Source organism: Macaca fascicularis, chromosome 1 (assembly GCF_037993035.2).
Source record: "Macaca fascicularis isolate 582-1 chromosome 1, T2T-MFA8v1.1".
Classification (NCBI taxonomy): domain Eukaryota; kingdom Metazoa; phylum Chordata; class Mammalia; order Primates; family Cercopithecidae; genus Macaca; species Macaca fascicularis.
In genome coordinates, this window is record NC_088375.1 from 141,286,516 (window position 1) to 141,430,694 (window position 144,179).

Sequence of the window (144,179 nt, forward strand, 5' to 3'; positions counted from 1 at the left end):
TAATCCCAGTTACTCAGGAGTCTGAGGCACAAGAATTGCTCAAACCCAGGAGACAGAGGTTGTGGTGAGCCAAACTCGTGCCACTGCACTCTAGCTTGAGCAACAGAGCAAGACTCTGTCTCAAAAAAAAGAAAAAGAAAATTCAATCCAAGCTACTTTTACCACAGAGGGCTTGAATTAGATAATTAAATATACATATAACTACCTTTAAAAACATTTAAGGCTGAGAACATTGCTTTCAAGAAACTGCTAAGTAGGTCCCAGGTTAATATTTAATATTATTCAAAGAGTTGCCACATGAGCCGAAATCGCACCACTGCACTCACTCCAGCCTGGGTGACAGAGCAAGACCATCTCTAAATAAATAAATAAATAAATAAATAAATGCACTTGAGTCTTAAGTATTTTTTAAGTCCTTAGTTTTAAAGTATTTTCAAATTTTTGAAAATTATTTCAAAAACATCGAGAGTGACCCTACTAAAACAAATTAAATTCTACCTTCCATATAAAAGCAAACCAGTACAGGTAACTTAATTTTATACATTTAGTTATACTTATTTACCCAAGATCATGAAACAAATCAAATTTAATAAGTATTACTTGAATTTGGTAAAACAATTATCTTAGAAATTAATTATAATTCTTCAAAGCTTGACATCTCAGTTGTAGATTACCAGTTTCAGCACTTAAAGGACTAAAAATTAAGCAAATTACTAATATCAATTATTGTATCCATTTAACCTATAAAGTAGTGGGAATTAATATTGAATTGCTACTCTAATAACATGTCCATCCTATTCCTCTGGGCCTCTTTTATGCCTATTAAATATATACATGTAATAAAACCATGTCATGGCAATTTGCCATTCTCTAAAATGGTACTATTCTTACATGACAAGTCTCTACTAGGCAAAACACAGTTTTTTCTTTCTCATAATGACACGCAGCATACATGAGCCAACACTAGCAATAGTCTTACACTACCTGTCAGTTAACAGAAACCATGGTGCTGTTTGGCCAGGCCGTTTGTGTCTGGATGTCTGTTAAGGAAATGTGAAGACCAATTAGCTACAAAATAATCAACTTACTCTAGCCTACATTATAGTCACAACTTAATTATCCAGCAGCCACATTTCTAAATATCTCAACCACTTATATTTCATAAAGTAGAAAGCAAGAATAACAAACTGAAAAAAATGTATTTCCAGTGGTGAACAATATTTTTTTTTAAAGCCATTTACATTTTTTCAGAAGTAAATCACTCTCAAACCCTCATAGTCTAAAAAAATCAGAACTGTGGTTTGTAAAAGAAGGTTTGAACTTTATTCATGTGATTATTTGTCCCAGAAAGCCTTGCCTAAGTTCTTTCCAGCCTATAACAAATTAATGAATAATGTTTAGATGCCATGTGGGAGAGTAGAAAGCTGCTCAATGCACTATGAATAAACAAACATGGATTATTAACATAGGTATTCCAACAGAAGATATGTGAAAAGCAGATAAATATAAAACACCACCTAACCTAAGTCATTAAGTTTAAGGCTAAGATTCCCCCACCCACATCCAGATTCCTGTGAGTAGCATAACATATTATAGCAATGAACAATAATGAATCTTCATAATCTCTCAGTGGAAAGGTAGGAAAGGTTAACATGTTATAAAAATGGTGTTTTTAAAAGCATGAAATACTTAATACATTCTAGAAAATGCTTCAATGAAAAGGTATTCTCAATGTTTCTGATCTTCAGATGGTTTAAAAGTTGCTTACAGAACAAACTATAGTTTATAAAGAATGGGTCTCTAATGACACAATTCTTCGTTGGAAAATTCATATCAAGTTAACACAAAATATCTAAGATATAAGGTTATGCAAAATTACAATAAAACTTTTAAAAATCAATAGACCTGTTACAGAATATGCTCTTGGATTCTGGCAGGAACTTGGTGACAAAGGGATATAGAAAACAAAACCATGCTTCCACAAGTCTTTGATGAACCCATAGTTTTTCCCTTCCAAAACTCTTTCCAACAAGCTTCATTTCCTTAAGCTTCCATGTCTCCTCAAGGAAAAACGCTAATATTCAAGGATAGCTCTCACAAAATCTCTTATCTGCTTATTGTCATCCCAAATTCTGTATACAAAAAAAAAAAACAAACCCTTACCTTTTACAATATTAATGACAACATATTCAAGTATAACTTATTGATTAAAACACTAATTATAATCTGTCACTAAGGATACATTACTAATCCAGGATGCTGCTTATTTGACTTAAATTTATAACTTATTTGACTTAAACTTATAACTACATTTTAATTATGATGTATCAAATTACAAATGTAAATTAACTCATATAAATTCACAAAAGCAATGCAATCAATTTTTTTAAAATCATTCAAAAATCCTGTTTTCTAGCAAAAGTAAAAACATTTGAGAAAATTAATTTATTTTTCTTTAATTTTTTTCAGAGACAGGGTCTCATTAGCTGTCACCCAGGCTGGAATGCAATAGCATGATCAGCTTGCTGCAGCCTTGAACTGCTGGGCTCAAGCATCCTCCCACCTTAGCTTCCCAAGTAGCTTGGACTACAGGCATGCACCACCATGTCTGGTTAATTTTTAAATTGTTTTGTAGAAACAGGGTCTCACTATGTTGTCCAGGCTGGTCTTGAACTCTTGGTTTCAAGTAATCCTCCCACTTTGGCCTCCTAAAGTGCTGGGATGACAAATAGGAGCCACTGTGCCCAGCCAACTAATTTCTTAAACTATTATTGGTGAGCTTACTTTTAACTTCTGCTTGATATGAAAAAATTACTTTTAACTAGCTGCTAGAGATTCATTCAGATATTGTCAACATTTTTTCTTTTTAGCATTTGACATTTAATGATGGGGTAAATAACCTTGGTTAGAATTAAAATAATAAAACATAAACTAATTTTATTTAATTCTTCAAGCCCAGGCCATACATAAAAGCACTGAGGATCAAACATAATATCCACAAGGGTGCCAGTGACAGCCAACAGGCATGTCCAAACCACCTCTCACAATACGTTTTCAAGATCGAGCAATCAGTCTTCCCAAGTACAGTCATCCATTTGCCATGGTTTTGTAGCACTGGTATTATACATATTTTATACATAGTTCCATGAACTCACTGTCAAAGCTGCCTGTGTGACACCTAAGAAAATTCAGTGAGAGCAATACTAAGACATAAAGATTTTTGTTGGAAGGGTTGAACTTTGGAGGACCACAAAGCATTATCTAAGGTTTTTTGTCCTCTCCCCAAACAAATTTTTGCCCATTTATGGATGTGATCACCCACACTGGGAAAACATGTCACAGGGTTAGGAGAAAAAATGGATTAGACACCTTTTAGTAAATACAAAGAATAGAAAATAGACTGATTTTCAAGCAGGATATATTTTTATCCAAAAATATATTTTATCATCTGTGAAGGTTAAAATGGTTTGTTTGTTTCCTTGCCTAAATCCAGGGAAAGGTATTTTTGAATGACACATCACATTTTCTGAAGATGTGGGACAAATAAAAAGTTACTAAGAATACAGTTTATACACTTATCATCTCTCACAAAGAGAAAATGCCAGGGGAGCTGGCAAAGAGGGATTTTGTTGAGCAGAAATGAGAGGAGGGAAGAGAAAAAAAAGCATGATATTTCAATATAGCTACTACCCCAAGACATTTTTATGAAAGTTACAAATATTGTACCTGTTTCCCAACTACTTGTTTTACAGAGAACCTATTAGTTTGCTTTCACAGCTTCTTCCATTTCCAAATTTATATCAGACAGACATCTGGTTTTCTAACTGCTACCAATCAGAAAAGAATCCATAATCAGATAAACTTCATATCTTACATTTCACTGCCCAGTTTTTATTTTTCTGAACATGACTGATCAACTGCCACAGGAAAAAAACCAAAGGAGACTGTGATGTGTGCATTCGTTGAGGTACTCAAATATAACTAAGAAAAATTTCCCCACAAAAACAAGGCTTAAAAAAACAAAAAAACAAAACTGTTTCCCAATGCTGCATGAGCATCTTCCTTTGTCATTACATCCTCATTCAAACAACTCTAGAACCACAATGTAAAACAGTCTGGTAGAACTGCCTAAGTCAGATCATATTCCAACCAAAATTTAATAGTACCTAGTAGAAACTCAATAAAGTAGCCCAAAACAGTTAGTTCTACAGTTAGTTCTAGATAATAGAGATATACTGAACATATACATTATAGAAATCAAGCACACATACTTGGACATATCTTGGAAAAAAAAAAAGAGGGAGGCACCCTCAACTCTAACACATCAGTGAACATTCAATTCTGTTAAATATTTAGTAAAAAATATACCTAGCAAGAGCTGGCTTCATCACCCCTATATTAGAATTTATAGAATATCTCTGATAGCTTATATTCTGGCTCTACTTTGGTGGTCTAAGGGTCTAGGAATACACATTAATCACTTAGTAGCAGAATATTTATAAAAAAGGATTGGTTTTGAATAAAAATGGAATTACAATGAGTAAGGTATACTGTTTCTACATCTCTTATTTGCCTAGAAGCAAAACTTATTTTAAAAGTACAGGAACTCTTTTTTGTTGTTGTTGTTTTTTGAGACAGAGTCTCGCTCTGTCGCCCAGGCAGGAGTGCAGTGGCACCATCTCAGCTCACTGCAAGTTCCGCCTCCCGGGTTCACACCATTCTCCTGCCTCAGCCTCCCGAGTAGCTGGGACTACAGGTGCCCACCACCACACCAGGCTAATTTTTTTGCATTTTTAGTAGAGATGGGGTTTCACCGTGTTAGCCAGGATGGTCTCAATCTCCTGACCTCACGATTCACCCACCTCGGCCTCCCAAAGTGCTGGGATTACAGGCGTGAGCCACCACACCTGGCCCAGGAAATTCTTTTATATCAACCTTAACTCCTTCTATGTAAGAAGAAAACATAGTTGGAAAATTAAGTCTGAATTTTTTAAGTTTGGGGACACAATAGAGATATATTGTCTTTCAAATATAAAGTGTACATGCTCGCTAAACGTACTTTAAGACCACTTAAGATGAACTTGTGATGGTTATTAATATTATATGAGGGATGAGGAAAATGAAAGCAAAGTTTTATAAAGATTAATTCAAGTGAACATACTAGTAGTGGAATTAGAAAATCCTTACCACCCTAGCTAAATAAAAGCAGTCAACTACTGCACTAGTGTGTATTTTCAAGCAAATACAGAAGCAAAACTCATTAGCTCTTTAAAAAATACACACATTTAATGTTGGTCTGTTTTAATTTCTAAGTAAAGCAATTGCAAAAATACAAACTGAACATCAGAGCCATGTGAACCACCATGAGAAAATAAAACAGACATTCACAATAATTACGTCTAACGACAGTTCAGCTGAATAAATCATCTTCCAAGTATGTTAAAGAAAAAGTTTCTAAAAATACTGCTGGTGTTCAGTTAGAATTAAAGGACTTTGGGGAAAATGAAATAATATGATACAGGTGGAGTGAATAAGGATACACGGGATTTACATTTTTCATTACCCCTAGATATAAACAAACATTCAAAAATCAACACAAACTCTGTGTGTTATTCAAAATATTGCAGCTGCAGGAAAGGCAACCTTAAATTAATAGCTAGGGGAAAATCAAGTTTTGGTGGAGGTAAACAGAAGTAACAGTTTTTAATTTGCACTTTTGTAAAGCTCATTTATACCTGGCCAACCAGGAACCAAATGCAGACAATGAAGTTCTCTGCTTCTTTTGGCTATAATGTGACAAGAAAGGATCATCTTTTGAAGATGTTTAAAGAAATAAAGCAACTTTCTTTATAAACAGTCAAATAATCAATTAATGGAATAAATAAGTACTAACCCACATTTTAACCACTCTGTAATCACTACACTTTACATATTTTTTATTTTGGCGGCAAATTCCCCCATTATTAGTCTAAAATCCACCAATCACTTTTAAAAGTAAAATGAATAGCCACCAAAATAAGAAAATCTTCTGTTCACTCTTTGGCTAAAAAGGAAAACAAAACAAAACAAAAAGAAACAGAAGACAACTCTAACACTGGTGATAAAAGAAACTTTTTTTTACAAGTAAAATAAAGTTATCAATTTAAATCTTGGTACATTTTATAAAAACAAGAGGTAATGTTGTAATAAAACAGCAGTAGCCTCAGCTGGCAACAAACTGTTTGTTAACCCTGTGCAATAAAATACTTTGTTCGTACTACACTTATTCAAACATGACTAACAGTTACTACAGACATTTCAGGAATCTTCACGGGACTCCTATAGACTTACTGTTAAAACTGAGAGACATTTACAATCATAATGTGCCATGAAAACTTGAAAACGTTACTTCTAGTAGGAGATAATGTTCATATTATTTGAATTTGTTTAGGTACTGAACAGCTGAGTTACAAGGACTAAAAGTGAAAAGCATTCTAAAAGCCCATGAACACTGTTGTTCACACCCTTCTTCAGAACACACTAAACTTGTCTGACACATTTCTCTTCATACATAGCAAGCAACAGCACCCAATAAAAGCCTGAGAAGAAATGCTGCTGTGTAAATACTGCAACTATTCCTGAAAAAAGAATTATGGGATATATACTCCAAAGCTGCCCATTCCCATAATTTGTATTGCATAGGTCACATAATCACACACATATATATACACGTGTGTATATATATGCACATGCAAGAATATATTAAGACGACAATGAAGTCTAGTCACAGAGCAATTTACAGGCTCAATATATTTTTTTACACTTTGCTTGAAAGAAAATTTCAATATTTTACAGTCTTTCAGTAGGCATTATATACACTGCACTTTATGAATCTAAAAGGTATTGAAATAAATTTTTCCAACATTTTGGTAACAAAACAGACAACGTTTCTCCAAATACTTGTGCTATCTACATGATGTTTGCTCTGATAACCACTAATCACAAAAAACTGACTCAATGAAATAATTAGAAAAATTGTCTAACACCATGCATGGGTTTCAATCATTTTTAATATCCTACCCTAGAAACATTCTACAAATCTTAAGATTTAAAAAATTAAGTCTCTGTTCTGATTTTTAAAAGATACCTTTTTATGACAATATCCATAACATTGACAGGTACATGTTAAGGCTAGTATCATCCCCTTTTTTGAATTTTTTTGACTTTTCTTTTTTTTTAAGAAAGATAGTAAAAGCCAGACTCCTTTAGGGCTTTGAACTGTACCTACAGAAAATCAGAGTGCAGTGAACATAATGTTCAGTCCTACAGTCAGGATGCAGTTGCTCCTTCCCATTCCACAAGATACTGCACCTTTCCATCAAGTGTCACCCGACGGGCCAAAACTCGGTATTTTTCGCCACATGCTATTCTACCTGCAGCACCAAAATAACTGGTAATGGAGTTCTTTAGATGATTGAGTTGTAACTCCTGATCTGCTAAGTTATTCAGAATCTCTGTGTTGAGTTCATCAAACTGATAATCTTCTTTGCCTTCATCATCTTTTACAATTTCTGAGTTCTGAGTCTGGAGTGCTCTTCTTGGAAGACGACCTCTTCTTCTCCGCAAATGTGGTATTGCAGCAGGCCAAGATCTTCCTGTACGCGTTCTTTTTCTGGAGTCAGATAATCTATTTAACAGAGAAGGCCAGAATTGTCTGCTAAGCTTTTTAAGCATCCTATGCCCACACAATATGTTCTCTTTTTTGGATTATTCTACTATACCATATATCCTTGATGACATAAAAATAAGCCAAACTCAAACAATAAATGCGATATAAATGGACTATCACTTGTGCTCCTTACTTTAGATTTTGTCACCTTCTTGGGGCTGAACTTTGTAGAGCTTTTCTTCCTTTACTAGTAAGCTGAGGGTAATTTTTTTACTTAGGAGGCCAACAAGGAAAAATTCTTATCAAGAGGCCCTACTCATAAATCATGTATTGCCAATAATCTCATCATTTAAAAGAGCTCATTTATTTTTCATTGGAACAAATAATGAATGAACACAAACTACATCTATGACACTGTTCCATGTCCTTGAAGAGTAGAACTAGAATAGAGGTTCTCTTATTACCAGTTCTAGGCCTAGTGAAGTAATACACCAGAATAAGCACAAACTAGCAGTCAGAGTATCCTGGGTCTATCTCTAACTCTATTATTTGGCCAAATTCAAATCTTATTCTCTATGTTCACTTACTGAGTGAAGGGGTTGGATTGGATAATTTGTAAGGTCCTTTTCAGCACAGAAATTCAATTATTTTATGATTTTATAATAAAAGGAGAATATAGCACAACAACTAAATTGAAAGACCCACAGTCATACTGTATAAATTAACAATCCAGCTCTGTTATACTTGCTAAACATGCAATGTTGGGCTTGTTACTTAAAATCCCCTAAGTCTCAGTTTCCTCATCTGTAAAATGAGAACAACAGGACTTATACAACTCAAAAAATTGTTCTCTTTTGTTTGTCTGAGACAAGGCCTCACTCTCTTGCCCAGGCTGCAGTGCAGTGGCACAATCATGGCTCACTACAGCCTTGACCTCCTGGGCTCAAGTAATCCTCCACCTCAGCTTCCTGATTATCTAGGACTACAGACAGCACCACCACACCCAGATAACTTTTTTCTTTTGTAGGGATGGTGTCTCATCTCAAACTCTTGCCTCAAGCAGTCCTCCTACCCTGGCCTCCCAAAGTGCTGAGATTATAGGCATAAGCCACCACACCCAGCCAAAAAATTGTTTTAAGAATTAAATACGATAATATACATAAAAAGCTTAGCAGAGTACCTAGTAAGAGGCCCAAAAAAGTCAATTATTCAGAATTCGTTAATAAATGGGTTACACTTTAAGCATTTAATGTAGAATTTTGCATAATTTACAATAGCAGTTTTTGAATTATGAACAAAATTTAAACAGAACAAAGTAAAAAACTTGAAAATAGTAGCTCTGACCCCAAACAGATTAACCTTTTCATACCTGACATGACATGCTTTAGAGAAAAGTTGTCCTGATTGGGCGCAGTGGCTCACGCCTGTAATCCCAGCACTTTGGGAGGCCGAGGCAGGTAGATCACTTGAGTTTAGGAGTTCAAGACCTGCCTCGCCAACACGGTGAAACCCCATCTCTACTAAAAATACAAAAAGTTAGCTGGGCATGGTGGCGCACGCCTGTAATCCCAGCTATGTGAGAGGCTGAGGCGCGAGAATCGCTTGAATCCGGGAGGCAGAGGTTGCAGTGAGTCAAGATCATGCCACTGCACTCCAGCCTGGGTGACAGAGTAGTCTCCAAAAAAAAAAAAAAAAAAAAAAAAACCAATAAACAAAAATGTCCTTCTGAAGGGCTGGATTAAATATCAGATAAAAATCCTAAGTTTAAAATCATTTTATGGACAAAAGGATTTAGGTGTCTGATTCTTTTTTTTTTTCTTTTTCCCAATCAAATCTTGGCTAGTTGCAATGGCTCATGCATGTAATCCCAGCACTTGAGAAGGCCAACACAGGAGGATCACTTGAGGCCAGGAGTTCAAGACCAACCTGGGCAACTTAGCAAAACCATCTCTACAAAAAATAAAAAAGCATTAGTTAGGTGTGGTGGCACAATCTCTAGTCCTAGTCACTACAGAGGCTGACGTGGGAGGACTTTTTTGAAGCCAGGAGTTTGAGGCTGCAATGAGCCATGATTGTGCCACTGTACTCTAGCCTGGGCAACAGAATGAGAATCTGTCTCTTAAAAAATAAAAAAATCAAATCTTTCTAAAGCAAAGAACACTTGTGTAAGCAGAGGCATTAAAAAGCCTAACAAGCACAGCTTCTAAACAATGGTATACTTTTTCTCTGTGTTCACAGCAAATTTCCATACAAACTTGAAAAATACAATGTTTGTACTCTAGAAAGCAAAAATATTCAAATGAATATTAACAACTAATGGGATCTACATCTAGATTACCGCTCAAAAAGCTGATAGACACAACTTGCATCACTTTCAATTGCTAAAAAATTATTCAATCAACACTTTACAAAGAAAAGGAATCTAGAATAAGAAAAGTAAAAAAAATAAGAACTAAAATATCTACCCATAATGCCTGGAAATGCTAGACGAGGTAGTTTCTTTTGCACTGGAAGCACCCGTGAAATCCACATCTGAGGTATTAGATGAATGTGCAGTTCCCTCAGTTCTCCTGAGACAAAAGAATTTAAATTGTGTAATGACTATATTATATAACAAACAGAAATATTAACATCCACTCAAAAGACAAAACCTAGAAAGGGAGAAAATAACTTTCTATTTACCCTATAGAACAAGGTAAATCCAAAGTAGGATTCTCTGAAACTGACTCCTTATCCTGGAAAATAAAAATATATACTTAAAGCATGTCTCTAGAATAAGCTGAAAAAAATACTAGCTTCTCAGTTATTTCACGCATCCTTCTTCTTGAGAACATATACCAACATATCCTCTTACCAAAAGTGGCTCAGCAGTTTTTTGAATCATTTTTCTTGTATATGGGCCAGGTGGACGACCTACAGATTTTTTCTTTCCTTTTTTTTCTATGCCATTGCTTACTTCCCTGAAATGGAAAACCATTATGCATTTAATCTCTGCATCAAGAAAACAAAGACATTGACTCTATGTACGTAACTAGACATATATACACATATATTTTACTATTTTATATTAATGGTAATATAAAAATTATTAATTGAATCCACAAGTTTAATCAAGTGCATTGATAATATATTCTAATTTAAATAAATATTTCTTCACTTTAAAGATATTTAAACCATTATGAAAGGTTTAAAAAAGTCCTCTTTAATATAATTCTGAACAATATATACCACTTAAAGATTTAAAAACAACAACAACAAAAACCAGACAATTATACTGAATGGAAGATTTCAAAACTCCTAAAAGCTCAATTATATAGTTTAATTTTAGGTTGTTACAACGTGGAGGATGTTTCAAGGATTTACTACTAAAAATGACTATGAATTTAGCAGTTAACCTAATGGAGTCAAGAAATAGCTATGTTAAAATTATAGTAGTCATAAAGGCTGCCTTTAGATATATATGTAGATTCTTGAATGACACTATCAGAAAGAGAATGAAGCCCAGAGTGGCAGAACGTAAAGAAGAAAGGAGTAAGAAATCCTTCATATTCTCAGGGAGTCATTCAAAAGGTCTTTCTAGGTCACAAAGACCTAGAAAACCATATTTTAAACATAAAGCCAAATTCCAAGCAATAGGAAGGAAAAAAGTGCAACAGGCAAAGACACTCTAATTAATAGAAAAAAATAAAAAATATATATAGAAAGAATATTTCATTTACTCAACAATAGCTACCATATAAAGACGATATTAGATAATATGGATACAAAGGTGTTCCTGGTGCTAAAGAGTTCACAATATAGTTAGAAAGTGACAAATGTGTATACAAGCAAGCTAATAAAATGGAGTGAGGGCTACGAGAAAATTGTCCAGGAAACTTTAATTAAGGAGAGGAAAAAAGAACACTATATAATAGCCTAGAAAGAGATGAATGGAGAAAGTAGGAAAAAAACTTATCCCTCTAGATGCCAAACAAGGTCAGGGAATAAAGGTGGAACTATGAGGAAGGAGAAAGTAGGGGAACTATAACGACAAAGCAGAACCAGACACTATAATCAAAAGTCTCAAGAACAAGATGGATGGGATATCCATTTCTTTTGTAAAATGATCAACATAATATTTATAAAGGACTCCTGGACTAAAGAAAGTAACCTCTAACTAAAAGGAACAACTTATACACAAGGTCCAGAAGGAACTCAGGATGCCTTTAAACAAAGCAGCTGAATCCTTATCTGGTGGCATCAGATGACCTGATAGCTACCACAAAGGGAGCATCCTATCACAATCATGATAGAAATGAAAAAGCTTGTGGAATTATTTTTTTCTGATTCATAATATGGCAACTGCTAGCAAAGGATTTGAGTGACCAAATCTGAAAGTGATAGGAATAATAAGCATTCTTTCCTTCAGGAAAGAAAACTTAATTAGCAGCTAATTTCTTACAAACTTCAAATAACTGGACTCATTGTCAAGGCTTTGTAATCACATTTTCCTTATCTCCAAGATGACTATTCCATACCTTTAATTGATCCTCAAATTCCCATCTCTGTACAAGACTCTCTGCTATCTTTACCTTATATTTCATCGAGAAAATAGAGGCTACCAGGCAAGAACTTCAGTCAATTTCCAACTGCCCAATCTATAACAGAACTAGCATCTGTACCCATCTTCTCTTTTACCCCATTTCAACAGAAGGATGTTTCTCCTTCTAGAAAAGGCGAGTCCCACATTTAGGCTCTATATCCCTTCTCTTTTGGCTTCTACTCTCCTATACCAATTTCCTCTTCTCCAATGGATCATTCCTACTTACACACAAAAACAGGTTCCAACTATCTCCCAACTATTTTAAAAAAAACCATCATTTAACTAGTCCTATCCCCCTCTTCAGCTGTCATTCCATTTGTCAGCCTCCCTATACAGGAAAACTTCTGGGTGTTGATGACATAATACGCTTTCCATTTTCTCCCCTCTCATTCAGAATCCTTAAAGATAGTTTCCTATTTTCCTCCTTTCCTTCACTACTGTTATTATTTTGAATCTGCCTGTGTCCCTGATATGTAGGAGAAGCACAGTTTGACATGTAAATTTGGCAATGCTGGATTCAGTCATACTTCCACCCAGTCCTATCTGGTTTCTATCTGTACTACTTCAAAGAAATTCCTTTTGTCAAGGTCACTAATAACAAAATGTTATGCAATAAATATTTTTCTTTCATTTTAATCTACCTCACTAGCATTCAATACACTTTAATATAGCTATCTTTCTTGAAACACTACCTTTCTTTTGGTTGTCATGACATCAAACTTCTTGGTTTCCTCCCATCTCACTGATCACTCTTTTTTAGTCTCCTCTGCTTATTTCACTTCTTCCAAATTTACAAATGATATCAGGACATGATCCCAGACCACCTTCTCTTCTCTCTCTACTTGCTCCCTCGGTAATTTCACTCATTCTCATGGCTTTATCAATCAGATTCCAAATTTGTATCGCCTGTCCAGAACTCTCCTATGAGCTCCTAAATTACACATCCAATTGCCCGTATTTCACTCATTCTGTGTGTATGAGGGGTGTGTGTGTGTGTGTGTGTGTGTGTGTGTGTGTATCCCTCATAAGAATCTCAAATTCAATGAATATGAAACAGAAGAATGCTTCATTCACCATACCAGAATCTGTTTTTCCAGATCTTGATTAACCCCTCATCAGTTGCTCAGGCCAGAAATCTGGGCATTATTTAATTGACTCCTTCTTTATTTTCAGAAATTTAATTCACTAGCAAATCCAATTAATTCTAACTCCAATAAAGACCTCAAATCTGTTTTCTTTCCATTTGAATGTTACCACCTACCTCTGTACCTCATACCATCTATCTATCTCTCAGCTAGAAAACTGAGTCTTAATTTTCTCCTGCTTTTATTCTTACCTGTATACTACCCATTCTCAAAACAGCATCCAAAACAGTTTTGTTTTTTTTTTGAGACAGAGTCTCGCTCTGTTGCCCACGTTGGAGTACAGTGGCGCGATCTCGGCTCACTGCAACCTCCGCCTCCCGGGTTCAAGTGATTCTCCTGCCTCAGTCTCCCGAGTAGCTGAGCCTACAGGCGCACGCCACCATGCCCGGCTAATTTTTGTAATTATAGTAGAGATGAGGTTTCACCATCTTGGTCAGGCTGGTCTCAAACTCCCAACCTCAGGTGATCCACCTGCTTTGGCCTCCCAAAGTACTGGGATTACAGGCGTGAACCACTGCACCCGGCCGAGTATTTTTAAAAGATAATTAAATCCCTTAAATGCCTCCCCTTTATTCTTAGAAAACAACCCAAATTCTCTGTAAGCCCTACAAGACCCTACACAGGATCAAGTCTCACCTAATCTTTCCAATACCTGATGCTACTACTCTCTCATCCTCATTTATAACACATCAGTCTTCTGTGAGTTCCTAGAATACGTTTCAAAGCCTTTGCACTTGTTATTTCTGCTAGCTGGAGTAGTTTTCCCTTTGTTTTTCACATTGTTATATCATTCTCATTTTTAAGTCTTAATTTAAATATTATCTTAAATAGTCCTTCCTTAAGCCTCATCATTAAAGTACAAAGGTCCCATCTCTATCCATAGTAAAGTCTAAAACAGTATGCTATTAAAAATGGCACTAGCATAATCAGTAACTATTTTACTTGTTTATCACCTTTGTTGTCCACTAGTATGTAAACCTCATCAGGGCAGAAGAAAAATCTGTTTGTCATTGTACTCACTAGCACTTAGATAATAAGGCACTTGAAACTGTGCTGAATGAATGAATGGATGAATGAATGAATGAAAAGTGAACAAACAAACAGGCTAGTACTCTTAAGCTGTTTGCTAACAAAATCAATAGAGTCTATTCCTGGAAGGCCAAAGTCCTAAAATAAACAAGCATCTGGCATCAACTCTTCATACCTTGTCTAAGCAAGATATTATAGACCCCCAAAAAAAAAATCAGAGTAACTGCCACTTGTACTTTCAAATATACTAAGGAGACTAAATAACATACATTTTTAGTTACAAATAAGCTAAAGAGAAAAACTAAGCCACAGATCGACTTTTACCTTGAATCAGATATAGGTTTGGATGCCTTTCTGCCTTTAATTTTAAATTCATGAGATGTTCCTTCAGGTTCTTTCTCTGCTTTGAAAGCCACATTTGGTGGCACAGGAGGAACACGAATTCGCAACCCAAACAAATGCTTCTTCTTCTTTATTTCTTTCCCAGACATAAACCTAAATTTTTAAAAACATTAACTAAAATTTTAAAAACTGAACACATATACATAGCAGACCCTAACTTAACTTTCATATATAAGGCCCTTATACTTGAAAGCCCACCCAATACTACAGAAATTCATTTCCCCTTGCTTTCCTTGATTCTTATCTGCCCCAGAGCCAGTCTATAGCAGGATATGATGGGGAGGAAGGGATAGGACCAGAAAGGAGAAGAGTACATGTCCACTTTTCTTTTTAAACATGGCAACTAACTTTTTAAAGGAAGAAAGAAGAACAAAGAATGGTATTTTTTGGTCCCAATATGCTTTCCCATATTTAGTGTCATCTGTGAGAAATATCTCAAAAGCGATTTAGGGAAAAAAAAGAATTCCATCTCAGAGTGGATTTATAAGGAGAAAAACCTTAGCAGTAATAGGTGACAGCATTGGAAAAGAAAGTAGGAGATAAATCCTAGAGGCCCAGAAAATAAAAGGAGTATCTAGAGTGCCAGATCTGGAAACGGAAATAACCCGGGGCAAAGAAGGGTTATTTCAGAGCAATATGGACTTGGGCCTCTGAAAAATATGATCCTTAGACCTTTCTTTCAGTCTCTATGGTCCTTATTCCCAAGCACCTCCATCTACCTCAGCTCTACTGAAACTTGCCTGGCCACAAGAACTTCCATCAGTTGTTTAGAATGTTCTCCCCCTCTTTTTCTTTTTTTTTTTTTTTTGAGACAGTCTCGCTCTGTCACCCAGGCTGGAGTGCAATGGCACAATTTGGCTCACTACAACTTTCACCTCCCAGGTTCAAGCTATTCTCCTGCTTCAGCCTCCTAAGTAGCTGGGAATACAGGCGCGCACCACCACGCCTGGCTATTTTTGTATTTTTAATAGAGATGGGGTTTCACCATGTTGGCCAGGCTGGTCTCGATCTCCTGACCTCAGGTGATCCGCCCGCCTCGGCTTCCCAAGTGCTGGGATTACAGGTGTGAGCCACCACGCCCAACCAGAATGTTCTACTTTTTTGCAGGTTTAAGAAAGGGGATCCCTCATTACTACCACAACAGGAACAGATATATTTCTGGTACCCTAAGTTGAAATTCAGAATTCACTGTACCATGAAATATTTTTACCAGCACAGTAATTACTCAGGTACCTCATGACTTTATTACAGTCTTTTTTCCTGTTTATTATACTTCAAGGTCATATCAGGTACCTCATGACTTTTTGAGCTGGTCTAAAGATCCAGCCACTAGTAATTACATTATTTAATGAGGAAATACTACCAAATTCAAAACACCAACTTATTGCAAACAAAAATTTTATAACACTTTATTGGAGTCAACACATACATTTATAAAATTTCTGTTGCATTTAAAAATGTTTCTAAGAAATGTAGATATATTGTTTTTAAAAAGGGAATCCTTGTTAGTATAGTGGTGAGTAAAAAAAAAAAGTAAAAATGGGGGGGAAGATCTGTACATCTGTATGAGAACATATCAAATAATATCACTTAATTATTTAGACCACTCAGCTAGAAACATTACTTTTCTGTAACTAATGGTGTTAACTATAACCATAGATCTCAATCTTTTTAAAACCCCATATTCCCTACAATATTCTCTCCTATCTTTTGAATATTCCCACCAGCTAACAAGATTTTATTTCACTTTCAGTAGATTACATTATAGAAGGAAGTTATTACTGAATATGCTTTTTCAATGGAATAGGCTAAATTCTCCCAGAGATACCGGTATGCCTCCCACCCACCATTCCCAGGAGAAGGATTACTCCTCCCTCCTCCAATCCTTGAGAATCACTGCTTTAATCTAACTAAAATAGAATAAGACATTAAAAAGTTTAAAATGGTATGTACTTCTTCTATACACCAATCCCACAATTCTTAAACAATGCCATTATTCCTTATACTTACTAAATGTCTCCCTCATAGGGATACATAAAATAAATCAACTTACATGGTCTTGTAATCATTTAATGCCTCCAGAACATGCTCATATCTTTCAGATTTTGGTGTGTCTGCCAGCTGTGAAGTATCAAGAAACAATTTAACGCACTACAATTTCATCAATTAGTAATATACAGGTGCTAGATAGAGGCAATGTGATGCAGAGGAAAAGTGTACTGATTGGTAGTCAGAAGATCTAAGTTCTAATTCCAAGTCCTCACTGACTAATTATGTGACCTAGGACCATTTAACCTCTCAAGGCTTATTTTCTCACTTATAAAAAAGGAACTATAAATCCTACACTAATTACTTGCTCATTATATTAATCCAGTGATATGTTTATGAAGGAACTACAAACTGTAAAATACCATAAACATGGGATTGTATTAGTTATTAAATTTTTCAAAAATTCTTTAACCTAGGGAAATAATACATTAGAATTATTTTAATATTTACTATAAAAGTTCCTAACAGATATCAATAGGAAGGAGTACAAAAAGTAATGAGAAACATACCATATTCCAGTACCTCTAGCACTAGCATAAACCGATAATCTCTATAATTTTTTAGAATACTGTAAAATTGAGAGACCTTATTTTCATAACAATTATAGACTTTAGCCAGCTCTAAATGGTTCAATAATTTTTCATCATAACAAACCATTTTAAAACCTAAACATTTAATTCTAGAAAAAAACTCTATTTTGTTCCAATAGGGCTTTTTCTCAGAGACCTTTCTGCCTCTTCTTGACTAGGGCATATTAGCAAACGAATCTAAATCACAAAACGACCATCCTGAATTAATGCTACAAAGACCTTAAAAAAAAAAGCTGCTTCCAAAATATCACAGTTGACTTTCAAAATTATAGCCAGTATGTTCTTTACCACTTGAAACTCCCAAGCCTCAGAACTGCTTTAAGTGAGAGAGAAAACAAATCTGCCAAATAGAATGCTGGAGCTAGAAAAAACTTGTAAGTCATCTACTCTGACTCTATTTTACACGAGTTCACAAATATAAAGGTTAAAACTGCTCAAATTCACTGTCTAGTTGGTGAGAGAGCTAGAACCTGAACTCAAGCGATAAGTTCATTCATTCTACACTCACTGAGAGCCCACTCTGTGCCAATCTGCTGAGTGCTAAAAAAAAAAAACATGTGAAATAGGAGTTAGGTACTCATTCCTCTATATCAAACCACTACCTCCTGCGGTAATTTCTGAAGTGTCTAATGAAAGAGAATTTCTGTTTTAAAGAAGGAATAATATAATCAGACTTTAGAGCTTGAATGAGACCCTAGATGCAATTCAGCCTTCCACCAATATTGCAGTCTCTTTTACAGTACAGATATTTATTCAACCATGGCTTAATTACTGCCATTGATAAGAGCTGATAAGGCACCAACTAAAAAAGCCCATTCCATAAGTGGGCAAAAATCTTCCTCCCCAGAGCTCTTCCATTCCCTCTTTTATAAGACAACGCTTCATATATCTGAATGCAACTACCATGTCTATAAGATTAGGTTAAAATGTTTAATAGCTACATCACATGGTTACTTCATATTAAGCTTCTGACTGTCTTCTTCCTGGTCCCTCCTCCCCACCCCAACTGTGAAATCGTATCAGATGAACTGCTATCAAACTGAGTATCCCCTATCATAACCATGGACTGTTTGTGTTTACGGCTAAAGCAGAATTTTATAATTGCTGTTAATTGATCTTGTTTTCAGCTCAATGTTCCAGATCTTTTCTCTTGATTCTGTCATCCTTCTAGAATTGAAGGTAGAGACAAAGACAGAATCCCCTATGGTCCTCCATTAGAGTCTCCCTCAAGAATGTTTCCAAAGCACCGTCTTTGTCACTGTTTTTCCATTAGTTACAAATCCATTTAATTTTCACTTTAACCAGTTCACATTTTAATATCTCATCTGAACTCAAGTTATACTACGTCTATATTATGCCCAAACCAGCGTCTGCTAACCATAAAAAAAAAAAAAAACACTGACAAACCAGTGTTGCTAATCATATCAAAAAAGAAATCAAGGGTATACATGTATACATGACTTATTCTAATAAGAGATTTTCCTATGCCTTTTAAATCTTCACAAACCATATATCTGAAAAATCTGCTCTACAATTTTGCTGAGTCAACAGCAAAATTAACTTCCTAATTTCTAAAACCCACTCTTTTTTTACATTTTGACAATCACAATGAACTCTACTTTCTTTTGGTATTTACTCCCTACTGTTTCTCAGAAATTTTATCTATTAAGTTCCTTCAGCACTCCACGACGACTCTGCAAATAACTGCATATTTTAGCTACCATAAAAGTGCCAAAGACTTCCCCCTTTCAGCATTTTGCAAACTAAAAGTACAACCATTATAGTGTAAATCAGATAATCTACATTAGAAGAGCATCATATTCTATGCCTTCCATCTGACCATGAGGTTTATTATATAAATCTCCAAAAAGAATAACTTGTTGTTTTTTGCTCCCTCCTCTCCAGATACTAATCTCACACTAATACTTATAGTATAACTCTTCCTTTCAATTACCAATATTAAGTTCCAAGCCACCTGGGCTTAAGTATCCCAACAGCTTAGGTAATTTGTTGCTAACCACCATACTACATGCTAATTATAACACTCTAAGCCCCAAAGTATTGTTGTTCAGATTTCTTATAATTTCCACTTGTAGATATCATTCCACCTCTATTATATAGTTTCCTCTAGTATCATTTCTACCACAGTATTTCTTGAATTTCATCTTTGCTTTTCTCCCTACCTCCCTCAAAAGTGAAGTAGCACTCGATACATTATTCTGCTATCAACCTCAGGTTTTCTAAAATTTAAGACCACAGAAAAGCGGTTATTACAGAACTAGGATTTCAAATAACTTCAAGAATCAAAGACAAATGACAATAAGCAGATTACAAAAAGTACTAATATCTCATTTTAAACTCCCCAAAACAATCTGATACAACACATGAGACTTCATTTTATATAAAAACCGTAAGAAAGTTTATCATGGATTCAAATGTTAAGTATTTTTACTATCTCAAAGAAAATGATCCAAAACATAGTAGTTCTTCAAACAGCTACACTCAATCTATATGATAATCATTAGGTACCAAGCCAAAAGAAGTACAAAAACTACATAAGGAAACAGTGTAATACCATTATCTTCTAAAACGATTCAAAAATTTTATCTTCTCTTCATAACAATCCTATACCATATTCAACTAAGAAAAAATATGATATATGACTGTTACGTTTTGCCTTTTCAGTATGAAAGGATTTATCTCCAAAAGTGTAATATTTTTGAAACTTCTTTTTATTACTAAAAGAAGTCACAGCTTTGGATGATAATGACGTACTGATGTAGCTTCATCAATTATAACTAATCTACCACTATGGTGGAGGAATGTTGATAATGGGGGAGGCAATGCATGTGTGGCAGAAGGGGACAACCTAAATCTGCTCTAAAAAAAAAAGTCTTTAAAATAAAAACAGTCACAGTGCTTCCTTTATTAAAAAAAAAAAGGGGCGGGGGACACAATACATGAAACAGAATACAACTGATTCAATATAAGATTACAGCAAGTAATTACAAATGCAAATATGTATTTACTAGGTTTCCAAAATAAAAAATACCATTAAAGTTTAGCCAGCCTCATCATATGTAAAATTAATTATAATTCAAAGTTCAGGAATAATAAATGTAGATAACTGCCTAGTTGTGCAATATATATTCCTACACAAAATGCCATAAAAAATCTCAATCAACTTATATCACCACAAAATTTTTTTCTTTGATCTGGTGGCAAGAGGAAGGAAACTCCACATTTTAGATAAACTAAAATCACAACCTTTGTTCTCTGTTTTGTTTCATTTGTGAAGAAAAATTTCTAGAGCAGGTGCTTTATCCTATATTATGTATAACAAGAATTGCTGAGGCAGGAAGATAACTTGACCTCAGGAGTTCAAGGCTTCAGTGAGCTATGTATGACTGCACCACTGAACTCCAGTCTGAGCAAGTGTCTCTTTAAAAAAAAAAAAAGAGAGAGAGAGACTCTCCAGCCCCCTCTCTTAAAAAAAAAAAAAGAAAGAAAGAGCTGATGTTCAAAATGACTAAGGCACTCAATTATAAACATTATATTTAGCATACACTACTTCCCATGTTTTGAAAATAATTAATGGCATTTTATAAGATTCGGAATAAGAATATAAACAAAAGGAAATTTTTGTTAACCCAAATTTGGATTACTGACAAAATTCTATTTGTAATTCATTTTCAGTTTATCAAAAATTTTCTATTCAAACAATTTGGAATGACCCATTATGTATGTTATCTTTGTATCAATCACTACATACATCTGAAAGTAAACTAAATGAAAAACACTGAATAAACATGATAGACTAGCATAAACTGTATCATCTATTTATTACTAAAAACTCACCCTAAAATCCAATTACAATTACAGTATAAAAATATAAAAGAATACAGAAAATTAGAAAACTGAACTTCAATCTGTCAATTACCAAAGTCTATGCATGAGACGTCTCATCTAAGAAGTCTGAATATTTTCTTATTTTAATTCAGAGAAAGAACCATAAGAAATTATTAGTCTCTTGTTCTAACAATAAATTTGATGGCTCAAAAAGTGGAAATAATCTTAAAAAGTAAAACTTTTTCTTTTTTTCTAAGACATTACCTCATAGGCCACAGAAATAAAACATGTATTATTGCTGAAGCAAATTTTTTCTAGTATGTTTCAGAAGTTCAGTTGGAGCTAGGACACCTGAAACTGATAAACTGAACTTTTTTCTTGAAAAATATACTAAATGTGATTTTCATTTTCTTGTATTTCCAGCCTCTCGAATAAAATCTAAACACTAAAAACTTAAATTTTAATTAAAAATGACAGACTTTGAAATAAGCACAACATGAGGTTTTATATTATATATACCCAGTATCTACATCAAGTAACTACTGCAGAATTTCATTATGTAATGCATACAGTGTACTAACAGGTATACATATGTATCTGCATATGAAGTGCTAAAAGAATAATGGCTAGAAAGAATTTTTAAACAAATTATAGCATTAAATATTAAGATAATTATAAAAACCACTATAGTCACTTCGAATGCTTTACCCCTGACTTTCTGATTACGAATCAGTTTATTAAAATTGATCAAATGTGGCCATGCCCAGCGGCTCATGCTTGTAATCTCAGCACTTTGGGAGGTCAAGGTGGGCGGATCACTTAAGGTCAGGAGTTCAAGACCAGCCTGGCCAACATGGCAAAACCCCATCTCTACTAAAAATACAAAAATTAGCCAGGCGTGGTGGCAGGCGCCTGTAATCCCAGCTACTCGGGAGGCTAAGGCAGGAGAATGGTTTGAGCCTGGGAGGTGGAGGTTGCAGTGAGCCAAGATCGCGCCATTACACTCCAGCCTGGGCGACAGAGCAAGACTCCATCTTAAAAAAAAAAAAAAAAAAAAAAATTATCAAATGTACACATCACTCTCTTTCAAACTTCATCTAAAAAAAGGTATTTAACCAAAAACTTAACAAAAATTTGTATGATAATCCAATATCTAACATTCAAAACTCAAATGATAAATTCAAAAATTCATCAACTAAATTTCAATAACATCCTAGATTTTAAAACTACAAACTAAATCATGCATTATGTTCTCCCTGATATTCCATAAACCCCGAAAAAGCCCTTTGATATCCTATTTGATATGAAATAGGATGTCCTTCACAAATCAAGAAAATCTTCCTAAACTTCAAATCAGTTTGCAAAATTTTTACCTAAAAAAAGCATGACTAAGATATACATATAAACTCCATATATTATAAAACAATTTTTTTAGTTTTAACTAAAAGTAGTTAATATATGTACTTTGGTAATTCTAAATAAATGCTAAAAATAAGGTCCCTATTAAACTTATTCCAGTTACTCTTCTCTTTCTGCTATTCATTAGTTTCAAAATTTTCTTTAATGAACACACATTACTTTTAAATTCCTTTAAAAAAAAGACTGTAAAACAGCATAGGTAGTTATACTTCAAAAATGAGAAGCAAAATGAGATGTCAGAACGAGAGGGGATAATCTTCTATTCAGGCAGCTTCACTCTACAAACTCATTTTTCTAACATTATTATTAGATCCCACCATTCCTACAAGTCAGAAATACATAAAGGAGTACCAACAAGAGAGGAAGGAAGAATGTTGGTTACATCTCTAAGTTTATAGAAAACTTAGAAGAAAAGGAGGTCAAACTATGAGTAAGATACCCAATACTAAAGATTTCTCCCTCCCTTCTCTCTGTAACTACAATGATTTTCACTTCAGAAAATGGAAGAATCAAATAATATACCTCCTCCTTCTACAAATTTCCAGAGTCAACAGGCAACAAACACACAGGAGGATGAGAAGGCTGGTCCTGATATCCATACCAAACTTATTTGTACACAGAACTAAAAATAAAATTCTATTTTAGTTGTCTGACTTATACATGTGTCTTAGTTGTTTTTTGAAAAACAAAACAAAACAAAAAAAGACATCAAGTAGCTACTGAAGTTAGTTCTCAGACCACCTACCTCTCCAGGGTGCAATCTATCCCAGTTTTCATTAATGTATGTCATAAGCTCAAGTTCAGAATCAAAGTATTTCTTCTTATGAATAACACTTAGGTTGTAAAGGCATAGGTGTGCTATATCTACCCTGGAATCCAAAAATAATCAAATACACAAAACAATGTTTTTAGTTACTGTTAAGAAATCACAGTTTCTTTATAAAACAGTAATTAAAATGCAAAGAGATTTAGATGGATAGTTATATTCACAATACAATAAATCACTACATATAAAAATAACTAGAAAATAGTGACTAAATATTCACTTATCCTGAATAGCAACTATAAACTAGAAAATATAGAATTACTTCTTTTTTTTTTTCTTTTGAGACGGAGTTTTGCTCATTGCCCAGGTTGGAGTACAATGGCACAACCTCGGCTCACTGCAACTTCCGCCCCGCAGGTTCAAGTGATTCTCCTGCCTCAGCCTCCCTCAGCCTCCCGAGTAGCTGGGATCACAGGCGCCCACCACCATGCTAGGCTAATTTTTTGTATTTTTAGTAGAGATGGGGTTTCATCATGTTGGCCAGGTTGGTCTTAAACTCTAGACCTCAGGAGATCCACCCACCTCGGCCTCCCAAAGTGCTGGGATTAGAGGCAAGAGTCACCGCGCCCGGCCACAAATTACTTCTGAAAGTGTATTCAAAGAGGATCTGGCTTTAAAAAAATATAACTTACAATCAAGATTTTTGTGTTTTCACTTCCGGATATAAGCTACAGAATACCATACTTAACCAAACTATCTGATTCATGGGTTAAATCCTATCTGTTGCTAAAATATGTAAAATACAACAAAGATCTGTAAGTACTTACTGTAAGCATTTTATTAGTAAACCTCTAAAATTCATCACACTTCCAATACACAAGAATTACTACACTGAAGCAGAAATTAGCATATTTGTTATACCTATCTCTCTTCTACTATATGCTATTCTGAAGGTTCAAAAGAACTAGAAATACGAGTAAGAATTTAGAAGGTCTAAAGGATATCTGAAAGTTTCATTTATGACATTCAACACTGAACAGCCTTATTAATTTAGCAATACAAGTGGATGTTACTTAGTGAAGATGCCATCAGGCATGAGGATAAATAAAAGAAATAAAGTCAAGCATAAATAACCTATTTTTACTTAAGCCAAGTAAATGTATATAGAAAGTTTCAACTTGTAGGTTTAAGAAAATGGCTTTTTTTTTTTTTTGAACAGAAACATCCACACTTACCACTGTAATGGTAGACGTTTGAGGTATTCTGGTCCAGAACTGCAGACAGAGCATATAAACGTATAAAATCTAAGGGGAAAAAAAAGAAAAAGAAAAAGTTTTATACTGAGTAATCAGAGATAAAACTATTACAGCTAATATTCACCAAGTGAATAACCTACAGCTGATATAAAGACTGATACTCAAAACAAAATATAATTTAAATTACAATGCTTTCTGTGATTGAGGGAAGTTCTTTTCCAATAACAAATAATGAAACAGTTCATCTGTGAAGAGAAAGGATCTTTTTTTTTTTTTTTTTTTTAACCACTGGAGACCTTCAAAGGTCACACACAGACTCACACATACTCATAGTTTACTAATCGATCGCTTGTGTGTGCCAGGAATTGTGATGGCTGCCCCCATATACATCGTTTAATTCAATGCTCAAAATAACGTAATAAGCCCCAAAGGGGCAAGTGAACTTCCCTAAGGTCAGAAAGAAAATTAAGTGGTAAAAGCCAAGATTTAAAACCAGGTTTTCAGATGTCAAACTTAGTGGTCTAGCTTTTTGTTCCTGGAGCTCACTGTGCTACTTTGCATTCTTCTAATATAGAAAGTACATTAAGTCTGCTTTTACAAACTTTTTATATCTAAAGTATAGTTGTGTCTTTAACAAGGCCTTGTGGTCTTTTCCAATTCTAATACGATCCCTTTGAGGTTCTTTAAAGGAAGGTACCAACAAGAATACTTTAGAGTACTGTGGGTCAATAGGAACAAATGTAATCACTGACAATACTTACAAGCTTTCTGGAATAAAATCCAAAAGCACAAAAATTATGTATATTTTAAGTATATTATTCAATATTTTCCTTCTGAGACAACCCCTTTCCAAATCACTATTGAAACTATCTTTAGGAAATCTGAAATCGCAAATATAACCACAATTAAAAAGTGACAAAAATCAGCTAGTAAAGTTCAAATGCCCTTCTCACCTGTCTCCAAATAGCATTGGCTTTTGAAGGCATTGCACACAAGCCTCATGAAACCACTGCTTACATTTGCAGCACTGTAGCATCTTTAAATACCAGCTATTAAAAAAAACAAAAAAGTTAACATTAAAATTCCTGTTTTAAGGGGAAGTTTTCATTTCTTTTTTTTTTTTTTTTTGAGACGGAGTCTCGCTTTGTCGCCCAGGCTGGAGTGCAGTGGCCAGATCTCAGCTCACTGCAAGCTCCGCCTCCCGGGTTTACGCCTTCTTAAAAAAAAAAAAAGTGGCATAATCCACAATACTGTTCTAATTAAAGTATCACATTTCTACTATACTTACTGTAAATATTTCCTTTCCCAAAAAGGCTTATAATATCAGCTATTTCATCCCTCTCCTCTCTTTTATTCACGAAATTTTATAAGCTCTTGAAAGATACACCTACTACTTCTAGTCAAAAATGCCTGGCTCCTACAATAGTTAAATGAGCTCTGTTAAAACACAAGCCTAGGCTATTTATTTTTAAGAGGCAAGTATTGTTATGTTGTCCAGGCTGGAGTACAGCATCATGACCATGGCTCATGCAGCCACAACCTCCCAGGTTCAAGTGACCCTCCCACCTCAGCCTCCCAAGTAGCTAGGACCACAGGCATGCAACACCAAGCTCGGCAAAAAAAAATTTTTTTTTAAGTAAAACTGGTGTCTCCCTATGTTGCCCAAGCTGGTCTCCAATTCCCGGGCCCAGGCCTGTCCTCGGCCTCCCAGAGTGCTGGGATCACATGCGAGAGCCACCATGCCAGGCCTCTTGGATTTTTTTCACATCAATTCTCTAAACCCCAGGAGGGGTCAGATTCAGAGGTATTGTTGTTTGCCCCAAATATCAAATTGCCTTAGGCAGCTTTCAGATTATAAACATTCTACTTTATATCTTTACTGTGTCTCTATTATTCTTGTCAATATAATAAAAAGAACATAACGATTTAATAAACCTGCTTAACATTAATATAAATCTAACCTAAGACTCTACCAGGTAAAAAGGCTTTTTGACAGGTTTAGCTGTATTTCAGTGTATGGTCTACAGATCTGTTTGAGAAAGCTAAAGATGCTAAAATTGAATCTTCATCTAAGAAATGTATCTTCTCTTTTCAGTTAGCACATGGATTTTGGGTTTAAGAGACAGGGCTACATTGCTACATTAACCAAGCTAGACTTCAGAGTTCAAAGGATCCTCCTACCTCAGCCTCCCAAGTATCTGGCAGTACAGCTACAGACCACCACACCCAGCTAGTATGTGGTTTTGATACGGTTATCTTTATTTGAAAATAATAAAAGGCACCATTTCCAAACAGAGGTATACCTTGATTCAGTCTATCAGCACTATTTTTCTAGGTTCATGTGCTCACCTTACGTCTCTGTGTCACATTTTGGAAATTCCCATAATATTTCAAACTTTTTCATTACTATTAATATTATATCTTGCATGGTGATCAGTGGTCTTTGATGTTATTACTATAACTATTTTGGGCCACCAAAAACTGTGCCCACATAAGATGGCAAACTTAATCACTGAATGTTGTTTGTGTTCTGACTACTACCAACCAGCCAGTACCCATCCTTCTACCTCTCCTCAAGCTTCCTATAACTTGAGACACAACAATATTGCAATTAGGCTAATTAATAATCTTACAGTGGGGGCCAGGCGTGGTGATCATGCTTGTAATTCCAGCACTTTGGGAGGCCAAGGTGGGAGAATCACTTGAGGCCAGGAGTTGGAGACCAACATGGACAAATAGCAAGACTCCATTTCCACAAAAAAATTTTAAAACTAGCTGGGTGTGGTGGTACATGCCTATGGTCTCACCTACTCAGGAGGTTGAGATGGAAGGATTGCTTGAGCCCAGTTCAATGCTGAAGTGAGCTATAACCATGCCACTGTACTCCAGCCTAGGTAACAGAGCAAGAACCTGTCTCAAAAAAAAAAAAAAAAAAAAAAAAAAATCTTACAATGGCCTCTAAGTGTTCAAATGAAAGGAAGAGTCACAAGTCCCTAAATTTAAATCAAACATTAGGAAGGTATGTCAAAAGCCAAAATAGGCTAAAAGCTAGGCCTCATGCACCAAACATTTGGCCAAGTTATATATGCGAAGAAAATAAAAGTGCTACTCCAGGCCAGGGTGGCTCAGGCCTGTAATTCCAGCCAGCTTCGGGAGGCCAAGGTAGGAGGACTATTTGAGGCCAGGAGTTCAAGAACAGCCTGGGCAACATAGCAGGAACCTGCCTTTACAAAAAAAAATACCTTTTAAAATTAGCCAGGTGTAGTGGCACATGTCTGTGGTCCTAGCTACTTGGAAAGCTGAGGCAGGAGGATCACTTGAGCCCAAAAGTTCAATGCTGCAGTGAGCTATGATCATGTCACTGCATACTACAATCTGTGCCCTATCGCTTTAAGAAAGAAATGAAAATACGTAGAAGAAAGCAGTAATCTGTCTGTGAAAAAATTCCGTGTTGATTTTACGTTTAAAAAAACTTGTCTTTTACTCTTCCATTCAAATTATAATATTAAATATACCATTTTCTAAATGGTCAATCACATTAAATATGACATTCAATGAAACTACTGATACTGGACCCCTGCAGTAAATGTTTTCCCTCAATAGTTAACTTTATGACAATATTTATAATTCACTTTAAATTTCCAGAATATAAGACTTATACACATATTTTTTAATGTGTGGAAATGATAAACTAGACAAAAATTATTTTTTTATGAAAATAATAGATTTTCCCCCTTGTTTTCTTCACTGATGTGTTCATGCAGTTGCAATTCATCATCACTCACACAACATAATCAAGAAAAATAGATAAGGCAAGCAAATAAAAATTACTTAAAGGGAATTACATAACTGTATTTACTTACTCTCCAGGGCCTCCACAATAGCAGTAACACTGCTGGACATTGGTTTTATGACCTGCATCCCATTCAAGGTCTGCCACACTATAGGGTAATGTCTGCTTCATGACTTGCAATGCTTTGGCATTTGGTCCTTTCTTAAGCGCACCACCCCTCTACATTAGAGGAAAAAAAATGTGAAAGAGTGAAGGCTAAAATTTTAAACACAATTCTATACTTTAAAAATGACTCTGACACTTCTGGAGAAATTTCCTTTCCAAACTTTTACCATATCACAAACTGTCTGATTAATAATAATCTCTATTTTTCTTTTCTTCTTTCAAATTACTGCACCAATTCCCATATTACTATCATCAAGTAAGTGAAAGCATCATTAAAAAGTCACTTAAGCATCATTAGTCAAATAAATAGCACCTTTTTCTACCCAGCATTCATTGCTCATTTCATTCAAACTTTCAGTGTACACAATCATTATGTTGATAATGTCTTACAGATTCCATCAGGGCTTTAGCCCAAAACACTTAAAATATACCTTTGTTGTTGTTGCAAAAACACACTGCCGACAGAGCCATTTTTCATCTGAATCAATCACACTGGAATCAATATGAGGTGTGTGACACAACTGATGATATCCTTAATATCAAAAAAAGCATAAAGCAAATTCTATTTCATTAATACTTTCAACACAATTTCAAGATGCATTTTAGTAGTATTTCCTACATTAATGTAATTAATAAACAGGATAATAATTTCAAATTATCAATGTAAAGTATTTTTAGTCATTAATCTTCAACATAGGCATTCAGTATGTAACAGCTTTTCCCCAAGATTAAAAGAAATCATGTTACCTTGGCCACACTTATCACATATAACCATTTCATTGGGAGCTTCTGAATACTCTTCTTGACATATTGTACAGACCATTTCCCCACTTCCAGTGGCTCCTAAAATATTTAAAACACATTTAAAAAGAGACATAAAAAACTCCATATAACAAAACCACTTTTATGACTCAATAGGCAACACATATGGACAATGTTTGCTAAGTATATTATAATGCTTCACAAGACAAAGTACACAAAATGGTATCTCTCTGTTCTCTGTATTCTTTCTACCTTTAACTTAACATGCCTGTCTACTTTCATAATTTAATCTGCTTTTTGGCAGAAGGCATAATTTAAACTGCTCTCAAGCATCTTCCCTTATTACTCATTTCTCATATTCCCACTCTTAAAGGTGAAGGTGGAGATGAGGGATGGGTGACAGCAGGTAGAGGAGGTTTGTGAACACTAGAGCTACTTTATAGAACACTTATCTATTCATGTACACACATTCACTTATCCTACACCACTAATATCATGAAATTAAAGAAAAAAAGAAAGAAAGATATGTAAACTACCTCTTTCTCTCTGAATTCAGAGCATTTCCTTTTACTTACTGATTTATTAAACAGGTTGAACAGTAATTATTTAATCTCCAGCTTCTGAAATCTGAAAATATGGTATCCAATAATGTACCCTAACAAAATACCATTGCAACAAAATTTGGGGGTCCTACAATTAATCATTTTTTTTAGCAGAACAAGTAACTTATTTCTTCCTTAGATATTTTTATTCTAAAAAAAACACACACAAAATTTATAATACAATTTACCACCCTAACACATTATCATTTCCAGTATTCTCATCTTATCTGTTTCAATAGAGTCAAATTCACAACACACACTTTATGTACATAACAACAATAGAAACTTACAATTTTGTGCTATGGGCCAAACATTGTGTAGGCTCTTGATATATTTTGTTTAATCCTACAACTAACTTATAAATATACTATTTAGAGAGAAGAACTGAGGCTCAGACAAAGTAACTAACCCAAAGACCCTGAGAAAACATCAAGACTAGGATTCAAACCCCGATGTGCCAAAATCCATGCTCTCTCCACTACAAGATGCTTCATCAATACAACCTAATATTTCTTCTATGAAAAGCATTTTTCACACAGCTAGTTTTCAAAATTGTTAAGTTCTAATAGCTGCATAGTATTACATCTAAAGAACCCAATTTACTTCATTATTACTCTACTCTCGGACATACAGGTTACCAACTGTTTTTCTTTCTTTGGAAAGGGGGAATCTGTCTTTTGTATTTCTGCTATTTGTTTGTTTTGGTCTCTCATCCTCCTGCTTTGTTTGCTTCCTTTTATTTTTCCCCTCAGATAGGGTCTTGCTGTGTCATCCAGGCTGGAGTGCAGTGGCACAGTCACAGCTCACTGCAGCCTTGACTTCCCGAGCCCAAGCAATGCCCCCACCTCAGGCTCCCAAGTAACTGGAACCACGGGCGTGTGCCACCGTGCCTTTTTTTTTTTTTTTTTGTAGAGACAGGATCTCCCTGTGTTGCCCAAGCTGGTCTCAAATTCCTGGGCTCAAGCAATCCTCCTGCCTCTGCCTCCCAAAGCACTGGGATTACAGACATAAGGCACTGAGCCCAGCTGTTTGCTTCTTGGTACACTTCATCGAAGGTGGTCTCCCATAGCTTCTGGGTTTACGGTTCCGGTCAGGAGAGCAACCAGATTAAGCCTGGGAACTCTCTGTGAAAATTTACAATTCCCTGGAAATGGAACGACAGCCCCCCTAGGGTAGGTGCCTGACCTGACTCTCACTGTAACTACCTGGACTAATGAGGGAGAAGGCAATTCCTCAGAAAAGGGGGGTAGTGAGGTAGTGACCCAAGAAACAATCCCGAAGAAGCTGGGAATTAACTTTTACTTGTGTAATCAAACATATATATATATATATATATTTTTTTTTTACCATCAAGTTTACAAGAACCTTCCTATAAAGCTTGGTAATCTTCTATAGTCTCCCTTACTCTAAATCCAATTGACTAGAAAGCCTTGGCCATTTCATCTTAGAAATACCAAATTTATTGTTGTTGTTAAAATAAAGCTCAGGAAACATTTTTCACCTAGTATTTTTTGAATTATTTCTTATGAATAAACTGCTAGAAATGAGTCTATTAGATAAGTATAAACTTTTGCACTTAATGCAAATGCTAAACAACCAAAATAGAAATTTACACTGCCACCAGCAATGCAAGAGTATATCATTTCACAGAAACCAAAATAGCATTAGATGCTAAGATTTAAAACCCTCTTACATTTATGTAACAGTTATAACACGATATATTTTACCCTGTTGACTACTAATATTTCTATGTAAAATTTTTAAAAGAAACTCATTCGATAAATATAATTTATTAAGTTTTGAAATGTATTATTGGCAGGTTTCTTACAGGGAAGAAAACTACTAAACCCACTCCTCACTGAAATATGCCATAACGCAGGTTTCAGATTCATTTATTCATTTTTATAGCAACTACGAGTTTCATATGTGCTACTATCAGGGTGCTAAGAGTTAAATGACCAGGAGCAATCCTTTGTAATTCCAGGAACAGCAAAAGGAACCAGTGAAGAAAGAACAACCACAGAACATTAAACTGACATACTGGGTGCGGCACTTGTAGAACAGGAAAGGACCCCTCACACAACAACTTTCTATCTCTAGGTAACACTGGTTTTCTTCTTTTCTACCACTTTTAAAAGCAAAGAAGGAGAAGCAGAAAGGAGGAAGTGGACAAAAGGATGGACAGACCTATTACATTAAATCCACACAGGAAACTCCAAAACATCTTTCAAAGCTGAAAGAAATACATAGCTAATGGAAGGGGCGTAAAAAGCAGCATAACATGTTTCACTGCTATTACAGAGAGACCTATGTTTACAAAATAATGAAAAAAGAATAATTTTGTGTGCAGAGTAGTAAGATCTGCTCAATATTAGTAGTGTTGGAGATCTCCTATCCCTTTAAATCTTATGAGTCACACTTTTCTCTGGCTCCTCAATTTCAGATTCAAAACGTAATTTTAGTCCTTTAAACTAATCAGTCCAGAAACCATAAAAAGTTTCTCTAGAAAAACATTTTACCAGAGTAAAAGCTACTTAGTTCCCTACCTAAGCCCTGAGTACCAACTATACAGATGGTAATTAGAACATTTCCATTCCTTTACCAAAACTTTTTTATTCTTTAAGAAACATTAGGAGTAAAGTCAAGAACTAAAACACAGCAGAAATCTACCATAAAATTGAACTTGGTATTCAAATATAAAACCCAATTGTTAAATACTTTGGCAAGGTGTCTACCCTTTGGGGAGAAAATTTATCTCTTTTCTATGAGAATACAGAAAACACAGGTCTTAGTATAGGCCTATTAACCCAGCAAAAGGAAAACTAAAAGTAGGGCTTTAATGACAGCTAAAATACTCAGGTTTTCAGTAAACATTGGTAATTTTTAAAAGTACTTTGCATGAAAGAGGTACCTGGAAAGAACATCTATATTTAGCAGATGCTAAAAGCATGAAAATAATCATAGTTTCTAATAATAGAAATCATCACAAGAAGCATACCTATAACCAAACCAAGGCATACTTGTATACATTTTTACTGGCACACAAATATAGCCTCATTTTCCCATTTAAACATAAAAAACCCATAACTAAATGGTAATTTTAAACCACTCTTAACGAATATTTCTATTATTCTAAATCAGTTTTATATGTCCTAATTTCCCAAATCATCTGACAAACAGTATGCTCCCAATAAACACTTGCTTTCTACAAATATAAGCAAGTAACAGTTGAATTGAATACCAAACTGTTACTGAGATAAGATTAGTTACCAAAGATTTTTCTTCAAAGTTCTTAGAAGGGTCTTAATATAGCTTACAGGCATAAATTACTGATGTATCTGTCCTCTAGAGTATTCTTGTTCTTCTTATGGACTATAATAAAGACTATGCTGATTTTTTAACCTCTCCTCAGAAGTAATACTGAGTTACCTAAATACACTGTATTCAACAGACAACATCATAATATGACAAGTTGAAGAAAATCAAATTTTAATTTAAATCACGTTCAAGAGAAATAGTAGCACCTGCCTGTTTGAATGTCCTTCCAGAGAACCCAGGATTTAGAACTGTCTTCAAATATGATGAAGCAGCTCTGTTTCAATATGTTTATCTGCAATACAGAGAAATACTTAACGGTGATCTCTTAAAATTAAAAACATGAAGTTATATTAAGATTATTAAATGCTTACTGCAAAAACAGCAAAAGATACATTAAAGTAACTTGCCTTTTTGATAGTGCCAAGATAAAACAAGCCATCTGACCATCTAGCTAGGACATCCTGACCCTCTTCAAATTTACATGCTGGCTTTTTGGCTTTATGTCCATCCTGTAAAGACAGCTTGGTCAAGGATGTTGGGGTCTTTTGGTTTCGACGTAAAGGAGACCGCTTGTGGACCAGTGAATTACCTGCCCCTGTAGAGTCTCTGTTTAGAGAATAAAAGACCATATATAAGACTTACTTACAGAGCTTATTTTATACCAGTGGGATATTTTATATGTTAAACTTTTTCATTTGTTAAAAACCTTAAGACAAAGAAAAATATAAAAAGTACCTCAAATCATAAATACTCTCCAAACAAAGCAGTTTAAAACAAAATGATAACAATTCTCAATATCCATTCATTGCCTACTCTAAGTGAGGCCAAGACTCAGCAAACACTCCAAGATAACACATTCAAGGCAGCTGTCATCAAAATAACAGCTTTATGTTGAGGTTCGCAGGCCATGGTCATGAGCAAATAATGTCTTGAATCTCAAGACTGGGTTTAGTTAAAGAATAAAAGTGAATTACATTTTAATCTCTTGATTATGCCACATGCAGTTAAGACACACTAACCAGTGACTTCAAGGGATAGCTAGGTGTTATTCATACTTTTCACACTCAAAGGAAGGGCAGTCAGGACCTTCTCCTTACAGGGAATCACTACTGAACTGAGCAAACATGCAGACTGAGAGTTTAAAAAAAAAAAAAAAAAATTGATAACCAGCAATTTCATTAAATTATACACAAATAGGAAGTATACTATAAGGCCAGGTACGATGGCTCATGCCTGTAATCCCAGCACTTTGGGAGGCCGAGGCGGATCACCTGAGGCCAGGAGTTCAAGACCAGCCTAGCCAACATGGTGAAACCCTGTCTCTACTAAAAAATACAAAAAGTAGCCGGGCGTGGTGGTACACACCTGTGATCCCAGCTACTGGGGAGGCTGAGGCAGGAGAATCATTTGAACCCAGGAGGTGGAGGTTGCAGTGAGCTAAGATCCCACCACTGCACTCCAGCCTGGGCAACATAGCAAGACTCTTGTCTCAAAAAAAAAAAAAGGAAAGTACACTATAAGAGTACTTAAAGGCAAAAAAAAACAAAAAAACATTAAATACTGTGAAATTACATTATAACTTATGTATTAGACATTCCATAAACAGCAAAGCATACCACCATCAACTTTCTTAAAAGTAACAAAGCAGTGCTTGGTTTCACTCTTCCAAATTAGATTTTTCACTAATTAAACATACAGTGACATGTAAAACTAGATAGACAATAATTCTAAAAATAACATAAAAGTTTAGTAAAAATAAAATGAGCAGGAAAATTAAAGAAAAAAGTTTCAAAAAGTTCCTAAGTATTAGAAATATCTAATTTCAATACCTAAAAACACAGAAATTCTGGGAAACCCTGTCACATGCTAAAACACGGATGAACCCTGAAGACATTATGCTAAGTGAAATAAGCCAGACAAAATGGACAATTATTCCACTTATATGAGGTACCTAGACACTCAAAGTCATAGAGATGGAAAACAGAATGGCGACCAACTGCTAGGAAGAATGGGGAGCAGGGAGTTAGTGTTTAATGGGTACAGTGTTTCAGTTTGAAAGAAATAAATTTTAAAGATATCCAAAGAAATAACTGGTACCTTCCCAAATTTGCTGAAAAATATTATCTACACATCCAAGCAGCTCAACAAATTCCAAGTAGGATAAATGCAAAGAGATCTACACCCAGCCACATCATAGTAAAAATGCTGAAAGGCAAAAAAAAAAAAAAAATCTTGAAAGCAACAAGAGAAATACAATATATCACGTACAAGGAAACCCCAATAAGATTAACAGTTGACTTCTCATCAGAAACAATAAAGGCCAGAAGGCAGTGAGATGACATATTCAAAGTATGCAGGCTGCAGGGAATGGGTGCTGTCACCAGAGAATCTTATATCCAGCAAAACTATCTTTCAAAAATGAAGGTGAAATACACACTCCCAGATAAACAAAAACTGAATTTGTTATTAGCAGAGACATCTTACAATGAATACTATTATGACTGAAATCAATAAACCCAGAAAGAAATTCAAATACATGTATGTACACAAACACACACACACACCCAAAAGAACACCAACAAAAGTAATTATAAAATACAGCATAAATTCCCTCCAAAGCAAGTATACAAAACAATATGTACATAATTGTTAGACCCATAATATACAGAAATGTAATATATTTGGCAATAATAGCACAAAGGAAGTGTATAGGAGCAAAACTGTTTCAACTGTTTCAAAGAAATGACACAAGGCCAAGTGCAGCATGGCTCACGCCTGTAATCCCAGCACTTTGGGAGGCTGAGGCAGGAGGATTCCAAGTTCAAGAGTAGCCTGGGCAACACCGGGAGAATGTCTCTAAAAAAATTAAAAAATAAAAATTAGCCAGGCATTGTGGCATGTGCCTGTGGTCCCAGCTACTCAGGAGTCTGGGGTGAGAGGACTATATGAGGCTAGGAGGTCGAGACTGCAGTGAGCTGTGATTGTGCCACTGCACTCCAGAGAGAACCTGCCAAAAGAAAAGAAGAAAAGAAAAGAGAAAAATGGAAGGAAGAATGGACACAAGATGCTAACTTGAATTCACAGGAACAAACAAACAAAAAAAAAGGTAAATAAGGTAAATATAAAACATAGATTGTCACTTCAAGAAAATACCTGCCTTATACAGAACTCAGTGGCTGTTTCAAGTAAAAATAGGGTCCCACGAAAAAGCTGCTAGTTCAGCTGGCAACTCAAACAATGGCACAAGTGCCTTATGCCATTTCTACTTTATCACACATATTAAAAACCTGGCCGGCACAGTGGCTAATGCCTGTAATTCCAGCATTTTGGAAGGCTGAGGCAGGTGAATCACTTGAGGCCAGGAGTTCAAGACAAGCCTGGCCAACATAGTGAAACCCCCTATCTCTACTAAAAATACAAAGTTAGCCAGGCGTGGTGGCACGTGCCTATAATCCCAGCTACTCAGGAGGCTGAGGCAGGAGAACTGCTTGAGCCTGGAAGGCGGACACTGCAGTGAGCCAAGATCACACCACTGCACTCCAGCCTAGGCAACAGGGCAAAACTACGTCTCAAAAAAAAAAAAAAATTCTTAAGTGAAATAAGGTTTGGGGGTATATTTGTATATATATACACACATATATATACACACACACACATACATATGTGTCTGTGTGTGTTTATGTTTTTTACTGTTAGTACACGACGAAGAATACAAGTACAGTTAGATGCCACTGCCTTGATTCATGCTAAGGCACAAAGCAATTTTATCTAACATTGTTTTTCTGTACCACAGTGAGTTGTGAGGAGAAGGCACTTTCGGTAGTGTAATTACAGGGGTTAAAAAGTTTAAATGTTTGACAAGATCAGTGCAAGAGAACATAAGTAAAAATGCAGGAAGAATCACAATGAATTCTCTATCATCAGGGATGCTCAAGGAGAGGGTAATACACCTCTTTCTCCAGACTTTGAAACAGTTTAATGCCTTCACAGTATGGGAATAACTCTATTAGCCATCAACTTTGAAAAAAGCTTTAAGGGGCAGGGTGCAGTGGCTCACACCTGTAATCCCAGCACTTTGGGAGGCCGAGGCGGGCAGATCACCTGAGGTCAGGAGTTCGAGACCAGCCTGACCAACATGGAGAAACCCCGTCTCTACTAAAAACACAAAATTAGCCTGGCGTGGTAGCGCATGTATGTAATCCCAGCTACCCAGGAGGCTGAGGCAGGAGAATCTCTGGAACCCAGGAGGTGGAGGTTGCAGTGAGCTGACATCACACCATTGCACTCCGGCCTGGGCAACAAGAGCAAAACTCTGTCTCAAAAAAACAACAACAACAAAAAAGCTAAGTTCAGTGTTCACTTGACGGATTTTGCCTCCCTTCAGTTAAAAAAAAAAAAAAAAAATAGCCAAAGCCTGAACAATAATTAATCATGGGTGAAAAATGACCTCAGTAGAATGCCATGGCAGGTCTCTGTTAAGACCTAGAATCTTCCAGCTCCAAAGTAGAAACTGTACAAAAATAAAAATTGCAAACATTCCCAGTTTCATATGCTTTGCGATTACTTCAATAAATAATCCCCTTTTCTCAGGATAGCAAGCTCTGTCTCTGTCTTAGTCTCCACCGTACTACTCCCACTGCATAGCACATCCTCAGGTCATAAGGTATAAAACATTTTTTTATTTTTCTATCTCCTTGTGTTTATGCTTTGCTTCTCCTAATATTTCTGGTGTGCTGTGTCTCAAATGAGACCTAACCTAATTATAGTTACCCTTGATTCCTTATGCCCCCTTCCTACCACCTCCTCATTTTTTCCCTCCCATTCACAGCCAAACCCCCAGGAAAAAACTACTGAGATTACCAAGTACCTAATCCTACATTAAACATTCAACATATTCATGGCCAGGCATGGTGGCTCACGCCTGTAATTCCAGCACTTTGGGAGGCCAGGACAGGCGGATCACGAGGTCAGGAATTTGAGACCAGTTTGGCCAACATGGCAAAATCCCGTCTCTACTAAAAATACAAAAATTAGCTGGGCGTGGTGGTGGGCACCTGTAATCCCAGCTACTCAGGAGGCTGAGGCAGGAGAACTGCTTGAACCCGGGAGGCGGAGGTTGCAGTACCCGAGATCACACCATTGCACTCCAGCCTGAGCGACAAGAGCAAGACTCTGGTCTCAAAAAAAAAAACAAAAAAACAAAAAAACCGCACAACATTCAACATATTCATTCACAAATCATTTTTGGGTCCCTATTATGAGCCACATACTGTGCCAGGCACTAGATATATAGAGGCAATTTAATACTCAGAGCACTGCTTTAGAGATATTTTTGCAGATTAGATTTTACAGATCCTTTTTACATGAGGAAACTGCAACTGCAAGACAGATTATAACTTGATGAAGTTTACTATAGGATACAAACCAAAGCCAGCATTCAATAAATCTTCTCTCTGAGGACCCTCCCATTAGCATTCAACTATGCTTAAAAACTTGCAAGGATCTTGGGGGTCAGGGGTAGAATAAAATTCTCTTGATTCTTTGTGGTCCCTTTCCACCACTTCCTCCTCTTTCCTTCCATTCACAAGCAAATCTCCAGGGTAAATTTATACACACTTAACGTCTCCACTCCTACAGTCTCCTCCCCTTTTCAGTCTTCAGCCCACTTCAACCCACCAACCTCCCCCAAAACAGGGAAGGTGTGTCTCTTATTCACACTTGTATCCTCAATCTCTGCATAGGGCATGACACAAAAATGGTAGAAGGATTATGCAGAATTTATAAAGTTCAAGTCAAGAAACGCCTATATTTAAGGAGTTACATTTTTTATCTAACCAATATTTAAGGAGTTTAACTTTTCATCTTTATCTACTTTTTTTTTTTTTGAGATGGAGTCTTGCTCTGTCGCCAGGCTGGAGTGCAGTGGCGTGATCTCGGCTCACTGCAACCTCCACCTCCTGGGTTCAAGCGATTCTTGTGCCTCAGCCTCCCGGGTAGCTGGGATTACAGGTGCATGCCACCACGCCCAGGTAATTTTTGTATTTTAATAGAGACAGGGCTTCACCATGTTGGCCAGAATGGTCTCGATCTCCTGACCTTGTGATCTGCCCGACTCGGCCTCCCAGAGTGCTGGGATTACAGACCTGAGCCACGGCACCCGGGATACATTTTTAATCTAAAGCACAAATCATCTGTTTTGCTTTAAGTAAAAAATAGACTCTACTTTCATTCACATTTAAGACAAATACACATCAACCTTTTACCCACATAAACATAAATCCTATATAAAACTGCATTAATAGAGAGATCATTTGTGCCAGGCATGGTGGCTCACACCTTTAATCCTAGCATTTTGGGAGGCTGAGGCAGGAGGATCACTTAAGCCTAGGAATTTGAGACCAGCCTGGGCAACATAGAGAGACCTTGTCTCTACAAAAAAAAAAAATTATCTGGGTGTAGTGGCACACGCTGTGGTCCCAGCTACTCAGGAGGCTGAGGTGGGAGGATCACTTGAGCCCAGGAGGTTGAGGCTTCAGTGAGCCATGATTTCATCAATGCACTCCAGCCTAGACAACAGAGCAAGACCCTGTAACAAAAACCAAAAAATACACACATAAATAACTTGTAAAAGCATTATCTTCTTTTAAAATTTCTCTGTCCAAAAAAACTTACAGAAAACAAAGCAAGAAAAGAGTACATTACCCATAATGCCACAACTCAAATATATGTAGGATAAACATCATTGCACATTTTCCTCTCCTAAGGGTTTTCCTCTATGCAGTTTCCCCCATCCCATTATTGTCACTGATTACTTCCCTCTTTGCTAGAAGACCTTTATTAGAAGCCCAATTAATTTTTCTAATTTTAGAATTTATTATTTCCTTTCTGATTACAAAGGTAAACATGCTGATGTTAGAATAATATAGAAACATATAGTTAAAAGTGAAAATTCTCCATGCAATCTCCCCCCACAAAAAAAGTTAATCTCCTGATTTTTCTTATTTGTACTACATATCTATAATTCATATAAATGTTTTTAATAAAATACAGGATATTATATATATTGTTCTATAAATTTTCTCACATAACAATGTATCTTGAACAATGTGATTTCCACCTGTTATGTAAATATAAAATAAAAGCACATAAAATAATCTTTGCATCAGCTGCTAAACTGCTTTCCAACCATTACCCAATGGAGGAACATTTAGGATGTTTCCAACATTTTACCATTACCCAATGGAGGAACATTTAGGGTGTTTTCAATGTTTTAACATAAGCAGTAATATAAAGCTCATTCTTCTACATTCCCAACTACTATATAGGATAAATAATAGATAATTACTATATATATAACATACTATGTATATTTTTCCTTTTTATAATAGAAAATTACAAATGTAGACAAAACAAGTATAATGAATCAGCAACTAACATCCAGTTTCAATTATAATTTCTTTTTTTTTTTTTTTCTTGAGACAGTCTCACTGTGTCACCCAGGCTGAAGTGCAGCGGTGCGATCTCGGCTCACTGCAACCTCTGCCTCCCGGGTTCAAGCAATTCTCCTGCCTCAGCCTCCCAAGTAGCTGAGACTACAGGTGCCCGCCACCATGCCCAGCTAATTTCTTTTGTAGTTTTTGCAAAGACAGGGTTTCACTATGTTGACCAGGCTGGTCTTGTACTCCTGACCTTGTGATTTGCCCACCAAAGTGCTGGGATTACAGGTGTGAGCCACCGCACCTGGCCCATATACTCTCATGGCTAATATTATTTCATTTATATACCCATATCCCACCATCCTCATATTATGTGTATTTTTAAATATCATAAGTATTGTCAAATTATTCTCCCAAAAGGTACCACCAACTCACACTGTCACTACACCTTCACCAACAGGAAGAATTATCAGTTTTTTGCTTTTTGACAACACACACTCTATTTCTGTCTACATCTCTATTAGTAGTAGTAAAAAAGCATGTTTCTCATAGGTTTGTTAACAATTTTTTTTCTGAGACAGGGTCTCTCTCTGTCACCCAGGCTGAAGTGCAGTGGTGCAATCATGGGTCACTGCAGCCTCAATCTCCTGGGCTCAAGGGATCCTCCCACTTCAGTCTCCCAAGCAGCTGGGACTATAGGCACACACCATGCCACCATGCCCACCTGATTTTTTTTTTATTATTATTTTTAGCAGGAATGGGAGCAGGTCTCAAACTCCTGAGCTCAAGTAATCCCTCCGCTCTGGCCTCCCAAAGTTCTGGGATTATAAGCATGAGCCACCATGCCCGGCCTATTAACAATTTCTAAGTCTTCTGGAAACTGCAGTTGATGTTCTTTGCCCATTTTTAAATGAAATGTTAATCTTTTCATAATTTTGAAGAGCATCTTATATGTTACAACCCTTTCTTACACATATTACAAACATTTTTCTGAGTTCATATACTAAAGTGCCATGAGAAACAGACTTTTTGATTGGGGGATCAGTACTCCTTCTGGGTACTCAGTTGACTGTGGTCAGTAGCTACAAAGCTATATCCCTCATCTCACCTCAAAAGTAGCTACAAAGCTATATCCCTCATCTCACCTCATCTCAGATACAAACTGCCTCTCCTGTTTAAGCAGTCAGGGATTGAGGGGAGGGAGAAAGAGGTAGTCATTATACAACGGGCAGTTTAACAAAGTAAAAAGTTTTATGGAGATGGCTCAATGTATTTAATATCACTGAACTGTACACTGAAAATTGGTTAAGATGGGCCAGGCATTGTTGCTCACACCTGTAACTCCAGCTCTTTGGGAGGCCAAGGCAGGAGGGCTTCTTGAGGCCAGGAGTTCAAGACCAGCCTAAGTAACACAGGATTCAGGCTCTAAAAAAAATTAATTTATTTGAAATTAGCCAGATGTAGTGGGATGTGCCTATAGTCCCAGCTACTTAGGAAGCTGAGATGGGAGAACTGCGTGAGCCTGGGAGGTCAAGGCTGCAGTGAGCTGTGACTGCACCACTGCATTCCAGCCTGGGTAACAGGGAGACCCTATCTCAAAAAAAAAAAAAAAAAAAAAAAAGACCAGCCTAAGCAACATGGCAAGACCACATTTCTACAAAAAATTTTTTAAAAATTTGCCAGGCGAGATGGTACATGCCTGCAGGATCACTTGGGCTCAGGAGTTCAAGACTGCAGTGAGCTAGAATCACATCACTGCACTCCAGCCTGGGCAATAGAGACCTTATCGCCTTAAAAAAAAAAAAAGGTTAAGATCGTAAATTTTGTTATATGTATTTTACCCCAGTAAAAAGATTAGGAGAGAGGGCCCATAGTCACTACCACTGGATCACTGCTAGTGATATATCTTGAAAGAGACTGCCTGGACAAATAAGTTTCTTCCCTTGAGACCAAGTGTTCAAGCCAGTAACTCTTGGTTTACTACCCCAGAAGAAATAAGACCTTGATTCAAGAACTTGAAAACTGGATGTTTAATTCAAAACGAGTGTGGCTTAGGGAAAACGGATTAATTCTTCCCAATCCATTCCTCAATTTGCTCTTCTAGTGAACTAAATAAAAAACTATCTGAATTCTTAGGTGCCATCTTTCCCCTGCCCACAATTTCTTCCCTTCCTCAGGAAAAGTAGCAAGTATGTGGGTCAATCACACGTAAAGGATATAATATAACCTAAGAAAAGTGCTATTTTTGGTGAAAACTTTCATACAGATATGGTCAAATTCGTGAGGTCAAACAGGGCCAAAGTAAGGCCCAGGTATAAAGGAAGCAACAGGTAATCTGCTTAAGCTTGGCACTGCATTAAAGCTATGAAGAAGGAATTCTCTTTTATCTCTTGAGACAGGTATGTAAAATGAAGCCTGAAACTGGTTGCCTTCTTTCTGGTTGAGGTTTCCCTGAAAGTAGAATGTCAAAGAGAACCAGGATTGAACTTAAAGGACAGAAAGCATAAAGCAAGCAGCTTAAAGGCCGGCTCTACCCTACTTCTTAGTTCTAGAAACAATACAAACAGCTGGGCGCTGTGGCTCATGCCTGTAATCCCAGCACTTTGGGAGGCCAAGGCGGGCAGATCACGAGGTCAGGAGATCAAGAACATCCTAGCTAACACACAGTGAAACCCCGTCTCTACTGAAAATACAAAAAACTTAGCCAGGCATGGTGGCTAAGGCACGAGAATGGTGTGAATCCGGGAGGCAGAGCCTGCAATGAGCCAAGATCATGCCACTGCACTCCAGTGTGGGCGACAGACCGAGACTCTGTCTCAAAAAAAAAAAAAAAAAAAAAAAAAAAATACAAACATAATGCTACATACATGGCTTTTTAGAAAAATAGCAACCAGTATAGAAAAAAATTAAGGTGAAAATCAATAGTTCCTCACTCCACCACTTCTAATATTCTAGTCTTACTCTCAGAGGCAAGCAGTTTTTTTTTTTTTAACTCTTTCAACAATGTCTTCTGAAGGTACCCTCATATTTACAAATAATGTGTTTATACTTCTCTTTTTAAATTGATCAACTTCAAATCTGACTTCCTGCTATTGAAGTTGACAACTCACATCTTATGCCAACTCCTATTTCCTACCTCCTATCCTCTACAAATCTTATTATTTTCACTAAATCAGTAAGTTTACTTATTGTACAATGCGCAAATATTGGTCACTGCAAAGATAAGTGGTGTACCCTTATTAAATATCCTTTCTTATTTGCTTTCAATTTTTCCCAAAATTGCTTAATATATACCTTTGTTGCCTCCTGTTTCAAAGTGTCAATGATAATTTCAAATCTTTTTCCCACATGTAACTCCTGCTTCTAAAGTTTTCCATGTTCCTGTGCCAATCTAGAATGACTATCCTCTAAGCCTTGCCCTTGTCATCTTGGAAGATCCCCCTTGTCACTCTGCTTTCTAGATCCCATATTCTTTTGCTGTAGCAGTGGCTTACAATAGAAGGCTGTATATGTATATCTATTTCAACCCCATCCTCCCAATTGACCAATACTTTCCCAGATACAGAATTTAATGTTGAAAATAATCTTCCCTCAGAAGTTTGATAATATTCCTCTACTACACTCAGCATTCATAATGAAAAATCTGATGCCACTCTGACTTTTACTCCTTTATAGGTTACCATTTTTCCCTCAGAAAGTTTCTAGGATCTTCCTTTATCTTTAATGTCTTAAAATTTCATAATGATGTATCTAGGCATAAGGTCTTCTTTCAATCATCCTGTCCAGCCCTTGGTAAATCCTTTCTTTTTCTGTTTATCTTAGACTCTCCTTTGATGCAGCAGGCTTTCCTCAACTATTTAGTGGTCCTTAGTTGTCCACTGACAGTTAAGATTGAGGTTATATAAACCTACATGGGATCTCTTTACATGTGATTCAGGATTTGTAGAGAGGTGAGCTTTGCCTTAGTGTGATCAGATAGGGAGGCAACACTTAGACTGATAAACTCTGCCAAAATATGGAGGTCTTTCTTCAGGACCTTATCAATGTAAAAACCCACTCTATATCCTTTACCTGAGGGGCTAGACAACTGGGTATAGGTGGGTAGTGTCCATCTGTTTACGATATAGACAAACATCCCCCCCTTACCATCTGTAAATGTTATCCTCTCATTCCTCACCTTGCTGGAACCCATGGTCAGGGGTTACTGAGACTAGTGGCTCAAAATCAGCAGATACCCTAGTTTTACAACTGCGCAACACTGAGAAGAAACACATTCATTAGAGAACAAAGTTAAAATTTTGAAACCATTACAGTAGGTATTAAGTATCATAAATACTGCAAATAAACTATATTACAAATTACAGACCAACTGACTTGGAATCCCAATTCCTATTTGTAATGGTTCATATGCAAAAATGCAGCCTTCTTATAAACAACCAATATATACACATTTGTCTCTTAACCTACTGACAACTTATATTTGAAAACTGGTATCTCAGTGTATACTTTAATTAATCAGAACATGTGAACCAACCAAAACATCCATACCTCAAATCATTTTATAATAAGAGTCCAATGAGAGTTAAGGAAAACATGATTATTTTATTTAAACTCAATGGCTCTGGTCATTCAACAAATACACAATGCCTGCTATATGCCAGGTACCATGCCAGGTGTTAACAGAGACAAATGTGGAAAGATACAGTACATACCACCAAGGAACATAGCCTTTGTAGAGAAACACATGTGCACACCAAAAATCTATATGCAGTGTAATTCCTATAATGAATAAACACAAGAAGAAGAATATCTAATCTGTCCAGGAGCAAAAGGCAAGGACAGACAAAACTTCGTCAAGACTTAGCTTTTTAACTACAGACTTAAAGGATGAGTAGTAGTTTCAGAGATGAACCTAAGAGAGGATTTCATAAGCCTGGGGAACATATGTAAAGGCACAAAGTCATGAGACAACACACACTTTTCTAGAAACAAAACTGCAGTATAACTGCAGCTCAAATTAGAGAGAAAGTGGCATAGATAACACTGAATAAATGAAAAAAGACCATGCTATAAGAGTAGAGACATTGCCTCTTTGTCTTATTTACGTTACACATCCCCTGTACCTGGCACACACACATTCTCAATACTGACTGAATAAACAAACGCTATGCAAAAGAGAGAAAAAGATGGGAACCCAAATAAATCAGCAAAAATCTATTAATAAGAAAAGGGCTAGGCGTGGTGGTTCACGCCTGTAATCCCAGCACTGTGGGAGGCTGAGGTGGGCAGATCATTTAAGGTCAGGAGCTCAAGACCAGCTTGGACAACAAGGTGAAACCCCGTCACTACTAAAAATACAAAAAGTAACTGGGCATGGGGGCGTGCACCTGTAATCCCAGCTACTCAGGAGGCTGAGGCACAAGAATTGCTTGAACCTGCGAGGCGGAGGTTGCAGTGAGCTGAGATCGCACCACTGCACTTCTGCTTGGGCAACAGAGTGAGATTCCATCTCGAAAAAACAGAAAGGAAAAACCTGAAATCAGGCCATGAAGAAACTGGAATTTTAAAACATCCCTGGATAATAGGGTTTTAATAATCTAGTTTACATACTTTATATTTTCCAAGTTTTTTAAAATAATCATGGCATTACTCTTATAACAATAAATAATTTAAAAGTCAAACAGACAGACATTAAGAATTAACTTTATGTGGTATCGAGAGCAAAGGAGAAATTCAGAACAACTCCCAAGTTTTTAACTTGGGAAATTGGGAGGATGGTATGGGGGAAATTAGGAGGAAAGCAGTAGCGAGTTTAAATCACCTCTTTCATCTAAGATAAGATGTCTGCTAGGCAAAATATTTACAAAAACTGACCATATACTGATCTATAAAGCAAGTCTGAACAAATTTGAAGCTACAAAATCACACAGCATATATTTTATTACTACAATGCCATTAGATTCCAAAATCAATAAAAAGATAACTTAAATGTTTGGAAACCAAGACCTACACTTTTAGGCCAGGCGCAGTAGCTCAGGCCTGTAATCCCAGCACCTTGGGAGGCCAAGGTGAGAAGATCATTTGAGCTCAGGAGTTCGAGACCAGCCTAGGCAACATGGCAAAACCGCATCTCTACAAAAAATTAAAAATTAGCCAGGCATGATGGTGCATGTCCGTAGGCCCAGCTACTCAGGAGGCTGAGGCAGGAGGATCAACTGAGCCCAAGAGATTAAGGCTGCAGTGAGACATGATCACACCACTGCACTCCAGCGTGGGAAGTTGACCGAGACCCCGTCTCAAAAAAAAAAAAAAAAAAAAGACAACATACACTTTTAAATAATCCATGGGCCAAAGAAGAAATCATGACAGAAATTAGCAAGTATTCGAAGTTGAACAACAAAAAGCACATATTAAAAACTTGTGGGATGCAGCTAAAGCAGTAGTTGGAGAGGTAAGTCTCAAAATATATCTAATAGAAAAGAAAAAAAAAGTTAATGAATTGAGTAGCTATCTCATGTTGAAGGGATAAAAAAGAAAATAAGCCCCCAAAAAGTATAAAAATAAAAGAACAGAAATTAACACAGGGGAAAAAACAATAACAAAAGCATACGACAGAACAAATGGCAACAAAAGCTCTTCCTCTGAAAAAACTAATAAAATTGGAAAATATTTGGGAAAGACTATTCATGAAGTCTAGAAAGCAGCTGGCGATTAAGATCCACAGCTCAGTAGGACTTTGCTGTATTAAGATAGGAGAGTAAAGATTTACTTGTTCCTTCTTATGACAAAACAAAGAGAAAAGAAAAAATTAAAACACACTCCATCTTCAACCATACATGTTCCACGTTCACGTTACATGTGAAATTCTAAATCACAATATATGAAGACGGAAGGCAGATGGAAGAATGAATGCTTGTAAAATAAGGAAGAAAATTAAACATAAGTGTCAGCTGAAAGAACAATGAGGAATAAGAAGTAAATCCATTGCTCTGCAGAACCTCAAAAGACTAAAGAATTGTTGACACAAGACTCAAAAGACAGAGGTCAAGTGGGAGCATTAAGAATGGAGAAATAGACCGGGTGCACTGGCTCACGCCTGCAATCCCAGCACTTTGGGAGGCCAAAGCAGGCGGATCACAAGGTCAGGAGTTTAAGACCAGCCTGGCCAATATGGTGAAACCCCATCTCACTAAAAATACAAGAATTAGCTGGGTGTGGTGACGTGCACCTGAAGTCCCAGCTACTCGGGAGGCTGAAGCAGAAGAATCGCTTGAACCCGGGAGGTGGATGTTGCACTGAGCTGAGATCACACCACTGCACTCCAGCCTGGGCGACAGAGCGAGACTCCGTCTCAAAAAAAAAGAATGGAGAAATAGGCAGGGTAGCTCACGCCTGTAATCCCAGTCAGTACTTTGGGAGGCCAATGTGGGCGGATCACTTGTGGTCAGGAGTTCGAGACCATCCTGGCCAACATGGTGAAATCCAGTCTCTACTAAAAATATAAAAATTAGCTGGACATAGTGGTGGATTCCTGTAATCCCAGCTACTTGGGAGGCTGAGGCAGGAGAATCGCTTGAACCCAGGAGGCAGAGGTTGCAGTGGGCCAAGATTGCACCATTGCATTCCAGCCTCGGCAACAAGAGCTAAACTCCATCTCAAAAATAAAATACAATTAAAAAGAATGGAGAAATACGTAGAAGTTGGTGTAAAAGGACACTTGGAAGCCAGACGAGGATCACTTGAGGCAAGAAGTTTGCAACCAGCCTGGTCAATAAGGAGACCCCACCACTACAAAAAAAATTTTTTTTAATTACTCAGGCATGGTGGCATGCACCTGTAGTCCCAGCTTCTCAGCTACTCAGAACACTTACGTGGGAGGATCCCTTGAGCCCAGGAGTTTGAGGCGGCAGTGAGCTATAATCACAGTGAGCTATATAATTCAGCCACTCCATTCCAGCCTGGATAACAGAGCAAGACCATGTCTCAAAAAAAAAAAAAAAAAAAAAAAAGACACTTGGAATCCCCAAGTCACATCTCCTACCCTGTACATCCCATCAGAATATGGAACGTTTATTCTTTCAAGGAATTGAATCAAGGGAAATACAAGGCACAGAGAGGGGAATAGGTAAGGCGCCAGCTGAAAATAGAGGTAAATTTTCTCTATAAATATATTCAAGCCAATAAATGAAAAAGAAAATGAATGTTTTAAATCACCATTTTGCAACATCTAATGAATAAACAGATCTATGCACTGAGCATGAGTAGCTGCTAAGACCACAGCAAGAGAAACATTACATGCTTTCTGACGGGACAACACACAGCACATGTGAAATAGTCTTGCCCACCCCACCCCCAAAAAGGCAAACCTGAACCTGGTAAGCCTCTAGATCTAGACATCAATTTACAGTAAATGCAGAGAAACATGTTTAGATCTAGACATCAATTTACAGTAAATGCAGAGAAACATGTTCAACTACACAATGGGGATGCAACAGCAAAATACAGGTTAGGAAATGTACATGACAAATGACCTGGTTTCTCCCACAAATAAACTGCACAGAAAAAAAGAGGCAAGATCTAAGATAGAACCTGTAATTGAAAAAAATCTTAAAACATGTATTTTGAAACTAGCAAAATAAACTATAATCTTCAAAATGCACATCTGAATAATAAGACTACAAAGAAAAAATAATCACCATAAAAGTCAGGATGGAGATTATCTGGGAGATGAAAGGGTTGCAATGTGGGTTTCCGCATTAGCTGGCAACGTTCCATTTTTGACCCTGGGGTGATTACAAAAGTATTCACCTTATATAACAAAGATAGAAAATAAGAGAAAACAGATTAAGAAAATCAGAGGATCAAGCAGAAATAGCCACACGTGAAAACAGAAAAACAGTGGAGAAAAAATTATCAAAGTAGAAGAAAACATCCCAGTACTGAAAGACAGAAGTAACCAGATTGAAAAGGCCACAAGTGTCCAGCAAACTGAATAAAAAAGACTTGTTTCAAGAAAAACAAGGATAAAGATACTACACTGAAAAAGAGATAAAAGGGCAACTAACAAGTGACTGAGAATAATAATCATTATAGCAATATTACAAGTCAGAGGACAGTGAAGTATTCACTTATCTGAGTGAAAAATAAATTCTGGGTGAAAATCAACTTTATAACCAGCCAAATTATCGATCAAGGGACTAAAAAGAGTAAGTAAAGCTGGGCAACAGTGGCACACTCATGTAGTCCCAGCTACTCCAGAGGCTGAGGCAGGAGGATTGCTTGAGCCTAGTTCAGGGCTGTAGTGTACTATGATCATGACTGTGAATAGCCACCACACTCCACCCTGGGCAACACAGAGAGACCCTATCTCTAAAATGCATTTTTAAAAAAAGAGAGAGTGTGTGTGTGTGAGTGAAAATTAGAACTTTTTCAGCCATATAGTCTTTAAGGATTTATCCCCCAAGCACACTTTATTTGAGCTTAATAAAGCTAAACAGAGGGAGTAAACCAAATAAAAGGCAGGCATGGAATGCAAGGTATGTCACACAGAAGAGAAGAGAAAGGAATTCCCAGGATGATGGTAAAGGAAAGCCCCAACAACTTCCATGCAGCAGGCCTAGAGAACCAGTCCAAATTAAAGCAGAACTCCAGAAGATCTCCAGGAGGGTATCTCTAAGAAAAATAAACGGCACTGATAAATTATATAACAGATTGACATTGTGGAAAAGTGCACTGTGAGACATTTTGTGGAACAACTGAAGATACATGAAGATTTTAACATTCAAAGAAAACTAGGCAAACTTTGTTTTTTAATGAGGCAATTTCTAAACATAGTTGTATAAGAAAAAAATGTAAATCTAGAAATAACAGCTAACAAGTGTTTGACACTATTCTAAATTCTTTTTTTTTTTTTTTTTTTTTTTTTTTTGAGAGTCTCGCTCTGTCACCCAGACTAGAGTGCAGTGGCATGATGTTGGCTCCAGACTGGAGTGCAGTGGCGTAATGCTGGCTCACTGCAACCTCTGCTTCCCGGGTTCAAGGAATTACCCTGCCTCCGTCTCCCGAGTAGCTGGGATTACAGGCGTGTGCCACCACACCCAGCTAATTTTTTGTATTTTTGGTAGAGACGGGGTTTCACCATGTAAGCCAGGATGATCTCGATCTCCTGACCTCGTGATTTGCCCGCCTTGGCCTCCCAAAGTGCTGGGATTACAGGTGTGAGCCACCACACCTGGCCTCTAAATTCTTTACAAGCATTAACTAACCCTCACAACTACTTTGTGGTACCATATTCTATGTGGTTCTTCGTATGTAAACAATTTTTATATACTCACAAATGAAAACAGTTTATGTGTTTTATATAACTATATTGAAAGAATGAGGAGAGGAGCAATGAATTTCTTTCTCATCTAACATTATGTTTATAGAGAAAGTTTTCTCTATAACATTACGTTTCATCTAACATGTTATACAGAATATATTTATAGAGAAAGCTTACCCCCTTACTCCTCTCCTCATTCATTCTCATCTAACATTATAAAACAATATAAAATTGATGAATCTAAATGCAGTGCGATTGTATTTAGAGATATAAAGAATTAGCTAACAGTTAAAAGTTATTGCCTCTAGGAGTGGGAAGGGGTGGAGGAAACAGACAAGAAACTACATTGTTTTGGTAAAAAGCCTTTTAATTTCAAAATTATCTGATGTTTTAAACTCTTAGCAAGTAGCTTGCCATTGAATATTCCAAATTTACTTTTTAAAAGACAGAAAATGATAAAAGCAGTGAAGACAAACCCTTGGTAACATCAACATCCATGACAGTGCTTCAAAAGGATATTCTCTGAAATACTAGTTCTAAAAAACATTAATAGTTGGTATGTGAAAAAACTGTTTCAATAACCAATTAATATCCTCAGAGATCTGAGAAAATATTGCATCTATGAAATAATGACCTCTGAGAAATAGAATTATAGCCAAAATAAAAATTTCAAGAGAAAAAAAAACCAATGATAGGTAATAAGAGAAAACAGATTAAGACAACCAGAGGCTCAATCTAAGACATCCAATGTATGAAAACAGAAAAAAGGTGGGGAAAAATTATCAAAGAAAAAGTAGAAGAAAACATCCCAGTAACCAGGCAAACTGTGGGGCTTTTCACAAAAGGACTTCTTGGAGATTTTAATATGTTAAGAAATACTTTATAGTTTTCTCTGACATGAGACAACAGAAACTCCACACTCCCTTTCCTTAAAATAGCTCAAGAAACAACTGTTTAAAACAGTGGTTCTCAACTCAAGTCCATAAACCAGTACTGATCTACAGCAAAGTAAGAAAAGCAAGAACAATGTATTCAGTATTTAAGTTAGTTGACTTAAAAGACCACTCTGTATTTTGAGGGCATATCCTTCTTATATTCTTAAATGTAAGTATCTTTTATGCAGTAATGGCGGTCACAGTTTAAAACATTCTTTTTTTTTTTTTTCTCTTCTTTTTGGGACGGAGTCTCGCTCTGTCGCCCAGGCTGGAGTGCAGTGGCCGGATCTCAGCTCACTGCAAGCTCCGCCTCCCGGGTTTATGCCATTCTCCTGCCTCAGCCTCCGGAGTAGCTGGGACTACAGGCGACTGCCACCTCGCCCAGCTAGTTTTTTGTATTTTTTTAGTAGAGACGGGGTTTCACCGTGTTAGCCAGGATGGTCTCGATCACCTGACCTCGTGATCCGCCCGTCTCGGCCTCCCAAAGTGCTGGGATTATAGGCTAAAACATTCTTACTTTCTAAAATGAAACGTTGGCAATCTTGTCAGTACACTATCTCCACCCCACCAAAGAGTTAATGGTTCATGAAAGGTAAGTACAGGAATCTCTGGAAAACTCTTATTTGAAAGATGGACAAACAACTCCAGAGGGGCTAAACACAGTGGCTGTCGCCTATAATCCCAGCACTTTGGGAGGTTGAAGTGGGAGGACTGCTTGAGGCCAGAAGTTTGAGAACTAGTCTAGGTAACATGCAAGATCTTGTATTGCCAAGTTTTAAAAATGTTTTAAATACAAAATTAAAAATGCTTTTTTATAAAAGAATCCCGAGGAAAAGAAGTCACCAGAGAAATATAAAGATAACCCAGAGAGTAAAATATTACCCAAAAAATGAGAAAATACAACTAAGTAGTAGTATACCAGATGTACCAGACAGATTAAGTAAAATGAGTAATAAAAACTGTTTATTGAATATAACGATTCAAATGTCACATATGAGTACTGACTTCAAACGCCAGACTGCATGGGGTTTAGAAGTGAGGTCTAATAGGCTGAGTTTAGCTGATTCTAAAAGTTCAGCTCCTCAAAAAGGTCAAAAAAGTTTTAGGGGCAAAAATAACGTAACCAAGAATATTCACATTCCAACAATCCTACTCTCTTACTTTCATAAACTGATGATTAAACCTGAATCTTCTGTGTAAAAGATATATTAAAAGTACAATCAGTCAGGCGCGGTGGCTCATGCCTCTAATCCCAGCACTTTGGGAGGCCAAGGCAGGCAGATCACCTTAGGTCAGGAGTTTGAGACCTGCCTGGCCAGCATAGAGAAATCCCCATCTCTACTAAAAATACAAAAATTGGCCAGCCACGGTGGCTCACGCGTGTAATCCCAACACTTTGGGAGGCCAAGGCGGGCAGATCACCTGAGGTCAGGAGTTCGAGACCCACCTGGCCAACATGGAGAAACGCCCATCTCTACTAAAAATACAAAAATTGGCCAGGTATGGTGGCTCACACCTATAATCCCAGCACTTTGGGAGGCCGAGGCGGGAGGATCACGAGGTCAGGAGATAGAGACCATTCTGGCTAACACGGTGAAACCCCGTCTCTACTAAAAACACAAAAAATTAGCCAGGTGTGGTGGCGGGCGACTGTAGTCCCAGCTACTGGGGAGGCTGAGGCAAGAGTATGGCATGAACCCGGGAGGTGGAGCTTGCAGTGAGCCAAGATCATGCCATCGCACTCCAGCCTGGGGGACAGAGCAAAACTCCATCTTGAAAAAAAAAAAAAAAATTAGGCAGGCGTGGTGGTGCACACCTGTGATCCCAGCTACTCTGGAGGCTAAGGCAGGAGAATCGCTTGAACCCGGGAGGCACAGGTTGCAGTAAGCCAAGATCGCGCCACTGCACTCCAGCCTGGGTGATACAGTGAGACTCCATCTTTAAAAAGAAAAAAAAAAAAGAAGTACAATCAAGCTATTAATACTTTGGAGGCTAAGACAGGAATATCGCTTGAGGCTAGGAGTTCAAGACCAGCCTGGGCATCATAACAAGACCCCCCACACACACACACAATCTCTAAAACAATGAAAAAATTAAGCCAGGCATAGTGGTGAGAGCGTGTAGTCCCAACTACTTGGGAGGCTGAAGTGTGACAATAGCCTGGGCCCAGGAGTACGAAAGCTACAGTGATACAGTGAACTATGAGAGCTGTGATTGCATCACTGCACTCGAGAGGCTCCATCTCTCTCTCTTTTTTTTTTTTTAAGGCAGAATCAATTTCTAGAAATTTACAGTCTAATAACTCCATGTAAACAAGTGGAACGTGCATTTTGAATTACAATTGAAAATAAACATTTTGCTCATCACTGGAACTCTAAAACTTTTCAAGGTATGGCATAAAGTAGGGACTTAAAAATCTCTCTTGAATACACTAATCAAAGTCCGTATTTATCAATACACATACTAGTAAGTAAATCCTCCATTTATCAAGCAAATATCACTATCCTATAAAAGCACATATTCTATTACACAGAGCCCCAAATTTATTTATGTATTTATCTAGAATTAAAAAGCCAAAAAAGCCTTACAAATTGTACTTAATTTCACCTCATTTGAAAATTGCAACTAAAAGCAGAGGCAAATTCTCCTCCCCAACCTCAAGTTCAGCCTGAGCCCCCTAGAATTAAAAATAGCTTAACCACCTAACAGGTCAGACAATGAACACAGGTGTTTACAATTTCAGTGAGTGTGGCTTTAGTACTCTTCATGAAATTACAGAAAATATTTTTTAAATATCTTAAAATGTATGATAAAAAGTCAGTTTTATAGAACACCTTTGTATGTTTGTGTTTCTACCAAAAGCATGTATTTCTGTGATCACAAAAATACTTTTATAAACTATAAAAAATACAGATCTTAAGTTTTTTTTAAAAAATTGTAAATGAGGTCGGGTATGGTGGCTCATGCCTGTAATCCCAGCACTCCACACTGGTAGGCCGAGGCAGGCAGATCGCTTGAGGTCAGGAGTTCCATACCAGCCTGGCCAATGTGGTGAAACCCCATCTCTACCAAAAAACACAAAAATTAGCCAGGCACGTTGGCACACAGCTGTAATCCCAGCTACTTGGGTGGCTGAGACACAAGAACTGCTTGAACCCAGGAGGCAGAGGTTGCAGTGAGCTGAGATCGCATCACTGCATTCACGCCTGGGCAAGAAAGTGAGATTCCATTTCAAAAAAAAAATTGTAAATGACACTGTCAAATATATCAAGTATTTTGAAAATGGCAAATACCAAACATTTAGAAACAGTAATAGATTTCAAAAATATACCTGATTTCTTTTAAAGCCAATATGACAATCGGTAAAATCTTTACATCACAATATCCAAAGCCATCTAAATTATTTGTGTAAAAGGAATCCTTGATATTATCTCACATATACAATGAATAACAAAGAAAGGTTAACTACAGACTTAAAACACCAAAACCAACAAGGCCAATAATACACATAAAAAACACAGAAAAATGTGAATTAAGTACAGGTATATACATTCATGTTCGAGTCCAGAATTTATAAAGTTGATTACACTACACAAAATGAGCCTCCACTAACAATTCAGTCAAGGATGAACTGGAAAGTTCAGCGTTTTCATTATAATCCTGCAGACTCTGGTCCTAAGACCAAGGAGAAAGAAATAATAGCACTGAGGGGCTCTTGCTGCAAGCCACTAACTGTACCCTAGAGTTTTAAAAGTTCCAACTACTACAAAGGAAAGTATGAACTGGATCTTTGGTAGGTAGTAGAGTACATGGATCACAAGAGCTTGAAAATATCTTCATCTTACTATACCGTTTAACTTTCTCAAAAGCATTCATATCTAATTTTCTCCTCCCAATAATGCCATAAAATAGGAAGGGAAGACTACTGTTTAACAAATGAAAAATGTGGAACTCAGAAGTAAAATTACTTCCTTAAAGTTGTAAAGAAAGATAGGTAATGCTTGGCTCTACTATGGTAAACCCCAGTTAAGTGATACTATTTCTGAGACAAAGTTATTCTAGATATTTGTCACTTTTGGGTCCCAATTACGAACCAAGGTCACATACTGTGGGGAAGGCCAAGAATATTTTCAGACTTAGCAAATGGTGAAATCAGGCCATTCACTGCCATTATCCAGCCTCTTGTCCACAGTATATTTTGCCACTAAGGCATTTTTATAGGTCTAACTGAAGTCATCCACCAGTGATGAAATGATGCATTTCTACAGATGGTTCAACTTGGTTGTTAAGTGTCCTCAGATACCAAAACAAGTTGAGCATCCCTATTCTAAAAGTCCAAAATCTGAAATGCTTCAAAATCTGAAACTTTCTAAGCATCGACCCCATGTGGAAAATTCCACATCTGACCTCGTGACAGGTTGTAGTCAAAACGCAAGTGGCACAACAGTTTATTCAGTGTCCCCAAGGAAAAAACAAGCTTTAGACTAAGCATACAACGTGTATATGAAACATAAATTAATTTTCTGTTTAAACTTGGGTCTCATCCCCAAGACATCTCATTTGTATATGCAAATTTCCAAAATCTGAAAAAGTCTAAAATCCAAAACCCTTCTGGTCCCAAGCATTTCAAATAAGGGATATTCAACCTGTAGCTGTCTGCCCAATTTTGACACAAGAAGAAGTTCAAAGACAGCTGACTGTAGTATACATTTTCAAAGCTCTGTATTTAAGAGTCTCATATAGACAAATACAAAAGGACTTTATAAATAGTTCTTCAAACACCAACAGAACTGGGAAACTAACATAATTACTAGGCTGATAATGCTACAAGTCAAATACAATATATTTGTTTTCTTCTCCCATAGGAATATGTCTTTGCATCTCAAGATTCACCTGGGGCTATCTATCGATTATTCACAAACCAAGATCTTTCCCACCCAAGGCATTCATACATATTGTACCTACTACCAAAATTGCCCTTCTTCCTCATCTTTTTTTTTTTTTTTTTGAGACAGAGTCTCACTCTGTCACCCAGGCTAGAGTGCAGTGGTGCAATCTCGGCTCACTGCAGCCTCCGCCTCCTGGGTTCAAGTGAACCTCAGCCTCCTGAGTAGCTGGGATTACAGACATGCGCCACCACACCTGGCTAATTTTTTTGTGTTTTTAGTAGAGACAGGGTTTCACCATGTTGGCCCAACTGGTCTCAAACTCCTGGCCTCAAGCGATCTGCCCACCTTAGCCTCCAAAGTGCTAGGATTACAGGTGTAAGCCAATGAGCTCGGCCCCCTCCTTCATTATTTACATAGCTGATCCTTCCTTCTAAGCATAGTCATGTGCTACACAGTAACATTTTGGTCAACCACAGATTACATATACAACAGTGGTCCCATAAGATTATAATGAAGCTGAAAAATTTCTATTACTCAGTGACTTTGTAACCACTGTAATGCAATGCTTTACAACATGTTTGCAGTGACCTTGGTATAAAACAAACCTACTGCACTGCCAGTAGCATAAAGTCTTGCACATATACTCATTAGGTACAATACACAATACTAATAACAAACGACTGTGTTACTAGTTTATGTATATGCTATTTAGTTGTCCCTTGGTATCCACAAGGCACTGGTCACAGAACCTCCTGAGGATACCAAAATCCACAGATACTCAAGTTTTGCAGTATGACCCATAGAACCTATGGACGCTAAAAGTTGGCCCTGGCTAGGCCCAGTGACTCATGCCTGTAATCCCAGCACCTAAGGAGGCCAAGGCAGGAGGATTGTTTGAGGCCAGGAGTCCAAGACTAGCATGGGCAACATACCAAGACCCCGTTGCTACAGAATATTTTAAAAATCAGCCAGGTGTGGTGGCAGGCACCTGTAGTCCTAGCTACGCAGGAGGCTGAGGTGAAAGGATCACTTGAGCCTGGGAGTGTGAGGGTACAGTGAGCTATGATCATGCCACTGCACTCCAGGCTGGGCAAGAGACAGACCCTGTCTCTTTTAATGAAGAAAAAAATAATAGGGTGTGGTGGCTCACCCCTATAATCCCAGCACTTTGGGAGGCCAAGGCAGGCGGATCACAAGGTCAGGAGATCGAGACCATCCTGGCCAACATGGTAAAACCCCGTCTCTACTAAAAAATACAAAAAAATTAGCCGGGCATGGTGTCGGACACCTGTAGTCCCAGCTACTCGGGAGACTGAGGCAGGAGAATGGCACGAACCCGGGAGGTAGAGCTTGCAGTGAGCTGAGATGGCACCACTGCCTGGACTCCATCTCAAAAAAAAAAAAGGAAAAAAAGAAAAAAGAAAGGTAATGTCATTAGGATCCATAACTATATTATAATGACAATGCTTTGAAATTTTAAAAGTATTTTTAGTACTAGATAAGTGCTTCACAAACTACCCTTCTATCTCCCTGATTATGGGAGAATTCTTTAACTGCTATCAAAAAATCCTCAGAAATGAGAATCAATAGAGGGGTTCAAGTACTGATAAGAACTTTAAATTAAATGAGGACAGGAGAAAGTGATGCTTTATCTTATCAAGGAAAATGGTTTACTTTGTTTCTATATGTTCAAAGTATTTCTTTTAATACTTACATTTTTAGAGACAGGGCCTTGCTTTGTCACCCAGGCTGGAGTGCAGTGGCACATCATAGCTCTCATAGTTCACTGCAGTCTCAAACTCCTGGGCTCAAGCAATCCTCCTACCCAATCCTCCTGCCTCAGCCTCCTAAGTAGCTGGGACTACCGTGCCTGGCTCAGGAATAAATTTAACAGAAGAAATTCAAGAATTGTACAATGAAAACTACATAATGTCAGAGAAAGAAATTACATAACATCTATGTAACTGGAAAGGCATCCATGTTCATACATGTTAATAATATTAAAATGACAAGTCTTCCCAAATCAATCTATAGATTCAATACAATACCTACCAAAATCCCAGCTGCGTTTTTTGCACAGACTCACAGATTAATCCTAAAATTTACATGGAAAAGTGAAAGGAGCCCAGAATAGCCAAATTGTTTTTAAAAAAGAAAAAACTTGAGGACTCACACGTCCCAATTTCAAAACTTACTATGAAGTAATGGTAATTAAAATGTTATGGTACAGTCCTAAGTACAAACACATAAATCAATGGAATAAAACTGTGATCCAGGAACAAACCTTTACATGGATGGTTAATTTATTTTTGACAAGATTGTCAAACACAAGTCAATGATGAAAGAATTAGTTTTTTGAACAAATGGTACTAGAAAACTGGTATCCACATGCAAAACACTGAAGTTGGACCCCTACCTCACACCATATATAAAAAATTAACTCAAAATAGATGAAAGACACTAAATGTAAAAGCGAAAACTATAAAGCTCTTTAGATATGGTATCAAAAGCATAAGCAAAAAAAAAAAAGGAATAAATTGAACTTTAGCAAAATTAAAAACATTTGTGCTTAAAAGGACACCATCAAGAAAGTGAAAAGACAATCCACAGGATGGAAAAAAAAAAAGTCTGCAAATCATATCTGATAAAAGACTTGTATCCAAAACACGTGAAAAACTCTTACAACTCAAGAATAAAAAAGCCTCATTTTTTAAATGAGTAAAAGACTTAAATAGACAGTTCTCCAAAGGTATACAAATGGCCAACAAGTACATGATCCTCAATATAATTAGCCATAAGTGAAATGCAAATCAAAACCACAATGAAATACCAATTCAAACCCTAGAATGGTTATAATCAAAAGACAGACTATAGCAAGTATCAGTGAGGATGTGGATAAACTGGTGAGATAATCACTCAGCAGATAATTGCTTGTGAGATTGCAGAATGGTGCAGTCTCTTTGAAAAACAGTTTGGCAGTTCCTCAAAACATTAATCCGAGTTATCATCTGACCCAGCAATTTCACTCCTAGATATGTGTACCCAAGAGAAACGAAAACATGTTCACCCAAACCTTATACATGAATGATCACTGAAGCATTACTTATAAAAGTCAAAAAGTGGGAACAACCCAAATGTCCATCAATGATGAGCAGACAAAAAAGGTATATTCATATAATGAAATATTATTTGGTCCTAAAAATATATGAAGTGACTATAAACGCTACAACATGGCTGTACCTTGAAAACATTAATGATATAGTTTGCATTTTGTGTTCCTGCCCAATCTCCTGTCAAACTGTAATCCCCAACATTGGAGGAAGGCCCTGGTGGGAAATGACTGGATCATGCAGGCAGATTTTCCCCCCTGCTGTTCTCATGATACTGAGTTCTCTGGTTGTTTAAAAGTGTGTGGCATTGCCCCCATCTAATCCTCCTGCTCTGGCCACTTCAAGAGGGCCACTCCGAGGGGAAGTTTCCTGAGGCCTCCCCAGTCATGCTTCCTGTATAGCCTGTGGAACCGTAAGCCAGTCAAAATTATTTTCTTTATAAATTACCCAGTCTCAGGTATTGCTTCATAGCAGTGCAAGAATGGACTAACACAGTTATGCTAAATGAAGGAAGCCAGACATAAAAGGCCACATATTGTACTACTCCATTTATATGAAATGTCCAGAACAGGCAAATCTATAGACACAGAAAGTAAATTAGTGGTTGCCAGAAGATAGGGGAGGGGTGAAGGGGAGTGACTGTTAATGGATTAAGATTTTCTTTTTGGGGTGATGAAAATGTTCTGAAATTAGGTAGTGGTGATGGTTGCACATGTGAGTATACTAAAAAAACCACTCAACTGTACACTTTCAAAGGTTGCATGTCAATTATGTACATACAACTATAGTATATAAATTATATCTCAATAAAACTTATTTAAAAACTGTACAGTTAAGATTTGTGCATTTCAATATACACTTTACCTAAAAATAAAACTTTTGAAAATAATAAAAACAATGGGCTGGGCGCAGTGGCTCAATCCCAACACTTTGGGAGGCCACAGCAGGAGGACTGCTAGAGGCCAGAAGTTCATGACCAGCCTGGGCAACACAGTAAGATCCCATCTCTACAAAAAAAACTAAAAATTTGCCAGGTGTGGTGGTGTGCACCTGTAGTCCTAACTACTTGGCAGGCTAAGGCAGGAGGATCACTTCAGCCCAGGAGTTTGAGGCTACAGTGAGTTATGATAGCACCATTTCACTCCAGCCTGGGTGCCAGAGGAAGACCCTGTCTCTTTTTACAAAAAAAAAAAAAAAAAAAAGAATGGATACATAAAAGTTCATTATTCTATTCTGCTCACTTTGTATTATGTTTGAAATATTCCTTAAGTTTTTTTTAACTAAGTGTAAAAACAAAGTAATTTTTTTAAACAACAAAACATTCCTAATATCCATCTTTTGTTGTTTTTTGACACAGGAATCAGAATCTTATATTTTAAAAAGACTAGAGAGGTCACTATCTTTCATTATTCTATTGCAATGTTATACGAAAACAGAAATATGACAGAAGACATGGTATATGGTAAAAATGAATACTTCATCTTAAATGTACAAAAAGAATCTGAACTTCCTCAGTTCTACGGCAGTTCCTCATCCTTGGATTCCTGTGGTTTCCATGGTTAATGAAGGTAACAATTCCTCAATACATGGATGCAATAACCGCTAATACTGTGCTGTCCATTACAATAGCACTGCTACATATGGCCATTTAAATTTTAGTTTTAATGAATTAAATTATAAATTCAGTTCTTAGTCTCACTAGTTAACATTTCTAGTGTTCAATACCCACATGTGGCTACTGGCTACTGTACTGGATACAGCAGATATAGAACACTGCCATCACTGGAGAAATTTCTACTAGATAGCACTCTAATACCTAAGAAATATCCACAGGGAAACTTTTACATTCCAATTTAGGATTGTTATACTGGATTTCACAGCAATAAACAAATTTTCCTGAAGAACAGGGAAAACAAAGTACAAACATATTAGCCATCAAAGATCGTTCATGAAAGTGTAGACTAACTAAAACAGCAGTTAAGTTTTACTTTCAGAACCATCAAGCTACAGATGTTGGTCACAGCAACTCCTCAGTTTCTTCAAGTCAGATGTAAAGATTATGCTGAAAAATGATTAAAGCAAATTATCCTTAAAAGATCCCACAAAAAGGAATATTTATAATCCATGAAATCAAAGAGTTAATGACCCACAGTAAAATACACAGAATAAAATGTCTTTCCCAACAGAGCTTTGAGGAAACGGGGATAATTTAAAGAACTATTAAATATAATTGTGTCATCTAGAAAAAAGGCTTAACAAGATGATTTCTGTACAACTAGTTCTAAAACTGTGTGTGCATTTCATCCTGATAGTCACACATTTCCGTTAATACCCACTAACATTATAAATGTAGTATCAGGAAGCAGGTGCGTTCTTAATTCAAATACTTAGAACAGTTTTAGCACTTTAAAAAACTGCAGGTGAACTAATTTTAAAATGTGAATTCAAATACATTTTTATATTTAGGAATCTGGAAAAACAACAGTCATTTTGTATTCCCTCTCAAGTTATAACTAAACTATCGGGCACTTAAAGCCATCAGTCAAAACAACTCCCTTTAAAGCACTTTCAAACCTTAAAAAGGTTATAATGAATTTAATTACATTTTATCCACATTAACTACTTCTACATTCAACTATCTTTGAAATTTACCGACAAAAAAAAAAAAAAAGGAATTCCCAAGAGAGAATGAAAGCATGGAAATTGAAACCACCTTGTAGGCTAGGTATACAGCAGGGTCACATGGAATCGACCTGAAGGAGAAAGTAACTACTATTACCACCGGAGGTTCTGGAGTCAAATTAAATCAGGTACTATTTACATATTTCTAGCTCTGTACTGACCTCACATGGTGCTTTCCTATGTATTACACACAGGCCTAGCTAGGTTTTCACATTTAAGTTAGTGTTACATGGTTTCTATCTTTAACCAAAGTTAAATGTTTTAAAGAATAGAGTAACATTCCACAAGCCTTTTCCCATTGTTCACAAACCCTTGCTGTTTGTCGGATCACCCCGATAAATCCATCTGTTCCCTCTAATTGCTTCCAAAGAAAAATTCAAGCAACCAAGGACACCAGATTGTAAAACACAGTCAGAGTTAGAGTTCTGGCACTACCGAAATATGTTAACAAATCTTGGCAAATTAGTTAAAATTCCTTAAGCCGTAATTACCTCAGTGGTAAGAATACAATACAAATCTACATCCTAGTTGTAGATTGTATGAGTTAGGTTTAATTAAACAGAAGAAAGGCCTCAGATTTTCGGTGAGTTCCAAATATAAGGTACCCAGCTCTCCCCCATCTCACTTTCCCTTCCACCTCTTCCCTTTAAGCTTTCAGGTTGTGCTTCCACCTCCACTTCAGTGTGTTCCCCTTATCCTTACCAGCACCTACACTCGAACCCCTTTACTCCAATTCCATACAATTTCACCACCCTCCGATTCCAAGCTGCTACTTCCCTGTGCGCACTGCTAAGGTCCCAGGCAACCCTCCACTCTGCTCCCCACATTTCCCTCAGCCCCCATTTCCCAACGGCTACTCCTCTCGGCTCCCCACTCCCTCGTCACCAGGTTCATCCTGCCCCTCCAACCGTCTCCCGCCCCCAGGTTCCTTCCTGCCCTCCAAACACAGCTTCCCCGTCTCAACGTTTCATCTTCCTCCAACAGACTCCCCCAACGACCTACTTGCTCCTTTAGTCCCTATTTTCTCCAACACTCAACTGACTACTCCTCTTCATCCATTCTTTTCAATATACACATAAATGCAAAGGCACCCACATACAGGAGCCCCCACCCCCACCTTGGTCCTCCATCTTTCCCTTTTATACATGCTTCCTTTCTTCCTCCTTCTCCCCCACCCCCATCTCCTCCGGAAGAGTCTGTTCCCAGGCCAAGGTCTCTCACCTCATTCGGTCACTTCAGTGGTGCCAACCGCTTCATACAGGAAAAAACAACCAATCCGTCCCCGTGGGCGCTTCCCCTGCGAGTCCGAGCACTTACTGGGCACCTGCCCCACCGGGTACCTGGCACATATGCACGCACAAACCGAGGTCTTTGGAGACGAGGGTTGGGGGTAGAATGAGCTTTCTTACACTGGCCTCAAACACAGCCCACTTCAATACAGCCCCTCGCCATTTTGGTTTCCCGCGGACTGCCGGTGCATTCTGGGAGCGCGGAGCGACTCCGGTGCCGAATGGCAGCTCTCCAAAGCCGCGGGGGGGCAGGGACTGCGCGGCGAGCGCGGAGGAACACCGCGTCCTGCGTCCCCGGCTGGGGCTGAACAAAGAAGGACTCTTTAACGTTGCAGTGAGGCTCAGTCCTTCCGCCGCCCGGGCTAACACAATAGTGAGCGCTGTGCTTCTGATCGGCGGCTGGCTGGGTCTGTTATACGGGAAAGGGTCGTGTGCGACCTTCGGTGTGCGTGGTCGTGACGGTGCTCTGTGCATCTTGCTGGGCCGATTTCTTTTCCCTGGAGAAAATCTTAACTGAAGTACGTTTCCTCTACCTTCATCCTGAGGCCTGCTGTTAGAATTTCCTTCAGCGGGGAGAAGACCCGAGATGTCGAGATTTAATTTTATTCAGCGATTCACTGTCCAGTCCCAAACTGCTTATCAGGAGCTGCTTTTATGAAAGACTTTCAGACGATTTTTTTCCTAACGATGAAAGGTTGTTTTCTGTTTACCCGCTTTGCAGTCCTTCCTAGTTGTAATGAAATCTGAGAATAGTCCCCTGCAAAATGGTTTAAGAAAACAATTGTTTATTAGTGCAGACCCTTAGCCTGCCCAGATTCTGCTGCCTACAGGGGTCCCAACTGACAAGCTGTGAGATTGTATGCTTGTCTCTTTAACTTACACCTAGACACAACCCAGCTCCTCTTAGTAGCCACGTGTGGAATCTTTCTTTATAACTTCGTCAAAATATTTTTAAAACCATTTTATATTTTTGTCTCATACTATGTCACAGGGATAGTGGACACCGTATTTTTTCTGTCTCTGAAAAAGTACCTCTTGTGGTCTAAGCTCATTTGGCTCATACTTCATAAGGGGTTCCCTCAGCCTGTGATCTCAGAATTTGGCAAATAAGCATATTCATTTTACCCAATACCATTCAATACTTTAAATATTGTGGTTGAACCCTTCCACTCCTCTGCTTCTCCTGAATAATAGTCCTAACCTTTTAAGTCTGTCTTCTTAGTGTGCCCTCATTGTATCTACTTACCTACTACCTTTCAGGTTTCACTTTATTTCAATTTTGATCATCGTCTCTCATAAATTCGTCTGAAGTGACCTTCATACGTTGGCTGAGGAAAATTTTGACTTAAAAAAAGTAGATGCAGCCGGGCGCGGTGGCTCATGCCTGTAATCCCAGCACTTTGGGAGGCCTAGACGGGCAGATCACCTGAGGTCGGGAATTCGAGACCAACCTGACCAACATAGAGAAACCGTGTCTCTACTAAAAATACAAAATTGGCCAGGTGTGGTGGTACATGCCTGTAATCCCAGCTACTCGGGAGGCTGAGGCAGGAGAATCGCTTGAACCCGGTAGGCGGAGGTTGAGGTGAGCCGAGATCAGGCCATTGCACTCCAGCCTAGACAACAAGAGCAAAAACTCCATCTCAAAGAAAAAAAGTAGATGCATTACCATTCAGGAGCATGGCATTAAGGTCAATAAATAAAATATTAAAAACTAGATGCATTCCAAAAATTAATAAAGATATTGCACAAACAGATGTATTTGCTGTGCAGCTAAGCCTAATCATAGAACACCTGTTTTGGAGAACATTTGGTCTCAGTTTTCCTCAGCTTTCTGTAAAGTAGTCAACAAGCCTCAACTTCAGAATCTTCAGTGATTCAATACTTCAGAGGCATTCATTTCCACCTCAGAAACTCTAATAATTTAGGCTCTTTGGCTACACAAAAGTATTCTAATCCCTTATACATTAGAGAAGTCAATTATGCCTCTATCGAAAAAAGTTTATTTTTCTGTGCAAACGTGTGAGTACAAAGGTGTAAGCAAACATTTTAAGGAAACCAAGTGTTCAGAGATTTAAGGACACTCAGGGAGTCACAGTCAAATATAGAGAATACCTGTCAGCCAGCCACCAGCAGCTCGCTCCTGTAATCTCAGTACTTTGAAAGGCCAAGGTAGAAGGATCACTTGAGCTGGGGAGTTCAAGACCAGTCTGCAGTCTGGGCAACATAGTGAGACCCTGTCTCTACAAAAAATTTAAAAATTAGCTGGGCCCCTGCCTGTAGTCCCAGCTATTCAGGAGGCTGAGGTAGTAGGATTACTTGAGCCCAGAAAATCTAGGCTGCTGCCCTCCAGCCTGGGCGACACCGAGACTGCCAAAAAAAACAAACAAACAAACAAACAAAAAAAAAACCTGCTGTAATTGTGGTTCCTCAGAAATATAAAGCAAAGTGAACTCTGGGTAAGAGTAAACTGTACTCTTTATTGTTGTATGTATTTCTGTGAACATCCTTACGGTCATTCATAAGTATTCTGGTTCCCCTCTCTGTTCCAGACACAGTAAAATTGCACTTTCTGGCTGGGCACGGTGGCCACGCTTGTAATCCCAGCATTTTGGGAGGCCAAGGCGGGCAGATCACTTGAGGTCAGGAATTCCAGACTAGCGTGGCCAACATGCCAAAACTCTGTCTCTACTAAAAATACAAAAATTAGCTGGGCATGGTGGTGTACGCCTGTAATCCCAGCTATTCGGGAGGCTGAGGCAGAGAATCACTTGAACCCGGGAGGCAGAGGTTGCAGTGAGCCAAGATTGCACCACTGCACTCCAACCTAGGCGACAGAGGGAGACTCTGTCTCAAAGAAAAAAGAAAAACAAATTGCACTCTCTTGCACCCCTGAAGTTAATTGCTTTGACCAATAAATGGGTGACATGTATCACTTATCAGGAGAATCTTTAAGAAGCAGAGGCACATCTCCCTCCCCCATGTTATGGTAATCATGGAAGCTTGTGTTGAGATAGAATGTCTGTAGCTTTCAGTTCCTAAATGTCTACAATAAGCAGTGACTAGAATTGTGCAATCATCACCACAATCTGCTTTTAAGACATTTCCATCACCCCCCAGAAATTCATTATGCCCATTTGCAGTCAACCCTACTTCCAAGCCCTAGGCAATTTGCTATCTGCTTTCTGACAATTTCGCATAAATGATTTCATACAGTAAGTAGTCTTTTGCATCTGGCTTCTTTCACTCAAAATGATATTTTTTAGGTTCATCTACATTGTACCAGTCAGTAGTTCTTTCTTTTTATTGCTAAATAGACTCCATTTGAATGAATGTACTAATTTTGTTTATCCATTCACCAGTTGAAGGACATTTAGGCTATTACGAATAAGACTGCTATGAACATTTCTGTACAAGTCTTTGTGTGGACATTCATTTTTTATTTTTCTTGAGTAGATCCCTAGAAGTGGAATTACAGAGTTGTATGGTAAGTTTATGTTTAACTTTTTAAGATACTGCCAAACAGTTTTCCAAAGTGTAAGCAATATATAAGCCTTCCATTTTCCCAATATCCTCACTGATACTTGTTGTCTATCTTTCTGATTTCACTCATAACAGTAGGGATTGCTAGGCATGGTGGCTCACACCTGTGATCCCAGCACTTTGGGAGGCCAGGGCTGGAGGATTGCTTGAGCCCAGAAGTTTGAGACCAGCCAGGGCAATACAGTGAAACCTCATCTCTAAAACAATTATGTATATATACACATATACATATATATATATATATATATATTTTTTTTTTTTTTTTTTTTTGAGATGGAGTCTCTCTCTGTCACCCAGGCTGGAGTGCAGTGGCGCAATCTTGGCTTACTACAACCTCTGCCTCCTGGGTTCAAGCGATTCTCCTGCCTCAGCCTCCTGAATAGCTGGGATTATAGGCGTGCGCCACCACACCCGGCTAATTTTTGTATTTTTAGTAGAGATGGGGTTTCACCATGTTGATCAGGCTGGTCTCGAATTCCTGACCTTGTGATCTGCCCACCTCGGCCTCCCAAAGTGCTGGGATTACAGGCATGAGCCACTGTGCCCGGCTAAAAAATAATAATAACTATTACAATAATTTAAAACAGTGGGAATGAAGTGGTTCAATGTGGTTTCAATTTGCATTTCCCTAATGGCTAGTGCTATTGAGCATCTTTTCATTGGCTTGTTAGCCATTCTTATATCTTCTTTAGTGAAGTGTCTACTCAAATATTTTGTGTATTTTTAACTGGGCAATCTTCTTATATCAAGTTGTAAGAGTTCTTTATATATTCTAGATTTAGGTTCTTTAACAGAAGCATGATTTGCAAATATTGTCTTCCTGTCTATGACTTTACGACTTGTCTTTTCATTTTTCATAATGGTATCTTTTCTTTTTCCTCCAGAAACAAGGTCTCACTCTGTTGCCCAGCCTGGAGTGTAGTGGCACTGATTATAGCTCACCATATCCTTGAACTCCTAGGCTCAAGCAGTCCTCCCACATTAGCTTCTCAAGTAGCTGAGACTACAGGTGCACACCATTACTCCCAGCTAATTTTGTTTTAAGTTTTTTAGAGATGGGATCTCTATATGGAGCCCAGGCTGGCCTGGAACTCTTGTCCTCAAGCCATCCTCCCACCTCAGCCTCTCAAGTAGCTGGGATTACAGGTGCAAGCCACCCTTGTCAAGGCTTAATGTATTTTGAAGGGAAAAAGTTTTTTTTTTTTTAATTTCAATGAAGTCCTATTTATCTTTTTTAAAATACCACATGCTTTTGGTGTTATAACTGAGAATTCTTTTACCAAAGTCTATTTTCTATTACATTTTCTTCTAGAAGTTTATAGGTTTAGCTCTTACATGTAAGTCTATGATCCATTTCTAGTTAATTTTTGTGCACGGTGTGAGAGGTATAGGTCTGTATTAATCTTGTGGCTGGGTATGGTGGCTCCTGCCTGTAATCCCAACACTTTGAGAGGCTGAGGTGGGAGGATCGCTTGAGCCCAGGAGTTTGAGACCATCCTGGGCAACATGGCAAAATCCTGTCTCTACAAAAAATACAACAACAACAACAAAAATTATCTGGGCATGGTGGTGTGCAGTTGCAGTCACAGGTACTTGGGAGGCTGAGGTGGGAGGATCAATTAAGCCTAGGAGGTTGAGGCTGCAGTGAGTTGTGATCTTGCCACTGAGCAGTAGACTGGGCAACAGAGCAAGACCCTATCTCAAAATATATTTTTTTGCATGTGACTATTCAAATGGAGAAACAAACTTTTGTTGTGTTAGCCGCTGCAGTTTGGAGTTGTCTGCCACCCAACATATTTTAGCCTACTCTGACTGATACAATCTAGATTTGTTAATACAGGCATACCTGTATTAATCTGCAGGTTCAGTAGCAGACCACCACAGAAAGCAAATAGTCACACAAATTTTTTTGGTTTCTTAGTACATATAAAAGTCATGTTTACACTATACTGTAGTCTATTAAGTGTTCTATAGCATTATTTCTTTAAAAAATCTTAATTTAAAAATACTTTATTGCTAAAAAAATGTTAAAGATTATCTGAGCCTTCAGCAAGTCATAGTCTTTTTGCTGATAGAGGGTCTTGCTTCCATGTTGATGGCTGCTGACTGATCAGGGTGGTGATTGCTGAAGGTTTGTGGGGTGGCTGTGGCAATTTCTTAAAACAAGACAACAATGAAGTTTGCCACATCGATTGACTATTCCTTTCGCAAAAGATTACTTGGTAGCATATGATGCTGTTTGATAGCATTTTACTCACAGTAGAACTTTCAAAAATTGACTGGGCACGGTGGCTCACTCCTGTAATCCCAGCACTTTGGAAGGCCAAGGCATAAGGGTTACTTAAGTCCAGGAGTTCGAGACCAGCCTAGGCACCATGGCAAGACCCCTTCTCTACAAAAAATAAAAATAATAAAAATAAATTAGCTAGGCATGGTGTCACATGTCTGTAGTCCCAGATACTTGGGAGACTGAGGAGGGAAGATGGCTTGAGCCTGGGAGGTCAAGGCTGCAGTGAGTTGTGTTCATGCCACTGCACTCCAGCCTGGAGTGAGACTTTTGTTTTGTTTTGTTTTGTTTTTGAGGCAGAGTTTGCTCTTGTTGCCCAGGCTGGAGTGCAATGGCATGATCTTGGCTTACTGCAACCCCTGCCTCCTGGGTCAAGCGATTAAGCCTCCCTAGTACCTGGGATTACAGGTGTCCACCACCATACCCAGTTAATTTTTTGTATTTTTAGTAGAGACAGGGTTTCACTGCGTTGACCAGGCTGGTCTCAAACTCTTGACCTCAGGCGATCTACCTGCCTCAGCCTCCCAAAGTGATGGGATTACAGGCATGAGCCACCATGCCCGGCTGACCCTGTCTCCAAAAAAAAAAAAAAAAAAAAATGGAGTCAATACTCTCAAACCCTGCTGCTTTATCATCTAAGTTTATATAATATTCCAAATCCTTTCTCATTATTTATTTATTTATTTTTTGAGATGGACTCTCACTCTGTCGCCCAGACTGGAGTGCAGTGGTCCAATCTCGGCTCACTGCAACCTCTACCTCCAAGTTCAAGCAATTCTCCTGCCTCAGCCTCCCAAGTAGCTGGGATTACAGGCATGCACCACCATGCCTGGCTAATTTTTGTATTTTTAGTAGCGACAGGGTTTCACCATGCTAGCCAGGTTGGTCTTCAACTGCTGACCTCAAGTGATCCACCCACCTCGGCCCCTCAAAGTGCTGGATTACAGGTGTGAGCCACCATGCCCAGCCTGTCATTTCAACAATATTCACAGCATCTTCACTGGAGTAGGTTTCATCTCAAGAAACCACTTTCCTTAGAACAGTGATTGCCAAGGGCTGGGGGAGGGGATGTATTAGCCCATTCTCACGTTGCCATAAAAAGCTACCTGAGACTGCGTAATTTGTAAAGAAAAGAAGTTTAATTGACTCTCAGTTCCACAGGCTATATGGGAAGCATGGCTAGGAAGGCCTCAGGAAACTTAGGATTATGGTGAAAGGTGAAGGGGAGGCAAGCACATCCTCACAAGGCCAGCAGGGGATAGAGAGAGAGCCAGAGGGAAGATGCTACATACTTTTAAACAATCAGATCTTGTGAGAACTCACTATCATGAGAACAACAAGGGGGAAATCTACCCCCATGATCCAATCATCTCCCACCAGGCCCCTCCCCCAACACTGGGGATGACAATTCAACATGAAATTTGGGTGGGGACCCAGAGCCAAATAATATCGGGGAGGATAAGAAGTGAGTAACAGCTTAATGGGTATGGGGTTTCCCTTTGGTGTAATGAAAATGTTTTGGAACTAGATAGAGGAGATGATTGCACAAGTGTGAATGTACTAAATGCCACTGAACTATCATCTTAAAATGGTTAATTTTATGTTACCTGGATTTTACTTCAATTTTTTAAATACTTGAAAAGAAAAAAAGGAAACCATTTTCTTTGCTCATGAGAAGCAACTCCTCATCTATTCAAGTTTGATCATAAGATTGCAGCAATTAAGGCACATCTTCAGGCTCCACTTCTAATTCTAGTTCTCTTGCTCTTTCTACCACATCTGCAGTGATTTCCTCCCCTGAAGGACCCCTTCCAAGTCATCCATGAGGTTTGGGATCAACTTCTTCCAAACTCCTGTTAATGTTGATATTTTGACCTCCTGCCATGAATCGTGAATATTCTTAATGGCATCTAGAATGGTGAATCCTTTCCAGGTGGTTTTCAATTTACTTTGCCCAGACACATCAGAGGAATCACTATCTAAGGTAGCCATCACCTTACAAAATGTATTTCTTAAATAATAAGACTTGAAAGTCAAAATTAATCCTTGATTTATGGCTGCTGAATGGATGTTGTGTTAGCAGGCATGAAAACAACATTCATCTCCTTGCACAACATTCATCTTCATCAGAGCTCCTGGGCAACTAGGTGCATTGTCAATAAACAGCAATATTTTGAAGGGAATCTTTTTCTCTGAACAGTAGTTCTCAACAGTGGGCTTAAAATATTCAGTAAACCATGCTGTAATCAGATGTGCTGTTGTCTGCTTTGTCGTTCCATTGGTAGAGCACAGGTAGGATAGATTTAGTATAATTCTTAAGGACCCTTTGATTTTCAGATGGTAAATGAGCATTGGCTTCAACTTAAGGTCACCAGCTGGATTAGGCCCTAAGAAGAGAGTCATCCTGTCCTTTGAAGCCTAGAAGCTAGGCATTGACTTTTCTCTAGCTATGAAAATCTAAGCTGGCATCTTCTTCCAACAAAAGGCTGTTTTGTCTCCATTGAAAATCTGTCATTTAGTGTAGCCACCTTCATCAGTTTTCTTGGCTATATCTTCTGGATGACGTGATGCAGCTTCTACATCAACACATGCTACTTCACCTTGCACTTTTATGTGATACAGATTCTTTCCTTAAACCTCATGAACCAACTTCTGCTAGCTTCTAACTTTTCTTCTGCAGCCTTTTCACCATCTTAGCCTTCATAGAATGGAAGAGAGTTAGGGTCTTACTCCAGATTAGGCTTTGGTTTAAGAAAATGCATGTGTAGCTGGTTTGATGTTCTGTCCAGACCATGAAAAGTTTCTCTGTATCAGCAATAAGGCTGTTTTACTTTCTTATTTGTGCATTCACTGAAGTAGCACTTTTAATTTTCTGCCAGAACTTTTACTCTGCATTCACAACTTCGCTAACTAGCACAAGAGGCCTAGCTTTGGGCCTGTCTCAACTTTTAATGTGCCTTCCTCACTAAGCCTAATCATTTCTAGCTTTTGATTTAAAGTAAGAGATGTGTGGCTCTTCCTTTCACTTGAACTCTTAGAGCTATATTGTAAGGTTATTAATTGGCCTAATTCAATACTTTCGTGTCTCAGGAAATAGGGAGGCAAGAGGAGAGGGAAAGAGACAGGGGAACAGCTGGTTGGTGGAGTAGTCAGAATACACACAACATTCATAAATTAAGTTTGCCATCTTATATGGGCACAATCATGGCACCCCAAAATAATTACAATAGAAACATTAATGATCATTGATCACAGATCACCATAACAGCTATAATAATAATGGAAAAGTTTGAAATATTGTCAGAATTACCAAAATGTGACACAGAGACACCAAATGACGACATGCTGTCAGAAAAATGGCACCAATAGACTTGCTTGATGCCGCGTTGCCCCAAACTTTCAATTTGTAAAAAAATGCAGTATCTGCGAAGCACAATTAAAAAATGAAGTAAGTCTATAAATGGGAAATCTACTATTTTGTCATGAACCTAAAACTGCTCTAAAATGTCTTTTTTTTTTTTTTTTCTGAGATGGTGTTGCCCAGGCTGGAGTGCAGTGGCTTGATCTCGGCTCGCTGCAACCTCTGCCTCCCAGGTTCAAGAGATTCTCCTGCCTCAGCCTCTGAATAGCTGGGACTATAGGCACCCGCTACCACACCCAGCTAATTTTTTGTATTTTTAGTAGAGACGGGGTTTCACCGTGTTAGCCAGGATGGTCTCGATCTCCTGACCTCGGATCTGCCCACCTTGGCCTCTCAAAGTGCTGAGATTACAGGCATGAGCCACTGCGCCCAGCGTAAAATGTCTATTTTTTAATAAATCCAAACAACCTTGTAACTGTGGCAGCTATTATTCATATGTGGAACTTTTTCATTTGTTTATTTAGGTATGTTTTACCACAATGTTAAAAAATGTTTAGGTTTCCCTTTCTTATCTTACCTCTGTCCACCCATTTTTCAAATTGGAACTTTCTCTCTTAATTTATCTGGTGAGTGAAGAGGTGCTCCCTAAAGAGGTATGAAAATACTAATATAAGAAATATTTCCTTTATTCACTTTCAGAGGGAGTTCAAGTAGTTGTCAAATTGTCATAGTTATCAAGTGAATGAATTAACTAGTTCAACAAATAATAATCAGTTTTCCTACCTTGAGTGAGCCTGGGATGTTCTTAGCCCTTGGTTCTCACATTATGGTCTCCAGACTAGCCACACTAGCATCACCTGGGAACTTATTATAAATATACATTCCTGGCCGGGTGCAGTGGCTCACACCTGCAATCCCAGCACTTTGGGAGCCCAAGGTGGGTGGATCACCTGAGTTTAGGAGTTCGAGACCAGCCTGGCCAAAATGGTGAAACCTCGTCTCCACTAAAAATACAAAAATTAGCTGGGCATGGTGGCATGTGCCTGTAATCCCAGCTTCTCAGGAGGCTGAGGCAGGAGAATTGCTTGGACCCAGGAGGTGGAGGTTGCAGTGAGCCGAAATTGCACCACTGCACTCCAGCCTGAGTGACGGAGCAAAACTCCCTCTCTGAAAAAAAAAAAAAAAGAAATATACATTCCTGGACTCCACTTCAGACATATCAGACATACTGAATCAGAAGCTCTTGACCAGGTGCGTTGGCTCATACCTGTAATCTGAGCACTTTTGGAGGCCAAGACGGGCAGATAACTTGAGGTCAGGAGTTCAAGGCCAGCATGGCCAACATAGTGAGACCCCATCTCTACTAAAAATACAAAAATTAGCCAGGGTGGTGGCACCCACCTGTAGTCTCAGCTACTCAGGAAGCTGAGGTACGAGAATCGCTTGAACCTGGGAGACAGAGGTTGAAGTGAGCCAAGATCGCACCACTGCACTCCAGCCTGGGCAACAGAGTGAGATTCCATCTTGAAAAAAAGAAAGAAAGAAAGAAACTCTGCAGGTGGGGCCCAGCAACCTATGTTCTTCCCCGCCTTTCAGATCATTCTGATGCATGCTCAAGTTTAACAATAACAGTTCTAGATAGTGGTGATACAGAGGCAAAGAAAACAAAGTGCCTATCCTCTTGGAGCAACAATAAACAAATAGATATACATAAAATTTCAGGCAGAAGTGAGTGTTATCAGGGAAACCAGAACAGGAGAAGGAGGGAGAACACAGAGGATGCTCAGGCAGGGTCTCCCTGAGCGGTAGGAGCTCTGAAGTCACACAGCGCAGAGTCTGAAAATTGGCTCATCCATCAGTTACTAGCCTTTTAAACGTTTGGTTTCTTCATCTGCTAAAATAGAGATGATAATATTACTTACCTTATAAGCTCACTCCGAAGATTAAATAAGATAATGCTTATAAAATCCTTGCAACTGTTTCTGCCACAGAATAAGCCTTCGTTAAATGTCAGCCCTCCAAATATGAGGGCAGGGGAGTGCTATAGATGTATATTTGGGAATCATCAATGTAGAAATTAATAGTAAAATAGATGAAAAGATAGATAAACCAACACACAAAAAAGAGAAGAGGCTGGATAGTGGGATCATGTTGGTAGAGACAGAAGTGGGTTGAGAGACGGTTAGAAGGTAAAGAAATGAAGATGAGGAGAGGGAGCTTTTATCTGAACCCAGCTAAAAACTTGGAAGAGAAGTCTAATAGATTAGGTGACCAACCAACCATCCTGGGTGTGGGACTTTCAGTGCTAAAATAAGGAAAGACCTGGGCAAGCTGGGCCAACCTGGTCACTCTAGCAGTGGATATGACCATGGGGGATGAAGTGGACAATAAATACTCTGACCTTTCTTTTCTGGTGCCCTCTGATCTCCATACAGTAACCTTTATGGTGTCCTGACCCAACCAGAAGCCAGAGGGTAAGGGAGCTGGGGTGATGTAGACTAGAGAAGTCGACCTTGCCTGCACACAGACCAGGGCAAAGAAAGGACAGAGAATCAACCTGGAAGGCCAAAGATAATGACCAGCACAGTGGCAGAACTGGGATTAAAATTGTCTTAGATAAATGTGACTCCAGAGCTGCTGCTGCTGCTGCTGCTGCTGTTGCTGCTGCTGTTGTTGTTGTTGTTGTTGTTGTTGTTGTTCTTCTTCTTCTTCTTCTTCTTCTTCTTCTTCTTCTTCTTCTTCTTCTTCTTCTTCTTCTTCTTCTTCTTCTTCTTCTTCTTTTTTAGACAGAGTCTTACTCTGGTTACCCAAGCTGGAGTACAGTAGCGCAATCTTGGCTCACTGCAGCCTCAACTTCCCAAGCTCAGGTGATTCCCCCACCTCAGTCTCCCAAGTAGCTGGGACTACAGGCAGGCACCACCACATCTAGCTAATTTTTTTTATATTTTTAGTAGAGACAGAGTTTTTCCACGTTGCCTGGGCTGGTCTCTCCTGGGCTCAAGCAATCTGCCCGCCTTGGCCTCCCAAGGTGCTGGGATTATAGGCGTGAGCCACTGTGCCTGGCCCGGAGCTTTTATTCTTTTTCCAGCCTTATCTAAAGGTAGACAGCCCTCTAGGAGTGATGAGTGTTTTCTGCGTTCTCAAATTAACCCTACATAAAATTTTAAAAATTACCCAAATATATTCTTTGGTCTCTGAACAGCCCGCAAAACTTTTCTTTGTTCTTTAAAGACAGATTCTTGCTCTATTGCCCAGGCTGGAGTGCTGTGGTGCGATCATAGCTCACTCTAACCTCAAACTCCTGGGGTCAAACCATCCTCCCACCTTAGCCTCCCAAAGCACTGAGATTACAGGCGTGAACCACTGTGCCCAGCTATCTCTAAAAAAAAAGTATACATTCGGCAGTGACTGTAATGTACAAGAGGCAGACAGGATCTAGATGCTCCAGAAATGGAATTAGTGGAGGAAATCCCTATAGGGACCCTGGACTCCCTCTGAAAAACTTAGGTACAGGATGCTCCCAGGTGCTAGGAACTATTTCCTAGCTCACTTCCTCCCTGGAAGGCTCAATCTTCAAATCACACTTGATGCGAGCTCTGGCAAGTGTCAGTGGTCAAAGACCACTATTCACATGGTACCTTTTTTGCAAGACCAGAAGGCCCAACTGCCCCACACCCCAAGCACCTCCAGCTTGCCCAGGCTCCATTGCCACCAGTGGCCAGAACCTTCAAAATTAGCAATGTTAAAACTTTTGCAGCATTTATCACAGAAAATCTTCACAGCAAGGTAAAGCAAAATTCTTATCAATGATACTGCCTCAGCCTATAAAATATATTTCATTGTACTTTTAGTCATGACAAATCTTTTTGCTTCATTGAAATGGGAGAATACCTCTTTGCTACTTTAAATAAGCTTGCTCTTATACTAAGTGTGCCATGCAATTATTATCAAAAAGATTTGAGAGACTATAAGTGAAATATAGGAAGTTATGTAACTGATTGCCAAGTGGTAGTGCATTATAAATTTGACAGTGATTCCCATAAGCGTATAAATAACTTACCAAAGTAATGAGGTGAACTTGTGACAGAGGATACTTATATACCACCATCCACTGGAGCAAAAGGCAACCATTCTTCTCCTATTTTTCTTCTAACAACTCAGATTCTAGACATACCAACGGGCAAGTCAGTAATGGAAAGGCAAGAGATAAAGTGTTTCACTCATTCATTTAATAATAATTCACTAAGTGCCTACTGTATATTTTTCTATAGTTTAACATGTATTTATTAGATTACTGTGTACCTTCAAGGAATATCTAATCTAATTGGGGAAATACAATGCATGAAGCAATAAGAGGCATTAAATAATTAAATGCTAGATTGTGTAGTGAATACTATAATTATTATATGCATTCAAAAGAGAGAATGTTAGTTAGGGTTAGAATAGCCAAAAAAGACTTCATGCCCTCAGCACCCATTTATTGAGCGTATTAAAGAAAATATAGCAGGTCCAAAATGGAATCACCCATGGTAAAGTTTCACATCACCAAACCAAAACCTAAGAGATGATAGCCAAATCCCATTAGGCCAACAGGATTTCACTTATATCCCTGTAAGGAAATTAACCTTGAAATTGTCAATCTGCTATTTGTTTTTTGTTTCTGTTTGCTTCTGCTTTTTTTCTGCCTATAAAAGTCACTCACTCTGTTTAGCTCATCAGAGCTCCTTTTTATTTTGTAGATTAGACGCTGCCCAGTTCATGAGTTACTAATAACCCAATCAGAGTTTTGAAATTTAATTTGCTGAAACTTTGTTTTTTGTTTGTTTTGATACAGGGCCTCACGTTGTCACCCAGGTTGGAGTGCAGTGGCACAAACAGCTCACTGCAGCCTTGACCTCCTGGGCTCAAGTGATCCTCCTGCATCAGCCCCTTCATGTGCAAGCCACCACACCCAGCCAATTATTATTATCATTTTTAATTATTATTATTATTATTTTGGAGAGATGGGTTTTCGCCAAATTGTCCCAGCTGGTCTCGAACTCCTAAGCGTAAGTAATCTTCCCGCCTTGGCCTCCCTAAGTACTAGGATTACAGGTGTGAGCTACTACCATGCCTGGCCAAAACTTCGTTCTTTGACAAGCAACTTCTACATGCCAGACACTGGGAATATCACTATGAATAAGATCCTGTTCTTACCTTCAAGGGTGTAGGAAGAAAATTCAAGATAGTGTGGCAAATATTGTAATAGTAAGCACAACATGCAACAAGAGCAATGAATGATACAATGTTGAAAATGGTTAGGTAGAGGGATAAAAGAAGATTGAAGTAATAATAGTCAACATTATATTGCTTTGCATGTATTATCTCTTTTCATTTGCATAACAACCCTGTTATTATCCCTATTTTTCAAATGGACAACTAAGGATCAGAAATTATTTTGATTGGCTGGGCGTGCTGGCTCACATCTGTAATCCCAACACTTTGGGATGCTGAGGCAGCAGATCAGTTGAGCCCAGGAGTTCGAGAGCAGCCTGGGCAACATAGCGAGACCTCGTCTCTACAAAACATACAAAAATAAATTATCCGGGCTTGGTGGCACGTGCCTATAGTCCCAGTTATTAGGGAGGCTGAAGTGGGAAGATCACCTGAGCCTGGCGAGGTCAAGCCTGCAGTGAACCATGATCACGCCACTGCCCTCCAGCCTGAGCAACCGAGTGAAAACTTGCCTCAAAAAAAAAATAATAATAATAATTAATTAATTTGATCAAGGTCATTATGGTGGCAAGACAGGATTCAAACCCGTCTAACTCCAGATCCAGAGCTATCAACCAGAAAGTTATATTGCCTGTTACTCTTGCTGAAGGGAAAACAAGAGAAAAAGAAAAAATAATGCTATTGAGGTTTTCCTTGAATAACATTGGGAAATAAAGTTGTATAGGTAAAAAGGGCTAAATAGGGTAGGTATGGAGGGTGAGAACTGGGGACAGAGGACCTTAAGACCTCTGTATTTGAACAGATAATGACAATAAATTTTATAGATTTCTTTTAGAAAAGAATTCACATAATGCAATCACTTGAAAATTAATCTGACAAAGGCCGGGCGCAGTGGCTCAAGCCTGTAATCCCAGCACTTTGGGAGGCCGAGACGGGCGGATCACGAGGTCAGGAGATCGAGACCATCCTGGCTAACACGGTGAAACCCCGTCTCTACTAAAAAAAATACAAAAAACTAGCCGGGCGAGGTGGCGGGCACCTGTAGTCCCAGCTACTCGGGAGGCTGAGGCAGGAGAATGGCGTAAACCCAGGAGGCGGAGCTTACAGTGAACTGAGATCCGGCCACTGCACTCCAGCCTGGGCCACAGAGCGAGACTCCGTCTCAAAAAAAAAAAAGGAAATTAATCTGACAGGCCGGGCGCGGTGGCTCACGCCTGTAATCCCAGCACTTTGGGAAGCCGAGGCGGGCAGATCACGAGGTCAGGAGCTCGAGACCATCCTGGCTAACATGGTGAAACGCCGACTCCACGAAAATACAAAAAATTAGCCGGGCGTGGTGGCGGGCGCCTGTAGTCCCAGCTGCTTGGGAGGCTGAGGCAGGAGAATGGCGTGAACTCGGAAGGCGGAGCTTGCAGTGAGCCGAGATTGCGCCACTGCACTCCAGCCTGGGCAACAGAGTGAGACTCTGTCTCACAAAAAAAAAAAAAGAAAGAAAATTAGTCTGACAGCAGTATGCAAGACAGACTGAAGGGAGGAAAGGTGAGCCACAAAGGCAAATGAGAATGTTACCGCGGTGTAAGGTGGTGAGGTTTCAGACAATGCTAATGGCAGTGTAATGAACAAAATGGTATGAATCTAATAGAAATGTTGAAAGATAGAAACTATAACAGAAATTGATCTATAAACATAGTTTATAATAAAGAATGGGGAAAGTTAGGATGACACCAAAGTTCTAAGCCTGGAATAATAGGAATAATTATAAAGAAAAAGAAGGAGCTTGGGAGAAGCTAGTTTTCAGAAGGAGATGATGACTTTGTTTTTGAGATACTACTCTTATTTTTCATATTTTGAATCTGAGACAGAGTGAGATTAGAACCATCCAATTAGAACTATTTCAAATAGAATTGGGAGGAAAAGCTTGGAGTTTAAGTAAGTGAGAGAATAAAGAAGTTTATTTAGAAATAGTTAACATAAATGTTCTTAAATTGTGAGAATAGAATGACTTTCCATGAAACAGAGTCCCTAGGGTACAGCAAGTGATGGACTGAACCTTAGGACAGCCCACAGGTAGGAAGCAAGAGGAAGAAAAATGGAAGTCAGTAAATGTAACTGAGGAGCCAGGTGCAGTGGCGTGCACCTTAGTCGCAGCTACTTGGGAGACTGAGGCAGGAGGATCACTTGAGCCCAGGAGTTAAAGGCTATAGTGTGCAATAATCATGCCTGCCAGTAGTCACCACACTCCAGCCTGGGTGACATAACAAGACCTGCCTGTCTCTAAAAAAATTAAAAAGTAACAGAGACGGACATGCAAATAACACTAATGGTAGCATCCAGAATAATTTCCATTCTCTCTCCTTCACGGCTTCAGTGTGATTCAGACACTGATTCCAATTAATGGAAAAGTCAGAGTTTCATGAAAATCAGTATTAAAAAACTCTCTTAGATTCAATTAAACATTTATTGAAGATTTTTCATTCTTCAGCTTTATTCCCACTCTCCCTGATTGATCTTATCTGGACCAAGAACTTAAGAAATTGGCAGCTTCTATTTTTAGTCTTTTGGAACACTCTCTCTGGGAGTCCTGAACTGTCAGGTACAAAGTCGAACTACCCTGAGACCATCATGAAACAGAAGTCACATGTAGGTGCTCTGATTGAGTCTCAACTGAGCCCAGTCTTCCAGCCTATCCACCCTAAGTGTGAGACGTGGCTGAACTAATCTTGAACCCTCCAGACAGCCATCTGCCTGCTAAATACCACCAGGTGGCCTCAGTCAGCCACGTGGAAAGAACCACCCAGCTGATTTCTGCCCTAATTACTAACCTACAAAATGTTTAGGTATAATAAAGTTGTTGTTTTAAGCTATTATGTTTTAAGGTAATTTGTTATGCAGTAATAGATAACCGGAACAGCATGTAAACATGTGCATGTCATTTCTTTCTTGAAGCTCAATTTCTTCATCTATAAAGCAAGGGAGTTTGATAACTAGATGATCTCTAAATTTCTTCTCACTCTAAATTACCATGACTGTATTCCTTTTTTAGTGACTTATCTGGAACTAAAGCACTTTTATATGGAGTCCTCTATGTTAAAAAGAAAACAAGGCGAGGTGTGATGGTTCACAGCTGTAATCCCAGAGCTTTGGGAGACCAAGGCAGAAAGATCTCCCTAAGCCAGAAGTTTCAGATCAGCCTAGTCAACATAGTAAGACCCTGTCTCTACAAAATAAAATAAAATAAAATAATAAAATAAAATGAAGAGGCTTGGTGTGGCAGCTTTCGCCTGCTATATCATCACTTTGGGAGGCTGAGGCAAGTGGATCATTTGAGCCAGGAGTTCAAGACCAGCCTGGACAACATGGCAAAACCCTGTCTCTACACAAAACACAAAAATTAGCCAGACGTGGTGGCGCACTCCTGTAGTCTAAGCTGCTGGGGGCCTAAGGCAAAAGGATCCCTTGAGCTGGGGAAGTCAAGGCTGTGGTGAGCCATGATAGTGCCACTGTACTCTAGCCTGGGCAACAGAGTGAGACCTTGTTTCAAAAGAATAAAAAAATAAAAATTAGCAGGGCATGGTGGCATACTCCTGTTGTCCCAACTCAGGAGGCTGAGGTAGGAAGATAACTTGAGCCCAGGAATTCAAGGCTGCAACGAGCTATGATAGTACCACTGGACTCTATTCTGGGCAACGGAGCAAGACCCTGTCTCCAAAAAAAAAACTTTAAAACATTTTAAAAATAAGAAAATATTTTTGTTGGCTGGGCGCGGTGGCTCAAGCCTGTAATCCCAGCACTTTGGGAGGCCAAGACGGGCGGATCACGAGGTCAGGAGATCGAGACCATCCTGGCTAACCCGGTGAAACCCCGTCTCTACTAAAAAATACAAAAAAAAACTAGCTGGGCGAGGTGGCAGGCGCCTGTAGTCCCAGCTACTCGGGAGGCTGAGGCAGGAGAACTACTGGAACCCAGGAGGTGGAGGTTGCAATGGATTGTGCCACTGCACTCCAGCCTGGGTGACAGAGCAAGACTCCATCTCAGAAAACAAAAAAAAAAACACCTCCACTGTGTATAAATACCACATTTTCTTCCTCCATTCATCTGTTGATGGACACTTAGGTTGCTTCCAAATCTTGGCTATTGTGAACAGTGTTGCAACAAACATGGGAGCACAGATACCTCTTCAATATACTGATTTCCTTTCTTTGGGGGTACATAATAATTAGTGGGATTGCTGGATTGTATGGGAGCTCTGTTTTTAGCTTTTTGAGGAACCTCTAAACTGTTCTCCATACTATGGACGTATTATAGCCGACCAGGCTTGATTCACATGCCCAACCTGGGCCAGGTGCTATAGCCAAGAGGATGAGATATTTTGATCAACAAAATTATATCGATACCCACCTTTGTAGACAGAGAGGTGGAGTCTTTTATAATATTAACTGCACCACAAGAAACACATAATTAGAATTGGAGAGAGCTATTTCCCAAAATAAAAAGGGTTGCTATTCTAAGCTGCCAAAATACTTTGAGTCTACTAACATGCTAACTAAATTTGAACTTTCATATGATAATAACAATAGTAACAGAAAAAATAATAACCTTTACTGAATGTTTACATTGCACCAAGCTACATGAAAAGTACTTTGCATATGTTATTTTATTGAATTTTTCAAACAACCTTATGAAGAAGATAGTGTTAATTCCTATTTTACAGATAAAACAACTGGGGCAGAGAAGATAAGCAAATTGTATAGAGTCATACAATACACAAATTTGAATCCAGTTTTGTTTGACTTTGGAAACTACTCTTTAACCACCATCTTATATAGAAGTAAGAGAACCATGAGAAGTTTTGAAATAAGTCCATCCTTGAGAAATATCTCTCTGTCATTGTGCAGAAATTGGATTCATCGAGGGAATTACAATGCAAATAAAGAGGTTGCTGTGACTGCAATGCATCTGGAGCTCAAGAAAGGAGACGGCTGGTATGGGATGGAAAACTACACACCTAATCAAGCTTTGGTACCCCAATCCAGTTTGATTCACTACTGCTCTTCACTGTCTCTCTCATGCCAGGGTCAAGGGCTTGGCACAAATAATAACTGAAGCAGAGTATATTTAATTACGTAATCTTAGATAATCTAATTTAATTCCACAGAATTTATACATTAAATTGGAGCATTTGAAGGATTTCTGGCAAAGGAAGATTGGAACGAATAAGTAGAATTCATTTATACATATAATTTTATCATCAATTAATAATGAATGTACCTAAATTGTCCTCTCTATGTGGTAGGATTTTATTTTCTTCTTTGTGCTCCTATTTCTCAAGTTTTTATACTGTTGTAATTTTATACTGTTATAATATTTAAGAAGAGTTAGTTGAAACTCATGCGGTGCAGTTACATAGGTTTCTGGTCTTGTGAGACTTTGAGAGAACTTAAATGCTGTCAGCAAGGGGCATTTGAGATCTCACACATTTCAAATATATAGGTGCTCTGGGAGCTCTCCAGGGTACTGGACTGCCTCTCCTCAATTTCTGATCAATGAGTCAGGTCCTTGTGTTCTCTTCTGACCTATCGTTTTGCCCTAAATCTAGCCCTTCTGGTCAGCTGACTGTCTCAACTATGTCTGAAAGCAACTTAGTTTTCCGGATGAGTTCCCAGCAGGCTTTAACTATTATTTTTATGCTGATGCCTTCTAAATCTATCAAGGCAGTAATTTTCTTCTCACCCAAGCTCTTCTATTTCATTTCTATTGCCATTAGCCCTCACTAACTTATTTAACAAATACTACTGAGAGTGGCCAGAAATGTAAAATTCAAAACCACAAAACTTACAGAAGGAGATAACAAGGGAGAAAGTCTGTGTAACTTAGGTTTAGCAAAGAGTTTTTAGAGGAAATACCAAAACCACGATCCATGAACTTAAAATTGATAAGTTGAGTTAATTAAAAATTAAACTGCTCTTCTAAAGATCCTGTTAAGAGAATTAAAAGACAAAACACAAACTAAGAGAAATTTTTTTCAAAATATATGTCTGGTAAAGAAGTTGTATCCAAAATATACAAAGAATACTTAAAGTTCAACAATAAGAAAACAAACAACACACTTTAAAAATGGGCAAAAGCCCTGAACAGACACCTCATCAAAGAAGATATACATAAGGCAAATAAGCATATTAAAAGATGCTCAACATCATATGTTATTAGGACATTGCAAATTAAACAATGGGATACTACTACACCCCTATTAGAATGGCCAAAGAAAAAGAAAAAGAAAAAGAAAAAAGAAAAAAAACTGACAAAACTAAATGCTGACAAAAAGGTAAAGCAACAGAAGCTGTCATCATTGCTGAATAATGGTACAGCCACTTTGGAAGACAGTTTGGCTTTCTTACAAAGTTAAACATAGTCTTATCACATGATCCAGCCATCACACATTTAGCTATTTATCTAAATGAATATGTTCACATGCAAACCTGCACACAAATATTTATGGCAGCTTTATTCATAATTGCAAATAACTGGAAACAAGATATCCTGCCATAGATAAATAAATAAACAGGTGTATCTATACAGTGGAATATCATTATTTGATCAAAAGAAATCAGCTATGAAGCCATGAAATAAAAGTTTCCATGAAGGAAACTTAAAATGCCTATTGCTAAGTGAAAGGAGTCAATCTGAAAAGGTTACACACTGTATGGTTCCAACTAATATGGCGTTCTAGAAAAGAAAAAACTACAGACAGGTAAAAGATTGTAGTTTGCAGGAAGTAGTGGCAGAGGAGGAATGGATAGGTGAAGCACAGTGGATTTTGAGAAAGCTGAAACAATTCTGTATACTATCATGGTGTGTATATGACATTATGCATTTGTCAAAACCCGTAGAACTATACAACACAAAGAATAAACCCTAATGTAAATGATAGACTGTAGACAATAATGACACATCAATACTGGTTCATTAATTGTAACAAATGTACCACACTAATGCAACATGTTAATAATAGGGGAAACTGGGGGTGGGGGAGGGGATTTATGTGGTAACTCTGCTACCTGCTCAATTTTTCTGTGAACCTGACACTGTTCTAAAAATTAAAAACTACTAATTTTAAAAATATTACTGAGTGTCTACTGTATGCCAGCCATTGCACTAGGAACTGAGATTACAACATGAACTCAATGGACATGACCTGGCCCTCCTGGTGTTTGTATCTAGTGTGTAGGGAGGGACCAGACACTAATCAAATAGTGACACAAATAAGTGCATAAATATACACTGCTGTGAGGCTGGGTGCCATGGCTCACACCTGTAATCCCAGCACTTTGGGAGGCCGAGGTGGCTGGATCACAAGATCAGGAGTTCGAGACCAGCCTGGTCAATAAGGTAAAACCCCGTCTCCATTAAAAATATAAAAAATAAATTAGCCAGGCATGGTGGCAGGCGCCTGTAGTCCCAGCTACTTGGGAGGCTGAGGGAGGAGAATCGCTTGAACCCGGGAGGAGGAGGTTTCAGTGAGATGAGATCACGCCAATGCACTCCAGCCTGGGCGACAGAGAGAGACTCTGTTTAAAAAAAAAAGAAAAGAAAAAAAGAAAAAAATACATAGATACACTGCTGTGAATGCAAGTTTCATAGGGCTATGAGAACTTATAGTTAGTCTGGAGGGTTAGTGAAATCTTCCTTAAGGAAGAGATATTTGACTGTGATCAGAAAGATGAACAGGAGTTAACTAGGTGTGTGTATTTGGTGGCAGGGCAGGGGTTAGGCAGAGGAGCATTACTGACAAAGGGTAAGTAAGGCCCTGTGGTGAGACACAGTGTGTATATGATAATTGAAGGAAGAGCCATGTGGCTGGAACGCAAAAAGCAAGAGGCAGAGTGTGCACGAACTGCAATGAAAGAGACTGGAAGGAGCTACACTGTAGAAGACCCTATGGACAAAATAAAGATTTATAGTCTTAACCTAAAATCAGTAGGAAGAGCTTGAAGAGTTTTCAGCAGTGTGTTGTCATGATTGCCTTTGAAAAAGACTTTTCTGGCTACTTGCTAAAAAAAAGATTGCCAGGTTTCTCAACCTCAGCATTATCGACATTTGGGGATGGATAATTCTTTGCTGTAGGGGGCTGTCCTATGCATTATAGGATGTTTAGCAGCATCCCTGGCTTCTCTAAATCAGATGCCAGGAGCACCCATCCCCTGAGATGAGACAACCAAAAATGTCTCCAGACATTGCCAAATGTTCCCAAGGGACAAAATCATACCTAATTGAGAACTGCCAAATTAGAGGAAGAGCAAGAGGGGGTGAAAGGGATTATTTGGAGGTTTTTTTTTTTTTTTTTTTTTTTTTTTTTTTTTTTTTTAACAATAGTCCAGGTAACAGATTATGGTAGCTTAGAATTGAGGAAGTGAAAAAGGAAGGAAGTGAACTGATTAGGGAGATGTTTAGGAAGTAAAGTCAACCATATAGGATGCTAGATTGAAATGGTGGCGGGGGTGGGGGAAGAAATAAGGAGAATGAATAAGTTTCTGGCTTAAGCATCTGGGTAGATGGTGGTACTATGAAATAGGCATCCCAGGTAAATCTAGATTTGGAACCAATACAAAAATGGAATGAGACTTTTGGAGGTGTTGGGAGATGTGAGTACACTTTGCATGTGGAGGAACATAAATCATTTGAAGCCAAAGGCAGGGAGACTCTCTGAACCTATTCTGGCTCAGTAGGCTCCCTGACTACAAAAAACAAACAAACAAACAAACAAACAAAAACAAGTAGAAGAGCCAAAGGTAAACTGTGGTGGTCAATTATATTCATGGTTCCTAATGAATCATGTGTCCTAGTATTCACTATACATGCCCCTGTGTAGTCCCTCTGATTGAATTGGGTCTGACTTCTTGACCTTTACCAGTAAGATGTGGCAGAAGTGACCTTATGAGACTTCCGGGTCCAGCTATTAAGAAGTCCTGGTCATATGGTTTGAATCTGTGTCCCCACTAAATCTCCTGTCAAATTGTAATCTCCAGTGTTGAAGGTGGGGCCTGGTGGTAGGTGATTGGATCATGGGGGCAGAGTTCTCATGAATTGTGTAGCACTATCCCCCCTTGGTACTGTATTGTGAGAGAGTTCTCATGAGATCTGGCCATTTAAGAGTGTGTAGCACCTCCCCACTCTGTCTTCCACCTGCCCCTGCCATGTGAAGATGGCTGCTCCTGCTTTGCCTTCTGCCATGAGTAAAAACTCCCTGAGGCCTCCCCAGAAGCAGATCCTGCCATGCTTCCTGTTCAGCCTGCAGAATCATGAGCCAATTAAACCTCTTCTTTTTATAAATTACCCAGTCTCAAGTATTTCTTTACAGCAGTGTGAGAAACAGACTAATACACCTGGCATCTTTTACTTTTGTGCTCTGGGGGAAGCCAGTAGCCATTTAAGACAATCAATCTCCCTGAGACGGCCATGCTGTGAGAAGCCTAATCTCGCTATTTGTAGAGGTCATGTGGAAGACAATTGAGGCTATTTGCCAACGGCCCCAGTTGAGCTTCCAGTTGACAGCTAGTGCCAATTTGTCAGCTTTGTGTGTGAGACCATCTCGGGTGTGGATCTTCCAGCCCCATCAAGCCATTCCAGATGACACCATGTGGCGTCTACAAGCTGTTGGCTCATCACCAAGCTTTGGTCACCAAGTTTGCTCACCAAGCCCTGACCAAATTGCAGAATTATTAGCAAAGAAGTAAAGATTGTCATTTTAAGCCAGGAAGTTTTGAGAAATTTTGTTACACAGCAATAGATAACTAGAACAATCAGCCACTCTAAGGCTCAGTTTCATCTACTGTAAATTTAAAATAATAATACCTACCTCAGACTTGTTGTAAGGATAAAGTTAAATAACACCTGACACTAGAAGTACTCAAATACTGCTATTATTATTCTGGTAGGCACCCAAGAAGGGCTTGATGACTGATAATTTTATTGAATAATATTGATTAATTGGACCAGAGCAATTTTTACCTTCTTTGACTGCCATATATCTAACAGAAACTTTCAGTCACTCTGTTCCTTTTTTTGCTTCACAACACTTATCACCACTTGAAAAAAATATTTTTTATTATCTGGCTTTCTTAGTAGAATATATGCTCCATGAGATTGAAGACTGTGTGTTTCTTTTTTTCCCATGATATCCCTAGTGCCTAGAACAACATCCTGTCAATCAGATGATCAATAGGTATTTGTTGAATGAATAAAATAGGTATTTGTTGAATGAATAAATGAGTTTTGCACATAAATTTCCATTTTCACAAAACAATAAAGGAAAATGTCTTGTATTTTATTCCTTTTTTTTTTTTTTTTTTTTTTTTTTTAAGAAACAGGGTCTCACTATTTTGCCCAAGCTGGACCTGAACTCCTGGGCTCAAGAGATCTTGCACTGCAGCCTCCCAAGTAGCTGAGAACACAGGCGTGTGCAAAGGTGCCCAGCTTGTCCTGCATTTTACTTAAGGCTTAAATCCTTTCAGTTCTCAGTTCTCAGCACAGCATGTTTGGTTAGCTGATTAGACAGTAAAACTAGTTTGCTCTCCTGAAAGGAAATCTTAGGGTACAAACATTATAAAAGTAGGTGGAATGTAGTTGCAGAACAACTTAACTTCTATTAGCTTAATCTAATTTAATTCATTAAGCTTTACAAACTAATTCTTTAGCTTTTATTTCCTCAGCTGATTAATGCCTGTGGTCCAGATCTTTAAGATATTTTGTTAGCTTTACATTTTAGTCTTATTTCAGCCTAAAACTCTCTTATATACAACCACCCAACCAGAAATCGGTAGTTTCTTCTGCTGAGGTCTAGGTAGGATGCTTTATCAAGGATACTTCTTCCTGAGCACACATCAGTTTAGCTCTTAAAATGTTTCTTTTCTTCTGCTCTTCTACTTTGAAAATGTTCTCTTTTTTTCCCCCAGAGACAAGGGCCTTGCTATGTTGCCCAGGCTAGGCTCAAGGGATCCTCCTGCCTCAGCCTTCCAAGTAGGTGGGACTGCAGGCATACACCACCATGCTCAACTTGCTTTGAAAACTTTCTAAAGGTTACCTCTAATAGATTTGATCAGCTTAACCTAAAATCTGTTTAATCTCTTTAAAATGTTTCTGCATTCCTTCTATGTTACCTGAGGTGATTTACATATTCAGAACTTTGAGGACAGACTTGTCAGCCACATGCCTGTGCAAACGCTGGGGAGTAGGCACTGTCACCCCGTGTGCCTGAAGGATCTATCTTTGACCCAGGCAGGTGGTGTAGGCCCTCAGGTACAAGAAGGTGTTATGATGCATGCAGGCCACATATGTCTCTGCAGACTATATTCAGGACATTGAATGTATGGTAGCAACCTGCCAAGAACTGCAGGCTTTTCATGGCAGTATACACACAACCAGGAGTTCTGACGGAAAACATTCTTCTTTACTTTAAGCCTTCAGATGACCTCACTTGACTGCTTTGTAATTTAGCCAAGTGTTACAGTGTATAGGTTGTCCATGGTGAATTTTTACTTGTGTATGATATACAAAAGATAGCTCAAAATTAATCAGTCTTAAATGTAAGAGCTAAAACTATAAAACCCAGAAGAAACTATAGCTGAGATCTTGGATTAGACCATGATTTCTTAGATATGACACCAAAAGCACAAGCAACCAAAGAAAAATACATTGGACTTCATCAAAAAGAAAAAATTGGTACTTCAAATGACACTATCAAGAAAGTAAAAAGACACCATAGAATATTTGCAAATCATATATATTGAAATAATTTTATCCAGAATATGTAAAGAACTCTTACAACTCAATAAAAAGACACATTGCCCAATTTAAAAATGGACAAAGGTTCTGAATAGACATTTCTCTAAAGAAGATATTCAAATGTCCAAAATGCACATCAAAAGATGTTCAACATCAGATTGGGTGCCAAGATGGCCAAGTAGGAACAGCTCCAGCCTCCAGCTCCCAGTGTGAGCGACACAGAAGATGGGTGATTTCTGCATTTCCAACTGAGGTACCAGGCTCATCTCACTGGGGCATGTTGGACAGTCAGTGAAGGACAGTGGGTGCAGCCCAACGAGCGAGAGCCAAAGCAGGGCGAGGCATTGCCTCATCCAGGAAGCACAAGGGGGAAGGGAATTCCTTTTCCTAGCCAAAGGAAACCGTGACACACAACACCTGGAAAATCGGGTCACTCCCACCATAATACTGCGCTTTACCAAGGGTCTTAGCAAACGGCACACAAGGAGATTATATCCCGCACCTGGCTCGGAGGATCCCACGCCCACGGAGCCTCCCTCATTGCAAAAGATGTTCAACATCATCAACCACCAGGCCCCCTTACTTCAACTGGAGGCAACTCTCCATCTTCACAGCTCCCCAGGGGGGGTCCCTAAGGCCTTGTTGTGACTGCATTGTAGCCAAATTCTCCTTCTGCCCAATCTTACTTTCTTCCCTTCCCAAACAGGTATTGATCCCAAGAGACTTCCTAATAAACTTCCTGCATGCTAATTTCCATCTCAGGGTGTTCTTCCCAGAGAACTCAACCTGTGACAAATCTTTAGCCTTCAGCAAAAGTACAGGTGCCTAGTAGGGGCAGTTGTACCCAGCTGCTCATATGAGAGGTACTCCAGGCCAGAAAATAGATGATGATAACTGTAGGGATAAAAAGATGGCCAAACCAAGGAGTCTGGCTCAGTGAGTTCATCTAAGCCAGCATCGGAAAAGGCATGCTGTTCGTGCTATGAATCTTCTGTGCCCAGTGCAGGGCCAACCTTGGGAATGAGCGGCCCAGTCCTCTGGTGTTTTCTGAAACTACCAGGCTAGTTCTGACCTTTACTTCCATTGTAGTTACTAGATTAATGTTATTTCAAAGATCCATATATTTCCCATTAGCAGCTTGTTAACATTAATTGAGTTAATATTCATTAACCCTTTTCCCGTTTGCCCACAGAGTACTCGCCAGCAGCACTTGCTGCTGCAGCATTTACCTCGAGATAACTTTGCCATAAAATAGCTCATTTTCATTATTATTTTCTTTTTTTTTGAGACGGAGTCTCACTCTGTCGCCCAGGCTGGAGTGCAGTGGCGCAATCTTGGCTCACTGCAAGATTTGCCTCCCAGGTTCACGCCATTCTCCTGCCTCAGCCTCCCGAGTAGCTGGGACTACAGACGCCTGCCACCACGCCCGGCTAATTTTTTTTTTTTATTTTTAGTAGAGATGGGGTTTCACCATGTTAGCCAGGATGGTATCGATCATTCTGACCTCGTGATCTGCCTGCCTCGGCCTCCCAAAGTGCTGGGATTACAGGCACGAGCCACTGCACCCGGCCTCATTATCATTTTCACAGTGCTCTAGTATATCAACTTTGTAAACAAAAGACATCTTTCAGGCCAAGAGTGGTGACTCACGCCTGTATTCCCAGCAGTTCAGGAGGCCAAGGTGGGCAGATCACTTGAGGCCAGGAGTTCGACACCAGCCTGGCCAGCTTGGTGAAACCTCATCTCTACTAAAAGATACAAAAACTAGCTGAGCATGGTGGTGTATGCCTGCAATCCCAGCTACTTGGGAGGCTGAGGCACAATAATCACTTGAACCCAGGAGGCGAAGGTTGCAGTGAGCTGAGATGGCACCCCCGCACTCCAGCCTGGGTGATGGAGGGAAACTCTGTCTTAAAAAAGAAAAAGGAAAAAAGACATCATTCTATTTATAGCATTCTGTTTTTAGTAATGGTATTTCCATTTACAAAATACAGTAATTCTCTATGGCTAAAAATGTCAAATCCTAGAATACATAGCATTCCTATGCATGATGTTAATTAACATTGTTCTTGGACAATTGTTGGCTGAAGATTCATTTGATGAATCTGATTTTTCTGAAATAGATGATTCTGATAATTCAGATGATTCTGTTGTTACTTCTGTTTAGAAATAGCTCCAAGAACAGTTTTTATATTTTGTTTTCACATTGAAAATCAGTCAGATTTGCTTCAGCCTCAAAGAGAGTGTTTACGGAAAATTAATTGAGAGCACTGGCAGCGAGCTGCACTTTTTCTTTCTAAATGGTAAATTAAATTGACCATATTTTATCAAATAAATGTTTTAGAAAATGTACTGTAGATTTATTGTCTTCATGTGCTATGATCTGCACTAAGTCCTGATGAAAATATTTTACTCTACATAAAAATCGAGTCTATGAACAGAGATGGGTTCTGCCGCTTTCTTTTATGCAAGGATTTGAAGTTGACATGGGGACTTTGATCTCAGGGTCCAACATAGATCAAACATTTTGTCCATAAAGCCAGACTAGCTGGGGTGAGGAATAGTGGCAATAAAACTTTTGTAACCAGCTTGCCTCTGAGGGATGGGAAAATGATCTAGGCCAGGGATGGTGTAGGATAGAGGCTGAAGAAAACCAGTGCAACAATAAGGAACCATTTCTCCAAGCCAAAGGGGGCAGGTAGAGCCTGGTGCAGGTTAGCTTTATAGCCCAAATCAGAGTAAAATGCCAGGGATGTCTAGACAGGAAGTGTCTAAAAGTTACCTTTATCATCTTTGATTTCTAGCGCCTGTACAGTGTATAACGTTTGTTATGTCAATTACTGAATACGAGTCTGAGTGAGCATGTTCATCGTTCTTGCCACCATAATCCAGGGTTTAGACGAACATATGAAAAGTGATCTGAGAATAAAAGACACTATTCTTAGCCTAAAAAACTTCAAGTGATGCTTTTTGGTAAAAACTCAATTTCATTTGGGCCTTCCTTGGTTCCACTATTATTATTATTATTATTATTTTTACTATTATTATTTGAGATGGGGTCTTGCTCTGTCACCCAGGCTGAAAGTGCAGCGGTGTGATCATGGTTCACTGTGGCTTTCACCTTCAGCCTCCAGAGTAGCTGGAACCACATGTGCGTGCCACCACATCCAGCTAATTTACTTATTTATTTATGTATTTTTTTGGTGCAGATGAAATCTCACTATGTTGCCCAGGTTGGTCTCAAACTCCTGGGCTCAAGCCAACCTTTTACTTTTGCCTCCCAAAGTGCTGGGATTACAGGTGTGAGCCACCACGCCTGGCTGGTTCCATTATTCATTTCTAGAGATGAAACAAGCAGAATGGGGTACAATATTTTAGATGTGGATATATCATAGTTTGTTGAAGGGAAAGATAGTGTTTTCAATTTAATTTTCCATTTAATTTTTGGCAATGCCCAATCCTTTATTGCCATATTGGCTGTAACCATTGAGGATTATTATTTTAGAGGAGTAGTTAATAATGACTTATTGTTATCCTCTAAATACATTTTAAATGAAAGTACCTTGCTTGTGTTCATGCTGAAACTCATGTGACACATTTTTGCTCAACCTCCCTGTCTTATTCCTCTGATTTATCCTCATGCATTTGGGTTTTCATCTCAAAGAAGAGATGAGTGTCATCTACATTCCACTTTCCACCTTCAAGTCTCATTTTCTTCATCTGTAAAATAGGATAATACATTACTCATAATTACTCATGGGATCGTTGGGAAGATTAAGTAAGAAATCCATGTAAAATGCCTAGCATAATGTCTGATGTATAGTGGCATTCAAGAAATGTAAACTGACCGCGCGTGGTGGCTCACGCCTGTAATTCCAGCACTTCAGGAGGCCAAGACGGGCGGATCACAAGGTCAGGCAATCGAGACCTTCCTGGCTAACATGGTGAAACCCTGTCTCTACTAAAAATACAAAAAATTAGCCGGGCGAGGTGGCGGGCGCCTGCAGTCCCAGCTACTCGGGAGGCTGAGGCAGGAGAATGGCGTAAACCCGGGAGGCGGAGCTTGCAGTGAGCTGAGATCTGGCCACTGCACTCCAGCCTGGGCTACAGAGCGAGACTCCGTCTCAAACAAACAAACAAACAAACAAACAAAAACCAAAAAAAAAAGAAATGTAAATTACATTTCTCTCTGTTATTGGGTTCTCTGACGATTGAATATGCCCACTATTTTCTGTTTTCTTTTTCTTTTGTTTTGTTGTTAGAACAAGACAAAACTCCTTGGTGAACTGCAGACATATTCAACAGTTATTAGAGCCAACCATGTGGGTATGAACATTCAGAATTAGAATATTATAATAATATTGACCTAGTATTCAGTTAGTAATACTGACCTACAGAAGATCGAGACCATCCTGGCTAACACAGTGAAACCCCGTCTCTACTAAAAATACAAAAATCTAGCTGGGCGTGGTCGCGGTGCCTGTAGTCCCAGCTACTCAGGAGGCTGAGGCAGGAGAATGGCGGGAACCCAGGAGGCGGAGCTTGCAGCGAGCAGAGATCGCACCACTGCACTCCAGCCTGGGCGACAGAACAAGACTCTGCCTTTAAAAAAGAAAAAAATAAAAATAAATAATAATAATAATAATATTGACTTAATATTAGGTTGACCTACTAGTTTTAGATAAAGTTAGAGTTAGGTCAATATACATTACAACTAAGGTTAGGAATTAATCAGTACGTAACTTATCAGGGTCTTTTCTCTCTTCACCTTTAGACAGGTTTTGATTAAATTAGTCAACAGAAAACTTTAAATATATTGAAATTTAGAAATACATAAAAACTTGTAAATAAGCAACATCAGTTATGTTTAAAATAATCTTTTTGTCCAGGCACTGTGGCTTAGGCTTGTAATCCCAGTACTTTGGGAGGCTGAGGTCAGCGGATCACTTGAGGCCAGGAATTCAAGACCAGCCTGGCCAACATGGTGAAACCCCAACTCTACTAAAAATACGAAAATTAGCTAGTTGTGATGGCGCACACCTGTAATCCCAGCTACTCCGGAGGCTGAGGCATGAGAATCGCTTGAACCCGGGAGGTGGAGGTTGCAGTGAGCCAAGATCGCAACACTGCACTCTAGCTTCGGTGACAGAGTGAGACTCTGTCTCAAAAATAAATAAATAAATACATAATAATAATCTTTTTATCCTTTTGTATAATCCATGTGGTATCCCCTGCTTTTTTCTTTTTTTGAAGCTGGTGGGAAGTGTTATGATTATGGACAGGCTATTCAAACTTTTAAAAATGAGTTTTCAAGCAACCCTTTGTAGCTGGAATTAGATAGTTTGGTACCGATCATGCCTTGACTACAATTAAATTTCTAAAGGGCCAGGCTCAGTGGCTCCCACCTGTAAGCCCAGCACTTTGAGTGGCCAAGGCAGGCAGATCATTTGACATCAGGAGCTCAAGAATAGCCTGGCCAACATGGTGAAACCTCATCTTTACCAAAAATATTAAATACCTTTTAAAATTGCAAAAACCACCATTACTTTTGCATCAACCTATACAAAAACTAGCCAGGCATGGTGGCACGTGCCTGTAGTCCCAGTTACTTGGGAGGCTGAGGCAGGAGAATCACTAGGATCCGGGAGGTGGTGCCAAGATCGTGCCACTGCATTCCATCCTGGGTAACAGAGTGAGACCCCGTCTCAAATAATAATAATAATTATTATCTTCATCATCATCTAAAAGGTTATAATCCCTAAAGATCTCCACATCTTATTCTCATATTGTGTAGGTTGCATCTGCATTCCCAGTAAGATTTTTGCTCTCGAATTGTTTAGTTTGTTTTTGAGTCTTCAGCCTTTAAAAAAATTAAACATGTTATGCTATACTGTGATTGAAAATAAAAAGAATATAAATGAAAAGGAAAGCCATAAATATCGGTCAACAGCCATAGTTGAGAAATTTGGGGAACTCTAGGTCTATACAACTTTCCTAAATTGAACTCTGTAGTCTCAACTGATTTCACAGAGAATTTTTTTGTCAAGTGAGGGATGATAATTTTTATATAGATCTCATTCTTACTTTTCCAAGTTTTCACTTTAATTCTGTAGTGGACTCAGTGTGGGTAATAGGCATATTAGATTCCACAAAATTGTGAAAGTCATTGGTCTGGATTTTGTTTTAGAGTACCAACTGTTGTGGCATTTACTTCTGTTTGAATCAGCTATCGTGTATGTCAAAACAATACATTGGAACCAATAGCTCTCAGGGTAAAAATTATCCATGTACAGACGGTGGGCAAGAGTGATTACTTAAACTCTAGATATATAAATACCATAAGTACGTATTCAGAGTTATGAATGGAGTAAGGATTCCCACAGTATTAATCTACCTTCAACAAGCCATGTAAATAAAGAGAGTGAAACACAATCTGTTCTATATATTTTGCACACTCTCAATTGCTGTAACATGATAAATGGTATTTTAAGGGTAGAAACCCTCAACTGCTTTGAGACCACAAAAGTCCATCAGTTTACAGCTGGAGGCTTCTGTCTATTCAGAATATTTTGTACTCTTACAAACAGTAGCCCCACTGTTAAAATTAATAGATTTTGTATCCTGGGGGGCAAAGTGCTCTAAAGTCATGACATGACTTTTGCTTTGGCCTTGGTTTTCCTTTTATTTCTAAGGAGTTTCTGTAAAAGGATTCCTTTGTAACATGTACCATTTTCATTATAATATAACATTAGTTTTTCCTCCGTATTTTCACAAAAGCAAAAAAAAAAAATTGTACAAGCCAATAGTTATCCCTAAAATATATTTTTCCGATTACATTGTATTGATGTTATTTCTGAAAAAATATAAAAAGTAGAAAACAAAAAATAAAAATTACTCATAATACACATAGAGAATAACATTTTGGTGTCCATATTCCCATATGAAACACAGTCATATGTTGCTTAATGACAGGGTACAGTCTGAAAAAGCATTGTTAGGTGATTTTGTCCGTGTGTGAACATCATAGAGTACACTTACACGAACTTACATGGTAGAGCCTACTACACACCTAGGCTGTACGGTATAGCCTAATTTCTCCTAGCTACAAACCTGTACAGCATGTTACTGCACTGAATATTGTAGTCATTGTAACACAGTGGTATTCATGTACCTAAACATATCTAAACACAGATGATGTACAGTAAAAATACAGTATAAAAGCCTCCTTCATTCTGAAGTTCCCAAGGAGGGGAAAAAAGAGGAAAAAAACCCTCCACTATAATCTTATGAGCAGTGTTCTATATGTGGTCTGTCGTTGACTGAAACGTTGTTATACAGTTCACCACTGTACTTATAAAAGGAAGAAAGAATGTGACATCATTGGCTCATTTAAATTGGAAGTAGGAAATACTAGGAGTGAGAATAAATATATTTGTGAATATTTTCTTTTCTAATATCTGTTTTGGAGATTACTGATAAATAGTTCCATGAAACCAGAAGTGAAAACAGAAGGAAATTCTCTGGAAGAGACCTATTAATTTTTTTTAAGTTTTAAATATGACTAATTATAAACTATCAACATAAAGAAGAAGAATAAATGAATAAACTCATTATCAAGATGTATCTGTAAAGTGAGGAAGAACACCAAGAAATACAATAAAAGAACATGAATCTTCAAACTTGAATACTTTTAAGTTTTTCACCTGCGTATTTGCTGATTTCTCTTCCTCTGCTGAACCTTTAATAACCACAACACCAATTTCTCAGTCTTTTTCCTTTTTATTCCCTAGACTACTGTTCCTAAACCAGTTCATCTATTTCCTCCTTCTCTTTCACTAACAATACCCACTCTCCACGTGTTCCAATATTGATTATACATCCACCATTTTCTGCCCCAATTCCACTTTGCATTTCAGGTGCATCAAATCACTAGGCCATATTTTTTCTGACCACTCAAAGACTTTTTTCATGTTCTTCCCTCTGCCTGGAAGGCCCTTGCCCTCCATCTTATCCTTTTACATCTCATTCATCCTTTAAGGCCTAGAGCAAATGTCACTAGTTTGGTAAGACCACTTCTGACCCAACCCTTGCATTAATTTAGCATTTGTTTATAATCACAGTTGGGGCTTTAAAAAAGGAAAAAGAAATACACCACAGTCTGGCTCATATTGTCATTAGTTGTATATTTTACATATTTCTTTTATTAATCTGTGAGTCCTGGGAGGTAGAAAATATGCATTACTCAACTTTGAATTGTCCTGTAACTACATACGGTACTCAGAACATAGAAGACAATAAATACTTCAATTTATGATAATTAGGCATTGAGCAAAACTCTGATTTTCTATACTAGTTTTTCACAAGATGCCTGTTAAATTGAGTTGAAACTTTGATGGGATTGGTGTCTGTAATAAATATTCTGGAAATACTAAATTTTGTAATTTAATATTAATAGGCTTTTAGTGTTGAGAGTAGTGTATTTCTTTCTAAGTCATCAAGAAACATCCAATTTAAAATACAATAAAAATAATTTATAACATAGGTCATTACACTTATACAAGCCTGTTGAACAAAGCCTGGTAATATAATTTTTTAAATACCAGGAAAAGAGATTGTATTGGTTCTGTGCAGTGGCTCATGCTTGTAATCCCAGCACTTTGGGAGGCTGAGGTGGGATTGCTTGAGCTCAGGAGTTCAATATCAGCCTGGACAACATAGCAAGACCCCATCTCCACAAAAATACAAAAAAAAAAAAAAAAAAAAAAAAAATAGCTAGATATAGTGGCACTCACCCATAGTCCCAGATACTTGTGGGGCTGAGATGAGAGGATTGCTTGAGCCATGGAGGTGGAGGCTGCAGTGAGCCTTGCTCAAGCCACTGCACTCCAGCCTGGATGAGAAAGCAAGAACCTGTCTCAAAAAGAAAAAAAAAAAAGAGAGAGAGAGAGAGAGAGTTTGTATCAAGTAGTCCAGAAGTAAAGCTGGAAACTAAAGTTTCAGTAGTGCTTTCGATAACTTTTTAAGACAAGAGTATCTGCGTAACTGAATTTTAGTATTTCACTAGGCATGAGAGTGTCTCATGTGAAACACCAAATATTCACAAAGAATGTGAAAGGAATATCGTAATGAGGCAGAATAGGGTCTGGAGGCAAGGAACCTAAGGCTGATTCACCCTGACTTCCTAGAACTAAATCGAAAGAAAAACCCCAATTTTCTGCACCTAAGTAACAAAAGAACCAGGGGCTACTCCCTTTGCAAACCCTGACCTTTTCTGCACAGCAGATTGGAAATTGAAACTACCTCTGAGTGGTTACTTTTTGCAACCAATCAGACCTTTACATAGGAATATAACGTTGTAACTTTACTTCAAAGATTATGATTATGGGCCAAGGCTATATTTGCATAGAAGTGCAACTTTGTAACTTCACTTTAGCCTCTGATTATTTGCTTTCCACAACCAATCAAATGTTTGCGTAGGAGTGTGACCTTTGTAACTTCACTTCAGCCTCTGATTGGTTGCTGTCTGCAAGCAATCAGACTAATTGTGGACCGCCACTTCATTTACATGCAGTGAGCACCAATTGGCCAATAGGAAACCTCTAGCGGGAATTTGTACCCAAGAAGATTCTGCATCCAGAGCCCCTGAGCCGCTGCTGGGAGGGCTTCCACACGGTGGAGTGTAGTTTCACTTTCAATAAATCTCTGCTTTCGTGTCTTCATTCTTTCCTTGCTTTGCTGTGCGTTTTACTCAATTCTTCGTTTAAAATGCCAAGAACCTGGACGGCTTTCAGTCAAGACCCTCTACTGGTAACAGTAATATGGGTTGTTTTTGTTTTATTTTATTTTATTTTATTTTATTTTTTTACAAGAGTAGGACTTTCCTCATACCCTGTCTTTGGTCGTTAAGACACACAAATAAAACTGCATATGCTGCACTAATCATCAGCGGGGTATATTTATTAATTTCAATTAGAATATAAACACTTTAATTGTCACAGTTAATTAGTATATTTGGAGGTGGTGATGGAGCATGTTACCTAGAGCAAAAAACCAATTATTTATAGTGCAAATAGAGATTAATAGAGGAGGGCTAAGGCAGAACTTCAAGATTAGTATCAGATAAAGGATAAGAAGAGAAGAATAAGGGCCGAGTGCAGTGGCTTGTGCCTGTAATCCTAGAACTTTGGGAGGCTGAGACGGGTGGATCACCCGGGGTCAGGAGTTCGAGACCAGCCTGGCCGACATGGTGAAACCCTATCTCTACTAAAAATGCAAAAATTAGTTGGGCATGGTGGCGGGCCTCTATAATCCCAGCTACTTGGGAAGCTGAGGCAGGAGAATCACTTGAACCTGGGGGATGGACGTTCTCAGCAGTGAGCCGAGATTGGGCCACTTAACTCTAGTTAAGTTTTGCTCTTCGTGAAAGAGCAAAACTTTGCCAAGATAAATAAATTAATTAATTTTAAAAAGATAAAGAATAAGATCAAAAGCAAACATAAATCCCTCCCTCCCTCCCTTCCTCCTTTCTTCCTCTAATAAAGGTTAATTTCATGCCAGGCATTGTAAGTGACAATCACAATACAAGTTAAATACTATGATAGAAGAAAGAACAAAATTCTCTGAGGAGAAAGGAACCTGTTCAGCCCATGTGTCTACCCAGCCATTGTTTCTTCTAAGCCAGCTGCTGCTATTAGTCATCTCACACGATTAGTTTTTCTCCAATATAGTTTTATTCCAACCTGACTCCGCTGGCAGATTCTGGACTCTAGGCTCCTTTACTCTGGCTCCAGCCCTCTTCTGGCCTTTTGAAACGGGGACTTGTCCTGTCTTCCTGCCATTTGATTCTTCTCTTTCTAATACATTGGGTTGGACTAGACTTCTTGAGTTTTGTATCTTCAGGTGCCTTGATAAAAGTGCAGATTCCTTTACTATATTTAAACCCTGGCTATAGCTACAGACTCTCTGAAAATCCCACCTGGTGTTCAGACAACTGTCTTAATCTCACACTAAGGCAATAGAAAAGGAAATTCAGGTTGGGCACAGTGGCTCGCGACTGTAATCCCAGCACTTTGGGAGGCTGAGGCGGGCAGATCACCTGAGGTCAGGATTTCGAGACCAGCCTGACCAACATGGAGAAACCCCATCTCCACTAAAAATACAAAATTAGCCAGGTGTGGTCATGGGCACCTGTAACCTCAGTTACTCAGGAGGCTTAGGCAAGAGAATCACTTGAACCCAGGAGGTGGAGGTTGCAGTGAGCTGAGATCATGCCATTGCGCTCCAGCCTGAGCAACAAGAAACTCTGTCTAAAAAAATTAAAAATTAAAAAATAAAAAAAGGAAAAGAAACAAAATGAAATTCAAATGGCCCTTCACTATATAAAAAGACATTATCATAAGGTAGTTGCAAATTAAGAGTAACTGAAATAACATCCTGCACTTCTCAGATTATGAAAAAACAAAAGCATAGCAACACACTTTGTTCATGAGATTGTAGAAATAAATAAACTACTGTTGGAAGTGCAGAATCCACATCCCTTTGGAGATCATTTGGAGGGCATTTCAATTGCACATATTCTTCGACCCAGCACTCTCATTTCTGGCAATTCATTCTAAAATATATTTGCATTTATACAAAATGACAAATTTACATGGTCATTTGTTGAGGCATTGCTTGTATAGCCGTGAAGATTGGAAATAGCCCAAATGTCCATCCATAGCAAAATTTTCCAATCTCAGCACTAATTGACATTTTAGAACAGATAATTCTTTGTTATGGGACCGTCCTGTGCATTGTAGCATATTTAGTTGCATCTCTGACCTCTACCTACTAGATGTGAGCAGCATTTTCCCCCCAAACCAAAATGATTGTAGACAATGCCAAATGACCCCAGTTAGGGACAAAAACCTCCCAGATTCTCTAATTGAGAACCACTTATATATAGAGAACTGGTTAAATAAACAATGGTATATTCACAAGTGGAATACTATGTAGCTATAAAAACAATGAGGAGCTTTCAATGCACTAATATGTAATACTGATTCAATAATAAAAAGAATGGAAACAAGATAAGAAAGAAAGCTACATTTTTATAATTACAAGGATGTGAGGAGATGGAGAGAGAAGGCTGTATCTCCATTATTCATATATATATATATATATATATATATATATATATATATTTTTTTTTTTTTTTTTTTTTTTTAGAGGGACTCTCACTCTCTGTTGCCCAGGCTGGGGTGCAGTGGCGTGATCTCAGCTCACTGCAACCTCTGCCTCCTGGGTTCAAGCGATTCTCCTGCCTCAGTCTCCCAAGTAGCTGAGATTACAGGCACCCGCCATCACGCCTGGTTAATTTTTCCTATTTTAGTAGAGACAGGGTTTCACCATGTTGGTCAGACTGCTCTCTAACTCCTGACCTCAAATGATCCACCCTCCTAGGCCTCCCAAAGTGCTCAGATTACAGGCATGAGCCACAGTGCCCGGCATCCATAACACTTTTTAAAGTATATTCTAGATCACAGTGCCCGGCATCCGTAACACTTTTTAAAGTATATTCTAGATAACTTGAATGTTTAGCTGTGTGAAAGTAAGGCTACAATTTTCATCCAGAATGTTCAAGATAAATAGTGAAGCTATAGAGAGCAAAAATTAATTTTAAAACAATATTTCTCATACAAATTAAAGTTTTTCCAGAAAGTGTTGGAAGGTTGATTGCATTTGCTTATAACAGGTTCTTGTGCTACTGTGAAGAATTGCTCAGAGATCTGTTCTGGAATCTATTAATAACGAGTTATGGAAGTTATAAACTTACATCTTTCCAATGCATTTTAATTTCCTTTTGAAGATACTTTATTATTTAAAGTTCTAGGCCAGAAAAGAATCAAGCTGCTGTCCTTTTCTTGCCAAGGATCTAAAACCATCCTTCAGTTGTGACTCAAATAAAAATAACTACTTCATAGGAGAAAAAAAAAGATATCCTGCTGATAACGTATATCAGTGACAATGTCATGCAAAGTATCCATCTCTGATTAATCCTGCAGCTGAACCTGAGCTCTATGGAGATCTGTCTATTCCTCTATTCATTCAGCATCATGTTTAAGTGCATACTGTGACCAAGCATAATGACAGGTACTGAATACAGCCCCAGCCGTGAACAACACATTTTTTGCTTTCAATGAGGAGTGAAGGAATTAGGCCTTAAACACCCTGTATGTACAGAATGTTCTGGAAGTACAGAAAAGAAGCAAAGAGAAATCGGTTTATGAATTTGCCTTGTTTTACTTTCAATTTTGCTCATATCAATCTTCCTGATTATAGTGAATGTCTTGTGCTTTCATGGCCAACAAGAAAATTACCCTTCCTACAGAATCCTATTTAGGTTCTACAAGATTCCACCTTCTTAGAGAAGTCTTCCTGGACCATCACCAAGCCACCATAAATGTAATACATGTATTTGTTAATCATGTACTATGTGCTAGGCCCTATTCATACAATACTTTTATTATCTTCACATCTACACTTTGGAGTGATTATTATGCCCACTTTACAAATGAGGAAAATGAAGCTTAGTGAGGTTCAAGTTCTTCCTGCTGCTAAGTAGTTGTGCCAGATTTGAAAAAAGACCTGATTCCAAAGCCTGTTCTCATACACACTGCACTTCATGGTGTACCATTGTGTTACTCTGGACTCTTACAGCATTTGTCAACTGTATTACCCATTTATTCATTCATCAAGCATTAAGTGTCTATTATAAGGCCAGGTGCAGTGTCTTACACTTGTAACCCCAGCACTTTGGGAGGCCAAGGTGGGCAGATCACCTGAGGTCAGGAGTTTGAGACTAGCCTGGCCAACATGGTGAAACCCCATCTCTACTAAACATACAAAAATTAGTTAGGTGTACTGGCAGGCACCTGTAGTCTGAGGCACAAGAATCGTTTGAACCCCAGGCGGCTGAGGTTGCAGTGAGCCAAGATCACACCACTGCACTCCAGCATGGGTGACAGAGTGCGACTGTTTTTTAAAAAAAAAGTCTATCATGTACAAAATGACTCGTCATTTACTGTCTAGGCTATTGTTTGCTGGGCTGTGTGTGTGTGTGTGCACGTGTGTGTGCGTGTGTGTGTGGGGGGGGTTGCCTTGCCTTCTCAACTTGTTGTAAACTTGTCTTACAGGTGAGGACTTTTAGGTAGACCCAATCATATAGCTTTCAGCTTACATTTGATTTACATTCAGCTGATCCCTAAATATTTTTGATTATACCTTGAAATGTGCTCAGATCTTTTTTCTTTTCTCTTGCCATTGCCAGTGCTCAACCCATCATTTCTTGCCTTTTCTCCTGTTGGTCTCTGAGCCTCAGTTCTCTTTTTTTCCCTTCAAAGATTCTTTCTTCCTGCAGCCCTGAGTTACATAGTTATATCTGATCACATTACTTCTCTCTCTCTCTCCTTTTTTTTTTTTGAGAAGCTGAAATGCAGTGGTGCAATCCCAGCTAACTGCCACTTCTGCCTCCCATGTTCAAGAGATCCTCCTACTTCAGCCTCCCGAGTAGCTGGGATTACAGGCACCCATAACCACCCAGCTAATTTTTTTTTTTTTTCATTTTTAGTAGAGACAGGGTTTCACCTTGTTGGCCAGGGTGGTCTCAAACTCCTGGACTCAAGCGATCCACCCACCCACCTCAGCTTCCTAAAGTGCTGGGATTACAGGCAGGAGCTGCCTCACTGCGCCATTTCTTAAACACCTCAAATTCCACAAGACAAAGACAACATTCCTGGGCGGTAGCTTGAGCTTGGAGCCCTCCTCTCCCGCGCTGCTGTCTCCTGCACTCCCCTGCTCTGCATCTCACTCTCCAGCCCACTAGTCTAGTCACATCCCCCAAACAAAACATGCTCTTTTTGTTTGTTTGTTTGTTTGTTTTTTATTTTTAGACAGAGTCCACTCTGTCACCCAGGCTGGAGTGCAGGGGAGCAATCTCGGCTCATTGCAGCCTTGACCTCCCCAGCTCAAGTGATCCTCCTGTCTCAGCTTCCAGAGTAGCTGGAACCGCAGGCACAAGGCACAGCACCCTGCTACTTTTATGTTTTTTGTAGAGACGGGGTTTTGCCATGTTGGCCAGGCTGGTCTCGAACCTCTGGACTCAAGCGATCCACCTGCCTCAGCCTCCTTAAGTGCTGGGATTACAGGCATGTGCTGCCTCACCTGGCCCAAAACATGCTCGTTCATAGTCCTGGGTCTTCTATGTTACTCCCTCTGCTAGAATAAACTTCCTTTCTTTGTTCACATGGTGACCTCATCCTAATCCATCAAAACCCAGTTCAAATATGCTAGACTTTAGTCCCATTAGTGCCCAGATTAGAAGTTCCTTCCTCTGGGATTCACTTTGTTTGTATTTCCATGTTTCACTGTTCACACTGCGATTTATATATATGTTGACTTACCTGCTTCCCCTTTTACTCTGAGCTCCTTGAAAACAAAGGACCGTGTCTTCTTCCTGTATGTGCTATCACAGAGCAGCTTCACAATATAATTAGGTGATGAATCAGTAATTAGATGAACAACATTTCTTTTTATATCATTTATTTTTGCCTATGCTTTTTCATTAGAGTTAGTCTACATATACCCATAAAAAAGTTAAAAAAAAAAAAATACATGGGTTGTTTGTTATGTGTTTCTTTCTCATAAGATCTTTTTTCTTTCCTATTTCTATAATGGCAGGGAACCAGGAATTACACTCATGCATGTCCTGGGGACCATCCTTCCTCAGTCCGCACTCACTCTGTCCAATTCTGAAATATTAAAGGATCCTCCAGGCTTGCTCTCACTCTTAAGTCGTAGAGGTACTTTTTGATTCAGACTGATATCCTAGTTTTCTTTTCATGTGGACCATTCACCAGCCAACTGTGATTTATTTCAATGGCCACCACTAGTTGCAATAGAGAGACAAGATCAAATAAAGTCACTATAATTGCTCTCACCAAATATTAAATCCTTTCTCCTCTATCTTCAATAGACCTGGCAGCTTCAGAGGCTGGTTTTCCCTGGTCCTTACCAGCATGTCTATTTTTTTCTGCTTATTTCAGGGAAAGGGCACTCATGTTTGTCAGGCCTCAGGAGTCAGTATTTTGTTGTAATTGGCCTGTGCTGGTCCCAGATCCCAGAGGTCGGAGCATATTTTTCCATGGAGATCTACCTCTCCAGGCCTACCTGTACTCCATGTATTGAAGTGTTTTCATGCTAAGAAGATTTTTTGTTTGTTTTGGGAGATAGTGTCTTACTCTGTCACCCAGGCTGCAGTCCAGTGGCTTGAACACCAGGCTGGAGTGCAGCCTCGATTCCCCAGACTCAAGCGATACTCAGCCTCCTGGGTAGCTGGGATAACAGGCGAGCACCACCATGCCCAGCTAATTTTTTTGATTTTTTTTTTTTTGTAGAGACAGTGTTTCACTGTGTTGCCCAGGCTGGTATTGAACTCCTGGGCTCAAGCAATCCTCCTGCCTCAGCCTCCTAAATTGTTGGGATCAGAGGTATGAGACACCACACCTGGCCTAAGTAAATTTTTAAAATATTCTAATTTCTTCAAAATTAACCAGTGAAGAGTTGGGCATAGTAGCACAAACCTATAGTCTCAGCTACCAGAGAGGCTGAGAGGGGAGGATTGCTTGAGGGCAGGAGTTCCAAGGCCTAGTTTGCTGTGATCATGCCTGTGAATAGTCACTGCCCTGCAGCCTGGGCAACATAGTGACACCTCGTCTCTAGAAAAAAAAAAGTACTGAACTAAACAATAATCTTTTTTTATCTTTTGTAAAAATTTTTTTAAATTAAATATCTTGTCAATTTCCTGTGGCAAATTGCATTATTCATAATATGCAAAAAGTAGAAACAACCCAAATGTCCACAAACTGACAAATGGATGAATAACACACGGCATATCTGTACAAGTGAATATTATTCAGCCATAAAAAAAATGAATGAAATACTGCTACTTACAACAGGGATGAACTTTGAAAACATTATGCTGGGCCAGGCACAGTGACTCGTATCTGTAATTCCAGCACTGTGGGAGTCCATGGTGGGAGGATCACTTCAGCCCAGGAGCTCAAGATCAGCTCAAGCAATCCTCCCATCTCAGCCTCCCAAGTAGCTAGGACTATAGGCATGCACCAACATACCTGGCTAATTTATCAATGTTTCTTTGTGAGGTGATGAAAATATTCCCAAATTGACTGTGGTAACAGTACCTATTTGTACCTATTTGTGAATATACTAAAAACCATTGAATTGTGCATTTTTAAGTGAGTAAAGTATATGATACATGAATTATATCTCAGTAAAGCTGTTTTTAAAAAGTGCTAAAATATAAAGCTTTTTCCTTTCTTCTGAGATCTTCCTGGACCTGCGGTGGTATTTTTTATTTGCTATTTAATGTTGTTCTGAATAAAGAAAAATTTAAATTTAAAATTATTATCATGAATTTTAATGTTCATCTTTCTATTGTGCAATGCCAGTTTTAAATGAAAATGTCAGAGCATTTAACTCATGCAGAATCACCAAAATTACACCATTTGTATATCGTAGCTTATACACACACATGTGGTTTGTTCTTACTAGAACAGTAGAAACACTGCACAAAACTAACTCAACTGTTTTTATTTCACTTCTTGATTGCACACATTCCTCCCAGCACTATCTTCAGCTTACTGATGAGTAAGGAGGAACTGAAAGAGAAAGAAACTAAGAGCTGTTATCTTTCCCTTTCCTTATATGGCATCATTTTCCGTGTAAGTGGTTGGCTAATACAGGGAAGCAACATAAGCAAGAATGAATATGACACGATTCCTTTCATAGTTTTTTTTAGGATGCCTTTGCTTTCTCTCTGCAGTCAAAACAGGCTCCAATTTGAATAGAAAACATGGCCTCTCAGGACTGTCAGTGCCTACTTATTTGTGGACATACATACTAATCATGTACTTCCTTTGTGTCTGCTAAATTTCTAGGCATTGTGGGTCTGTAGTGGAATTCTGTGTTCACGGAGCAAATCAGGAGAGTCATATGCAGACGATGTGGTAACAAAGACTGGAGGGCACTCATGCATCTTCTCTGCTCATGCCATCGTCCCATCGAACATCACGTACAAAACATAAGTTCAAAAGTAAAATTACTAAGAATTTCAAAATGAAGACAGCAGAGCATTCAACCAAGTGCAAGGCTCTTCTGAGTGTGGACCCTGTGTGACTGCACAGGCTGCACACCAGTGAAGCCAATGCTAATTGAAATACTAGATTTCTAAATCATTTTAGATACATTTTTGGATAAGCAATGCATCTGAGGGCATAACATTTCTTGAGTTCTAATCTTTCTTCCCAACTGAGTGACTTTGAGCAAATGATGTATTGTTTGGCAAGTTCTTGGAATTGAATTGGATGTTTTCATCTCTCCCTTATCCTGTCCTGACTTAAAAAACTAGAAGAGTGAATTGCTGAGTCATTTTGCTCAATTTGTCGAAGTGAAGAACAGATGGCCCTGTTCAAAAGGTTTTAACCCCCAAGAGGGCCTGTGGTTGACAGGGAACAGGGGAGGGGTTGAGCAGTTGGATGTTGCTGGGAGCATGGGGCATGCATGTAGCTCAATGGGGCATGCATCTGATCCAGATGTGCATCAGGTAAACCAAGAGAGGTCTGATACAAAGCTCCTCAACCTCCTAATCCTCTCTAAGAAGAACAGCAGAGCATCAGAATAAATGGATAGAAAGGTAGTTTGTAAATTAAAATTGCAAATGCTCAACAATAATAAATACTGCTTTTTATCTACATGTCATTTAATGGCCTTAATAAAGGCAATATACACATTACCTAGAGAAATATTTAAATAACAAGTTATTTATAATACTATTTAACCAGAAAAATACGTTAAACAGATTCACTAAGGTAAAGCACAGGACAACTCTAAGTTATTTCATAACTATGATAGTAATACAAGCTCAAAAATCTTTACTGAATATAGAATTAGAAAAAGGAATCTAATTTTGAAGAAAACATTTTAAACTGCAGTGATGGGCTGCTAGACACTATCAAATGTAGTAAATTCTACTATCCATTGTTCTATTAGTAAGAAATGCCTGTTATCTGAACATTTCCCTTTTTAATCCAGTACCATATAATTATTATAGGATTTCATATATTATTTCATTATTATAGGATTTCAATTCTGTGTTCATGGAGCGAATTTGGAGAGCCATATGCAGACCCTGGGACTTACGTAGTGATTCAAAATTTTTGAATGGTGACATTATGTTCCATTTTATTTCAATAATATTATCACATTTCAGTGCTTTGAAGACTTAATTTCTGGAATATCTTATTTATAATGTACACATAGTATTTGATTACCAATATATCCTATTCTCTGGCCAAACATAAAAACTCTAGTAAGTAAAGATTTTATTTACTTAATTTCTAGATGAAGATATCCAAATTTCTCTATATATCAAAAACATATTTCTGCTTTTCAAAAAACTTTTCATCATTGTCAAATAAATGTAATACTTTATCTACTTTTCTAGACCTCTGCCCTTCTATAGTTATAAAATTCACTTTTGTTGCTTTCGTGTGCCACAAGCCTTATATCAAAACAATGTACTGTTTTAAAACTACAAGATGCAAGTGTAAATTTTATACCTGTACTGATAGTTAATACACTACTGATTGGTAAAGGGAGGTGGAAGCATGAGAAATACAATCCCAGACCAATTTTCATGGCATTGTTCAAGCATAGAACAATCAGAAAGCCCTTGTGGGATCTTCTTCTACATTAAGAATACTCAGTGCATGAACAGATGCATCAGCCTTTTAAAATGATGATGCATCTAGCTTGGTTGTTTTCTTAAGAAAACTATTTAACTATTAGCTAGAAAGAGATATTTTTAACTTCTCTCTCAGTTAAACTTCCTCGGCATAAAAGTATATAAATCAAAGCTTTTCCTACACCTACTCTCCTATTCACTTTATTTGAATTGTATGAATTCCCATGGTATTGGACTTTTTATTTAAGAAACAGCTTTATCATGAATTCCATTAATCCAATATTTACGTAAAAATTTCTTTATCTAAAAGAAGTAAGTCAGCTGAGCATGGTGGCTCATGCCTGTAATCCCAACATTTTGGGAGGCAGAACATCAAGGCGGGCAGAACACAAGGTCAGGAGATCAAAACCATCCTGGCCAACATGGTAAAACCCCATCTCTACTAAAAATATAAAAATTAGCTGGGCGTAGTGGCGCATGCATGTAATTACAGCTACTCAGGAGGCTGAGGCAGGAGAATCGCTTGAACCTGGGAGGCGGAGGTTGCAGTGAGCTGAGATGGTGCCGCTGCACTCCAACCTGGTCACAGAGGGAGACTCCGTCTAAAAAAAAAGAAGTAAGTCTGTGTTAGCAATCTAAGGACCCATAAATGATGGATGCTAGCACTGATCATCGGTGAACTGTGAAGCTGTATTGGAAACAATGACACCAAAGAAAAACCATAGACTTTCTTTTTTATCAACCAGACTGATAGATTGAGGAAATGCTAAGAATCGAATGTTTCCTAACTAGAGCAGAGAAGTTGGCAAAAATCTTCCATTGTCTCCTTGTGAATAACATATTAAAGTGGAAGTGGAAGGATGGTATTACAGGTGGCTTCATAGCCCACGGAACACTGTACCCAAAGGGTGTCTACCAGTCTGGAAGGAATTTTCTAGTAAAGCATCCTGGGCAAGTACTTGGAATTGCCCATTTTAAGACTTATATCGGTGATTGAGATCATGGTTTTGAAGATATATAATATTTTTTCTTTTTTTATTTTTCTTAGAGACAGAATCTCACTCTTGCCCAGGCTGGAGTACAGTGGCGTGATCATGGCTCACTGCAACCTTGAACTCTTAGGCTCAAGAAATCCTTCTACCCCAGCCTTCTGAGTAGCTAAAATTATAGTTGCACACCACCATACCTGGCTAATATTTTTTGTATTTTTGTAGAGTCAGGGTTTCATTGTGTTCCCCAGGTTGGTCTTCAACTCCTGGCCTCAAGTGATCCTCATGTCTCAGCCTCCCAAAGTGCTGGGATTATAGGCATGAGCCACCACTCCCAGCCTTAAAGATTAGTTTTGTAAAGTATAACTCTTTACTCAAGCAAAATCATCACAAAAGAACAATATATAAGTGGATAAAAATGGAATGGCTCTGGTGAAGACAACACATCTCTAGGTCTTTCCAAAGTTCAGTTAGAGAACTCGTGACCCAAGTTAATCATATTGGCCCCCCCCCTTTTTTTTTTTTTTTTTTTTTGAGACAGAGTTTCACTCTTGTTGCCTAGGCTGGAGTGCAGTGGTGAAATCTCAGCTCACTGCAACCTCTGCCTCCCAGATTCAAGCAATTCTCCTGTCTCAGACTCCTGAGTAGCTGGGATTACAGGCATCTACCACTATGCCCAGCTAATTTTTGGTATTTTTAGTAGAGACGGGGTTTCACCATGTTGGCCAGGCTAGTCTCAAACTCCTGACCCCAGGTGATCCACCCTCCTCAGCCTCCCAAAGTGCTGGGATTACAAGCGTGAGTCACCGTGCCCGGTTCATATTGACTAACTTTTACTGGGAGTCACTATGTGCCAAGCATTGTGCTAAGAACTTTACAATCTATTTACAATCTATTATCTCATATAATCATCACCACCACCCCTTTCTATGAGAAACAATCCCTTATTAGCTCCATTTTACAGATAAAGAACCTAAAAGTCAAGAGCTAAGGTAATTGTTCATGGTCACATGGTAGTAAATAATGGAGCTGGGCTTGGACCGAGCTTTCCTGATTCCAAAGCTCAGTCTTTTTAACTGCTATGGCATTAGGCCTTCATGTTACAGGTGTCAAATGTTGGGCAGTGCAGTAGGGTGGGAGGAATAATAGTGGCACTGTGTTCACTCAAAGCAACCCAATCCCCAAAACACACCACCAAGCCAAGGCACACTGGCTTGCTCTCTATCTGCTCTCAAATCTCCTATCTCCATCTATTATCTCCTTCTGCCCTTCCCCTTTTCTCAGCTATTGATCTGTGCCTCTCTTAGTCTGTGGCATCCTTTGATCCAATTTGACACCCTGTGGTTAAACACAGGCTTCACCCCGTGATGTTCCCATTGCTTCTCTGATCGAGCCTGACACTCGCTTCCGCTTCTCAAGGAGCCCATACATCTGTTTTCAGTGCTGTGATGCCCCAGGTGTGGCCACCAGAATCCCAGTTATGGGCAACAGTTGCTACCATGAAAATTCAGAGTGAACATCAAATGCATTTTTTTTTAACTTAGAACAAAAGCACAAGACACTTACATATGAGGTGAAATTGAGTGTTCTAGTTCCCACACTTATGTGTAAACTTCCTAATAATTTACTAGCTTGAGCAAAAGTATTTCAACATTGCTTTGAAAAGGAAAAGTTAGTTATTGTATACTGGTATGTAGTCATGAAAAAAATACTTTTAAGAAACGTGAGAAACGTAACTGCTTATTTCCTTCTGTCACACACTATATATATTAGATATATGTTATATATACTGTTTGTATATATGTGTGTATATGTACATGTACATACATAGTCTATATAGTACATATTATATACTACATAGTTAACATCTCAAATACAATAGACATTTAACATTTGTGTAAAATTAAATGTATAGAAAGCATCTTGCTATAACATTCAACAAAAACTCATACAAAGAAAAATATTTGGTCTTTCAAAAAGAGTTAGAAAAAGCATTTTCACACTGATTCTTCCAAAGTTCTCTCCACGACGTGGTCCAAATGAACCACGAGTTCAAAGAATCTGGGTTGCTGCAGGAGGCTGGTCTTGGCTCTCATCACATCAGCCTCCTAGAAAGGAGTCCTGCAGAGAGCCAAGGAGATGAGGCAACAAGACTGCACCTGCCTCCACATTGTTCAGACCCAATTGTCATTCATACTTTCTGTCCATGTTTTTTCAAGCCTCTTCAGGCTCCTGTGTCCACCATGGTATCAAATACTCCTATAATTCCCTAAGCCCAGGAAAATGCCTGTATTTCTGGAGAAATTTTAAAGTAGAGAGGTACTGCCTATTTGCTTGCCAAAATCCCAGCTTTGATAATTTCTGTTGAGACTTCAGACTGTGTAATCAATAACATTTCCAGAACTTGGAACTAATTAGGAGAAAGATGCAAGGGTCAATTCGAGATCAAAATACCACTTTAATTATGATAAAGGGTAGTTTGGAGGATGTAGTTTAGCAGCAGACTGGGCTGCTATACAGACTGGGCTACCCACTCGCAGGCAAACCTGGGTGACCCTGGAGCTCTTGCTGTACAATTCAGTGTAGAGGAGACACACAGAATGCATGTATTCCCTGCAGGAGGGCAGACACCAAAGAGAAACAGAAAAGGAACATGCTCATCTTCCTTAACAACAGGAGTGAAAGGATAAATGGTCTGAGGCAAGAATATATACAGACTCTGGCAGTAGTCAATGGCCTGACCATCAGGGGCTGATCAGGGGCTTGAGGATTGGAGACAGAGGCGTGTGTAAGGACACGAGAGAGTAGGCACCAAGTGTGAAGATTTTTGCGTCATGTGTTAATGGCCACCAGAGCAACCACCCCGGAATAATTCCTGAAGAAAGTAGACAAAATTTCTTGGCTAATTGATGTTAGTCAGCCTTTGCCACTGTCAATCCCAGGACAGGCACAATGGGCATATGAACAGACTGGCTATGGTGGCAGAAATGAAGGCCATGTATTGACCCAAAAGCATGGACTCCCACTTTCCAGGGCCAGCCTGGCTATTGCTGCCTCTCAATGTTCAAATTTTCAGCAATATAGACCAATACTGGGGTCCCCGAGGAGGCCAGCCTGAGGGTCCCTTCCATCCTAGGAGGGCCAGTAGTTCATGCTCACAGGCTAGATACTTATTCCAGACATGGATTTGCCTTTCCTGTCCACAGAGCCTCCGTCAGCACGATTTTCTGGAGGGTTTTGGAAAGGCTGACCCACAGATATAGAATTTCATCCAATATAGCCTCTGACCAGGCAATCTATTTCATAAGGAAGAGATGTGGCTCTGGGTCCATGACTCCATTTCCTGGTTGAATAGGACAGTCATGGCTGTAAACAGTGGTGTTCACAATGATTTGATCTGTTACAGATTTCTTTGTTCCTTCTCCACTTCCACTTCTTTACTTGAGTAGCCTTAAAAAAAGATGGAGAGAAAAAAGAAAATAATGTAAACTTTCCATTTTTCACTTAGCATTGCCTGAGTAGACATTGTGGAGTTGCTACATTTTGATCTTCTTATGTGCTGTTATAGAATGAATTGTGAACCCCCAAAATACACATGTTGAATTCCTAACCCCTAGTATGACAGCATGTGACTATATTTGGAGACAGGGCTTTTGAAGAGGTAATTAAGGTAAAATGAGGTCACTTGGGTCCCATAATCCCACATGATTGGTGTCCTTATAATAAGAGGAGATTGGAACATAGACATACACAAAGGAAAGGCCATGTGAAGACAAGTGGAGAAGATGGCCATCTACAAGCCAAAGAGCAAGGTCTCAGAATGAAGCCAATCCTGCTGACCCTCCCCCCACCCTTTTTTTTTTTTAAGGAAGGTGGATTGCCACATGCAGCACCTCATTTGGACTTGCCTGGAATTCTGGGAGATCCAACATGCGTTCCTACATTTTCTTTTTTTTTTTTTTTTTTTTTGAGACGGAGTCTCGCTGTGTCGCCCAGGCTGGAGTGCAGTGGCCGGATCTCAGCTCACTGCAAGCTCCACCTCCTGAGTTTACGCCATTCTCCTGCCTCAGCCTCCAAGTAGCTGGGACTACAGGCGCCTGCCACCTCGCCCAGCTAGTTTTTTGTATTTTTTAGTAGAGATGGGGTTTCACCGAGTTAGCCAGGATGGTCTCGATCTCCTGACCTCATGATCTGCCCATCTCGGCCTCCCAAAGTGCTGGGATTACAGGCTTAAGCCACGGCGCCCGGCCGCGTTCCTACATTTTCTTATAAAAAGACCTTGAAAGCTTATTTGGAGGTTGTAGCAAAACTCAGAAAGAGCACAGCTATTCTTCTTCTTATTTTTATTTTTATTTTTATTTTTATTTGAGAATTGCTCACTGCAATCTCTGCCTCCCGGGTTCATGCCATTCTCCTGCCTCAGCCTCCCGAGTAGCTGGCACTACAGGCGCCTGCCACCACGCCCGGCTAATTTTTTGTACTTTTAGTAGAGATGGGGTTTCACCATATTAGCCAGGATGGTTTTGATATCCTGACCTCGTGATCTGCCTGCCTCAGCCTCCCAAAGTGCTGGGATTACTGGGGTGAGCCACCACGCCTGGCAGAGCACAGCTATTCTTATATCTTTGACGAAAGAATAGTTATGTCCCTTGCTAGAACCTGATGTATGTCCCTTGGTTTATCAGAAGTTACCAAAGCTACTTCCTTGAAAAACTCAGAAAAAGCACAGCTACTCTTATATCCTTGACCAAGGGACAGTCCTCCTCTATCAGCATGCAGCTTCAGGAGGGACACACATGGAGTGGTGAGGAAGGGGACACTCACTGAGCCAGCCAGATGAGCTGAGTCAACCTTGGGGATCATTGGGGTGACAGATGTTGCAGCCAGATGCCCTCACAACCCATGCCCACACCTTGATTTCAGACTTCCAGCCTCCAGAACTGTAAGAAAATTAATTTCTGGGGGTGCACCCAAGATGGCCAAATAGGAACAGCTCCAGCCTCCAGCTCCCAGCGTGAGCGACACAGAAGACAGGTGATTTCTGCATTTTCAACTGAGGTACCGGGTTCATCTCACTGGGGCATGTCGGACAGTTGGCGCTGGTCCATGGGTGCAGCCCGACCAGCGAGAGCTGAAGCAGGGCAAGGCATTGCCTCTCCTGGGAAGCGCAAGGGGGAAGGGAATTCCTTTTCCTAGCCAAAGGAAATTGAGACACATGACACCTGGAAAATCAGGTAACTCCCACTCTAATACTGTGCTTTACCAAGGGTCTTAGCAAACGGGCACACCAAGAGATTATATCCCACACCTGGCCCAGAGGGTCCCAGACCCACAGAGCCTCCCTCATTGCTAGCACAGGAGTCTGAGATCTAACTGCAAGGCAGCAGCGAGGCTGGGGGAGGGGCGCCTGCCAATGCTGAGGCTTAAGTAGGTAAAGAAAGCCGCTGGGAAGCTCAAACTGGGTGGAGCTCACCACAGCTCAAGGAGGCCGGCCTGCCTCTGTAGACTCCTCCTCTGGGGACAGGGCATAGCTAAACAAAAAGCAGCAGAAACCTCAGCAGAGGTAAATGCCCCTCTCTGACAGCTTTAAAGAGGGCAGTGGATCTCCCAGCACGGAGGTTGAGATCTGAGAATGGACAGACTGCCTGCTCAAGTGGGTCCCTGATCCCTGAGTAGCCTAACTGGGAGACATCCCCCACTATGTGCAGACCGACACCTCACACCTCACACGGTGGGGTACACCCCTGAGATGAAGCTTCCAGAGCAAGAATCAGACAGCAACACTTGCTGTTCAGCAATATTCTGTCTTCTGCAGCCTCCGCTGCTGATACCCAGGCAAACAGGGTCGAGAGTGGACCTCAAGCAAACTCCAACAGACTTACAGCTGAGGGTTCTGACTGTTAGAAGGAAAACTAACAAACAGAAAGGACACCCACACCAAAACCCCATCAGTACGTCACCATCATCAAAGACCAAAGGCAGATAAAACCACAAAGATGGGGAAAAAGCAGGGCAGAAAAGCTGGAAATTCAAAAAATCAGAGCTCATCTCCCCCTCCAAAGGAACGCAGCTCATCGCCAGCAATGGAACAAAGCTGGACAGAGAATGACTTTGACGAGTTGAGAGAAGAAGGCTTCAGTCAATCAAACTTCTCAGAGCTAAAGGAGGAACTACATAACCAGCACAAAGAAACTAAAAACCTTGGAAAAAGAATGGATGAGTGGATAACTAGAATAATCAATGCAGAGAAGACCTTAAAAGAACTGATAGAGATGAAAACCATAACACAAGAACTATGTGACAAATGCACAAACTTTAGTAACCAACTCGATCAACTGGAAGAAAGAGTATCAACGAATGAAGAGCAAATGAATGAAATGAAGCGAGAAGAGAAGTGTAGAGAAAAAAGAGTAAAAAGAAATAAACAAAGCCTCCAAGAAATATGGGATTATGTGAAAAGACCAAATCTACATCTGATTGGTGTGCCTGAAAGTGACAGGGAAAATGGAACCAAGTTGGAAAACACTCTTCAGGATATCATCCAGGAGAACTTCCCCAGCCTAATAAAGCAGGCCAACATTCAAATTCAGGAAATACAGAGAACACCACAAAGATACTCCTCGAGAAGAGCAACTCCAAGACACATAATTGTCAGATTCACCAAGGTTGAAATGAAGGAAAAAATGTTAAGGGCAGCCAGAGAGAAAGGTCGAGTTACACACAAAGGGAAGCCCATCAGACTAACAGCAGATCTCTCGGCAGAAACTCTACAAGCCAGAATAGAGTAGGGGCCAATATTTAACATTCTTAAAGAAAAGAATTTTCAACCCAGAATTTCATATCCAGCCAAACTAAGTTTCATAAGTGAAGGAGAAATAAAATCCTTTACAGACAAGCAAATGCTGAGAGATTTTGTCACCACCAGGCCTGCCCTACAAGAGATCCTGAAGGAAGCACTAAACATGGAAAGGAACAACCGGTACCAGCCATTGCAAAAACATGTCAAAATGTAAAGTCCATCGATGCTAGGAAGAAACTGCATCAACTAACGAGCAAAATAACCAGTTAATATCATAATGGCAGGATCAAGTTCACACATAACAATATTAACCTTAAATGTAAATGGACTAAATGGTCCAATTAAAAGACACAGACTGGCAAATTGGATAAAGAGTCAAGACCCATCAGTTTGCTGTATTCAGGAGAACCATCTCACATGCAGAGACACACATAGGCTCAAAATAAAGGGATGGAGGAAGATCTACCAAGCAAATGGAAAACAAAAAAAAAGCAGGGGTTGCAATACTAGTCACTGATAAAACAGACTTTAAACCATCAAAGATCAAAAGAGACAAAGGCCATTACATAATGGTAAAGGGATCAATTCAACAGGAAGAGCTAACTATCCTAAATATATATGCACCCAATACAGGAGCACACAGATTCATAAAGCAAGTCCTCAGAGACTTACAAAGAGACTTAGACTCCCATACAATAATAATAGGAGACTTTAACACCCCACTGTCAACATTAGACACATTAACGAGACAGAAAGTTAACAAGGTTATCCAGGAATTGAACTCAACTCTGCACCAACCGGACCTAATAGACATCTACAGAACTCTCCACCTCAAATCAACAGAATGTACATTCTTCTCAGCACCACATCGCACTTATTCCAAAATTGACCACATAGTTGGAAGTAAAGCTCTCCTCAGCAAATGTAAAAGAACAGAAATTATAACAAACTGTCTGTCAGACCACAGTGCAATCAAACTAGAACTTAGGACTAGGAAACTCAATCAAAATTGCTCAACTACATGGAAACTGAACAACCTGCTCCTGAATGACTACTGGGTACATAACGAAGTGAAGGCAGAAATAAAGATGTTCTTTGAAACCAATGAGAACAAAGATACATCATACCAGAATCTCTGGGACACATTTAAAGCAGTATGTAGAGGGAAATTTATAGCACTAAATGCCCACAAGAGAAAGAAGGAAAGATCTAAAATTGACACCCTAGCATCACACTTAAAAGAACTAGAGAAGCAAGAGCAAACACATTCAAAAGCTAGCAGAAGGCAAGAAATAACTAAGATTAGAGCAGAACTGAAGGGGATAGAGACACAAAAAACCCTCCAAAAAAATCAATGAATCCAGGAGCTGGTTTTTTGAAAAGATTGACAAAATTAATAGACTGCTAACAAGACTAATAAAGAAGAAAAGAGAGAAGAATCAAATAGATGCAATAAAAAATGATAAAGGGGATATCACCACTGACCCCACAGAAATACAAACTACCATCAGAGAATACTATAAACACCTCTATGCAAACAAACTAGAAAACCTAGAAGAAATGGATAATTTCCTGGATACTTACATCCCAGGACTAAACCAGGAAGAAGTCGAATCCCTGAATAGACCAATAGGAGGCTCTGAAATTAAGGCAATAATTAATAGCCTACCAACCAGAAAAAGTCCAGGACCAGATGGATTCGCAGCCAAATTCTACCAGAGGTACAAGGAGGAGTTGGTACCATTCCTTCTGAAACTATTCCAATCAATAGAAAAAGAGGGAATCCTCCCTAACTCATTTTACGAGGCCAACATCATCCTGATACCAAAGCCTGACAGAGATACAACAAAAAAAGAGAATTTTAGACCAATATCCTTGATGAACATCGATGCAAAAATCCTAAATAAAATGCTGGCAAACCAAATCCAGCAGCACATCAAAAAGCTCGTCCACCATGATCAAGTGGGCTTCATCCCTGGGATGCAAGGCTGATTCAACATATGCAAATCAATAAACGTATTCCAGCATATAAACGGAACCAAAGACAAAAACCACATGATTATCTCAATAGATGCAGAAAAGGCCTTCAACAAAATTCAACAGCCCTTCGTGCTAAAAACTCTCAATAGATTCGGTATTGACGGAACATATCTCAAAATAATAAGAGCTATTTATGACAAACCCACAGCCAATATCATACTGAATGGGCAAAAACTGGAAGCATTCCCTTTGAAAACTGGCACAAGACAGGGATGCCCTCTCTCACCACTCCTATTCAACATAGTGTTGGAAGTTCTGGCTAGGGCAATCAGGCAAGAGAAAGAAATCAAGGGTATTCAGTTAGGAAAAGAAGAAGTCAAATTGTCCCTGTTTGCAGATGACATGATTGTATATTTAGAAAACCCCATTGTCTCATTCCAAAATCTCTTTAAGCTGATAAGCAACTTCAGCAAAATCTCAGGATACAAAATCAATGTACAAAAATTACAAGCACTCTTATACACCAGTAACAGACAGAGAGCCAAATCATGAATGAATTCCCATTCACAATAGCTTCAAAGAGAATAAAATACCTAGGAATCCAACTTACAAGGGATATAAAGGACCAGTAACAGACAGAGAGCCAAATCATGAATGAACTCCCATTCACAATAGCTTCAAAGACAATAAAATAGCTAGGAATCCAACTTACAAGGGATGTAAAGGACCGCTTCAAGGAGAGCTACAAACCACTCTCAGTGAAATAAAAGAGGACACAAACAAATGGAAGAACATACCATGCTCATGGATAGGAAGAATCAATATTGTGAAAATGGCCATACTGCCCAAGGTAATTCATAGATTCAATGCCATCCCATTAAGCTACCAATGACTTTCTTCACAGAATTGGAAAAAACTGCTTTGAAGTTCATATGGAACCAAAAAAGAGCCCGCATTACCAAGACAATCCTAAGCCAAAAGAACAAAGCTGGACGCATCACGCTACCTGACTTCAAAGTATACTACAAGGCTACAGTAACCAAAACAGCATGGTACTGGTACTAAAACAGAGATACAGACCAATGGAACAGAACAGAGCCCTCAGAAATAATACCACACATCCACAGCCATCTGATCCTTGTCAAACCTGACAAAAACAAGAAATGGGGAAAGGATTCCCTATTTAATAAATGGTGCTGGGAAAATTGGCTAGTCATAAGTAGAAAGCTAAAACTGGATCCTTTCCTTACTCCTTATATGAAAATTAATTCAAAATGGATTAGAGACTTAAATGTTAGACCTAAAACCATAAAAACCCTAGAAGAAAACTGAGGTAATACCATTCAGGACATAGGCATGGGCAAGGACTTCATGTCTAAAACACCAAAAGCAACGGCAACAAAAGCCAAAATTGACAAATGGGATCTAATTAAACTAAAGAGCTTCTGCACAGCAAAAGAAACTACCATCAGAGTGAACAGGCAACCTACAGAATGGGAGAAAATTTTTGCAATCTACTCATCTGACAAAGGGCTAATATCCAGAACCTATAAAGAAGTCAATCAAATTTACAAGAAAAAAACAAACAACCCCATCAAAAAGTGGGCAAAGATACAAACAGACACTTCTCAAAAGAAGACATTCATACAGCCAACAGACACATGAAAAAATGCTCACCATCACTCTTCATCAGAGAAATGCAAATCCAAACCACAATGAGATACCATCTCACACCAGTTAGAATGGCAATCATTAAAAAAATCAGCAAACAACAGGTGCTGGAGAGGATGTAGAGAAATAGGAACACTTTTACACTGTTGATGGGACTGTAAACTAGTTCAAGCATTGTGGAAAACAGTGTGGCGATTCCTCAAGGATCTAGAACTAGAAGTACCATTTGACCCAGCCATCCCATTACTGGGAATATACCCAAAGGATTATAAGTCATGCTGCTATAAAGACACATGCACACGTATGTTTATTGAGGCACTATTCACAATAGCAAAGACCTGGAATCAACCCAAATGTCCATCAATAACAGACTGGATTAAGAAAATGTGGCACATATACACCATGGAATACTATGCAGCCATAAAAAAGGATGAGTTCATGTCCTTTGTAGGAATATGGATGCAGCTGGAAACCATCATTCTCAGCAAACTATCACAAGAACAGAAAACCAAATACTGCATGTTCTCACTCATAGGTGGGAATTGAACAATGAGATCACTTGGACACAGGAAGGGGACCATCACACACCAGGTCCTATTGTGGGGAGGAGGGGAGGAGGGATTAGGAGATATACCTAATGTAAATGAGGAGTCAATGGGTGCAGCACACCAAAATGGCACATGTATACATATGTAACAAACTTGCACATTGCGCACATATACCCTAGAACTTAAAGTATAATTTAAAAAAAAAAAGCAAATTTGCAGCATCTACAAAAGTAAAAACAAGCAAAACTTAAATGTATATATGTATCAACATATTTGTTCAACTTTTATTATTTTCTACACATATACACATAATAGTCTCAGTTACACATAGAAATAAGTGGGAATTATAGCGGGGGGGAGTAGTAATTAAAGTGGCCTCTAAACATCTTCTTACCTAGTAATTCTCCCTTACCTCTAATATGAGAATCTAATAGAATAATTCACTGTTTAAATACTATGCATTGGCTAAGATCATACTTTTCTAATAAAATGGCATATGCTAAATGCTCAATAAATGTTAGATTCTCTACCACAAAAAAAAAAAAAAAAAAAAAAGAATATAAATTTCTGTTGTTTAAGCCGCCCAATCTGTGGCATTTGTTATGAGAGACCTAGCAAACTAACACACATGCTAATTTAATAATAGTTAGCATTTATAGTTGGATTTATAGCTTACAAAGTACTTTTTTGAATCTCATAACAATCTCAGTGGTTGATAGGATGCTATCATTTTCATTTAGGAAACTGAGGACATGGGAAACCCTCTGTATGTGGGGATGACATGGTAAGAGGCAAAATTAGGTTTTGAACCCAAATATTTTGACTCCAGCCCCTCTCTACCAAGTGAGTCCTCTGTTTAAAAACCCTCAGTGGCTTTCCACTGCCCAAACTGTTTTCTGAAAATGGCATGCAAGGTCCCTTACGTGCCGGTGCACTAGCCTTCCAGTTCCATCTACCATCATTCACTTCCTTTCAACTCGTGCTTTATCAGTAAGGAATTAGTCAGCGCTCTTCATAAATCACATGCACCTTGCTTTTTCATGCCACTGTGTGAGCTATTTCTCCAGCCGAGAGGTTTTCACTGCTTTCTTAACCGAAAAATTACTGGGCATTCTTCACATGCCCAACTCAAATATTACCTTCCCTGTGAACCACATCATTGCTTTCTCTGTGCTCCCATATTTTGTATGTATTTTTACTATTGCACTTATGAGATAGGAAGGCAAATTAACAGAGTGGAAAGGGCTAGGGCTCTGGAGCCAGGCACACATAGGATCAAATCCTGACTCTGCCATATTTCATTCAATCCAATAGCTTTTATGGAGCATGAATTGCATGAGAAGCACTGAGCCATGTTCCAGGGATACAAAGATGACAAAGCTGTTCTCACCTGAAAGATTACAATCCTAATGCAATATACTTGAGGGTTCAGACAAATAGTATATTAAAATTTTGAGAGACAAGTGCACTGTACAAAGGAGAGCAAGAGAAAGGCAAGGTAACTTCCTAAGCCTCAGTCTCCTCATCTGCAAATGGAGAGATGTGCACCTGCCCCTTACAGTTGGTGATAGGATTAAATGATATCATATGTAAATCATCTAGTAAAGTGCCTGACATTAAGTACTCTAATTATGTTGTGGCTATATCTGTGTTTCTGTCTCTCCTACTTGACCATGGAATCTCCTTGAGGTCCAGGAACAGTCTTATTCATCTTTGTTTCATTGTTGGTTGAATGAGATCATGAATGCATGGGAGCCTGAGAATGTGTTTTATGATCTTGTCTATTCAAAGCACCAAGGTAAGAAGGTTAAGGAGCCAAAGAAACTACAGCAGCCTTAAAAAAGCTCTTCAAAGTTGTAAAAACATTCCGTTTTTAAGTTAGTAGAGCAAGAGCGAGCTCAGTGGTTCACACCTGTAATTCCCAGCACTTTAGGAGGCTGAGGCAGGTGGATCATCTGAGGTCAGGAGTTTGAGACCAGCCTGGCAAATATGGTGAAACCCCATCTCTACTAAAAATAAAAAAATTAGCCAGGCATGGTGGTGGGTGCCTGTAGTCCCAGCTACTTGGGAGGCTGAGACAGAAGAATTGCTTGAACCCGGGAGGCGGAGTTGCAGTGAGCCGAGATCATACCGCTGCACTCTATCCCAGGCAAGAGAGTGAGACTCTGTCTCAAAAAATAAATAAATAAAACTAGTAGAACAAATAAGGTTTCCTGAAGTGATGTATGCCCCTTGGTTTATCAGAAGTTACTAAATCTGCTACCTTAAAAAAATAACTCAGAAAGCAGGCTAGGCACAGTGGTTCACACTTGTAATCACCTGAGGCCAGGAGTTCGTGACCAGCCTGGCCAGCATGGCAAAACTTCGTCTCTACTAAAAACACAAAAATTAGCTGGGCCTGGTGGTGACGCCTGTAATTTCAGCTATTCATGAGGCTGAGGCAGGAGGATTGCTTGAATCCAAGAGGCGGAGGTTACAGTGAACCGAGTTTGTGACACTGTACTCCAGCCTGGGTGACAGAGTAAGATTCTGTCTCAAAAAAACAAGTAAAACAAAAACACCCAACAACTCAGAAAGCAACAGATCTAGGAAGGGTAGATTTTGAGATGAAAAAGAGGAGTAGCCGGGCGGGGTGGCTCAGGTCTGTAATCCCAGCACTTTGGGAGGCCGACGCTGGCCGATCATGAGGTCAGGAGATCGACATCATGGTGAAACCCCATCTCTACTAAAAATACAAAAAATTAGCCGGGCACCTGTAGTCCCAGCTACTCGGGAGGCTGAGGCAGGAGAATGGCATGAACCCAGGAGGCCGAGCTTGCGGTGAGCCGAGATCGCAGCACTACACTCCAGCCTGGGCGACCGAGCCAGACTCTGTCTTAAAAAAAAAAAAAAGAAAAGAAAAGAAAAGAAAAAGAAAAAGAGGAGTAGAAAGTATAGGTCAGACCAAGTTTAATCCAAATCCCCTGATCTTTTTCCCCTGCAACAATTATCAATGCCTTATTTCAGAGAGTTTAAAACATGTATTTAACTAAGAAGTTGGTCAATGATGGAAAGCTAGAAGATCAATATGTCAGAAACTCCCCCCCCCCCCTTTTTTATTTTTTGCCCTTGTGGCAACCCTTAAGGAGGATCCTGGGAACATGGTAAAAGACACTACTTTAATAAATTCTATAAATACCGTGCACGTAAATAGAAGCTTCTAAGTCTTCAACAACCATTGTTTTTAGCACCAAAAAAACCAAAAAACAAAAAAAAAACGATGATGAGATAAATACATTAGTCTTCAAGGTCAGATTCTCTTGTAACTATTAACTGTGAGAGTAATTAACTTGTAATTTAAGCACATTTTAAATAGCTTAACAAATCTTTGTCCCGTGAAGCATTCCTAGAGGAGATGCCATACCTCTAGATTAATCTTAAAGGTTCTCAGCTGTATGTGCCATCTGAATTTATGCTCCAAATTACCAAATCCAGGTTCTACTTTTCACTATTCCATAGATTTTCTTCAGTTTGTATGCAGATTTCTGCCAAGCAGGTGGCCTGTAGCTTGCAATTGACAACACCTACCAGCTGTTAAATTTACACATCGCTACAATTTAAATGCTTAATTGCTCTCAGTGCACTCAATTTACAGCTCATAAACCCCTCCCAGATGGCCCCTAAACCTCTTTGCCAATGATAGATTCTAAAGTTAAATGAACCATAGTGTCCCTCAGTAGAAAATTAAATATCTGAATAATCTTATACTTTTGGAATGTTTATAATTATATGTTGGAAAAAATTAACATCTGAGGGTTTTCTTTTTATTTTATTTTATTTTTTTATTTTTTGAGACAAGGTCTTGCTCTCTCGGCCAGGCTGGAGTGCAGTGGCACAACCATTGCTCGCTGCAGCCTCAACCTCCAGGGCTCAAGCAATCATCCTGCCTCAGCCTCCCAAGTAGCTGGGACTACAGATGTATGCCACCACACCTGGCTAATTTTTTACTTTTTTGTAGAGACAGGGTCTCACTATGTTGCCCAGGCTGGCCTTGAACTCCTGGGCTCAAGTGATCCTCCCACTTCAGCTTCCCAAAGTACTGGAATTACAGGTGTGAGCCACCTTGCCCAGCCTAAGGGTTTTCTTTAAGTTAGCCTTGGAGAGAAATAGAAGTTTTAACAACTGTCATGTCTTCTACCAGTCTCCCTTAGCATACTTGTCTTTGAAACTGGAACATAAGGTTGTTACCTGCCCTTATGTTTGTATAGTGTCCTGGATGACAGGGAGGATAAAGGAAATATTAAATATGTTGTGGACAATGACTGTATCATTACATTATGACTATCTCAATGTCAATGGCATCTAAGATAAAGAACACAGGTACTGTAAGTGTGGTAGTCTGGTAGGAGAGTATGTGAAGGCTCTTCTACTGTCTGCCTGCCCCCTTACCTGGGAAGGTGAATGTTGAGTTTGAAAGAGCTCATGTCAGGCCGGGCGCGGTGGCTCACGCCTGTAATCCCAGCACTTTGGGAGGCCGAGGCGGGCGGATCACAAGGTCAGGAGATCGAGACCATCTTGGCTAACATGGTGAAGCCCCGTCTCTGCTAAAAATACAAAAAATTACCTGGGCATGGTGGCAGGCGCCTGTAGTCCCACCTACTCGGGAGGCTGAGACAGGAGAATGGCATGAACCCAGGAGGCAGAGCTTGCAGTGAGCCGAGATCGCACCACTGCACTCCAGCCTGGGCGATGAGCAAGACTCCAACTCAAAAAAAAAAAAAAAAGAAAGAGCTCATGTCATTCAACTCACTCTGTTTATAGATGAGGACGCTGAGTCCCAGAAAGCTCAAGTGGATAGCCCAGCCAGTGAGTGAGGCGGGGCAGGACTGGGATCTCAAGTCATGGTCTCTTCAAACAGCATCTTAACCACTTGATCTACCCTGGTTTGTTGCCATCAGCATCAGAAAGGAGACAAGGCAGAATTCAAGTAAGTCTTTCTTAAACCTGTACAAGATACAGAAATAAATTTTTATTCAACCAATGATGCATACCCAGGTGCTTCCTGCTTTAAGTCGTACCATATATGAAAATAGAGATTTACACAAGGCTAAATTACAGAGTTCTTCTTGACCTAATTAAAAAGGATTCATTATTGGATTCCCTTAAATATCTAGCACCCCTAGTGAATTTTTAAGTTCACTTATGCCAGCCTCAAAGCACATTTATTACGTAAATTAAGACATTTAAGCAGTTTAACTGATTAGCAAGTGTTTATAGAGTACCTAACACTATGCCAGGTGCTATACAATTTTTAAAAATAATAAGTTTAATATAAGCCATGTTCCCTGCTAACAAAAAGTTTACATCTTAGTGTGAGCACAAAACAAATGAAACAACTTGAAAACAAAATAGTATATAATGAAGCGTTACATACTATAATATGGAAGGCCATGTACAATAAAGGAAAAAAAAAAGACAAGTGAAACACTTTACGAAATTCAAACATCTCTAAACTCATTTCATTTGTGTTTTTCTTTTTATTCATGGGCTAGCAAAAGGAAACAGGTTAATGGCAATGTAGGTGAGAAACTGTCCTTTACTCCCTTTGAAATACGGTCATTAGACAGGTTTGTAAGTTTTGACACCTCCTAGTGGCAAGTCATAGTAACTGTCCGTCTGAACTTAATGTTCTGTAACAATTTTTGATGCCAAAAAACGGTGAGGAAAACTTTCATTTAAATCGACTTTTCAAAGTTTTCTTTGAATAAGAGAGGCTGAGTAGTGTAGTGGTCAAGCACGTAATCTCTGAGCTAGACTTGCCTCAACCAAACATCAGCTTTGCCACTTACTAGCTATTTGAGCTTGGGCAAATATTCTGTCTATGAAGTGGGAATAATAGCAGTACTTTCTTTATGACATTATAATGAGGATTAACTGAGCGAATACTTGAAAAGCAATTAGAATAGTGCATATCACATAATAAGCATAATATAAATGTTTGCTAAGTAAATTAGAGCAAATCACAATAAAGATCATTCTCATATTTAGGTTATACTGATAATAATTCACATTTTTGCTAACTTGGGGAAATTATCTTACTTCTCTGGGCCTTGGGTCATTTACTAATGAACAATTGGCTGGGTGCTGTGGCTCATGCCTGTAATCCTACCACCTTGGGAGGCCGAGGTGGGAGAGTCTTTTGAGTGCAGGGGTTTGCCACCAGCCTGGGCAACATGGTGAAACTCCATCTCTACTAAAAAAGCACTAAAATTAGCCAGGTTTGGTAGCATGCACCCCTAGTCCCAGCTACCCCGGAGGCTGAGGTGGAAGGATGACTTGAGCCCAGGAGGCAGAGGTTGAATTGAGCTGAGATTGCAACACTGCACTGCAGCCTGGGCGACAGACCCAGACTCTGTTTCAAAATAATAATAATAATAATAATAATAATAATAATAACAACTATGTGTCAGTAAATTTTTAAAAAATAGATTTTCTTTTCTTTTTATTTTTTAAATTTTTTTATAGAGATAGGGTCTCACTGTGTTGGCCATGCTGCTCTCGACTCTTGGCCTCAAGCAGTCCTCCCTCCTCAGCCTCCCAAAGTGCTGGGATTACAGGTATGTGCCACCATGCCTGGTCAGATTTTATTCTCTAGAATGGTTTTAGATTTACAGAAAAATTGAGCTTTGAGGAGTACTGGTCAAGTGTTTTGGATCATGGTCTCCAATTGGAATTTGATGTTTTTCTTGTCTTAGATTGGGGTTATGAGGGCACAGGAGGAAGATCGTAGAGGCAAAGTGCCATTTTCATCACATCGTATCCCTGTATATACTGTCATCATGAATTATGACTGCTGATGTTGACCTTGATCACTGACTGAGGTGGTTTTTGTCAAGTTTCTCCACTGTAAAGTTACTCTTTTTCCTCTCTTTCCATAATCTTTGGAGGGAACTCACTATGTGTTGCCCATACATAAGGAGTGGATGTATGCTCCCTTCTGGTGGGGGGCAGAGTATCTACATAAATTATTTGCAATTCTTCTGTACGGACAATTTGTCTCTTCCCACCACTTATTAATTTATTCAATTATGTATTTATAACATAATTAGCTCATGCGTACTTGTTTTATACTTAAGGTTATGATTCAATATTACTGTTATTATTATTTTTTTTTGCTCAAATTGTTTCCCCTTTGGTCACCAGGAACTCTTTCAGTTGGCTCTTATGCCCCTTTGACATAATCCAACAACATGATTTTTTTTTTCTAGCACTTCCTTACTTTTCGGCACTGCAACATGCTCCAGGCACATCTTGTCTTTCCTTCCCCAGTTCTAGAATCAGTCATGTCTCCAAAAAGCCCTTAGTTCCTTTTATTAGATAATGGTATTAGGAACCAACATCTGGATGGTAGGTGTCTGTGTACTAGAGAATATGCTAGGTCTTTGAGGACTTCTCTGCCAACAGATCAAATAAATAAATGTGTGTATACTAACCAGTGTATATACATCTATCTATAAATATTTTTATATGGGTCGGGTGCAGTGGCTCATGTCCAGAATTCCAGCTACCGAGAAGGTTGAGTCGGGAGGATCTCTTGAGGCCAGGAGTTTGAGACCAGCCTGGGCAATATAGAGAGATCCATCTCTAAAAAATTAAAAATAAATTAGCTGGATGTAGTGGTGCATGCCTGTAGTCCCAGCTATTCAAAAGGCCAAGGCAAGAGCATTGCTTGAACCCAAGAGTTCAAGGCTGCAGTGAGCTATGATCATGCCATTGTGGTCCAGCCTGGGCAATAGAACCAGACCCTGTCTCTTAAAAAAAAAATCTATATCCATATTAAGCTAAATATGAGTTCTTACTGATGTGTCCAACTTTAATCCATTAATATATGGATCATTCTAGCTTTTTCTCCTTGCTTATCTGTAAATTCCCACTCCAGCAGTGAGAAACCTAGCTCCTACAATCCGCCATCTATTTACTCAGTCATTTAGTTCCAGTACACATGTGTAGCAGTATCAGAATTGTGAACCCATGCCCCCAAATGAAACAACTTTATCAACTAAAGCAGCATTCTTTTTTAAATTTGTTTTTATTTCAATAACTTTAGAGGTAAAAGTGATTTTTGGTAACATAGATAAATTGTACAGTGGTGAAATTTGGGGTTTTAGTATATCTGTGTGTAGTGTACCCAACAGGTAATTTTTTCTCCCCATCCTCTTTCCACCCTCCCTCACTTCTGAGTCTCCAGTGTCCATTACACCAGTCTATATGCCTTTGCACATCCATAGCTTAGCTTCCACTTTTAAGTGAGAACATATAGTATTTGGTTTTCTATTTTGTAGTCACTTCACTTAGAATAATGGCCTTCAGTTCCATCCAAGTTGCTGCAAAATACATTATCTTGTTCTTTTTATGGCTGAGTAGTATTTCATGGTATATGTGTATCACATTTTCTTTATCCACTCATCTGTTGATGGGCACTTAGGTTGACTTCATATCTTTGTAATTGTGAATTGTTCTGCAATAAACATACAAGTGCGGGTGTCTTTTTTTTTTTTTTTTTTTTTTTTTGAGACAGAATCTTGCTCTGTCACCCGGGCTGGAGTAGAGTGGTGTGATCTCAGCTTACTGCAACCTTCACCTCCTGGGTTCAGGCAATTCTCCTGCCTCACTCAGCCTCTCGAGTAGCTGGGATCACGGGCGTGCACCACCACACCCGGCTAAATTTTTATTTTTGGTAGAGATGGGGTTTCACCATGTTGGCCAGGCTAGTCTCGAACTCCTGACCTCAGGTGTTCGACCTGCCTTGGCCTCCCAAAGTGCTGGGATTACAGGCGTAAGCCACCGCACCCAGCCACATGTCTTTTTTGTACAATGACTTCTTTTCCTTTGAGTAGATACCTAGTAGTAGGATTACTAGATCGAATGGTAGATTTACTTTCAGTTCTTTGATAAATCTGCATACTTTTTTCCATAGAAGTTGTACTAATTTACATTCCCACCAACAGTGTGCAAGCATTCTCTTTTCACCACATCTGCGCCAACCTCTATTGTTTTTTGACTTTTTCAAATGGCCATTCTGACTGGAGTAAGGTGGTATCTCATTGTGGTTTTAATTTACATTTGCCTGATATTAGTGATGCTGAGTATTTTTCATGTCTGTTGGCCGTTTGTATATCTTTTTTTGAGAAATGTCTATTCATATCATTTGCCCAGTTTTTAATGGAATTGTTTTATTTTTGCTGATTTGTTTGAGTTCCTTATAGATTTTGGATATTAGTCCTTTGTCAGATGTATAGTTTGCAAATATTTTCTCTCATTCTAAAGGTTGTCTGTTTACTCTGTTGATTATTTATTTTGCTATACAGAAGCTTTCTAGTTTAATTAAGTCCTGTTTATTTATTTTTGTTTTTATTGCATTTTTAAAGAAGTGTTCTTACATGCTTTTAGTATGCAATTTCTTTTGCCTTTAGTCTTAAATATTCCACTCATTTCCAAAGTAAGTTTAGGTCAGTATGTGTTCCCCCTGCTTCCTTCAGTGAGGTCGTTTCACACATTTTTAATAGTTAGATTTTACTGCCATGGTCTGCCTCCTTTCCTGAAACTCTCCTACCTCCTAAATGACTTTACTTAATCAGCATAATGGCTGAAAGCGGCTGCTGCAGCCAGAGTCAAAGGGCATGCAAGACAGCATCTCTTTAGTCATCCTCACACACGTGAACAGCAACTCCATTCCGAGTGTCAGCTTCCAACAGGAGGAATTATAGAGTGCTTCTGCAGCTTTGCATGTATGTGTGTTACACATGCACATGTGTAACATGAAGAATTATGAGGAAAAATGTGTGTGAAGTGCCCAGCACTGTGTCTGACACATGGTAGTAGGTGCTCTATAAGTTAGAGTTACTGTTATCATCAGAGTGAAAGGGCACTTGACATTTTGGAAAAGGCAAATCTATAGAGACAATACATCTCCAGCAATTGCCAGGGGTTGAGAATGGGGGTTCATTAGGAAGATGAAGCACAGCAGATATTTAGGGAGGTAAAACTATTCGGTATAATATTGTAATGGTGGATACATGACATTATGCATTCATCAAAACCCACATTTACAACACAGCCGTTTCTCACTCCAGCTCCTCTTCTAGAAGTCCCAAAGCTTTGGAAAAGCTGTGGCATTATCATTTGCTGCATTCCCCAGCAACCTCCTCTGTCTTAATCAGGGATCAGGTCTCCAGCACATTGCATTTTTTTCCCTTACCTCTATGACTCTTTGTTTACCTAAACAATTCCAAGAATGAGTGATGATAGGAATTCAGAATAGAATGGGAAAGCACCAAGCTTTTCTTTTATGAAAGTAATAAAATGAAGTCAACTTTCTCTTCACTCTGCCCCATGTAAGTTTCCTGAAGAAAGTCAAAGCAATTCTGTTAATCTGAGTTTAGACCGTTTACTTCCTACTCAAAGAGTTCAAAACTGAGCCTTCAGATTGGATCAACACTCCATGGAGGCCATTAGAATAGCACTATTAAGAAATAAAATTCTCCAGGAGGAAGATTTATAAGCATGTGGAAACTGGGAAAAAAAACTGCCTCAGTTGCACTCTGTTCGGTCGTCATGACTTTTGACACTGTAAGATGACATATCAATTTGTACCAAAACCAAAATACCAGTTTGGGATAATCTTTGATGAAGACTTGGCAACCCTATTGACTCTGCAGATCTTTCTCATATTTCAACTAATGCAATCCTCTAGAGAACGTATACTGAGTGACACATCACATAGCTAAAAATAAAGCAGCAGTTAATTTGACACCCACTGCTAGATAATAAAAAGTGATTCATAATTATTATTTCCAACATTTCAAAAACTGGTAATTGAGTTTCCTGTATGCATTTTCCTCAGAGGCAAACTTCCAAAAATTAAACTCAAATTTGTTGTAGAATAAAATTTAAGGATCTGAAGAACTGTAGATAGTCAGAATTGCACAAATATAAACATGTATCCTCTTCCTAATGTGGTTAGTTAACATTTAGTTTACAGTCATTATCATTTTATCATTATTGTAATTACACGTTCCCCTTTCGAAAGAAAGTTATTTTAGTCAAGTTTAACTAGAGGTAGTTGTGTATACTGTGCAACTAATTCTGCTACTGTATCAAAGCATCCTGAGGGTGGGTGTGTGTTTCAAGTGTCCTTGTACCCTCCTTGCAGCAGAGGCTTCCAATTGTCCTCTAATATTCGTTGTACTAGATCCCTCAGTTTTTAAATGGGTCACATGGCCACTCAGAGTAAAAACCACGTTTCCGACTGGGTGCGGTGGCTCACGCTTGTAATCCCAGCACTTTCAGAGGCTGAGGCAGGCAGATCACTTGAGGTCAGGAGTTCAAGACCAGCCTGACCAACATGGTGAAACCCAGTCTATACTAAAAATACAAAAATTAGCCGGGAGTGATGATGCATGCCTGTAATTCCAGCTACTTGCGAGGCTGAGGCAGGAGAATCACTTGAACTCGGGAGGCAGAGGTTGCAGTGAGCCAAGATTGTGCCATTGCACTCCAGACTGGGCAACAAGAGTGAAACTCCGTCCCAAAACAAAAACAGAAACAAAACCACGTTTTCTCAGCCTGCCTTACAGACAGCTGTGGCCTGGTAACTAAGTTCAGGCAAATAGATGCAAGCTTACGTGTTATATAGCAGTCTTCAAGAATCTTTCTTAATATTGCTTTTTTCTCCATTCCTTCCTTCTTCCTTCTGACTTGGTGGTGGAGCTGATGGCTGGGGGTGAGCAGCTATCTTGGATCATGGAGTAATCTTAGAAGAAAATTCAGACCCAGCAGATCAACTCCATGGAACAAGATCACCACACCAGTTCTGGCCTGTCTCACTTTGGACTTCTATGTGGGATAAACTTCTATCTTGTTCAAGCCACTGTCACTTGCAATGAAACAGAATTCTAGCCAATAAACTCCACAATCTCAAGCATATCCTAGCCTGTCACTAGAGCAAAATATATAGTAATAAATGTTTATTGAATAAATGTTGCAAATTTGGGCTTTGGGGAAGTACACTATTTTTGTTAGTCCAGAAGTTTATGAGCTGAAACAGGACAGCAGTGAGGTCATCTAAGGCCAGAGGGAAATGAGACCAAGTGACTGAAGCAACCAGGAGACCACTGACCATCAGGCAAATAAGGAAGGAACAGTCAAAGCTAAGGCTGAAAGAAAGAAGACACCCCTCAGTCTGGGGAATCTGGAGGCAAGAGAAGTTTGAAAACATCTGTCTCTGGTCTGGAGGATAGCGAGCAAGTAGCTCAGAGTCCACAGTCAGCAGTTCTCAGCTGGGGGCAATTTTGCTCTTCAGGGGACACTGGCAATATCTGGAGACGTTTTTGGTTGTCACAACTGGTTGGGGAGGAGTTGTGCTATGGGCATCTCATGTATAGAGGCCAAGGATGCTGCTAAAAATTTCACCATGCAAAGGACAGCCCCCAAAGCAAAGAATTATCTGGCCTAAAATGTCGATAGTGCTCAGGAAAAGAAACCCTGGTTCACTTCGGGCCCCAAACTCCAGCTACTCTTAGAGTTCAGGCCAGAGGGGAGATGGGTCATTTCGCCAGCCTGGATAACAGCTTGGAAATAGACAATCCAGACTTTCGTGTTCAGCATCATTAAGCAGACTTTGTGACTAAGCTGAGTACCTGCAAATTGCTCTCTGAATATTAAGTAGCTTATACCACAGAGTTCTTCCCACAATACAAAGATAATTATGCCCTACCCCAGGCTAAGAGACTGTGACATGCTCACAAGCCATTAAGAAGAGTCTGAAATATAAAACAGGTATACACTGGGGTCCTAAGGTCTCAGAGAAGCTCTTTTGCATACCAAATGTGGGGAAGGGAGTAGAACTGACGAGCAGCTTCTCTTTTGATGTGAGTCCTGAATGTGGGAATCGTCGGTCACCATATTCCCAAGGCCAGGGTTTGTGTCAGAGAAGGTCCATGCCAGAGGAGGCTGAGAGGGCATTTACTATTCTTGATTCTGCAGTTGACTTGCCGTTTGAACCCTCTGACTTTTCCAGGCACTGGTTTTCCTTATAGTGTGAAAGTCAAAATTATCATTAGCTGGAGGGGAGGCCTGAGGGAAAGAGAGAGGAAGAGCAAGTTGATTGAGCTGCTTAGGCTGCTAGGCCCTATATGCATAAATCAGTAAGCTTAAACCTCGGTGGTTTATCCCTGGTGGCTCAAGGATGACAGCATTATGGAAATAAAGTCCTTTTTATATTCCTGCATCTGTATTAGCATACATACATTTACTTCTCATATTTATGAGATCCTTATAAATTTCTTTTCTAAAAAGTTTTTTTTGCCAAACTGAATTAAGTGTTAATTGCGTACTTATTATACACAAAGCACTATGCTTGGTGTTATGTGGTTTCTGCCCACAAAAGGCTTTCATTCCAGTAAAGAGGCAAAGATTTACACAAATAAATCACCATACAAGGTAGAAAGTCGTAATGCCAAAAGAGAGACATAAATAAAGTGTTGTGGGTTCACAGAGAATGGAATACTTAATATAGTTGGAAGAGGTAGGTTCAGTTGTTCATTATTTTGTTTAAAAAATATTTCTTGCACTTCTACTACATGCCAGGATGTTTGCTAAATGACAGAGATTCAAAAACAATGACACCAAGCCCTTAGCTGAATGGGGAAAAGTATATCAAGAGTGGCATTTGAGCAATGTAAGGTTGAAAGTTGTGCTAATGTCAGATTTTGGAATGGGAGCAGGTAGAAAGGGAGCATATTCCAGGCAAAGGAAAAAATAAGCAAAATATCAGAGTAGCAAACCAGCTTGTATTTCATCAGCCTCCGTGTGCGGTTCCCCACTACTACCGAATCCCAACACCCACCCACCCACACACATCAGTTAATTTAGGACGGGGCTTCTCCCCGAGCATGCTCTGTAATACAAATCCTCTGTGAGGTTGGTTTATTTGCCAGAAGAACAATATTTCTCCTATTAGCAATTATCTAGGTTGTTTCTGATTGGAAACTGTAATTAAAATGATACCATGAACATCCTCATACATGTGTCTTTGTGTACTTATGTGAATATTTTCTACAGACTAAAGTTTTAAAATAGGGTTATAATAAACCAGTTTCAAGGATGAGTCGCCAATGGACAGGATCTCAGATTCCCAGGGTGATGATGAGTGTGTAAGAGAGAGCACTGAGCACTCCCCACAAGGGAAGATGGAAGTCTCTGAAGACAAATGTCACCTGCCTCCTAATTTCATCTAGTGGAAGCTCTGCCTATAACCTCAAAACTGGGGTTTGCTTCCAGTCACAGTGGCTCTCACCTATAATCCCAGCACTTTAGGAGGCTAAGGCAGGAGGATTGTTGGAGGTCAGGAGTTTGAGATCAGCCTGGGCAACACAGTGTGAACCTGTCTGCATATATATATTAACCAGGTGTGGTGGTGCGCACCTGTAGTTGCAGCTACTTGGGAGGCTGAAGCAGAAGGATCACTTGAGCCCAGGAGTTCGAGGCTGCAGTGAGCTGTGATGGCGCCACTGCACTCCAGCCTGGGTGACAGAGTAGGGAGACCCTGTCTCTAAAAAACAGAAACAAAAACAAAACTGAGGTTTGCCAAATAGGTCTGCCTTCTAGTGCTCTCTGAGACTCATTTCTCTCTTGGTGTGGTAAGCGTTGCATTAACACTCCCCAACAGACAAGTGGAAGCAGCACCAACGTTTTAAGATATAGTATGTGTGAAAATCTGAACACTGAGAAATATATACCCATTAACCTTTTACCTGTCATTGAAAAAGGTGGGACCTATTTCATTCTAGCTCTTGATAGTAAGTGCCTGGAAACCCCTGGGTCTGATGCAAGTGTCAGGCCCTTGTCCAAATCCTGCTTCTCTTGTTCTGCTTCGCTGAAGGGCAGGAGCACTGAGCAGAGAAGGAGCAACAGGAGCTACCCCTGCTCAAAAATATCTCCCCCTTACATCCTAACAGGAGAGTCAACAAATCGCTCAATCTTTTTCCCTTTTTTAAAAAATTTACATATGGTTTACATACCATAAAATTCACCACTTAAAAATGCAAGGTTCAGTGGTTTTTAAATATACTCGCAAGGTTGTTCAGCCATTACTATCTAATTCCAGAACACTATTACCCCCAAAAGAAGTTCCATACCCGGCTGGGCGCCATGGCTCATGCCTGTAATCCCAGCAATTTGGGAGGCCAAGGCAGGAAGATCGCTTAAGGTCAGGAGGTCGAGACCAGCCTGGCCAACATGGTGAAACCCTGTCTCTACTAACAATATAAAAATTAGCTGGGCATAGTGACACATGCCTGTAGTCTCAGCTACTGGCGAGGCTAACTTGAGCCTGGGAGGTGGAGGTTGCGGTGAGCAGAGATCGCGCCACTGGACTCCAGCCTGGGCAACAGAGCAAGACTGTCTAAAAACAAAACAAAACAAAACAAAACAAAAGCCCAGTCCCTCCCTATATCCCCTCCCCCATTTCCTAATCTACTTTAAGTCTTTATGGATTTGCCTATTCTGATCATTTCATCTAAATGTAGCCATACAAAACATGGTCTTCTGTGACTGGCTTCTTTCAATAAGCATGATGTTTTCAATATGTGCTGTAGCATGTATCAATACTTTACTCCTTTTTATGGCTGAATAAGATTATATTGTATAAATAACCATATTTTTAAATGCATTCATCTGTTGATGGACATTTGGGTTGTTTCCACTTTTTGGCTATTATGAACAATGTTGCTATGATCATTTGTGTATAAGGGTTTTTTGAGGTGAAAGAAGTTTTTTGTTTGTTTTGTTTTGTTTTTTCAAGACGGAGTCTCACTCTGTCGCCCAGGCTGCAGTACAGTGGCACGATCTCAGCGCACTGCAAGCCCTCCCTCCTGGGTTCACGCCATCCTCCTGCCTCAGCCTGTTGCTGGGACTACAGGTGCCTGCCACCATGCCTGGCTAATTTTTTTGTGTTTTTAGTAGAGACGGGGTTTCACTGTGTTAGCCAGGATGGTCTTGATCTCCTGGCCTCATGATCCGCCTGCCTCAGCCTCACAAAGTGCTGGGATTTCAGGTGTGAGCCACCACGCCTGGCCGAGGTGAAAGAAGTTTTAATGGAAAAATATGAAATGCTTTCTGAATATGCATGTCATTCTTGTGCAGGGGCCATGCTAATCTTCTCTGTATTGTTCCAGTTTTATTAGGCTGGTGCAAATGTAATTGCGGTTTTTGCATTGTTGAAATTTGCTGTTTGATATTGGAATACTTTCTTAAATAAATGTGGTTATGTTATACATGATTTTAATGTACATTTCTTGCTTTTGTTTTTTGGTAATGACTTATTACTTGCTGTTTATTTTACATTTATTTTAGACTATGTAAATGACGTTGGACAAAAAGCAAATTCGCGCAATTTTCTTATTGGAGTTCAAAATGGGTCATAAAGCAGGGGAGACAACTTGCAACATCAACAACGCATTTGGCCCAGGAACTGCTAACGAATGAACGTATAGTGCAGTGGTGGCTCGAGAAGTTTTGCAAAGGAGACAAGAGCCTTGAAGATGAGAAGCCTAGTGGCCAGCCATCGGAAGTTGACGACGACCAACTGAGAGCAATCATCGAAGCTGATCCTCTTACAACTACATGAGAAGTTGACGAAGAACTCAACGTCAACCATTCTATGGTTGTTCAGCATTTGAAGCAAATTGGAAAGCTGAAAAAGCTCCGTAAGTGGGTGTCTCATGAGCTGAGCAAAAATAAAAAAAAAAATCATTGCTTTAAAATGTCCTCTTTTCTTATTCTCCGCAACAACAACAAACCATTTCTAGATCGGATTGTGATGTGCAATGATTTTATACAGTCAGCAATGACCAGCTCATTAGTTGGACCAAGAAGAAGCTCCAAAGTACTTCCAAAGCCAAACTTGCACCAGAAAAAGGTCATGGTCACTGTTTGTGGTCTGCTGCTGATCTGATCCACTACAGCTTTCTGAATCCTGAGGAAACCATTACATCTGAGAAGTATGCTCAGCAAATCCATGAGATCCACCAAAAACTGCAACACCTGCAGCATTGGTCAACAGAAAGGGCCCAACTCTTCTCCATGACAACCTCGCTTCGTGCGACTTCACGCGGCACAACCAATGCTTCAAAAGTTGAACAAATTGGGCTATGAAGTTTTATCTCACCTGCCATAGTCACCTGATATCTTGCCAACTGACTGCCACTTCTTCAAGCATCTCGACAACTTTTTTTTAGGGAAGATGCTTCCACAATCAGCAGGATGCAGAAAATGCTTTCCAAGAGTTCGTGGAATCCCGAAGCACGGATTTCTATGCTACGGGAATAAACAAACTTATTTCTCATCGGCAAAATTATGTTGATTGTAATGATTCCTACTTTGATGAATAAAGATGTGTTTGAGCTGAGTTATAATGATTTAAAATTCATGGTCTGAAGCCACAATTACTTTTGCACCAACCTAATGGTATGTGCGCTGCTAAAGCGAGCACTTACGTACAAATGTTGGTGTGGATATACCCTTTTTCAATTCTCTTGGTTATATACCCAGAAGTAGAATTGCTTGGTCATAAAGTTGTTCAATCTTAAGGACCAAGGCTCCAGGGAAGCTTTTAAGATTTTTTTAAACAGCAGTTTTAAATTCACAGCAAAATTTAGACGGTACAGAGCTTTCCCATGTACCCCTGCCCCCACCTGTGTGCAGTCTACCCCATTATCAACACAAGGAAGCTTCTGAATTGTCCATACCACAGGGTGAATTGCTTCAAGTAGCCAATCAGATTACTTTGGGCTATCACCTTGAGGAATAATTTTATTTAGGAAGCAGGGGAGCGGGAGGGCAATTTTAGAACTTAGGGCAATGTGGAGGAAGACATTTATATTAGGATTCGTATTATGAAAGAAATTGAGCACAATTAAATTAGGCAATGGCGGAGGTTTTTTGGCAGCCTTTCATAATTGCAGAGGGGATATAGTCGGAATTCCAGGATATCTGGAACCAGGAGCTCCAATACCACTAACTCTTCCTTATCTCTCAGCTTCTGTCTGCATGAGGCTTCATTCTCTCAGCACAGCTTCCTTCATAGCAAGGAACAGGACTGTCAACAGTTCCCCTGCCTTGGTACTCACAATGTTGTTCCTAGACAGAGACTGAATTTCTTTCCTTAAGCTCCAAGTGAAAAAATCCTGGGGATGGATGCTGCTTAACTTGGCTTGTGGTTTGACCTAGCTTTGACCAGGCTGTGGAATGCTCTGTGGTCAGTGCACAAAGTATTCTGACTGGCCCAGTTTTAGTCATGTTCCCACCCAAAGACTCATGAATGTGGCCAAAGGGCAGGATTTGTAATAACGTGGCCCTCCTTTTGAACCACATGTTTGTAATGGGGAGAAGAACATGCGTCAGAAGAAAAGGGGTTCCATTACCCAAAGAAGGGAGGAGTTCTGGGCTGGCACACACCAGGTGTCCACCAGAAATGCCTGGGTAGGTTGGCATGACCCTGGGAAGCGTGAGTGCCCTGGGGGCCCAGAGGGGCAAAAGGCTCAGAGAGAGGTGTGTTTTTTGTTTGTGAAATGGAGTCTTGCTCTGTCACTCAAGCTGGAGTGCAGTGGTGCGATCTCAGCTCACTGCAACCTCCGTATCCCAGGTTCAAGTGTCTCCTTCCTCAGCCTCCTGAGTAGCTGGGACCACAGGCGTGTGCCACCACGCCCAGATAATTTTTGTATTTTTAGTAGAGATGCTGTTTCACCATGTTGGCCAGGCTGGTGTCAAACTCCTGACTTCAGGTGATCCACCCAACTTGACCTCCCAAAGTGCTGGGATTATAGGCATGAGCCACCGTGACCGGCTCAGAGAGGTTTACGTGTAGCAAAGACAAACTCCTGGCACATTTTTTAAGGGCCCTAGAAGTCCTAACAGCCCTGCATAGTCCCCCAAATCACCCCTGGTTATAGCTTCTGATAATCTAACAAACCACATACTGACTGAGGCCTCTTACCTTCTGCTACTCAGGTAGCTGGTGAAGGAAATGCACCCATTTCTGACCATTAGCATTTCTTCCTCAAGAGATTAGGTTGTAATGTGAACCACAGGGCCCTAGCGTGGCATTTCATGTCAAATATCACATTGCACCAATTTGCTCTGCTCTCCTGACATTTTCTGGCTTGCTCCCACACTGTATTTACAGCGTTTATTGTATTCACATTGAAAATCACCTCTTTGGAGACCTCCCCCACCCACTTAGGCACCCTCACCTCTATTCTCATATTTGATTCCTTTTTTTTTTTTTTTTTTTGAGATGGAGTCTTGCTCTGCCACCCAGACGGAAGTACAATGGTGCGATCTCGTCTCACCACAACCTCCGCCTCCTGGGTTCAAGTGATTCTCCTGCCTCAGCCTCCTGAGTAGCTGGTATTACAGGCATGCGCTACCACACCTGGCTAACTTTTGTATTTTTAGTAGAGACAGAGTTTCACCATGTTGGTCAGGCTGGTCTCGAACTCCTGACCTCGTGATCCGCCCACCTCGGCCTCCCAAAGTGCCAGGATTACAGGCGCGAGCCACCACACCCGGTCTGATTCCATTTTTAACACATTGATCATTACCTGATATCTATGGGTTTCTCAATATTTTCCTCAACCCCTCTGACAGAGCAGTGGTCTTCATACTTATTCAGGATCAGATATTGGGAAATCGTGATGCTCTTTGTGACATAATAATGTATTGAATTTTATCTTATGGGATGGGAACAATTTCCTTCCAGAAAAATGGTTGTATGCATGTACTTTTTGGTGAGCTCTCAGCTTAGCCTAAACTATAATTCAGATGTCCATCTGGGCATACAGATCCTACAACCACCCCACCGTGATCCCAGACTGGCATTGGGCAAGTAGCGAAATATCCCTTTTATTTGCATATGTATATAAAAGCATAGCAAATGGAGTAGAATGATACTTATCGAGTTTAAAATAATAAATTCACTGGGGGCTAGGCACGGTGGCTCACGCCTATAATCCCAGCACTTTGGGAGGCCAAGGTAGGTGGATCACTTGAGGTCAGGAGCCTGAGACCAGCTTGGCCGACATGGTAAAGCCCCGTCTCCACTGAAAATACAAAGATTAGCCAGGCATGGTGGCGCATGCCTGTAGTCCCATTTACTTGGGAGGCTGAGGCAGAGAATCACTTGAACCTGGGAGGTGGAGGTTGCAGTGAGCTGAGATTGTGCCACTGCACTCCAGCCTGAGCACCAGAGTAAGACTCAGTCTCAATAAATAAATTCACTGGGCATGATTGTGCACATCTGTAGTCCCAGCTACTTGGGAGGCTGAGGTAGGAGGATCACTTGAGCCCAGGAGATGGAGGCTGCAGTGAGCCATGATTGTGCCTCTGCACTCCAGCCTGGGTAAGAGAGCAAGACCCTGTATCAAAACAAAAAAAAATTAAAATAATGATTACTTCTGGGAACCAAGAGGGATAACATTCAAAAGAGACTTTAGCATTAACTTAATGTTCCAATATTTTTTAAAGAAGTATATATGTGTGTGCACATATATGTATATACACAGGCAGAGAGAGAGAGAGACAGAGACAAAAAGATGGAGAGAGACAGTGAGACAGAGAGCAATGTTTTTAAAAATAGTAGGAACATCAAAAAGGACTTGGAAGCAAATATGCCAAAATACTAACAGGAGTTAATTTTGAGTGGTAGGAATATAGCAGATTATTTTTTTCTTTATTCTCTTACTTATTTTCTTAACTATTCCTCACTAAATAAAATGTTATAAAAATAAAATTAATCACAAAAATAGAAATGCATCACTGCTAAGAAGGCTTTTACTGTATTAAACTGATTGAATAGCTTAACTTTTTTTCTCCGCAATACCAAACTCATATTCTTGCACTTTCAGTTCGTAGGTCTAGAATTTCTCTCTCTTTCTCTCTCTCTCTTTTTTTGAACATTTTATTTTTAATACAGTGCTGATGTTCTGAAATTCTCTGGAGAGGAAAGATGTGAGCATGACCTTGTGGCTTCTCTTGATTTTCCAGAGCCATTTTAGATTCAGAACTGATTACATATTATCTCTAACCAGCAGAGTGATTCAGCTCTTTGAACAATTAGAATTTTAATGTCTCTTTCTATTAATAGCTTGCATTTTTAATATGCTTTGTTGAGTAGATTAGTCTTAGCACCCGCAAAATCTGTATTAAAACTTGTTTGATCACAAAGTCTTTGACGGATCCAATAAGTGCTCTGCACCCCCTTTCGGCGCTCAGAATTTTAGTAATCAAATGGCTGATATTGACAGCTGTGGAACTGTTCAGGGCAGGGATTTCTGTCTGCTTTTTTCATTGCCATAAGCTTCCCCAGTTCCAAGCACAATAGGTAGGTAGCATGGAAAGTGCTCAATAAATGTTGAATAAATACATGAATTTGAAGCATTTAGGAACTCCTTACTTATGTATTGCTTAATTTAAGAGTTTGTCTACTTTCTCTATGGGTGACAGTCTCTAAGAATATGCATAATAAAGAACGAGGGTTTCAATGATGTCTTCTCTGATGGAAGAGAAGAAAAGCCCCAGGGTATGAGAGCCTAGACTGATCAGACTTGGGTCACATGCCCACTGGGGGAGTGGAAGGCAGTATGAAGATTGGAGTGCGACCCACTTATGTCAGGAATCCAAAACAGTCAAACTCACAGAAGCGTAGAGCAGAATGGTGCTTCCCAGGAGCTGGGTAAAGGGGAAATGGAAATGGTGAGGTGTCAGCCAAAGGGTGCAAAAAGTTTCAGTTATGCAAGATAAATAAGTCCTAGATAGCTACCGTACTACATAGTATATATAGTTAACAGTACTGTAGAATATGCTTAAAAATTTGCTAAGAGGGTAGATCTTAGGCTAAACATTCTTATTACACACACACACACACACACACACACACAAGAGAAAGTGAGGAGGAATCTTAGGGGTGATGGGGATGTTTATGGCATCATCTATAGTGACTGTTAAACAAGTGTATACTTATCTTCAGACTCTTCAAGATGTATATATTAACTATGTACAGCGTTTTATATGTAAATTATACCTCAATTTTTAAAAAATGAATTGGCATAGGAGAGGATCAGTTGAAGAAGGGGAG

The 144,179-nt window shown here is 39.1% G+C and overlaps 1 protein-coding gene and 1 non-coding gene across 20 annotated transcripts; both read right to left on the bottom strand.

Annotated features, from left to right (window-relative positions):
- Positions 1–5,267: 5,267 nt before the first annotated feature.
- On the bottom strand, positions 5,268–64,221 carry MTF2 (metal response element binding transcription factor 2). Of its 19 annotated transcripts, none has more exons than XM_005542711.4 (16): positions 63,970–64,221; positions 33,965–33,981; positions 33,783–33,884; positions 33,586–33,667; positions 29,441–29,536; positions 29,125–29,225; positions 28,599–28,747; positions 25,689–25,784; positions 24,715–24,783; positions 23,459–23,582; positions 16,860–16,927; positions 14,729–14,899; positions 10,503–10,608; positions 10,331–10,383; positions 10,114–10,218; positions 5,268–7,666 (listed from the first exon to the last, which is right to left on the bottom strand). In XM_005542711.4, the coding sequence occupies exons 5-16, from the start codon at positions 29,514–29,516 to the stop codon at positions 7,309–7,311; spliced, it is 1,476 nt and encodes a 491-aa protein (XP_005542768.1). In that variant the 5' UTR covers positions 29,517–29,536; positions 33,586–33,667; positions 33,783–33,884; positions 33,965–33,981; positions 63,970–64,221; the 3' UTR covers positions 5,268–7,308. The 19 variants fall into 19 exon arrangements, 17 of the variants coding, with proteins under 17 accessions (XP_005542768.1, XP_065374677.1, XP_015308008.1 ...); XM_065518605.2 differs by having other exon boundaries at positions 33,582–33,667; XM_015452522.4 differs by lacking the exon at positions 33,965–33,981.
- A 73,924-nt stretch (positions 64,222–138,145) lies between these two features.
- On the bottom strand, positions 138,146–138,252 carry LOC123570868 (U6 spliceosomal RNA). Its single transcript, XR_006695087.2, has one exon. It is a non-coding gene; the product is annotated as a U6 spliceosomal RNA (small nuclear RNA).
- Between the last annotated feature and the right edge of the window lie 5,927 nt (positions 138,253–144,179).

Excerpts from the sequence above, each read along its gene's own strand:
- MTF2 (XM_005542708.5), bottom strand. Across the intron at positions 33,668-33,782 it reads ATCTTGGCACTATCAAAAAG|ATAAACATATTGAAACAGAG; the intron begins GCAAGTTACTTT and ends TCTGTATTGCAG. Across the intron at positions 16,928-23,458 it reads ATAGATTGCACCCTGGAGAG|CTGGCAGACACACCAAAATC; the intron begins GTAGGTGGTCTG and ends GATACTTCACAG.